This window comes from Alligator mississippiensis, chromosome 1, assembly GCF_030867095.1.
Source record: "Alligator mississippiensis isolate rAllMis1 chromosome 1, rAllMis1, whole genome shotgun sequence".
Taxonomy (NCBI): Eukaryota; Metazoa; Chordata; order Crocodylia; family Alligatoridae; genus Alligator; species Alligator mississippiensis.
The window spans coordinates 345,464,453-345,589,402 of NC_081824.1; the positions used below are offsets into that span (position 1 = coordinate 345,464,453).

The 124,950-nt window shown below is 43.2% G+C and overlaps 2 protein-coding genes across 2 annotated transcripts; both read left to right on the top strand.

The window, feature by feature from the left end:
• The first annotated feature begins 5,725 nt into the window (after positions 1-5,725).
• Positions 5,726-65,146, top strand: IL1RL1 (interleukin 1 receptor like 1). Its single transcript, XM_019485037.2, has 11 exons — positions 5,726-5,988; positions 18,664-18,737; positions 22,609-22,804; positions 23,101-23,278; positions 23,373-23,535; positions 28,934-29,002; positions 32,082-32,214; positions 32,303-32,454; positions 47,188-47,331; positions 51,486-51,644; positions 60,670-65,146. Exons 1-11 carry the CDS (start codon positions 5,921-5,923, stop codon positions 60,999-61,001), a joined length of 1,668 nt encoding a protein of 555 aa, XP_019340582.1. The 5' UTR covers positions 5,726-5,920; the 3' UTR covers positions 61,002-65,146.
• A 6,794-nt stretch (positions 65,147-71,940) lies between these two features.
• Positions 71,941-110,505, top strand: IL18R1 (interleukin 18 receptor 1). Its single transcript, XM_019485036.1, has 11 exons — positions 71,941-71,986; positions 78,372-78,453; positions 80,071-80,311; positions 87,321-87,492; positions 91,990-92,143; positions 94,260-94,325; positions 97,732-97,876; positions 100,797-100,933; positions 104,119-104,280; positions 106,369-106,527; positions 108,094-110,505. The coding sequence occupies exons 2-11, from the start codon at positions 78,396-78,398 to the stop codon at positions 108,495-108,497; spliced, it is 1,698 nt and encodes a 565-aa protein (XP_019340581.1). The 5' UTR covers positions 71,941-71,986; positions 78,372-78,395; the 3' UTR covers positions 108,498-110,505.
• The last annotated feature ends 14,445 nt before the right edge of the window (positions 110,506-124,950 follow it).

Consider the following 124,950-nt stretch of genomic DNA (forward strand, 5'->3'; position numbering starts at 1 on the left):
ACCAGTGTCCAACAGAAGGGTTACTTAGAGTCAGGATGACATCCATCACCACTTTAGCTCTTAAAGGTATCTTGACATTCCCTGGTCCAGATGAACTTCACCTTATTGGAGAGCTTATGTAGGGGCTTTGGTAGCAAAATCTGCCACAAATCTTCTAGAATAGGAGGCTAAACCCAGAAAGCTGTGCTGTTCTGTTACATTCTGAGGTACTGGCCAGGTCTTAATAGCCTCCACCTTCTCTGGATCTGTGCTATGTAGAGATCACGTGTCCCAAAAACTTCACTTCCCTGAAGAAAAACTGGCATTTGGCTGCTTTAATTTTTAAGTTGGCTTCCTTCAGTATCTTAAACACTCTTTTCAATTTCTGCAAGTGCTCCTGAAAGGTTTGGCTTATCACAATATCATCCAGGTACATCAGGCAAGATGTCCCTTGCATATCTGCTAACACTATATCATTATTACCATATTTCCAATTTCAAAAAAGAGGACACCTGTGGGGGGAGGAGAAGAGGGGTATATGATTGTGGGGGGGAGCAGTGATATGCCCCCTGCCCCCTCAACCCTACCGATGCCCCTTACTCCCGACCCAGTCTCCTTCCCCCCAGCCCTGCCAGTGCCACTCACTCCCAACCTGCAGCTCCTTTCCCACCCCCAGTTTTGCTGGTGTCCTTCACTCCCGACCTGCAGCTTCCTGCTCCCCATGGTGCTCCTTATTCCTAACTTGCAGTCCCCTGGCCCCCCAGCCCTGCTGGTGCCCCGCACTCCCAACCTGCAGTCCCCTGCTTCCTCCCAGTCCTGCCAGTGCCCCTCACTCCTGATCTCTAGCCCCTTGCACCAGGGCCCCTTGTTCCCTGGTGCCCCTCACTCCTAACCTGCAGTCCCCTCCCCCCACAACCCTGCCAGTGCCCTGCACTTCTGACCCACAGCCCCTGCTCCCCCCTCACCCCCCCAGCCCTGCTGCCCAAGCAGCTTGCTTGCACACATACACGCGCACCTTCCAGCAGTTGCCAGGGCCTGTGCACAGAGCACGTGATCTCCCGACAGCCAATCAGCTTCCCCACTGCCCTCCAGCCCCAAGCAAAAGCAGAGGCAAAGGAAAAACCTGGACATTTGCTTGCATTTTAAAAAACACACCTGGATGGAGGACAAGGGGCCAAAAAGAGGAAATGTTGGGGAAAACTCAGACTTATGGTAACCCTATCCCAGGCAAGACTTTAGTCCCTAGTGTTCAAACAGCAGTGTGGAGCTGCCCCCATTTCTGAGTCCAGCTCTTCAGTCCACTGACCAAGCCAGTGAGATCTCCAGCTCCACTGTGCACTCCTCTGTGTAGGGCTGGCCATGTATCTGGGTCCATGAAGGCAGTTTTCCTTAAGCGTGCCTGGGGATAACTGCTCTTCTGGTGTGGTTTAGTACCCATCAAGGTTTTGGGGCTTTAAGCCCATTTGATGGAAATGGGAGGCTCCTCCCTAGCTTGCTCCTGTGACCATATAGCTGAGGGCAAGCAAAACTTGGGGGCATCTGAACCCCAAGCCTCTGGGTTTGCGCCTGCATGTAGGATGCCTACCAAAGACCTAGGAAACATCTGAAATCCCAGGTGGGGATGGAGGAAGTTTGTTGGTTTCATAGTTTCATAATTGGTAGGGTCGGAAGGGACCTGAGCAGATCATCAAGTCCGACCCCCTGCCGTGGCAGGAAAGAGTACTGGGGTCAAACGACCCTGGCAAGGTGTTCATCCAGCCTCCTTTTAAAGACCCCCAGGGTAGGAGCCAACACCACTTCTCTTGGAAGTTGGTTCCAGATCCAAGCCGCCCTGACAGTAAAGTAGTGCCTCCTGATATCTAGCCTGAATCTACCCTCTGCCAGCTTGTGACTGTTATTTCTTGTCACTCCTGGTAGTGCTCAGGGGACCAGGGACTCTCCCAATGCCTGCTGGTTCCCCCTGACTAGTTTGTAAACGGCCACTAGATCCCCCCCCTCAGCCTTCTCTTGCGGTTGTAGGGCCACTTATGGTTCTGGACTGACTCATGGATTTGGACTTGATTTGGCTTGGAACACAACATATTTCCTTAAAAAACAAAAAACTCCCCAAAACCCCAAACAGTTTCCATGTACACACTGCTCCCTCTTCCCCTTTCTCCAGCCTGAAGCTTCCTTTTCCTTTTTCACTTGCCCCCTCAGTCCCTGGGGGGTTTCTGGGAGCTGTAGTCCAAATTAACAATCAACACAGCTCTGCAAACTGCCCCCTGGTTCCTCCTGCTGATACAAGCATTACTTTCATATTACAACTGCATCTAGGCTGCAGTTGCTTCCTTGCTGCCTTCCCTCCTGCAGCTAACCCCTGTTCAGTTGCTTGGGGCCCTTTCTGCTGCAGTCTCTCTCTCAAAGTAACAGGGGTCCCAGGTTCCCTGTTATACACCCTTATGCAAGCAAGAGATTGTGGAAAGAAGGGCTCTATCAAACCTTCCTGTATCTACTTGAGAATCCCTGACCTCTCCTAACAAATGATATATTTACTCTGGATTTTAGAAGTATTGTGATTCTATCAGCCTTAGAAGGTGGATCAAAAAGTTCCCCAAATAAATTGCTCAGTTGAAATCAATGCAACCAGTCCTGCAACAGGGATCACTGTGGTATATCTACATTAGAAAATCAGTAAATCAGTGCCTAGATTACTGCAGCAGTTACTGATGATGTAGAGGCTAAACCCAAGCCAAACTGCTAGCACAGTTTAAAAACATTGATGCAGTGAAAGTTTGGATGATGCAGAGGTACAAAATAAAAATCTCTTGAGCTCTGTCTATACCAGCACTTTCCCTTGCTGCTATCAAGTCAATGACCATTGCTGGCAGTTGCTGTAACATCACAGTGCATGTTATCTAAAGCCTATCAGTGCTCGGACTGCCTATTCTTTTTCAGTTAGCAGCTTACTCAAGAAAATTGCACTGTTGCAACCACAAAGAACATCCCGTTCTGAGTAGTGGTGCTTGAAAAGATGAGAACAATGACTGTTTTCAGTAGATTCGGTAGCTTATTACTTTGAGTTTTGTGTTTTGTGTTTTGCTTTTTTTGTAGTTGACCTAGTAGCTTCCTTATGGAATACAGGTATCAGATTCACTGAGACCCAGAAGAAAAATGTTCCTTTAGGTTTGCCTGCATGACCAGTAATTTTCCTAATCTTTCTTTTTGCCCTGGAAACACCTGGGGGGTGGAGGGAGGATGAGGAGGGGGGCTATGTATGTCTTTGAAAAAGGATGAAGGATAACAACAGGTTCTTGAACAGTGAGGCAGCAAAGATGGATTTAGTAGGGAGCGGGGGGTGAGGGGAAGGGGGGAATAACCTTGCTATTCATGTTATTGTCTAGCTATCCTGTTTTCTTTTCATTTTCTTGAGAGCGCTGAAGCTTCTTCAATGGCAGGGAACAGACTGTCATGACAATATCCTGTGAATATGTACATTGGTGAGGATGGAACTTGTGTGGGTTCCTGTGCTTGTGGAATAGCCGTTGACTCTTTCATTTCCCCTATGTCTTTTAGATAAAGCTTTCTAGTATTTTTTTCATGTTTCTGCACAGTCTCTGTAAAGAGTCATTTTGGCTTATTTTAGCAATTATTTTACACAGATGCTTATGGAGTTGGAGCATATGTAGTGGAGAAATTAGCTACAGGCCATTAAAAGCTGCTCTTGTGGTTATATGGAATTAATTTGGGGACAGCTGGGGAGAGTTATATCCCACCGACTACAATCTTAGAAATGCATGTGTGGGCCAAGATGGAATTGTTTCAGGAAGCTTATCAGAGATGAGTTCAGCAGAGTGCTGTCTTGGCTATTGCTGGATCCACATGCAGACAGAGACGGGTTTGACAAATAGCAGAGGCAACAGTCTGAGCTGCTAAAGCTGTCATTGAGTGGCTATGTGGGTTGTACTCTAAGGACTAATTAGTCCTGTGCAGACTTCTACCTCAACTGTCGCTGTCTGTGCCAGTAGTACAGAGTGATCGGATAGACAGCAGGGAGTTTAGCCTTGTTCAGAAGCAGTGCAATGCAGTAGCTGATAAGAAAAATGGGAACATTACTAAGGATTTGTAGTAGGGATTGCAATGTCAAACGTAAGTATCAGAGGTAGGCTGTGTGGCATTTGGTAGCATTACGTGACTGCTGTGAGTCTGAAGTGGTGTAGGTTGTTGCCGTGTTGGTCTATTCCAGGAAGAGCACACACCAACTGCAGAGACTTCTCCAGCCTGATGAAGAGTTTTTAAACCCAAAAGCTTGCTAAAATGTTTTTCCCCCAACTATTTAAGTTTGTCTAATAAAAGATCTCAGACTCACCCAAAGAACCTTGTCTTCCTGTGAGTCTGAAGACACTCTTTATAGCTTTTCCAAGCCTGGATCTTGTCCTTGGCAGGTTCCCAGGCCATCCTTGGATAAACATCTATGGATACAGAAGAATTTCTGATTAAGTCTGGCAGAAAAGTAAGCAAGCAAACACTCCTACAGAACTGTACTGGCTGTTCACAGAAAGGAAGTACAGCTTAATTCTGAAATAAGTTCTTATAGGGCAATCTAATAAGAAAGCACAGGATGTATTGTTCCTTAGCATTTTCCATATCTTATACCCCAAATGTCTCTTTGAGTTAACTTCTCCCTGAAATGATGATATTCTTGGATTCTTCATCTAATAGGCCTGGTATGGCTCTAGTTTTGGTACTTTGGGTATTCATTTACATTGTTTTGTTACACCAGGATGTACAAGCCAGCTACTCAGGTATAGCTTCTTGTAGTGGGGTGCTATTACATGGCACCTATATAAGTGATGGACATCTACTCCAATGTGAGCTAATTAGCATGCATTAGAGCAGACTCAGTTAGTCAAGTCTGCTGTGAGTCTGCTGGGGCATGCTAACTAGCGCACTCCAGCAGCCTCCACCTCGTGTATATTCAATGTCCCCATCCATATTTCAAAATGGCTGCAGGGGCACTTTAACTAAAGCTCATTGAATGATGCTGAATACATGTGATGCCGGGGGTTCTTTAATTAGAGTAGCTTTTCTTTCCTTGCAACCCTCTCCCAATCATGTGCATAGATGCCCACCGTGTCTTGCAGTTAAGTTGTAGATGGTCAGTAGCACCATGTTTGCATTGATCATAGAGCTACTCTGGGATGAAAGCAGATAGAAGTCATCTATACCAGTATAGTTTTCCCCATAATTTTCCCAGGACATTTATACACTAGATTTAAGTAAATTGCACTGTGGTAGGAGTTGATAGTATCTGTCCATTCTTGTATATACCGGTGTAAACAAGTTACACTGCTAAAAACTCCATTGCCTGTGCCTACAAAAGCATATGCATTTTTGAACCTTTTAGTCTTTGAGGTGCCACCCTGCCCTGCCTAATGCCCTCTATGGTCTAAGTTCTGCTCTGTCCTTTCTGCATCCCAGTCCTTTTTCTGTCAGGCATTTTTGGGAAAGGACATGCAATAACTGGCCAGCAGGCTAACTGCAGCATAATCCAAAGGCTTTTAAAAAGGTATTTAAGCGTTCTTGTTAATGATAAATAATGACCTTGTGTTGCTATGTAAGAGTCACATTTAGTGTGGGTTAGCAGAAGTCATATCTGATAGGTACTGATTATCAGAATACTTTGCCTATCTATAAACTGATAAACCCTATTTAGTGGGCGGGGTCTTAAAACAGGCTGTAAATCTTGTTTCTGAAGACATGAAATACAGAAGCCAGTTTAAAAAGTTTTCAATGATCTCTAGTGCATGCCAAAGTAAACTGATCACTGCAGAGGATTCAGGCAGACAGATGCAGCTGATTTCTGTCTTGAATGTTTCAGTTGATAGGTTGGTTTTCTACATTATAATTTAAATAGAGTTCAATATCTGACAAAGATTCAAAATAAAAACACCCAAAGAACATGCAGGAAACTGCAAAACAATGCAAGATCGATCCTTTTAGAGTAAGCAATTATTCCTTTAATCTCAGGTATGTAAACATTTATTTTGGATTTAATTAATTTTCAGTAAAAAGAGTGAGGGGGAGGGAATGCACATTTGTGTGGAACAGAGGTAACTGGAACTGAAAATGATGTTGCATGTTATAAGGTACATTGTGGGAGCTGCGTATCTCTCTCAATTTCCTGAATGTAATTACTTACCTTAAATTATTCTTCTTGCATGCTGCTTGTTTTACAGAGCTCTCTTTTGCACATTGATAGACTTCCTTGTTTTAAAATATTATATAGGATGTAAGTAATACTAGAACTCTTCTGAGTTAATGTTGAGCTTGCTGAGTTACATAGTTAGATTTCTGTCTAATGTAAATTGTTTTGGTACCCTGGAGTGCTTTTTCAAGCACCAAGTCCAATACTATTCTCAGTGTTTCATTATGTGATCTTATTTTCAGTTGTAATGAAAGTTTGGGGTTTGCAAAAGGTTTGAAAATAACATTCATAAGGTGAATCAGTGTTCATTATATCCTAGTGGAGTTTTCTAAGATTTATGCATGTTGTTGGCATCATATATGTTGTGCGCTAGATTTTCTTAAACACTTTGAATGTGTTTTCATGTTTTTTGCTATGATGAAATGTGTTTGTTTTTAATCATGCTTATTTTTTGTGAATGTTATTGAAAAGAATATCCATATGAATTCAAATTATATTTTTAGAAAAAGCCATAAATATGATTTGAATAATTCATATAGATAATATGAATTAATAGCTAAAACTTGGTAAGCAATTTTTCCCTCTATAGACAATTTAATATAAAAGACTGACATTCTAAGCTGTCTCTACTTCCTTTGAAATCAGTGATTTGCGGCCACTCAGCACCTTACATTATTGTATTTATTCAGCATATATTTGTATTAGTCAGCAAAATATGCCATATTATATTAGGTCCAATGTTTGAGAGTACTTGAGTTCCTTGGTAAATGTTTGGAGAATGAGCCCATAGAGATATACCTATTTCTTGAGACCTGAAACTTATTACTAGATTCAGTGGAAAAATGAGGCCAAATGGTAGAACTACAGGGAAAAATATTTTATGTGGAAAATTCTCATTTTTGGCCAAATATGAAAATAAACCTAATCACATTTTCCAGGAAATTGCAGGTAGTTTTATCATTAGGCAGGCTTTATAAATTGTAAATTTAAAATAAATTTTCAAACATTGTAGTGGGAGAGGTTCTCCAACTAGTAGCAGAACTAGAGGTGGGCAACTAGTACATCAGCCCTGGGTGCCCAATTAGTAGAGGCAGAAGAAAAGCTGTGGCTGCAGTTGCTGGCAGCCCAGCCACCACTGCTGCCCAAGGGACAGAACCTGGTTGTTAAGCCTGTGTCTCCTCCATAAATGTATGTGTTTCCATAAATCATTTAGCCTAGGCTCACTCTGTTTTAGGAGTTTTTCACAGATGTTTGACTGGCCAGAAGAAGACTGCAGCTGCTCCCAGTCAAATTGCTGGAGCTACTTGCCAGTTCCCTTAGTTTATCATTTGGCATTTACTGCAACCACCTCATGTCTTGTACATGTATTTTCATTTGTGTCAAATGGGTATAACATACTACTAGATCAAAACAATAAGTACTTAAGGCATCCTGTTTGTCTTTGCTTTGGACAATGTGAATGGTTGCATAAGCTATCAAGCCCCATACTGTCTTTGAGAGCTGGAAAGATTAATCCCTAGCCCATCTTATACTGAGGGAATTTGGAGATTTGCCATTGACTTCAATGGATAATGGGAACAGAATTATTTTTTTTAGCAACGCTATGTTCAGAAAGCATTCTTCTTTAATTCTAGCCAACATGCTGTGTACATGAATTAATGCTCTACTGAAAATTGCTGCCAAGGCACATGTGGCAAGTTTTAAAATGGTAGTACAGTGCGGATAAAAATAAGAATGCAATGGCTAGATTTTTCTGGGGAGAATTTGCACATGCCATGTTGCTATCTGTCACCCAGTCTGCTGGTCCGCATTAGACACAGAGCAAGACCCTCATGGAACAAGGGGTTTGCTGGGAAGATAGAGGCATAGCTCCTGGATCTTGTGAGGCCATGCAGAACTTAATACAGGTAGCATGCCAGTTCTAAGTTGTAGCCCATGCATAAATTAAGTCAGATAATGGTAAACCCATTCCTGTGAGTCCCTGCATGGATTAGTTTGGCCAGATGACATTATATTAGGTTATTTTTCATTTTAATAATATGGGTGTGAAGGGAGCTCTGAGGTAAAACTCACCCTGTATAGTAACCAAGGGCTGCTGAAGTGAACCCTGTTGCTGTTACAACATTGCCTGTCCAGAGGCAATATTTTTTGCAAGGCAAACTCATCGGACACATTCCCACAAGTGTGCATATGCATTTACCTGGGGACAAACAGCAGTGGCGCATAGTTGTGTCACTGTTCCTTGTCCCTAGGGAATGCCCCAGCATGCACACATGAGCACACAGCAAGTTGCTGTGGGTAGAGTAGGAGAAGCTGGGTTCAGCACCTGGGCTGGCCACAGCAGCCTTACCTGGGGTCCCAGAGGCCTTCTGGGCCTTCAAGCAGTGGTAATCTGGGCATGCAGAGTCTGGCTGGCAGCTGGAGCCTGGCTCTGGCTGGCCAGGTTGTGGTTTTGGGCTATGCATGCTATATCCATGTGTGCCACCCTGCTTTTTGGGGGGGCTTTTTTTTAGATACCAGGATTTCCCAATATCACATTTTGGCTTTGCACTACAAATACACAGCACAGAGAACCTTTTGACAGGTGCCACGTACATTTTGCAGAACCTCAACAGTCTTTGAGGTTCTGCAAAATGCATGTTCCTGCTTGTCTGGACCACCCATAGGTTTTATATAAAAATATATATTTTGAGAATATAAAGGGACAAAAGCATCCTATTTTAAAAATAAAAGCTTGGATTCTTTAGTTAATGGATAGTACTCTCGAACATGGAGAGAGCTATGATGGCTTGTGATTTTTCAATAATCTTCAAAAATTGTCTTCTAGAACAGAAATTGCTATTGGTTATACATGTACTAGCCGTCTTGCTGCTGCCATATCGCACAAAAAATTCTTGCTCCAAAATACAGCTGCCAGATGAAATGAAAGGAAAGAAAATGGAGAGAGAGGTTGAGTGCGCTCAGTCTACTACATCCCAGTTGACATATGCAGTTCTTAAATGTTGATTGCTTCTCCTACTTCTTGTCATCTTGGTTAGATATAACCATACAAAGTATCTCTAGAACAGTGGTTTTCAGCCTGTGGTCCATGGAGGGTCCACAGACTATGTCTAAGGGGGTCTGCAAAAGATCACTATGATCAGTCAAAAGTATGTGAATACCTACCCTTACAATCCAAAGGGGTCTGTGCCTCTATTTAAAATTTTTTTGGGCATCCACAAATGAAAGAAGGTTGAAAACCACTGCTCTAGAATAAGCAGTGAAACAATTTGTGTATGCATAATCATTTGCACACATGCATTGGGATCAATACATTGTGGAATCAGAATCAATAATTTCACAAAACCAATGATATCAGGTCTTTTTAACACAAATGTGCTTAGTAGCCTAGGTGAGTGGTGTTCTTTACTGATGTGGACTAGTTGTTCTCAACCTTTTTAAACTGAAGGCACTCTTCGTTAGACTTGAGGCAAGTTGACTCTCTAACTTTTGTGAATTGAGTGACACCCCATTTCAAAAACTAATTTATTGTAGTGCTTACCTCCTTGTAGAGGGGCTGGGCATTGGGTCAGCCAGGATCTCCCAACACCCTAATTAAGAATTAGTGATCTAACTTAGAGTATTTTTATGCTGCAGCTAGTGACCTGTGAGAGCTAGTTTCAAGCTAGCTCTAGTTACTTTTCCTGGCAGTGTTGCTGAGTAACATAGCACTCATGATAACTACATCCATCCCCCACCTCCCCTGAAAAGTAAGATAAACAGGTGATTAGCCCATGCTGAACTTGGACTAAAATAGGTGCACTGCCTGCAGTACCCAAACTTGCTAATTTAAAGCTAGCTCAGGCTTGTATACATGAGCTGAAGTCACAGCTTTGGGCTCCCTTTAAGGATAAGCAACTAATGACTAATGTATGGAGCCATATTTCTCTATGTAAGAAAAATCCACAAATGGTGCAAATATACCAAACTGTTTCAGTTGCTATCAAAGTGGAGTGAAATTACCTTTCACCTATTATGTGTTAGCAGTGTCCAGGTCATGCACTGCATTTCATCTTGTGGTAAACTCTACCTCCCATTATTAATCCCCTGAATTATCAAGGTGAAACAAGGTTTAAACCAAACTAAGATCTAAAACCAAAACCAACCTCAACCCTTGATGTTTATGGAATAGATCAGAGTTGTCCAACTTCAAGTCAGCCTGGGGCTGCATACGGCACTGGTCATAGATCTTAGGCTGCATGCTGTGTGGGCTGCCCAGATCCCCACTTCATGAACAGCTCAAGCTACTCCAGCCCAACTGCTCCTGTGCGAGGAGCGTGATCCTGCTTCCTGTCCCCACAGCCATATGGTCAGAAACTCAATAGGCCATCTCCCACTGTGCTGCCCTGCCCCAGAGACCCTAGCCACCGAAGCAGCAGAGGAGCAGTGGGGCAGCCTGTCAGCCTGCAGAACCTGAAAGCTGTATGTTGCAGGCCAGAAGTTGGACAGCCCTGGTTTAGATAAAGCAGACAAAGGCCACACCTCCTTCCTCTCCCCAAATTGGGCTAGATTAGGGCTGGGTCATGCCCCTTTCTCCCAGGGGGCCAGGTTGGGGCCAAGCCAAACCACCTTCCCACACATGGCTAGATTGGGGTTGGGCTGCCCTCCTCCTCTCTCTGTGTGGCCAGATGGGGCCCCACCATGCCCACCCAGACAGAAATGCTGAGCACCACTGATCTAAACTGTCTCTGAGAGGTCCGGGCAGACTTTTTTTGGGGGGGTGGGAGGGGGGAATATTGTTTTGTTTCATAGACTTCGATTAAAAAAAACAAAAATTAGAGTAGCTTAGGTTGCAATCCATTTTGGGCATCTAGATACCTACATGTAGGTATTGGTATATGTAAAATTGATTTAAGCCCTTGGTGCTAGGTTTATTTCTTTTTAATTAATAAACAGCCACCTGATGTTGACTATATAAAGGGATCCAGGAATACAGACCAGAGCTCAAGTCTTCCCCTTGCAGAGTGTCGTAGACTAGAAAGACAGGGTCCTTTTTTGGTTCTTCTCTTGGCTCCACAGCTCTTGCACTCTTGGCCACCCAGTGATCCAGATTCGACAGGGGAGGTAAAAGCTTGCTCCTTCTCAGCCTATTTTCTAGATGTTCCTATTTATAGGACTTACAGCAGAAATTGTGTCTCAGTGGGCATATCTACACATGCAATAAGTCACAATTAAAGTTACTGAATGTTAGCTTAATGCACAATAACTGAGTTTTTGGCAGGTGTCTACCCGTATAGGCAACTGGCACTAAAGTTAGTGCTATTCCCTACGGTCTTGCTGTGTCCTTCTGGGGCCAGGGGGGTGGAGCTCCAGCTTCCAGCCACATGGCTGTCAGCACTTGGTAACCATCTGGGAAACTTTGATCCCTGGCCAGCCCCTTCCCTGCCCAGGAGCCATGAATCCATGCAGCAACTCCCTCCTTGCCCACTATGCATCCCCACGCCATGGCTGCTCCAGCTCCTGCCCCTACCCCTGCCAGCAATGCCTAGCACCCCACTGTTCCAGCTGGGTCCCTGTCAGCTATAACCAGCACCCTGCACTATTGCTGGCCATGGTGCTGGCCCTGCTGGCCCCAGGAGAGCTGCACACCCACCAGCAGGGGCCAGGGTACTGGCTGTGGGAGGCCCTGAGCTCCCTGCTCTAGCCTGCCTGCCCTGCTGCCCACACATCCCCTAAACTCTGCTCACCCACAGCACCACTCTCAGGACATGCACATGGGTGAAACAAAAAAAGTAATTACCCTCACAACCCCCACCCCCATCCCTCCTCCCTCCCCCTCAACAAACAGAACCCCTGTCCTCCTCAAACAGAGCCCTTCCACCACCCTCCCCACCAACCAACAATAAAGAATCCACTTAGACATGGAAAACACTATTTACAAAAGGAAAACACAATTTACAATATTTTGGGGCCAAGTCAGGGGGTCTGGCAGGCAGGAGGCACCCAAGGAGTTCCTTTGAGGGCCAGGCAGGGGCCTGCTGTGGGACAGCAGGCAGGACATAGGTGCCCTGTGGAGCCACGGGCAGGGGCTGGGCACTGGGAGGCATGGATACGGCTCCAGACCCTGCTCCTTCCCCAACTTCCTGCAGGCCAACTGCTCTGCCATGCTGTTGCCCAGCCCATGGTGCCCAGGCTCAGGGCATGTGGGGCTCCTGGACATCTGGGGTGAGGGGCCAGCTGTGCCCCCACCTTTCCTATGTGGGCCAGCCCCTTGCCATGTTGCCACTGTGCCCTGAGCATGCCCCTGATGTATATGTTCTGGGTGGTGCATGATGAGCTGTTTGTGTAGGCTGAGGGGTACCCAAGCCACTGCGCCCTGCTGCTGCTGCTCCTCCTGGTGCCCTGGGCACACCTACACTCTTGGTTCAGGACCCTGAGCTATGACAGCATGGGGGGAAAGCCTGGGCTTCCCTGCAACCTCTGCTGCCATCTGGAGGGCTACCTGTGTCAGTACTACACATCCCTGCTCCCCACTGCTGAGGAGGATGTGGCTGCCAGCATCGACACCTTCCTCAGGGGGTGAGAGGCCCATGCCCACCCAGTTGTGGGAACACAGGCTGCTGAATAAAGTTCTGAACTGTGTCCTGCCTCCCTGCATGCTGTAGGGGAGGAACTCGGTGCCAGGGGAGTGCAGGTGGTCAGGGGCAGGGCCAGGAGCCATTACTGGGGGCAGGGCCAGGGGTGGGGACTGGGAGGGCCCTCCTTCAGTGTGGGACTTACCACATGTCCAGGGCTGGCATGGCTAGTGGCTTGCTGTGGGCCTCCCTGTTGGTGATCATGTCCAGCTGCACCCATTGTCCACATCCTGAGATGTGTGGTGGGGCAGCCAGTGCTGGATTTAGGCTTAAACTACTTAAGCTACAGCTTAGGGCCTCACAATATGAGGGGCCGCTAAATAAGAAAAAAAAGATGGACATTTTTGTTCTACTATAACAAAAATATACATATATATGGCTCTACAGTTATTATTCATATTGAGTTCATACATTTGTTCAGAAATAATAATTCATTTTAAAATGTCATGAAAATCCATTTTTGTGGCTTTTGTGTATTATTTTTTATCATATGGGGCCTCTTAAGATGGACATATCTTAGGGCCTCAGCATATCGTAATCCAGCACTGGGGCCAATTTCTGTCCAGGCCCCACCCAGGGAGCAGCTGGCACTGCTGGTGGCCTATGGTGATATAGCCAGTTGGTTTTTGTGGGGTGGGGCTGCACTGAGGGCAAGGCACCGGCTGGCCAGAGCTCCCTAAGCTCCCAGTGGATGTAGTAGCCAGGGAGGAAGATGGGGCAGGGTGCTGAGGCCTGAGGGCCCCTCGTCCAGTGACATGTCACTGGAGGGGTCAGGGCAGGGTGAGGACTCGGCCAGGCTGCCCTTGATGGTGACACTTGCAGGGGTGTGGCCTGGGTCCTGGGGTGCCAAAATATGGGTCAGCTCCTGCGTAAAGGCTGTGGTCTTATGGGCATGACCAGACTGATGACTGTGGCCAGTCATGGCAATGCACCATGCTCACAAGGCCTTGACCTTAATGTGACATCGCTGCACCAACCGGGAGTACCCTCACTCATGCATGCCACTTGACAGGGCCCCATAAATGTTGGCATTCGAATGCCCACCCCGCGCAAACTGCCTCTGCATATTGGCATGGCCCCAGAGTGCCACAAGGTGGCCAACCTCCTTGCAGTTCCAGCTGGGGGACCTGGCAGTTGGTATGGACATGCACATGTGGGCAGGGCCAGAGCTCAATGGGGAGGATGACAAAAATGACATTCTCATCTGGCGCTGGTTCTCTGGGCCCCTGTGCAGCCCCTGTGTAGCTGTCTGAGTGTCACCAACCCTAGACAGTGCTCCAGAGCACTCAGCAGAGGGGCACAGCCAGGGATTGGGAGCTACATGGCAGAGGCACTTCACAACAGCACCTGCAAAGAGACACTGCTGGGGCTGAGCAGCACCACAGAGTAGGTGATGGCTCTGCTGCCAGAGACAGCCAGCCAGCAGCCCTGGGGAGATTTCAGGGCTGGCAGGGTGTGCAGAACGTTGTAGCCCTTTGCAACACTCACCTGTGGCCAAGCAGCAGCTCTGCAGAGGGGGCAGGACAGGCAGAGGCAGCCTGTGGCCTGTCCAGGGAGACACATGATGACTGCTGGGCTCCTGGACACACAACAGGCTCCTGGTATGTGTGCCCCAAGGCATAAAATGGCTGCAGGCTTTTATACCCAGGAGCTAGAGGCTGCTAGAGAGCAGCCCAGCCTTGGAGCAGGAGTCGTGGCCAGCCAGGAGCCCTGGGGCTGGGCTCAGGCTGGCCCTCTAGTGGCTGGGCAGACCTGGCACTAAAGTTAGTGCTGGGTTGTATCTACATGTGCGTTACTGTGCATTAACTAATCACACTTAAATTTGATACCTGCATTTGCAGGTATCAACTTTAGGTGCAATTAGCCATTTTTACTGTACAGTAAAGGTGTGCACTTGTAGATGTGCGCTTGTATTATGCAGTAAATTAGCTCTTGCATAGACACATACAGTTAGGCACAAAATCTCCTGGCATATAACAGGACCATTGTATTTCTATGTACGTCAATCTCAGTTCATTCAGAGAGTACCTTGGTTTCTCTCTTTTGCTGCTGTCTATTTCATCCCTGCCTTCATGGGGTTGCTGAGTCTCATTAAAGGCATTAATCCTGTGAGAACATGAATGAAACCTTCCTTTAGGAACACAAACATTTTTTAATACAATGTGTATAGGTGGTGAGGCAAAATATGGGCCTACATTAGAATCCTCTGCATGCGTGTGTGTGTGGACTCAGTAAGACATGGTTAATTCATTCTGAGGATAAGTAGCCATTTTGCCTTATTCACCAGTCCACCTCAGTCCTGGTGGGAGTCCTGTTGGTTTCTATAGGAAACATTTTGGCTAGTTAGTCATTGGTTTAAATAATAATTATTTGGTTTATAAAATGGCATGCATAGTAAATATCTATAGAATTTGCTACTGAGAATCCATCATATTAAAAAAGTACACTAGAACTCAGATCAGTCATATCTGGGAATTTTGCAACCTGCTTAATTCACAGCAGAACAAGCAGCTCAGCTGTTTGCTGCAGCTTTTACTTCAAAGTGTGCTACTTCTCTGACCACCTGCAGCTCCTCAAAGGTCCTATACAACTGATTGGACTCTAATAACCTTTGAAAGAGAGCAGTCCTGTATTGCTATTTTCTGTGGTTTTGTATAACCACAACATACTCTGTTTTCTTGATATACTGCGTCAAGAATATTTTTGTTGGTGTGTCTTGTGATTACATAGTAAATCTAGGAAGGCAATGATTACTGATTATACATACGCCACTCATTTTCTCTTGAAAAACTGAAAATATGGCTAGCTACTGGTGATAACTAGTCACTCATGAATACTTAGTAGTCATTATCAATCCCCTTTTGTTTGATGAATTGTCCATTTTTTGCCATGTGTGTATATAATGCAAACCAAGAATGGTTTAATTGACTTTGTTCAGGCTTCTAACAAGAAAGTGCCATTTAGCTGTGAGCAATGTCATGATAATTTTTTGTGAATCTAAGGCTACCTATAATAGTAGTGACAGCATAACCTTAACTATTATCTCATTTACTTGAATATAAGACACATCTGATTATAAAATGACCACCCCAATAATTAGATTCTATATATGGAAAATGTTTTAAATTTGTTATAATTTTCCAGGTATAGACTTTAACTATTGGAGATTTGCCTTCAATTTGTCCCCTTCCCACTGCTACAGCAGGGAGAATAAATCTGTGGGTCTGGTAGCCCCCTCAACCCCTCAATTTAATTCTCTAGGAGCCCCTTCTCCCCTTCCTTACTGTCAGATTCTGCTCTGCCTGAGCACAAGAAAATGAGAAGCAAATTTGATAAAACTGACCTAGAAATAAACATACCTATAGTAACTTGCACATAGGGAAATTACTAGAGGTACCCATAGATTTATTTAGTTCAGAAGTGATGCATTTTATCTTTTTAGAAACTGCTGCAAGTTTTAGCAAAGTCTGTAAACACACTTTTAAGCAGCACTTCTGCATCTAATACAAACTAAGCATGGTATTAATCCAAAGCCAAAAGGCTCATGATTTACCATATAGTTAATTGGACTGGGCCCCAGCAGAGACAGCATTTTAAGCCATGATGACCCCACAGCTCAGCACTGCTCCATGGGTGCAACTGGCTGGGGCATGAGGGTGCTTCAGTGCAGGGGATGCCTGCTGGCTAGTCCCTCGCTGGAGCACCCTTGTGCCCCATTCAGCTCCTCTGCAGTATGTTGAGCAGGGTCAGAACAACCTTGGGCTGGCTGGCTGACCCCTCTGGACCCTCTGCCACAGTGTCCAGGAGCAATAAATGCCAGTACAATATGTGTCAAAATGTATAGCTCTGTATTAATAGCACATGTAGATAATCCCAGTATATGTGACTATTCCAGATACCTCTCACAAAGGATCCACATGCTAATTATCCCCCACTTCTGACTGGAACTGGGTGTTTCATAGTTTCATAGTTGGTAGCGCTGGAAGGGACCTGAGCAGATCATCAAGTCTGACCCCCTTCCATGGCAGGAAAGAGTACTGGGGTCAAACAACCCCAGCAAGGTGTTCATCCAGCCTCCTTTTAAAGACCCCCAGGGTAGGAGCCATTACCACTTCTCTTGTAAGTTGGTTCCAGATCCTAGCCGCCCTCACAGTGAAGTAGTGCCTCCTGATGTCTAGCCTGAATCTACCCTCTTCCAGCTTGTGACCATTATTTCTTGTCACTCCTGGTAGTGCTCGGGGGAACAGGGACTCTTCCAAAGCCTGTTGGTCCCCCCTGACTAGTTTGTAAATGGCCACCAGATCTCCTCCCAGCCTTTTCTTGTGGAGGCTGAACATATTCAGGTTCCGTAGCCTCTCCTTGTAGGGCCTGCCCTGCTAACCCCTGATCATTCGAGTGACCCTCCTCTGGACCCTCTCCATGTTGTCCACATCCCTCCTGAAGTGTGGTGCCCAGAACTGTTCATTTTGGCATCAATAATGACTCCAAGATCCTTTTCTGCCTCTGCACTGATGAGAAGGGAGTTCCCCAGCCTGTAGGTCTGCTGCTGGTTCTTCCTCCCCAGGTGCAGTACCTTGTACTTTTCAGTGTTGAAACCCATCCTGTTCTCATCCGCCCACCCCTGTAACCTGTCTAGGTCCAATTGCAGCCTATTCCACCCTTCTAGCATGCCCACTTCTCCCCATATTTTAGTGTCATCTGCGAATTTGAACAGGGTGCTTTTCACCCCCTTGTCCAAGTCGCTGATGAAGATGTTGAACAGTGCGGGCCTGAGGACGGGGCCCTGCAGAACCCCACTGCCCACTGTTCTATCATGTTCTTGTTATGAGTCCTGGTATCCTATGCAGATGAGGTGCAGGGCAACCTGGTTTGGCTCCATTTCATGGAGGGCAGGGCCACACTAATCACATGCAGGAGACTGAGAGCAACAGAGAGATTCTGGGAAAACTGTTTGGGGCTCCCTTCAGTGATGTTTGCCAGAAACTTAAGGCAGGTTAAAAACCAAGACTTATTGGAAATGGGAAGGAAAGGTGCAGCTTGGCTTTGGGAGTGAAGAGGAAGCCTATGCAGTGCCTCACAATGACTTGAAAAAGAAAACCAAAATATATTCTATGCAGTGGCTCACCATGACTTGAAAAAGAGTCATGCTGAGGGATATTGAGTGCAATGGGCACTACCATGTATCGTATTCAGATAGACTGCTCAATCCTTGTGGCTGCCATCAGCCTCTTGGACTTTTTAGCTAAGATCAAAAGTAGCATTTTTGGCACAAAGGGAAGGGTATTAAGGCTTACTCTGGCCTTTCTGGTGCAAGCCTGGTATCATAGTACCTCCTGGTCCAATGCTTATTCCTTCCTTGGGGAACAACTCCCTGTTTTTTTTAAAGGCCACACATTCACGCACCCGCATTCGCACCTGCGCGCAGGCGCTCACGCGCACACCCCCCCCCCACAAGTTCTCATCAGTATATTTGTCCCATATGGGCCATGTGTTAGTTATGTTCAGTGTTGGCTGGATTTAATTAATTTTATAGTTGGTTTCCATTACTGAGCACATGCTGCTTTTGGCAGCAGTTTAATGACAGAAATATATTTAGTGAGGTTTCCTTGTATGCAAATGTAAGATGAGAGACTATTTACTCCATATTGATGGGGGGGTGGGAGGAGAACCTTGTCTTATATTTGAGTAAAAATGGTACCTTGCTAAGATAGCAAGCCCTAAAGTCAAAAATACCCTTCTATCCAAAGATCAGCAGATGTGATTCAGCTTATCACTGTTATCTGTTAAAAGATGTATACTGTTATCTTTGCAGTAGTGATAGGGTTATATTACTGATGTAGTCAAAATGTACTTTAAGAAGACATTCTTTCTTTCTTCGTTTAGAAATATGACGTGGATTCCATGCTTGATCTTGCTATCTATTTTCTTCCTCTCTGTTTCCATCACATCAGAATCATGTAAGTCACATTTTGGTGGTATGTAATTAAGTCTGCTCTGCAAAACTGTCTTGAATTTTTAAAATAATAATGGTTTTTTCATGTTCATCTAGCCCTCTGTCTTATTTATAACATTTTTCATCCTCCTCTGTTTGTTTAGCAAACTTTCTATTTTTCAATTATTTCCTCCTTAGGCCAGACAATTCCCACACTTCCTAATACCCCTGTTGCTGCTCCTCCAACTTAAAATGGTTGGTGGGGAAGGAGCACTGCTAATCTAACAGAAACCATCATAGAGGGCTTTTCTTTGTAACTCCTTGTTTTCATCTGGCTAACTTTTCTTCTTCTTTTTCACTCCCCCCCGCCTTTTTTATTTTTTATTAATTTTTTGTTGTACTTTCTTTGTCAATTTTTCCAGCCTTCTGCCTGACAATTCTTTTTCATTTTTCAGTGTGCCCATCATTTGAAGACTTGGTTGTCTATCTTAAATTAGTCACTTCAGCATCTGGGTGCTTATCTGGCACCCAGGCAAGGTTCTTTGAGTATATGTGATATCTTTTATTAGACCAATTGAGTAGTTGGAAAAAAGTTCTTGGCAAGCTTTTTGGTGCAGTCACCCTTCTTCAGGTAGTTTCATAGTTTCATAGTTAGTAGGGTTGGAAGGGACCTGAGCAGATCATCAAGTCCAACCCCCTGCCATGGCAGGAAAGAGTACTGGGGTCAAACGACCCCGGCAAGGTGTTCATCTAGCCTCCTCTTAAAGACCCTCAGGGTAGGAGCCAACACCACTTTTCTTGGAAATTGGTTCCAGATCCTAGCCGCCCTGACGGTGAAGTAGCGCCTCCTGGTGTTTAGCCTGAATCTACCCTTTGCCAGCTTGTGACCGTTATTTCTAGTCACTCCTGGTAGTGCTCAGGGGAACAGGGACTCCCCCAATGCCTGCTGGTCCCCTCTGACTAGTTTGTAACAGGCCACTAGATCCCCCCCTCAGCCTTCTCTTGTGGAGGCTGAACAGGTTCAGGTCCCATAACCTCTCCTCGTAGGGCCTGCCCTGCTGACCCCGATCATGTGAGTGGCCATCCTCTGGACCCTCTCCATGTTGTCCACATCCTTCCTGAAGTGCAGCACCCAGAACTGGATGCAGTACTCCAACTGCAGCCTGACCAGTGTCACATAGAGGGGGAGGATCACCTCCTTGGACTTGCTTGAGATGCATCTGTGGATGCATGAAAAGGTACGGTTGGCCTTCCTGACCGCATCCCCACACTGTCGGCCCATGTTCATTTTGGCATCAATAATGATTCCAAGATCCTTTTCTTCCTCTGCACTGATGAGAAGGGAGTTCCCCAGCCTGTAGGTGTGCTGCTGGTTCTTCCCCCCCGAGGTGCAGTAACTTGCATTTGTCAGTGTTGAAACCCATCCTGTTCTCATTCACCCACCCCTGTAACCTGTCTAGGTCCAATTGCAACCTAATCCTCCCTTCTAATGTGCCCACTTCCCCGCGCATCTTAGTGTCATCTGCAAATTTGAACAGGGTGGTTTTTACCCCGTATAGGGAGGGAATCTTTTTACCCCCTATAGGTATAGGGAGTCAGGGTGCTTTTTACCCCCTATAGGTATAGGGAGTCTCTGCTGGTCTGAGACTCCAAAGAATGAGAGAAGCTAAAAGTGTGGCAGGATGTCAGTGAGGCACCCAGACATCTGATAATCCAGTTTCCATTTCTGTGACAACTTTGTCATCAACATGTGGAACTGAACATTCAAAAACCTGATTCAGTGTGGTTTTTTCCCTCTTCCAAATTTCCCCTCTCTGGTCTCATTTTTCTGTTTGTTTTCCTTAACTACCCACCATGCCCCTCTCTTAATTTCTCTTCTGTTTGCCTTCATTGCTTCTCTTTATTGACCAGTTTCTTTTTTCACCTCTCCTACCCTTCTGGCTTACTTATTCTCTTTCTTCTCAAGAACCTCAAAGAGACTTTCCTCTCTTTTGGGGATTTGTTCCGGGTGTTTTGTGTGTGCATCTACACAAGACATTTACTGAAAAGTTGACTAATTAGCTCTGCAGTAAATGTGCATCTACACATGCGGCCCTATTAGGCTGGAGTAAATTAATCAACTCCGCAGCAGGACAGTACTTGTATTTACATATTTAAATACAAACCCTATTCTGCTGTGGAGTTCTTTACTCCACAGCAGCGCATATGTAAACCCTGCCCCAGCTGGCTGGCGCACAAGGATGCTTCAGTATGGGGGCTACTTGCTGGCTTGCCCTGCCCTGAGCACCCTAATGCCCCAGCCAGCCCTTCCACAGCACACTGAGCTGGGGGAGCAGCTCTGAGCTGGCAAGCTGATCCTCAGGGCCCCTGCTAGCTAGGGCTGCTCCAACCTGGCTCAACATGCTGCAATCCCAGGTGCATGTTCAAATGGCGTGCCTGGGAGCAATAAACTTTGGAGAAACAAGCTCCAATGTTTATTGCTTCACTTTAATTTCACATGTAGATGCACTCTGTGTATACTTTTTTGTGTTTTCCTACAGAGCCTCTTGCCTATGTGGTAATTAAGGGCATCCAGCTAATAGCAATATAACAAAGTACAATCTCAAACATATTTAAAACACTTCAGCCACCATATGCATAACAAACAGCTGTGCTGAAATAATAGTCCTAGTAATATGGTAATAAACCTGATGTTCAGTTGTGCCTGTAATACAATTAAAGAAAATGTTAATATATAGCAAGAAAGACACTACAAACTGGAGTTTTAATAAGTGTAACCAGAAAACAAAAATTGTTTCACAAAAAAATTGGGGTTTTGTCTGTGGATTTTGTTCTGCACCAGGATGAACCCAAGACTTTTTAAATTTTCCATGACAAATGAGGGAGAGTAAGCTCTGACTGATTTTTCTGTGCAGTTTGGTTCAGCAAATCAGTGTGGAAAATGATTTTGTAAAAAAATTCCAGCTTTATTTTTTGTACTATAGCATTCTGAAAATACTTGTTTCCAGACTTACTTTGCACAATAATTATTAGCTCTATGAATGTGTCACTTCTAGATATGCAATATTTAGAAGGAAATAAGAACTATGTTGGTGCTGATTTCATCCCTCTATTTGTTTCTGAAAGTCTACTGGGTTACATAAATATGAGAGCTTCACTCAGTTCCCTTGTGTGTATGGTCTATTAAAACCACAGAATATTTACTTGGACTCCATTATATGCTATTATCATTTTAGTATAATACAAATCCAACGTAAACTAGTTCACAGCAAACATACTGCACTCATATAGCAAATACACTCTGAACTTGAAGTACAGAGTTTACACAATGGGTATCCTGTATATTTGTAAAGTAATAAAACTGTCTTACCATTTTGGATTTTGACTAATAATGGTTTTGACTACTAATGGTTTGTTTGCACATAAAAACTGCAACTATTGAAAAAATTAAAAGCTCATCTTGTGAAATCAAAGCAGTGTTCTGTGTGCTGATTCACTTAAAATCAAGTTGAATGTCAATTTAGTTTGAACTTGATGCAGCTAACATAGCCGAGGTTTAAAATGATGTAAAAGTAGCTGCAAATCAAGTTGCACCACTTTAACCAAATTGGGTCAAAACTTTACCGATAATTAAACCAGCATAGTTCTTGTATAAAACTGGCTTGACTTGTATAACAACACACATGTACTATCAGTGGTCAGTCTTTCTCTTCTGAAATGTTATTGCAGTTTCCTACTGAATATATAAAATGTTGAATGCTTACAGTTTGAAATTCTGGCCTCAGTCAAGTCCATGTGAAATCTCCCATTGATTTCAATGAGGTCAAGATTTCACCTCTAGACTTACTAGGTATTTTTAATTTAACTGACACTGAAAACTTTTTTTCCTTGTGCAGTTGATGCAATGGAAGGTGAGGCTTTTGTTGTAAAATGCCCTAAACGAAACAGTCTGACATTTAAATGGTATCACATGGAAGGCAACAAGACCATTCCTGCAGACGAAGGAGCACGGATACATTCCTCTGGGAGATTTCTTTGGTTTCTGCCAACAGCAAAAGAGGACTCTGGATATTATACCTGTGTCACGCAGTAGTAAGTGGAACAGTGAAAATGCAGTTTTTAAGGCTGTGTTTTAATGAGGGATTTGAACTACCTATCTCTAATGTTGGCATGCACCAAGTACCTGCAACTTTTATACTCCAGTCCCTATTTTTGTCATGATTTTTTTTTAACATTTTTATCTGTATTTTATGTCTTTCAGTATACTCTTCTATGTATACTGTGTGTGTGTGTGTGTGTGTGTGTGTAAAACAACTAGAAATGTAGGTTATTTCTGGATATGCGTAGAAATGTTCCAACATGTTCTGTCATTTCCATGGTTTTTTCAGTTCTAATAATCTTACAACACATTCCAGAGTAAGTGTGATGGTGTACCCATACGAACGAGACATTTGTTTTCCAAGTCAAATACGTTATCCAAAAGACACTGGAACTTTTATTTCTGGTAGAGTTGTTTGTCCTACAATAGACAATTATGAGAATGCAACTCTTGTCCACTGGTATAAGGTAAATATGAACACGCTAAGTGCCAATGAAAATTAGATTAGATGATTATGTCTTATTATAGATGGCTAAATAAAGAAAGTGTCTTATTTTCCAGGATTGCAAACTTCTCCAAGGAAAAAAGTATTTCTCATGGAACAAATATCTTTATATTAAGGCTCCAGTAAAAACTGATGAAGGATATTATACTTGCCAATTTACCTACACATACAGTGGAAATGAGTATAACGTGTCAGCAACAAGACTCTTTGTAGTTAAAAGTAAGGTAGCCATATTGCATCTTAAATAAAATAAGGGATTATTACTTGCCTTGCTAGATCAAAGTGAATTTTATTAATCAATTATTTAATAAAAGGTTGCCCAATATTTTGTTGCATCTTGATAATAAATCTTATAATTAGCTTCTTGAATATAAATTTTGTGCATGGAAAAAATCCACAAAAATGCATGATTGGGCTATATTTCTTAATGGTCTTCTAGGGATACCTTATTCTTGACCACATTACAGCTATCAGCAACAGCTTCTAATGATATTGGCAGCTGGATGTGGTGATAACAGGGGTCCTGGTTTTCTCTGTTTAAAAATTGCAAATTCTCTGATAAGAATATCACAAATTCTCTGATTAAGCCTTCCAAATCTGTGATTAAAATGAAAAGCCTCTCTATACATAGGTATCAGTTGAACACAACATTTTAGTGCTATATTTACAGTTTTTAAGCAATTTGAAAACTTATAAATGCCTCAATCACTATAATAAAAAACATTCTAAATACCTATGTATTTTGGCATTTGGTTTTGTTTTTTTAATCATGGAAAATCAGAGGTCCTGCTGCCCCCCTCATTCACTGGGATGTGGGTCCAGCTGTGGTTGCCCCCCCTCCCAACTGATCTGTGGTACTGAACAGCCCTGATATGATGTTGCCCCTCACGCCCAAGCCACCGCCCCCCGCTCCCCCCAGCCCTGCTGATTTGAACCTGAACTGGAACTGAATCACCACTTGCCCTGTCCTACAGAACCACAATGGGAACCAAGCCACAAAAATGACTAGGGTCACCAGTTAAACTCATGTCACAGGTTAGACCAGGGTTACTAGTTAAATGGGGGTCACCATTTACCCCAGCAGTCAGATTGAGGTGACTAGTTCAGTCTTCATTAAAACTGCCTGTAACAATTTTTTAAAGCTATAAAAATCACTGGCGCACATGAAAACATGCATAGGTAAAATGACATGCTCACTGCTGCCACAAAGACACGCCTCACTGCTCTATCACGAATCCTGGGATTTTCTCTGAATTTGCAATTTCTATCGCACTTTTTTTTCCTCTTTCGCTCCTTTAGTTTATGTGATTAACAGAGATGGAATTAAATGTAGGTAAACAGCTGTAAATAAATACTACTGCTTTCTTAGTGGACTCATATTTATTCTTACAACCATTTAAGATCAACTAGTTCCAAATGCCCATTTCCAAAGCTTTCTTAACACTTTTTGCAGTTGTAGCATGTAGGAGGTGGAGAGGCAGGGGAGCAGGTAGGCTCCTAGCATCTGAGGAGCAATGGGAGGTTTGGAGCATGCCTGTAGGAGCTGTGAAGGGGGTTAAAGGCTTGGGGCAGGCTTCCTGGCTGGGAAGGAGTAGGCTGTGAAGAAGTCCCTAGGCAGTCCCTCTGGATGGGCAAGCTGGGGCCACAGCTAAGACCACTCTGTACACCCAAAGGAATTATGCACAGAAAAAATTCAAAATTATGTGCAGGAAAACTCAAAATTATGCTAAATTAATTTTTTTTGTACAAATTAAACTAAATATAACACTATTTGAACCTTCTTTAGAAATATATGCAGGTACTTTGTATGGTTGGGGTGTGTGTGGGTTGTGTGTGTGGGGATTTGTGAAGGTGTGGGGGTGTGGGTGGTGGGAGGGGTTATGGATGGGTGTGGGGCTTGTGGAGGGTTTGTGAAAGGGTGTGAGGGGGTATGGGTGTGTGTAGGGGGGTTTGTGGGTCGGTGTGGGGTTTGTGATGCACAGCCCCCACTGCTGGCAGCTTAGAAGCAGAGAAATTATGCTGGTTATAGGCACCTGGGGCTTTTTTAGATCCAAATGGTAGGCCTAGTGTGACTGTAGCCTCTATTGGGGGAGCAAAGTTGAATTGCTTTTCCTAGGGTAGGAAAATACCTTCCTAATTCCCATTTAGGTACCTCCAAGACCATACTGGCACATGCCCTTTGAAATCTGTGGTCTTTGGAGAATGTGGCTGTCATCAGTGAGACAGGTATGGAATCGGTTGTGCAGTCTTCACTGGTAACTCATCAATAAGTTTCAGTATTATCATTGTGGTTAAGGGTAGAACTGACCAGAAGACAAATACAGTTTGCAGAAGCTTTCAAGACTTTAAAATTTTGGTTTTGCTGTGCACTGAGATGAAAACCCAAATGTCAGCATGTTTATTTGAGAAAAATAGAATTGTGATTGTTTTCAACTTGAACTCTGAGCTGTTTGGTTTGGCAAGGGCTCAGTATAGCTGGTGATCACCAGTGGTGTGGGAGATAGGTTCTAGTCCTGCCTCTGCTGAATAAAGGATAAAGTTTTTCCTACCAGATCCCTCTGAATTAGGTCAACCTGAGACCTGAACCTGGATCTTTCACATCCCAGGATTTATAGAGTATGGGAGTACTAGACCTCTTTTTGCTGGGAAACTATTTGGGGGTGAGATAATTGTTCATTAAAACTTTCAGCTTGGACAAAATGTATTTCATTGGCTGAAAATGTTCCAGCCAGGTCTAATCAAGGATAGTGAATACGTCACCCTTCCCTCTTTGCCACAGACTTCTCCACAGTCAAAGTAGTTTATGTCTCATATGAGCCAGACTGTTATATTTGACTTCTCATGAAACTGAATGCAAAGAGATGGCTGTTGCAACATAATTTGTAGAGGACAGGGTTGGGGCTCTTTTTTTGCTACCTGGGTTCAAACATTGTCAAGTGTACAGAATGCAGTCAGAGACCTATAATATTACTACCTCTCTCGTTGCTCCCATCTCCTTCATTCCAGCTGCTGAAAAAAGAAAAGTCAGGGTTAGGGGAAAGAATTGATAACCCTGATATTTGGGGAGAAAAGAATGAAAGTTGTACTGCAGAGCCATTAGACAGATGAGATTTGGGGGCTGAGGCATTTTGAGATGTTCTGGGGAATGGGAGGGCAAGGGAAAAAGTTCCGAGGGGAGACTGTGGAGAGGGGCTGGAACATGGTAGAAAGAAAGAAAAATGTTAGAATTTAAAACAAACACAAAGACTTGGGGCACTTTTACACGTGGTTTGAGGGTGGGGAGGGTGGCACTTTAGATTGGCTCTGACAGCCACTCTAATTAAAATGCTGCAGTGTCTCATGCATCAGTGTCTCCAAGCTTATGTAGCCCAGGTAACTTGGGTATATACTCCCCTTCTCCGATTGAAGGGGATTGTTAGCTGGCAGGTGTGCTGTGGGGGTGGGGACGGGAGACTGCAGACCGCTCAGTTTCCCTCCGTCCCTATAGAACCAGGCCAGGACAGTCAGGGGACTTAACTATATAAACATTTATTTACATTAATGTATCACAAGGGAAAGGAACATGGATATAAACATATGTACAATATATATATATAAGATATCTAAACCAGTAACATAAATAATACGTTCTGGGTAAATGACATAAAACCTTATACCACTGCTCCAGATACAGGTTGAGTCACAGGTAAATATCTGATCTGAAACAGATAAGCCCCAAAGATAAGTTCAATCCCGAGGGGAAACCCCAGTGCTCTTGGGCTTTTCCCAAGCCCTACAAAGAAGCTGGTAACTTTAGGGGGGCCCTCTCAGTGGGACCTCCCCTTTCAGGAGCCCTTAACTAACCGAGGGGGGACTCCCCTCCCCTGTGGGAATCCTCTTTCCCTGCAACTCATGGCTCCCAGGCCTGGAGGGTGGTCCTTGTCCTCTGTGCCAGACTGCTCTCTCACCTGCAGTGGGCTTCGGGGGGGGGGGGGGAGGGGGTCGCTGTCCCCTGGAACAGGGCTCCACTATGCAGGGCTTCTGGGACCTCTGGCTGGGCCCTGTCTGCTGGCTCAGTAGCCCCATCACCATCTGGCTCTCTGGACTCAACCTTTTGTTATGGGTTGGAGGCCTGGGCTGCCTCATGCAGCACCAGGCTCGGTCCGCTCCTGGACCCTCCATGCAGTGCCTCCCGCACCGAGCTCCCAGCCTTGTTTTGGGGGTTGAGGACCTGAGCCGCCCAAGCGCTCCAGAGGTCCTACTCCATGCACTGTCCTGTGCACTGTCTCTCTGGCCACACACCAGAGGTTGCAGACATGAACTGCCTCATGCAGCTCCCAGGGTCTGGACGCCATGTGTTATGCTGCACACTGAGAGCCTAGTTGCTGGAGCCGTCTGCTGTTCCCTGCTGATGGAAGTCTTCAGGGGTGTTTCTGGGCTACTGCTTCACCCTGCTGAGCAGCTCTTCTAAGCCCCACTCTTCTCTCTTCTCACTCCGGGATGTGTTCTCCTCATGCTGGGCACGCAGCTCCTTTTATACGCTCCAGGGCTCTGCCCCTGAAGTCTTCCAGACCTGAGTGTTGCAGTCTTCAATCAGGTCCATGGGGGGAACTCCTCTCCCCCTCCCCTCAGGAAAGGGGCGTGACTGAACTCCTCTTGCTGCCTCCTGATTGGGGGCTGAACTCCACCAATCAAAACAGCAAGATTTCATGCCTGGCACTCAACCCAAGCTCCAAAAGGCAAGCCTGCTACACTTAGAAACAGTGGTGGGGGCGCTTGAACTAAAGCTTGTTCAATGAGCTTTAGTTCAAGTGCCGCCACTGCCATTCTGAAGAGCGTGCATGCTGATACATGAGATGTGGGAGGCTGCCGGACCACAGGAATTACCATGCTCCAGCAGATTGATGAATTGAGTCTGCTCTGATGAGCTGTAATTACAGTGCATTGGAGCAGCCTCCACAATCATGTACAGGCACCCCTGGATGTCTAATTCAGGGATAAGTAGCTCTATACAGATATTATTGCACATCTGAACATTTAGGCCTATAAATCTGTAAGCATCAAATGCTGAAGGATTCCCATTCTTTTTAAAACATTAAATTAAGTTAAAGAATAACATAACTGTCTGAGAAAGCATGCTAGTGTATTAATATAATTGTTTCTTTTTACTAACTGAGTGGGAGGAGGGGGGTTGACAGAAGTGCCATAAATTAGCTGTGCGCCATCTCCAGGTGCCACTCCAATACTCTTCCCCTGCTCTGCTCTGCTCTCTGCTCCCTGCCCTATCTGCCACTGTGCTGCCTGTTTTGTGGCATGCATGCCATAGGTACGGCAACCCCTCAGCTGAAACAACATCCTTTGTGGGGGAAAAAAATCCTTTCTTTTCTCCCCCTGTTAAAAAAGTAAACAATTAAAAAAACCCAACAATGAATACTTGTCATACAAAGTCTCATATTTCCAAAATAATATTTTGTCATAGCTGGAAAATCAGTTAATTCTAATAAATGGCAAATCTACCTCAGGATAGCTTGATTGTAGGCTTCTAAAGCAGTGGTAGTAGTAGCTCGTATTGTAAATCACATTTTGACAATATACTAATCCTTGTTTTCCTTTCTCTCTCCCCCCCTTAATTTATAAGACATCTCTGAACCTAAATCTCCTCAAATTATATTGCCAAAAGATAATGATGTAATAGAAGTAGTGCTCGGTAAGTACATGCAATCTTCATAATAATTTTTAAATGATTTTCTGTACTTGGTTGGATAGCTTAAGAACTGATAACAGGATTAGTAAGTAATAGCATTTTTCACTAGGTTGTTTTCACTAGAATTTTTATTAGCTTGAGTTTGATCAAAAGGTTAGATGTCTTTTGCCTGTTTCGGCATTAATATCAGCCAGCTACCAGTTTTAGGTGTAGACGAATGATGAATTAGCACATTATGGTTTTGTACACCAGTGTAAATTACACCAGTGTTTGGACTGGGGAAAAAAACAGCTTTCCAGAGGTAGATATTACACCACTTTATCATGAAATGATACGGGACTAAGCAATAGCCTGACTGAACTGAACAAACTTTACCTGTGTCTGAAAATAGCTACAGCTGTGGATATGCAATCTCTGATTGACGGTAACATTTTACACTGGGAAATACTGCATTTTCTTGCATACAACATGCCCCAAATAAGATGGGCACCTTGTTCTTGGAAGACAGAGCACACATCTGCACATGTGCCTGGACTGTAGCACATTAAGCCAGGTCACAGCAACCATAGCTGGCAAGGGGGCCGAGGGGTCAGTCTGCATGCCTGGGGCTTCTCTGACCTGGCTCAATGTACTGCAGAGGGGCTGTCTGGGGCATGAGGGTGCTTCATCATGGGGCTAGCCAGCCTTGGCACTGAAGCAACCTTGTGCCCCATCCAGCCAGGGCAGCATCTACATGTGCGCTGTTATGGAGTAAAAAACTCCTCATCGAGATAGTACTTTTATTTACAAGTACTTGTATTTACAAGTACTACTCTGGTGTAGAGTTTATTAGTTCTGTGAGCCCTAATAGGGACGCGTGTGTATATACTGACACATTTACTGTGCAGTTATTTAGTCAACTGCACAGTAAACATCTTGGGTAGTGTGCCAAGAATGAACTAAAAATATCTTTGCTTGAAAATGCTGGCAAGTTAACTACGTAGCAGCTTCTGTAGCTCACCTGGGGAAAGACAAAGTGTCCATAGCCAGCAGCTAGTGAGCCTCACATGTAGCACTGCAGCATTACTTTCTCTTAGCCTCTTGTCCCAGAGGCATTACCTATTATTATATTTCCACCCTTATAATGCACATGCCAATATCCAGGAGCTTAATTAGGGAAAAATAAAGGTGCATAGTGCATGTGAAAAAATACAGTTGTTACTCCTGACTTCCTGAGGGGTAACCTTTACCTTGGAATAGAGTGACTTACACCTATGTGGAGATGAACATCATATATGCATTTTACATTTATAGCAGGGTAAATGTGTTGTGTGCATAACTTCAGGCAGGTGTGAGATGACCATGTAAACAAAGTTCTCTTCTCGTAGTTAAGGGTGTTCCTTCCTGATCATCATTTGGCACACTGGACACAGTGGACACATCTATACGTACATTAAAGTGCTTTTTCTAATGCCCATTAAATTTAGTACTTCCAATGTGAGGGCACTTTTACAAGCGCTCTGGGGGTGGAGTCGGGAGCAGGGCAGTGCTTTAATTAGAGCGCCTCCAAGAGCTGCTCTAATTAAAGTGCTGGTGTATCTCCTTTATCAGTGTTCCTGCACTTAAAAATGGCAATGGGGGCGCCTGAACTAAAGCTCATTTGAGCTTTAGTTCAAGTGTTTCTGCTGCCATTTTTAAGCACAGGGACACTGATACACAAGATGCAGGAGGTTGCCAGAGCACGGCAATTACCATGCTCCAACAGACTCGATTAATCGAGTCTGCTCCAACCCACTGCAATTCCAGGACAATAGAGCAGCCTCTGCACCTGTATATAGGTGCCCTGAGGTACTAAAGAAATGTGTGTTAGGCTGCCTTAATGTGTAGTAGCGAATGCACATGGTTTTTAAGTGGTACTTAATGTGCAATAGCCTATTTTACTGGACATTTGTCTAATTGTATGTTTTTTTACGTGACGTTTTAATGCACAGTAAAATAGGCTACTGTACATTAAAGCATATGTGTAGACACGCCTAGTGTGGGCACAGATTGAAATTTTCATACAGCCAGATCTGAGCAAACAGATTTTACTGTCCGGGACACTCAATTTAACACATTTAAATTGCACTGGTTGCAGTGGGCAGTGTCCAGTGTTCTCTGCTCAGTGTCCCTAGCTTGCTTATCTGTATTAAACTTGTAATTTGCATTCCTGGTTTTGGTTTTTAACTGTTCTTTATTTATTCCACAGAATTAGTTGATCTTTAATCTCCCTCAAATGAGAGAGGCAGTACTTTGTTTCTAGCTGGGTTCCACCCTGGTTTATGGGATATCAAATAGGCTAGTACCTTTTCAAAACTCTAAATTTACTTACAGAAACTTAACATCCCACATTTTTTACTCTAATAAATATATTGTTCCCTGATTGCTGAGGTGCTGGAATTCTCCTTTTTCTTATCTGCATGAGATTCGTAACCTTAATTTTGTGTATAGGCACAGATTTGCATGGCAGTAATGAAACTGGTTTTAATTTATGCCTTTATTATTTTGGTGCCAGATACAACGACTCATTTTTGAGAATAAATATTTCCTATTTCACTTTTGCTTGGGCTGATTTCTTGAGCAAAATCAAATCAGTATAGTCTTCTTCCAAAATAAGTATCTATGCACAAACTTGCCTGAAATAGCAAAGGTGCTTTGAATTAAAACTGATGTTTTAATGCAAGTTTTTGTGTAAATGAGTCTTTGTTCTTAAGTTTTCTTAAAAGTAGACTAATCTGTTTGATTCCTATATATTATCAACCTGCATTATCTTCATGCTCATGTACAGTTTTTCTATAATCTGTTTCAGATGACCACAGATAGCCACAGGAGTCTACATATGTATTTTCCTTGTAACTTGGAAATTCTTTTCACTCTTTTCTGTTTCCAATTCTGTTTCTTATATGCATACAGTTTTTAGAGTTAAGATTGTGGATTAGAGAGAAATGTTAAGGCAGGCTTGGGGGCTGATGTAGGGACATGTAGAAAAAGATTTTTTGGGTTAACAAAAGTTACTTTTACATTGTGTCTGGGAATACCTACCACCCTTTTTTCTCTTGTTCAGGTGCCCCTATGAACATTTGCTGTAAAGCTTTTCTGGGGATTGGGAACCAAAATGTAGAAGTTGTCACTTGGGATGTTGGTGACTTGCAAGCTAAATATTTAGATCCTTTGAGGTTTCAGGAAGACTATTACAGGTAAGCACGGTATTGTGTGAAATTATTTTTCTATTTTACAAGTGGTAACTTTCCATTAAGAACTGCCATGAGCAACTCTTCCTGCTAGGTTTTCAGGAACTTCTAAAGAACATTATGGAGAGGCTGTGCTAAGGGTCACAGAAGTGAAACAAGAGGATCTTCAGTCAAATTTCACATGTGTAGCACTAAATGCAAAGGAATATATAATGGCCACAGTGACATTACAAGAGTCTTGTGAGGGTAAGCTCCTCTTAATATTTTTCTTTATTGTGTATAAAATGTCAAAAACATGTTGTTATACAAATCCATCTCCCCCGCTACACACGCTTCTCATCATCAAGCTATAGAACAGAGATAATATGACTTATACTTCATAATAATGAGATTATTATTGATAGATGTATTAAAGTCTGAGTTTGAAGCTTTATGTTAGATGCTAAGCCTCAGAGAAGTCCATGGTAAAATTCACTGGGGCCATGAATTCATGACCAGATGGTACTGTCCTCAGGACAAATTCTGCCCAGTGCAGGTGTACAGTGTTGCACTGGTGTCCTTGAGAGATGGAAAGTGAAAGGCAGAATGATGTGTAACAGATCCCAGTTCTGCACTAATGACAATGATCCTGCCAAGTTACTCTAGTCTTGTGGCAAACTTAAGCCTTCTCTGAAGCACAGAAGCGTGTGCAGCTTGCTGTCCCCCAGAGAAGGATGCAAGATCTAAATGCGTCATTACAGATTACTTGTCTGGCACAGCATTGATCAATCTTTCTTATCAGCAGTGATAAAATAATGTGCAACTGGCCTGGGTTTTCTTGTTTTGGAGACGCAGATTATTGCTTCTTCTGCAGAACAAAGTCAGGAAGTAAGATGATCTTTAAAACCCCCCCTGCCAGTTACTGTGCAGTCAAAAGAGTTAGTTTATTCTCCTCTCCTAGCCTGTCCTCCACTGTCCTCTCCTCTCTCCAGCAGTCTTATACCATAATCATCACCATGCTACTTGGGTGCCTTCTAATAACTAGTCAATATGACTAACATCAGCAATGTGCGTCTCCTCCGCCCAAGTAAGAATTTTGTTTTCAGTGTTGGGCTTTATGTTTTGGTGGGAATTCCTTAGTTTTTAGTGTCCATGCTGCTACATGTTTAGGTTAGAGAAAGAAAGGCTGAAGAACTGTGCCCTGCACTTGGACCAGAAGGTGGTAAAGTTTGTGATTATTTTCAGTTCCTGTGGGAATTCATTTCACAGCATTAGCTATCCCCTGAAAAAGCTGTCTCCTGCTCACTTGACCTTGGTAGAAAGTTGCATAGCACCTAAGGAGCGGTACTGGTGAACATGGTCGTCATCTTCTCAGAGTTTCAAATATTCTTTAAAGTATACTAGGCACAGTCCATTGAACACTATGAAGAGGGGGACTCTGACCTTAATATGTCTTAATATACCTAGGACTTCTGTGCCTAAGTATATTGCTCTGCTGTAATATGGATGGGAGGTGATGAAGGAATGTATAACTGAAAACTGTTTATCAGCCATCACAGTAGGACAGTCTCCTAGCCAACTGGAAAGATGCTGCTATTTGAGAGCTTAACATTACTGAAGAAACCAGAAACATGCTTAAGCTACAAAGTAAATTGACCAATGGTGGTGCATAACTTCAATGAAAGAAAGAGTACAGAACTACAGTAAAGTTGCTAGCTGTAGTTTTGGCAATAGAGCTGCTGACAGCTGGATGAAGGAAACAATGATAGACTGTACATCTGACTTCCAGCATAGGGATCACTTTCTTGAGAATTCTGGAAAACATAATCATTACATGTGTGGTCCTTGTGGTAGCCAACTCTTATTTTGTTTTTGTCCATAGGTCTTCAGTAATGTTTCTTGAAACTCTTGACTGTGACCACTTTGTTGCTGCTTGTTCTATCTTGATGTCTGTCCTCCTCTGCCTAATGCTGCTATCACCAAGATCCTTGCTCCTGTCATTTTTGGTTGTTGCCAAGAATATACCCAGGAATACTTATTCTCTACTGCAGCTGGCTTGCCCCCTTCCCAATGTGACTCAACAATTTTTATGGTAAAATAGTAGTACCCAGCACTTAAATATAACCAATACTGTAGGGGTTTCTTGTGCTTGGTGTCAGATAATGTGTAAATTGCAATAAACATCTTAAATGTCCTCTTTTTTGGGTGTTTTTTCTGAAGAGGTGGACTTTTATCTTCCCGCTCAATATTTCTTCTGTTGTCCACAGCACTATATAGATGTCCCCTAGTTCCCTTGCTACCTTACTCATTCCTAGTCTCACTTCACATCCATTCACACAGTCCCTTCTGCCCAGATGTCTCTCCAATATTTTCTCAAGGAACTCAATGGGGCTCACATTATTATTAGTATTACAGTAATGTGGAGAGGCTGACTCCAGAATTGGAGCTCAGTTATGGTAAGTACTGTGCAAACACAGTAAGAGAAGGTTCCTGTTTTCAAAAACTCACCGTGTATTTAGATAAGATAGAAAGGAAGAAAAGACAGATAGAGAAATGAGTCACAAAGGGACTGTGACTTGCCCAAGCATGTGGCAGAGTCAAGAGGGGAACCCAAATCTCCTAAGTCCCAATCAAATACTTCACCCATATGGTCTTGGGATTCTGTGAAGTGGGTTTTCTACTCACAAGTGGTGAGTGGTAAAATCTATGCATTTTTGTCTCCATGTAAAATAAAAATGCTTTTTCCCTGATCACTGCCAAGGATGGAAGTAACCTCAGTTGACAAATTGGCTTTGATATAGTTTCCTGGAAAAGTTTATATCTTTCTTATTGCAACAAACACAAATTGTGCATATTTGAAGTGTGTATGAAGACTTTTTGCAGGAGGATCCATGGATATCTCTACTGAGGATTGTTATTTGTCTGTGCAGTTATGGATTTATGATGCAACTCAGTGCCTTCCAGAAGGAGCGACTTAGATTCCCAGAAATGTTTTACATCACTAAAGTGCTCTGCATCCTGCTAGCATTATGCAAAGAGTAGCAAAAATACAAAGTATTCAGATCCATCTGAGATGTTCTGGCAACTTTAAGTGTACGGGTGAGCCCTTTCAGAGTCAGGGAAATCACTCAAATTTTCCCCCTACTTTGGTGCCAGAATTTCATTGAGATGCCTAGGACCTTCAAGACCCTTTCTGCAAACTCTCTGCCTTCTATCTTCCCACTGTAGGTGTCTCCTCTTCCCCTCAGATGGGCTCAGAAACAGATCCAGGATTTTACAAAGGAGGGGTACACTTACAGTAACAGGCATTGCAAGGGTGGTTGCACTCCTACTCCTAGCCTCCTAAGCCCCCCATATTGCAGCAAGCAGTGAACATTGCTGGAGAAGCAGCTGGGGACTTAAATTCCCACCTTCTTCCCCTCCATGCTCAGAAGCACATTTCTTCTTCCTCCCTTCCCATTCTCCTCTCCCTTGCCTGCTGCTGACAGTGTCCATCCTGGGGGTGAGGGGAGCTCCTATCTTATTCTAGCTGGCTTGTGTAGGGGCTGTGCTCACCTGACACCATAGCAATAGCAGTAGTGGTGGGAGAGCACATTTCCCCTCCATGCACCTGCTTCTGAGCTGGTAGGGAACACCTGGGGGAGCAGGCAGGGAGGAGGAACAGGCTCACCCACTGCCATCACTTCTTCATGGTCCTGGGCTAAGCCCAGTCCCTGTGCAGCTCAGCTGGAGCTCCCCATGCCCCTGAGCCAGCAGGATCAGTGGCAGTGGTAGGCTAGGGAGTGGGGAATGGGAGGGAGGGCAAGGGAGGGGATATGTCTTTGACCATGGAGGGGAAGGGAGCAGGGAATTCTTACCTTGTTCAGGACTTAAATCCGTGGCTGCTGCTTCTACGGCATGGTCAGAAAGCGGGGGGTGGGGAAGGATAGCCACACCACTGCACCCTCTCCCCTTGGATCTGCCCCTGGATGTGCAGGAGCTTTGCCAATGTATATGGTACTCTTCCATCAGTACTGTACATACAGTGTGAGCATACAGTAACATGAGTGTCTGCTTCCTCCTCGTGCTAATCAAGCCCTTCCAAACAGTGAGGATGGATAAGCATCTGCCTGGGATGGTTTAGAAATAGCAAATCTTATACAGGTGGCTGGACTAGATGACCCTTGAGGACCCTTCTGTGCGGGCCAGGAGTGGTCCGAGGCTTTCGGGGGCGCGCAGCGGGCTGTGGCTGGGAGCCCGCAACGGTAGGGCGGGTACTTTTGCATGATGGACTAGAATTAGGCACGGACTCGTAGCGGTTAATTAAAGATTGTTTTACTTACACTGTAGGTGGTCGTGGTGCAGGCAGGAAAAACTTTCTTGAGTTGCAGTTACAGACAAACACAAGTGGAGTTTGCTAGGCTCCACCGAAGACACACGCACGGAGTTTGCTAGGCTCCGCAAAAACAAACACGACAGAGCTCTGGATACCCTTGACAAGCGTGCAAAACCGTAGATACGTCTTAAGAATTTAACGAACGAGACAGGAAGAGGTTGGTGGTTGATCAGGCCGCCAAACTCCTCTGAGACACACACAAAGTTTCTATTACTCTGCCGTGTGCTCAGAGTCCCCATGAGATGGTTGTGGAGTCCTTTACAACTTGGGCGGAAACTGCTCAAACCTCTTATACGACTAGCAAGCCAATCGCTAGCCGCCATGTGGGAATAATTTAGAAACAGCCAATAGTGGGAAACAAATTTATATACAGGTGGCGGGAACTCCTTTGCACCTGGGTTTTCTCTCTGCAGCTGAGAATTGCACTGTGCAAAGAAAGCTCCATGTGGCGGGAAATAATTCTGCAGTGCCGAAGCGCACACACAATCATTGGGTCATGACACCTTCCAACCCTATACTCCTTCCACCTCTTGTGAATATGCACTTCTTTCTCCAAACTATGCTTCCTTACCTCCTTCTCCAACTATACTCTCAGATCCATAAAATCAGAAAGCAAATGACCTGCTAAGGCTCTTCTTATGCTCCACATTCACAGGTTGTCTAAAGTGTTCCAATTTCTCCTCTAAGCCCAGTTCATAAGGACACTCTGATGTCTATTGGCTCCTTTACACAGAAAACACAGGCTGCTCTCCTTCCTCAGATATTCTCTTTCTCCTCATATTCCTAGGTATGGCAGTCACCACATCCTGCATATTATCTCCCTGTTAATAGACACAGGCTTGTTAATAGACAGGACATTTCTGATGTCCTTTAAGAGCCCTTCACAGATGGGATTTACCTAAGCTGGGTGTGTTTGCACATTACGGTATCTATACAAGTGCATTGAGGCTGCTCCAATACACTATAATTACAGCACATTGGAGCAGACTCTATTAATTATCACATTCCAGCAGACTCCAGCATCATGTGTCTCAGCGTCCCCAAGCTGAAAAATGGCAGCAGGGGCACTTTTAACTGAAGCTTATTCTACGAGCTTTAGTTAAGGCATCCGCGCCACAATTTTTCAGTGTGGGAAACTGATACACATGACACTCCAAGAGCTTTCATTAGAGCGGCTCTCAGCACCTCTCTAACTAAAGCATTCCAGACTCCCCGTGTCCTGGAGCATGTATATAAATGCCCTTTGATGCTGGGGTGTCAGTTGTAGCCGTGTTGGTCTAAGGACATAGGCATATAACATATTTAAGTTGGTCTAATAAAAGATATCAGACTCACCCAAAGAATCTTGTCTGCCTTTGATGCAGGGTTACTTGTGACCTTTTAATATCCTTTTTGTGCCTCTCTTTTGTAATCAGACTACCCTCAACCTCTTATCTTGTTCACAGCCAGGTTGCATCTGCCCTCAAACAGCCTGTCTACTCTCTTCCAGTTCCTGTCTACATTTAGTGGCATTTTTTCCATCACTGGCATTTCTGACTCTGATCTCACAGACACCCCTTCACTGTTAGATTGGATCTCCCATTTAATTACCCAAACCTCCTTCACAGACAAATCCATGATACGGGGAGGGGACGGTAACCATTCCCTCCTTGTATTCCCTGCTATGAAAAATGTGCCTTCCCCAGCTGCTCAGATGCGTTTTGAGTATGAAGGGGATGGAATACAGGACACCAGATTCCACTCTTTTCAGACAAGTTCAGGACTGAGTCTGGAGCTCAGGCCCATTTTTGGAAGATGCATAGGATAGGAATTCCAGATCTGGGTCCCATTTTGTTGCTTGGATCTATCTCAGTTTCAAGGAAAAAGAAGTTACATTTAATCTCTTCTGGCTGTATATCTGGCTTCTGTCATGCTGTACCTTGCTGCTTATTTCTATTTGTCACGTCTTATCTCTGGAATATTATTTTGCAAAAAAAGCAAAACAAAAAAACCCCCAAAAACCCAACCAAACAAAAAACTCAGCAGTAACAGATTCCCATTACTTTCATCTTTAAATGAGAAAAAAATCCTTTCACAAGCTGTTTGTAGCCAAATGAAGTAATGGAGTAAAATAATACATCCAGTAAGCCAAAGTATTTGAATGGTCTCCACAACTATCCCACTTCCAACTTACATGGAATATTGAGTCATTCTTGCTGGAAATTGAACCTGCTGTTCCAAGAAGTCCATTATAGAGATTCTTGTCACATGCTATAAACACAGGAAGTTTCAGACATTTTTAGTCTCGGTTCAGTACGAAACTAAATATAAACAACAAGTTTTAAGACTCATAGTTTTCAGAACAGTAGTACTAGGGGCCATTTGTTAAAAGAAATATCTTTTAGATCTTTAGACTTCATTTTACTATCATCAAAACTTATGAAAAATGAAAAAAGTCCATAAAACGTAAATGTAAATGTTTCATTTTGGTAATAGTGACTAGTAAAAATGTGGTCCAAAACACATTTATGTACATTTTAGGATAGTCCTATTTACATGTCCTTTTACTGGCTTGCACAATAATTTGACTCACAACTACTAGGTAACTAGTAGGTTTTTTCCCCCCAAGTTTCCCAATCTTTATCTATGGTCCTTCTCAATCAGGATGAGTTTATACACTGAAAGAGATCTCAACATCCACAGATTTTACAGCAAAAACAGAACCCAGTAACTGATACTTATCTTGGTGGTTCCATACTAGTACTGTCCAAGTAACACTTCACACAGAACAATACTTCATATCCACTGTTCCCATTCAAAAGTCTTTTGCAGTTTGTCTCTCACCCACTGGTCTCTCATTCATGTTGCTCAGTGCTGAATTTTGCTTCAGCCACCATTATTTAGTCAAGTGACATATATATTGAGAAGTCCCACATCTCAAGTTTTTGAACACCTATGGTACAGCAGAAAAATGTGTCTCAATCATTGCAAGATCCTTCTAACTGTAGAGCTATCGAAAACCATTTGTGTGATGGAGGCTGCCTTACTGGCATTGAAACTTTTCAAAATGCTGAGCCTAAAATGAGGCTTGCTTTTAGCTATGCTCCCCAACATATGAGTATGGGCTCTGGGGCAGGAAAACATCAGGCAAAATTTTGTAGAGCTTCACCTTCAGTGTCATCTTTATAAATACTTTTCTAACACTTGTAATGAGAGTTGACAGCTCAAGTCTAATTTGTTCCCATGCACCAAACAGGGGAAGTACAGTAGGTGTGGATAAGAATACTTGCAGTGTTCCTGCTGCTTTCAGGATATTGGCTGCAGCAATTGAAAATAGAAGACTGTGTTTCTCTCTATTGCTGGCAGTAGAGTTAGGAAAAAGTAAAGAGTCATTAACAATATGTGCTATCATTGCATAATTTGTCCTCTCCAACACTTTTGAAGTTAAAAGGTGAGGTTTGCCAGGTTCAACAGTGAGCGTCCGAAATATTACATTGGTTATAAAACAGTCATAGACATCTGTAGTCTCAGGAACAGAAATCCAAATGTTATTTTCCCCAATATCACTAGAAACCACAAAAAGATGGATTATTTTGTCTATTCCAAGTAGGGTTGGCAAGCTGGTCAATTGGCCTATCAAATAATATTGATTGACTGCCTATTATTTCAACACAATCACAAACTGTTAAATATTTCATGAAGCCAAGAATGCCCTTGTGTAGGTGATGGCCTACCTTTTTTATTCCATGTTTAGCAAGGGCAGGAGAACTTTATGCTTTACTGTTCAGTCCTGAAGCAGTCTGGCCACACACACTCTCCGTGCCTTGTCCCCTGACTTGCTCTTCCAGCAAGGCCAGCCTTACCAGTGGGTAATGTGGGCAACTGCCCAGGGCACAATGGTTATAGGGAGGCCCAACACACATGCACATATGCATGCACACACATGTGAGCAGCCTGCACTCAGCAGTGTTCTCCCCCTGCCCCACCTTGCCCTAGTTGATTGATCCCTGCCCTAAACAGGAGGAGCAGTGCCCAGCCCACCTCATCCCCTGCCTCCAGGTGCTGCTCAGGAGGAGCTGGGCCAGGTATGTGCAGTTGTGGTGGCACCTGCTCCAATCTGCCTGCCTTGTTCCTGCATAGTAGCAGCGGTGCTTGCCCACCTGTCTGCCTGGTATACCATGCCACTCTGCCTCCCTGTTGTACTGTGCCCTGTACCGCTGCCCACTTTACTCTTCCTGCAACAGCACTGCTGGCTTGGAGGGAGAGAGAGGTGAAAGTTGGCTGGCTGCAAGGCTCAGCAATGATGATGTGACACCACTACCTTCTGGGTAGGGTGGAGGAGGCAGCAAGCAATCAGCGTGCTTGAGCCAATTCAATGGAAGTGAATTTTGTGTCATTTCCTCTTTTGTATATAATTTTAGTAAATTATAAAACACTTTTGAGATTACAGCTTTATTTCTGTAACTTTCTCTAATACTACAGACTTAAAGTCAAAGAAAGGGGGCAGCAAAATACAAGATGGCCCAGGACCCCATTTTCTCTAAGGCAGCCCCCTTTCCCTTTTCTCCATTAAGAAATGTGGGGCTGCAGAAGCTACTCTTTGCAGAGGGAAGAACCAAAACCAGCAGCATAGGAAAACTTCTCCTACTGGCTATTTGCTGTCACTGCTGCAGGCATCTCCAAATGCACAGAGCAATTTGCTTGAATAGAGGTGTGTCTACACAAGACATTTACTGTGCAGACTAATTAGCTGTGGAGTAAACATCACATGTCTACACATGCACCCCTTTTAGGCTGGAGTAAACTAATTAAAAAACCCTCCACAGCAGTGCATGTGTAAACACTGCCCTGCCTGGCTGGGGTGTGAGGATGCTTCAGTGCAGGGGCTGCTTGCTGGCTACCCTGCACTGAAGCAACCTCATGCCCCAGTCAGTCCCTCTGCAGCATGTTGAGCTGGAGGGAGCAGCCATGGGCTAGCAAAATGACCTCTGGGTTCCCTGCCAGGCAGAGTGCTCTGACCTGGCTCATTATGCTGCGGTCCCAGGAACATGTTCAAACACGACACCCAGGAGCAATAAACTCCAGTGAGATATGTACCGGAATTTATTAATAATAATAGCACATGTAGATGTGTCCTGCTATAGTAGAACAAATACAAGTAGCAAATTTTCATAAGATTAGTAACAGCACCATAGCGCTCGTGTAGATGCCTGACCAGGAGCAAAATCTGTTCCTGGTGAGCTGTCCAGCAGGGATTGAGAGATTGCTCCCTGCCCCCAAGAGCTACCTACTGCTGGCGTGGGCTCCACCACAGAAGCCGGGGAGGGGATTATGTCTCTCTGCCCTGGCAGAAGGGAGCTCTAAGCCCCCCACTCTGAGATCATGATTGGGGACCAGGTGCTGGGAGATCCTTATCTCCCAGTCTGAGCTCCACTGTCACGGGGCTCAGGCTGGGAGATAAGTGTCTCCCAGCCCGAGCCCCATGACTGTGCAGCTTAAGCTGGGAGATAAGGATCTCCCACCCTAAGCTGAGTCTCCCAACCTGAGCCCTGTGACTGCAGAGCTCAGACTGGGAGATACGGATGTCCCAACCCAAGCCGTGACTGCGAAGCTCAGGCTGAGAGATAAGAGTCTTCCAGCATCGGCCCTGCAGTAATGGAGCCAGCACTGGGAGCTCCCTGCTAGTGGGGGCCGGGGAGCCTGTTCCCCACTCAGCAATGTGAGCATGGAGCTGGCGGGGAAACAGGTTGGAAAGCTTGTTTCCTGTTCAACTCTGCACTCACAGAGCTGGGCAGGGAATAGGCCCCACATTCTGTTCCCCCTCAGCTCCATACTCATGGTGCTAGGTGGGGAACATGCCCCACTGCCTGTTCCCTCTGCAGCTTCACCCTCATGGAGCTGTGCGGGGAACAAGCTGCCCAGCCTCTACCCAGCATGCAGGGCAGAAGCTGGGAACTGTCCTGGTTAGAGTCAGGTCCCAGCCCCATGTCCCAGTTGGACTGAGGCACAGGGCTTGGAAAGGGCTTCAGGGGTGGGTTAGGTCCCAGCCCCTTGCCATGATCTGCTTGTGGGGCAGCTAGCAGTGAGCTAGCTACTACCTGCCCCACTAGTGGCTCGGGTCAGGGGTCTGGGACCTTCCCCTCCCTTGCAGCTCTTTCCAAGTCCCCTGCCTCTGATCAGAGAGCCAGGGCCAGGAACTCCCTGCTGCCAGGGCAGGGGGACATTGTCCCTGTACTAGGAGCAGGCATCCCCCTGGGGCCAGAAGACAGTTGTCTCCTGGAGCCATGCTCCCTGCAAGCCCCTGGATTCATATCTGGGGGGTGCCTGGAGCTCTCCCCAGGGGCAGCAGGGCCCGATTTCAGGGCTGCAGGAAACTTGGTGCAAATCTGCTCCCTAACCCCCACAGGTGTAGACGCCTGCCCAAAAACGCTTACTCCAGATTAGTTTACACCAGAAAAAATCTAGGCTGGAGTAAATGCGTATGTAGACATACCCAGAATGATGCATAAAGCATAAGGTTTAAGTAGAAGCAAGAGAGCAGCAGTAGTTTTATGGTGACTTAAGCTGGATGTTTATACTGGAAAATAGTAGATCATACTTCTCATCAGAAACTATTTTAAAAAATATTTGAAGCCACATGGAAGTGATTTACCAAGTTCTCTCTCTCTTATCTTTTTTTGGAAGGAATACATCTGTGCCGGAAACTTGTAGACTACGGGCCAAAGCCCTGGTCTGAATTGAAATACATTGCTTTTCGGTACAGTGGGAATGCTGCCTGGGTGTGATCTAAAGGACTGAATTCATTACTAATACTTTCAATGTATAAGAAGCTTTTAAAGGGGATTTAGAAATGTTAATCCTGTTTTTAAAAATATCCCCCATGAAAAAAAACATTTTTCTCCAGATTCAGCAACATTCAACAAAATTACCCACAGAATTTTGAATATTATTCATAATGATAATAATTCCCTGTATGATCTTTGGGATCTTTGAACTTAAATCACATTTTAGTAATCCCAGAGGCATTTTTAATCCTTTAGCTTTCCTATGAAGGTTCATTTCATCTTTAAGTAATTCTCCCACTAGTGACTTGTACCCTCCTTCTCTAGTTTCCAGAGTTGATAATATTTTTGTGGATTTCTTTAGTGTGTTATCAGGTAATTCTCTTAAAGTCAGACACTTTTAGATTAGCTGGCTCTTGGCATGAATTGTATGACCTAATCAAAACTGAAAAAGATGAATTCTGTGGAAATATGCCCACTTATATCAAACAAGGATTTAATCCAAGAAAGCCAAATTGTTTTTTCAAAAAAAATCAAAATGAACTATTAAGCCTACCATTGCCATGGAAGTATTTTTAGAAGTGGCTTTTGAAACTGAACAGTACTATTTCTGCTATTTCAAGAAGTTCCATGTACGGATCTATAACTGGCTTAAATGATAGGAAACAAAGAGTAAGTATAAATGACCAGTTCTCACAATGGAGGGACATAAACAGTGGGATCCCACAAAGGTCTGTGCTGGGCCCTGTGCTGTTTAACATTTTTGTAAATTATTTGGCAAGGTGGGAGTGAATGGTGAGGGGGTCAAGATTGTGGATGACAAAATTATTCTGGGTGGCAAAAAAAACAATGATTGTGAAAAACCATAGCAGGATCTAACAAAATTGAATGAACAGTCAGCAAATGGTAGATGAGTTTTAATATTCATAAGTGCAAACTGATGCACGTGGAAAAGGATAAACCGTGATGCACATATACAGCGATGGTGTCTGTTAGCGATTACTGCTCAGGAAAGGGATCTTGGGATTATTGTGGATAGTTCTCTGTCAAAAAGTAAAAAGAGCAAGCAGAATGTAAGGAATTATTAAGAAAGAAATTGAAAACAAACAGAAAATGTCATTATGCCAACGCATAAATCCATGCTATGCCCACACCTTGAAAACTATATGCAGTTCTGGTCTCCCCCAGAACAGACAGGATATAATAGAGATAGAAAAGATGCAGAGAAGGGCAACAAGGGTGATCCTGCTTCTGCCTCTAGACTGAAAGCCTTGTTGCATGTTGTACTTTTAGCTGCTCAAATGCTGATCAGTGTTAGTGTTAGCTCAAGTTTGGATTAGTTACACCTTCAGGCTAAAAACCTTCTCTGACTGCCCCTCACCTGCACAGCTGTGACTTGCCAGATGAGGGCTGCTGAGCAAGGGCCTGACTAGGACATACAGCTCTGAATTGCCACTACAGGGCTAGTGAGCAAGGACAGGCTTTTATCCCTGCTCTGGGTTGGGATGGGGGAGAAATTGATTTGGGGAGAGGAAGGGATGAGGGGGGAGAGCCAGGAACATGAAGCTGGGAGGCAGAGAGTTAATGGGAGTGGGTAATGGGATAGGAGCGAGGAATGAAACGGAAGGTGTGTAAAAGAAATGGGAATGGAGGAAGAGTGGTGAAATGAAAGAAGTCAGGGCTTTTTTACATGTGCAAGCACTGCAGTGCTGGGTGCTTTGAAAAGTGCCTGGCGCTGCAATGCATACGGTTGTGTAAGTGGCAAAATGTGTGTCAGCGTGAAAAAAATGGCAGTGGTGCACTTTTGAACTAAAACACCTTGGAGGTGATTTAGTTCAAAAGCACACTACTGCCATTTTCTGCATGCTCATGTGCATTTTGCTGTTTATACAACTGCATGAGACACAGTGTAGTACGTGTCAGCTCGCATGCAGTGCAGACTCGATAATCAAGTCTGCTCCAAAGCGGTGGATCTCCAGTGTGTTACAGGACAAAAAGGTACATGTATAAATGCCCTCAGATACCAACAGATAAAAGAAAAAAGAAAAAAAAGAATTTAACAAGAAATAAGAAGGCAGTAAATTAAAGAAGGTCTCATGTTTTAATAAATTGGGATTTAGGATTGGGGTGTGGGGTTGCTGGTCATGCTTCCCGGGGTGGCTGGGAGGTGGGAGTGGTGAGGGAAGGCAATTGTTGGGGAACTACTGTCCCTGCCCCAGGAAGGAAGCCCCAGATCATGGGTATCCAATCCAGCCCCCTATCTTGTTCCTCCCCCACCCCTTCTAGACCCCATTCTAGGACTCAAATGTGTCCTGCAACCTGGGTAGCTGATGTGCTCTGCAACCTGTTTGTACGGGGTTGCACTCCTGGGGCTGGGAAGGTCACACCCCTGGAAGAGCGAGGGGAAGTTGGCTTGGTGCCAGAACTGCTCTCTGGGCAGCAGAGTTCAGCAGGTGGAAAGTTTGTCCACACAGAGCAGGAGGGTGGGGAAGGAGACATTGCATCCTGGCATGCTGAAGGACCGCAACTTGGGCAGTTCATTTATGGGGAATGGCCCCACACATTAGTGGAACATGAGCTGGGTAACACGGATCAGAGCTAAACCTTCCCTGGAGTGGAATATGTGGACAATCCAGGAGTTAAGAGTTCTAGGAGCCACCTAAAATGAATGTGTAACAAGGCCCTAAATGGGATAAGGGTTTTCAGCTTAGAAAAGAAACTGACTTAAGTGGGACATGACAGAGATCTATAAAATCATGAATGAAATGGAGAAAATGAATGGGGATTTGCTATTTATTATATTTCTCTCTGTACAAGAACTAGGGGACATACTCGGAACTCATTACGCAGCTGCTACAAAATAAAGTTTTTTTCTCACACAGTGTGTAATTAATCTTTCATTGCCATAGGATGCTGTGCAGGCTAATATTTAATCAGGTTCAAAAGCTGAGTGGACAAATTCATGGAGGATAGGTCTATCAGTGGGTATTAAATGTGATAGTTTGGAGCACAATTCCAAAATTAGGACTTTCTTGTCCTCTGAATGCCAGAAACTGTAGAAGGAATGTGCCAGGGGATCAGTCAGTTTAGGTGTGACTCACTTAAATACTTTTATCTTAGCATCCACTTTTGCATCTATGAGAGAAAGGGCCAGATGGACCCAGGGTCTGACCTAGTATATAGGATTTCTTATGTTCCCATACAGTGGGTATTAAAGGTGACTGTGAAGTGATCTTTATTTTCTGTCATGGGAGTATTTAAAAACTTCTTTTTGTTCAACTTATAATGTGGGGATATGTTAGAAATGTAAATGAAGCAGATTAAAAGGCAAAAGTAAACAATCTAATATTAGTTGTTTAATGTAGAAAAAGCTTAAATAAACCAAATTAAATACCTAAGGTAGGTAACCAATAACAGAGTCCCTCACCATATAATCCACATTCCCTTCCTCTGATGTGATTTCTGTGAATACGACAGATGGGAAGGCTCTCCCCCCATATTAGTTGATGCTACCATTGATTGGAAAGTGCCATTGGGGGAAGGCATCTTAATGTAGCAGCTGAATTGCACCTGGCAGAGGAGGGCTGTGAACCTCATCCAGTTACAATATCATCTCTGGGAAGTAGGCCAATGTGGAGAGACCTTCCAGTGCAGTGACTATAATATTCCTGTCCTACCACACAGTCCCTGACCCACCTTTTAGCACTGGAGCTAATGCTTCTGCTTGCTGGAAAAGAGGAGGCTGTTATAATTTTCCTACTTCTTCACATAATTTCTGGAATATGGGTGTGAGACTGAGGCTTGGATGCTAAAATCAGTTTATTTCATGCTAATGTATCATTTTTTGTTTCTTTTTCTTTGCAGTCAATCATCACCGTACCTACATGATCATAGGGTTTCTTATTTTGTTAGTTATGATAGTGCTGTTGATCGTATTTTACCATTTTTTCCTAATTGATATTGTCCTCCTATATCGGAAGATATTTAACCCCTACACAACCAAAGATGGTGAGTAAGAATTGTGGAAGGGCTTTTTGGGAAAAAAGATAAGTGAAGGAGATAAATTGCTGTTAAATAATTCAATTGCATAGGCGGATGATATGTACTTTGGGTCTGATTCTTCTTCACTTTCTTATAGTTTGTAGGTCATTTACACCTGACACAACACAAGGGCATAAGAGTACCATTTTCATAGATTTAATAGATTTCATAGACATTAAGACTGAAAAGGACCTCATAAGATCATCGGGTCCAGCCCCCTGCCCAAGGGGCAGAAAGTCAGCTAGGGTCAAAGGATCTCAGCAAGATAAGCATCCGAATGTTTCTTAAAAATGTCCAGGGTAGGTGCTTGCACCACCTCTGGGGGGAGTCTGTTCCAGGGCTTGGGGCTCAGACAGTAAAGAAGTTTCTTTTTACGTCCCGCCTAAAATGGTCTTGGAGGAGTTTGTGACCATTAGACCTTGTCATCCCTTGGGGTGCTCTGGTGACCAGGCGTTCCCCCAGATCTTGATGCACACCCCTTATGTACTTATAGGCTGCCACCAAGTCACCCCTGAGCCTGCGCTTCTCCAGGCTGAAGAGTCCCATGGCTCTCAGCCTCTCCTCATAAGGTCTGTTCTCTTGCCCTCTGATCATGCGTGTGGCTCTCCTTTGGACTCTCTCAAGCTTCTCCACATCCTTCCTAAATTGCGGAGCCCAGGATTGGATACAGTACTCCAGCTGAGGCCTCACCAAGGCTGAGTGCAGTGGGAGGATGACATCCTGGATCTTGGTCGAGATGCATTGGTAGATACAAGTCAGAGTTTTGTTCACTTTGCCAGCTGCGGTATCACATTGGTGGTTCATGTTAACCTTGTGGTCAGTCATGACCCCCAAGTCTCTTTTGGTCATGGTGCTAGTGAGTGTAGCATTGCTGAGACTATAAGTGTGATGTGGGTTTTTTTCCTGATGTGGAACACCTTGCATTTCTCTGTATTGAATGTCATCAGGTTTTCATTCACCTACCTTGCAAGCCTATCTAGTTTGGCTTGGATCACCAGCCTATCCTCAAGTGTGGACTCTCTTTCCCAAAGCTTGGTGTCATCAGCAAACTTAGCCAGTCTGCTTCTGACACCAGTGTCCAGATCATTTATGAAGACATTAAAGAGTATAGGTCCAAGAATGGAGCCTTGTGGGACACCACTAGTCACTGACTGCCATGTTGATTCAATTCTGTCAACTAGCACTTTCTGGGTCCGAACTTGGAGCCAGTTCCCCAGCCGCCAGACTGTGGAATAGTTGAGGCCACAGTTGCCCAATTTTTCCACGAGGATATCATGGGGCACAAAGTCAAAAGCTTTTTCAAAGTCCAAATATACGATATCAACCTCTTCCCTTTTGTCCAGGTGATACATCACCTGGTCATAGAAGGAAATGCGATTGTTTAAACAAGACCTACCTGCAACAACCCGTGCTGGCTATCCCTCAGAATGATGCCTTCTGTTAGCCTGTGAAGAATGTTTCTTTGATAATTTTTTTCCAAAATCTTCCCAGGGATTGAGGTCAAACTGATTGACCTGTAGTTTCCTGGGTCTTCTTTCCTCCCTTTCTTGAAGTTGGGTACCACATTGTCCCTCTTCCAAACTTCAGATACTTCAACAAAGTGACATGAGTTCTCAAGTATCCTTGCCAGTGGCTGTACTATGATGTCTGCCAGTTCCTTTAGCACTCTTGGGTGCAATCTATCCAGACCAGCTGATTTGTGGGGGTTCAGCCTCTCAAGATGCTCCCTCACAAGATCTATGCCAATGGTGGGCATATATTCACCCTCACCCTGGTCATCCTGCATCATGTTAGGCAGGGTGGTCCCTTTGGGCTGGTGAAAAACTGATGCAAAGTAATCATTAAGTAGCTTGTTTTTTTTCTAGGTGTTAGCAGTCAGCTGTCCCAGCTGGTTTAGCAGGGGGTCCAATGTTGCTCTTGTTTTTCTTTTGACTCCCTACGTAACTGAAGAAGGACTATTTATTGTCCTTGATTTGTGTAGCCAGTTGAAGTTCAGTTACAGCCTTGGCTTTCCTAGTTTGTTCCCTGCAGGTGCGGACCAGTGCAGAATACTCCTGCTTTGTGGTGTTTCCTGTTTTCCATCTTTTATAAGCCTCTCTTTTTAGACATACAAGGTCCATGAATTCCCTGTAGAGCCAAGGGGGTTGTTGATCCCTTTTATCACCTTTCCTACAGGTTGGGATGGACTCCCCTTGTGCTTGTTGGATTGCTTCCTTAAGGAGCAACCCCTATACTCATGTTGTTCATATAGCCACTTTGTGCAAGTATAAATATCTAAACAATGTACACAACAGCAGAGAATCAGACCCTTTACATGTAGCTGCAGGCTGTTTTCTAAATTTAGCAATTGGAGGGAAAAAAGTATTTGGATTTACAGATTCAAGGTGCATTAGCTCTAGATCACCTATCTTGCAATCCCTGTGCAAAGCTCTTGGTTTCTCGTGTGTTCTTTTCAAGTGCTGTTATTAAAGTGCTATGCAATAGAACATTTAAACCCACAGAAAATCCTCTTTGGTATGTTACATTCTGGAGGAAAATAACTAATTTTCCCATATGATAACTTTTCTTTTTTGGCAACTCTCAGAGTTGAAGATGATTGTCTTCCATGAGTGTCTTATCTGTAGGTCCAAAGATGGCTGATAAGGTTGACCTGGGATCGATAGACTCTGCTGCAACTTGGGCATGTGTTTCCACGTGGGGTGGGTGGTTCCTGATTCTTGATTTGGTTTGCCATGCTGTTTCCACTGCTCCCGCTTTTCTATCTCCTGGTGTCATCATAAGGTTTCAAGTACTGAGATCCTTGCAGATGACTCTTCCTTCATTTGAGGCAGTCCTGGGTGATAGTCTCCCATTAGTTGATGATATATAAATATATAGTTACTGATTTCAATTGTTTAACAGTTCTTGGAGCATGGAATGTCCAAATATTAATGGAATAACAACAGCTTTTATGAATCAAAGCAAAAAAGTACCCACATACATACACACAAAGCTGATAACACATTTTTAAATATGTTGTGTTTTTAAGCATGCTTAAATGTTTTGGGGAGAAAACATTTTATATTTACTGTAAGTAAAGACTTGCAGGACATAGCCCTGGCTGTTATATTGCAAATGGAGGTAAACTAATACAAAGCACTCCATTAGGATGTTATTGCTCCCTGAGTTAATTATGGAATATCTTGCCTTAACTATATACACCTTTTTTCCCTATCTAACAGACCATTATTTACTTTTCTTTTGCATGGCACCTTTGATATAAATTAGATCTTAGTACCAACATTCCTAATTATGCCTGAAGTCAAAGGAACAAAGATCAGTCAAGGAGAAGAAGGAAGAGGCGGATTGGGCTACATAGGGTTTGTGATTGGAGTAGGAAGGAAATGGAAGAGGGGAAAAGGCAAAAAAAGAGTCAATGGAGAGGACTCTGACCAGGAATGCTGTGGCATCTGCTTCATTGAAGGCTTCCAAGAAAAGACTCAGATAGATATTTTGTCTGGAATAATTTGGAAATAGCACATCCTGCCTTCATGCAGGGGATTGACCTGAATGTCTCCCGAGGTCCCTTCCAATCCTATGTTTTATGAGAATTTAAATTGGGCAACACCAGCTGTTTCCAAGTGAACTGTTTCTTTCTTCAAACATGTAAGGTGTTGTGGGAGTGAGCAGCTCATTCTACAAGCAGAAAGAATTCAAATGACATATATGGTCTTAGGACAGTAAAATATGTCAACACATACTGCCACTGAAGGAACAAATTCTGATAGATATACTGGATTCATGCTGAGGTCCATTAGCTTCTTTAATCCTTACTGTATGACCATTCTGGATCACTGGTCCTTGGGACAGAGCTTTTAGCACACAAAGGCAATGATCCTGCAAAGTTTCACACAGAATTCAGTGTTTGTAGGACTGGGGCCTAAGTCATAATGGTGGAACACCAAAACTTGCTGTGCATTCCTGTTAGAATGTAAACCTCATACTGGTTAACAATATTCTTTTTAATATGATGATCTAATGAAATACATTTCAAACAATTATTTTTTTTTCTCTTTTAACTCTTGAAATAGCTTCTAATTCATACTAAAAGCCTTGTGCTTCTCCCCTGTTTTAACTTGCAGATGGCAAGATGTATGATGCATATGTTATCTACCCCACAGATGCCACTAGCAAAGCTAATTTTGTGGATGATTTTGTTCACCAGATTCTGCCAGATGTTCTAGAAAATAAATGTGGCTATAAACTGTGTATTTATGGGAGAGAGATATTTCCAGGGGAAGGTAAGCATCAAAATGTATTTTGCAAGAAAAAAATTGTAACTTTGGAGCTGATTCTGATCTTGGCTACAGTTCCCCATACAGGAGGAGGAAGCTAGTCTATACGCCTGAGCAATCTACTCACATCCTGGGTAGCACTGACTGGCTGATAGTATCTTCTGTGCATGTGAGTTAGAAGCAAGGGCCAGGACAAGGCTGTTTTCCAGAGTCAAGAAAATACAGTTTAGTGGTGTTGATTATTTACCCTCCTAGGGCAAGTGGATATTGGAACCCTAGATTGTAACTCTTAGGCAGCTACGTACTGTTTTTTACTCCAGATCTGTGGCAAAGTTGCAACTGAGCTCCATGTGAGCAGCTTTGCAAGGAACTAGGAAGGAAAACTAAAGCACAGCTACAATTAAAGTTTAATTCCAGCTGTTATTACTCAGGGCTTGTCTATATGGAGTGGGGTTAGTTCACACTAACCCCACTGTATGTGCATTGAAATGGCCTGCATTCACACAACACAATTCTGTTACAATTACAATTTACAATACAATTTCACTGGTGTGCAAATATGTAGTCTATACTCTTATTTGAAAGCGTACCAAGTTTGTTGTTAGTAACTTAACATGTACTATCCTTGTGTGCTTACCTGTACTGTGTGCTGCTATTCCATAGTGCTTTGTATGCTACCAGGACTGACTGGTCTGTTTGCCTATGTGCCCTCCATGATGCATGGGTCAGGTTGACCAGATGATACCTCCCTTTTTAAACGTTGGTGCACAGCTAGGATCAGTTCATATGTAGTTGCATGTGCCTCAGCATACATGGAGCTAGCATTAGCATGGACTTAAGAAAAGCAGACCTTAGCAAACGCTGGGAGGAAAGTCTGAGAGGCAAAGGAGACCAGGATTGCTGGCTGTACTTTCAGGAGACCTTCTTAAGGGTGCAGAAGCAAGCTATCCCAACAGAATGAAACATGGGTAGTGCAACAGAAAACCAGCCCAGCTAGACAGCAATCTCTTCAATAAGTTTTAACTCAAAAAAAAGGAATCCTATAAAGAGTGGAAACTTGTTCATAGTATTAGGGGAAAGTATAAAAGAGTATCGCATGGGCACGCAGGGAGAAAATTTGGAAGACCAAGGCATGTGCAGCTGGCAAGGGGCATGAAAGGCAATAAAAAAAGATTCTCCAAGTATGTCCAAAGTAAGAGGAAGACCAGAGAAACCGCAGGTCCCTTACTGAACGTGGAAGGCAATTTGGTTGTGCACAATTCAGAGAAGGCTGAAGTTATTTAATGCCTTTTTACTTCAGTTTTTACAAACAGAGGCAGTAAGCAGGTGACAAGTGCAGTTAGCAGCAAAGATAGGGAAGGAGACAAACAGCTTAAAGTAATGACAGAACAGGTTAGGGATTACTTACAGAAGCTAGATGTGTGGGTGTGATCTACTTTGACTTTAGCAAAGCTTTGGACACTCTTACAACATTCTCATTCACAAGCTAGGGAAATACAGACTAGATGAAAATACTGTAAGGTGGCTACATAACTGTTTGGATCCTTGTCCTCAATGCCTAATCCTCAATGGCTCAATGTCTAGTTGGGAGGAGATACCAAGTGGGGTTCCCCACAGATCTGTCCTATGTAGTATTGTATATAATGTCTTAATTAATGATAATTTGACAATGGGATTGAGTGTAAGCTTAACAAGCTTGTGGATGGCATCAAACTGGGTGGAGCTGCAGATATTCCAGAGAGAAGGGTTAGGACCCAGAATGATCTCAATAGATTGCTCTCAGGAGGGGTACCAGTGCTCTCAGGGAGAGGCACGTGCCCTCCCCAACACCCCTCCCCCCATGCCCTCTCTGTGTGTTGCCTATGCAGAAATGGTCTGCTATCAATTAGAAGAGATTTAAGAAAGGACAATTGCAAAGTCATGCACTTGAGATGGAATAATTGCATGCACAAATACAGACTGGGAACCAACTGGCTAGTGACAGTAGACCGTAAACTGAATATGAGCAAACGGTGTGCTCTTGTTGCAAGAAATGATACTGGGTGATTTAGGTTGGAGCATTGGTTTAAGTGCTAATTAGGGTACTCCAACCTTAGACTCAGAAACTAAGGAACTCAGGAGCTTCCTGTGATAGTTCCTACTGTGCACAGAACCTGTCCTTCCTGCAGTTAGTGGCACCCAGGAAGCTGACTCCCCCCTTTTTTATGATGGAAGATAGAGCTAGGAGGATGGACTCTGTCACCTCCCAGTAGCCTATGGGAGCTGTTCTGGAAAGGTAATATAATTCTGGCTTCCAAAGAAACTTTGGTAGCAGAGAGCAGGAAGAAAGCCCTGACGAAGCATGGAGGGAGACAGTCTGCACTGATGATCCAAGCTTAAAGCAGTTTGGCAGGGTTCCTCAGAGCCTGAGGTGAAGAATTTGGAGGATGCTGTATGGGGGGGGGGAGAGGAGGGATAGGAGGAGTGTTTGCAATTTTCTTGCCCCGGAAAGGTGCTGCATTTGATCTCCTTAAGGACAGCCAGGACACTGTATTTAATGGGTCTATTTATTAATGCTTCTTGATACATTCATGTGTGTAATGGGGCGTGGGGGCCTCCAATTTACTGTTTGCCCAGGGCCCCAATAAATCTTAATCCACCACTGGCTGGGCTCATGAGATCCCATCCAGTTCTACTTTCCTATGATCCTGTGATTCTATAGCTACCACTACTGCACTGTGGCACTGGGCTATTCTTGAAGCATCCTTTTAAAGCCACCCCAAGGCCCTTGATTTTCTCATACCCTGAGGAATCATTTCAACAAGGATAGTTATGAAGCCCCTGCCAAAAGCAAGGCCAACCTAGGTCACACCTGTGGCACTCTTCAATGCTGGATCAAAACAACTTTCAAGAAAGCCGGTGACAAGAGATCATGGGTCTACAGAAGAACTTTGCCATCTGTTTGTATGAGAAGGGCCTGGGCAAGATTTCATAATGGGATACCATTACTGAGGTCAGTGCAATATAGAATGGTGAGGATTCTGGGACTTGAAGAAATGTTGTCCCAAAGCCAGGACCTCTTAATTAGGCAAGAATCTGAATGGATCCCCTGAGAGGATGCTGACAGATGACACTCCCCCACCTTCCTCTTCCTTTCCCATTCTGGCAGCCTTCTTCCCCTTCCTGTGTGCTCAAAATAATGGCCTTGCAGGTAGGGCGAAGTCTTCAAAATTCTACTATTGCCATGAGAATTTAAAGTTCTCTGATTCCTCCTAGCTTCTTGACCCCTCCTTGTGCCCGTAAATGCCCCCCATGCCATTTATCATTCCTAGTCAACCACTGTAACCACCCCTTCATTCCTTCCAAATACTGAAAGTATTCTGAAAATACTCTGAATGAAGAGTTTTAGAGTTTTGTATTCCTTCTTGTCTCAAACCAACATGGCTATAAAACAGATCCCTGAAACATGGAAGATACCAGATTTTAGCCGTTTCTTGAAATTATAAACTTCATTGCTAAACAAGAAAGCAAAATTTTTACACCTCCCAGCCTTTCTGCCATCTGACACCACCAGAGAAGAGAAACTGCACAACCAGGGAAGGGAACTGCATATCCCTTATCTGCACATCAAAGAGCAGCTCACACAAATGGACCCCTCTCACAGTTTCAGAGGAGCATACATTCAACTTCAGCCTCCTCTGTGCAAAATGAAGTTTATTTTCTACCTAAGGGGACTTTTATCATCTTTAATTTCCCCTCAGCTTGAAAAAGGTGTGTCTGCCCAAAAGCTTGAAAAAAAAAGATCCTTTTTTTTGTTGCTATTTTCTAGTTGGTCTAATAAAAAGCATCGCCTCTGAATGAAGAGTTTCAGAATTTTGTATTCCAAATATTAAAAGTGACGTTTTCATGTAGTCTGAGCTCCTCCCCACCAGCCTGTGCTCCATGCCCTGTGCCCTACACCTAGGACACTCATTTTAATTTCCACCAGACGGCCACTACCAGCCTCCGAAATCTAGGATTGTCCTAGCCAAACTGGGATGTATGGTCACCCTTCTCTTACATTACACAGCGAGCTACCTTGTTCTTTATTCCAGTGTCTGTAGTGATGCCCTTCCAGCCATGCAGAAGGTTGGGAAGGGCCATTCTGATGAAAAACACCAGTACCAATTTGACCAGGCTCTCCTTACCCTTCCTAAATAGGCATTGGTCTGCCCCTTGGTCTCATGGAGCAGTGATACATCTTTTAACATAATTGCCTACACAAGTGTGACAGCAATTACTAACTTGCCCTTGTCAAAATAATCTGTTCCTATCTCCCTCATCAGCTATGTTAATAGCCCTGAAGATCTTGCAACCAACATGTTGCTGTGATATGTCATCCAGCTGCACAGAGTCAGAGCCACCAGCCACCCACTATCCAAGCATTCTAGGAATGTAAAGAGGATTCACTGTATTGGGTCCAAGTGACGTGGGTAGAAAAACTTTATCATTGGCCATGATCTCTCAGTTCTGGTAAGAAGCTCTAAAGATGGCATCATAAGATGTCGAGTGGGTAAGGTAACTAATAGGGTGAAAGTGCTAGACTTTAGGAAAGCTGATTTCAATGAACTCAGGCGTTTAGTCAAGGACGCACTGCAGAGTAAGAGTTTTGAAGAGATGGGAGCCCAGGAAGGGTGGCTGTGCCTTAAGGAAATGATCCTTCGGGTACAGAGGGAGATGATCCTGATGCGGGGAAAAAAGGGGGAAAAGGGCCAAGAGGCTTCCTTGGCTGACCAGAGAAATCCAGAGCAGCCTACGGGCAAAAAGGGGGGCATATAAAAAGTGGAAACGGGGAGAGATTACTAAAGAGGAGTATACCTCCTCTGCTCGTGTTTGTAGGGAGGCAGTTAGACAGGCCAAAGCTACCATGGAGCTGAGGATGGCATCCCAAGTTAAGGATAGCAAAAAATTGTTTTTTAGATATATAGGGAGTAAAAGGAAGGCCCAGGGTGGAATAGGACCCCTACTAAATGGGCAGAAGGAATTGATGATGGACAGGGGGGACAAGGCTGAACTCCTCAATGAGTTCTTTGCCTCAGTGTTCCTAAGAGAGGGGCAAGACAAGTCTCTCACTGGGATTGTAGAGAGGCAGCAGCAGGGCACCAGACTACCATGCGTAGACCCTGAGATGGTGCAGAGTCACTTGGAGGAACTGGATGCATTTAAGTCGGCAGGCCCGGATGAGCTCCATCTGAGGGTACTGAAGGCACTGGCTGATGTCACTGCGCAGCCATTGGCGGGAATATTTGAACACTCATGGTGCACAGGCCAGGTCCCGGAGGACTGGAAAAGGGCCAATGTGGTCCCCATTTTCAAGAAGGGGAGGAAGGAGGACCCAGGCAACTATAGGCCAGTCAGTCTCACCTCCATCCTTGGCAAAGTCTTTGAAAAAATTATCAAGACTCACATTTGCGAGAGCCTGGCAGGAAAAATTATGCTGAGGGGAAACCAGCACGGGTTCGTAGCAGGTAGATCATGCCTGACTAATCTAGTCTCTTTTTATGACCAGGTTACAAAGCACCTGGACGCAGGAGTAGGGGTTGACGTTGTTTACTTAGACTTCAGGAAGGCCTTCGATACGGTATCCCACCCCATACTGGTGAACAAGTTAAGAGGCTGTGACTTGGATGACTACACAGTCCGGTGGGTGACGAATTGGCTAGAGGGTCGCACCCAGAGAGTTGTAGTGGATGGGTCGGTATCGACCTGGAAGGGTGTGGGCAGTGGGGTCCCACAGGGCTCGGTCCTAGGACGGATACTCTTTAATGTCTTCATCAACGACTTGGACGAGGGAGTGAAGTGTACTCTGTCCAAGTTTGTGGATGACACAAAACTGTGGGGAGAAGTAGACATGCCGGAGGACAGGGAACAGCTGCAAGCAGACCTGGACAGGTTGGGCATATGGGCAGAAAACAACAGAATGCAATTCAACAAGGAGAAATGCAAAGTGCTGCACCTAGGGAGGAAAAATGTCCACCATACCTACTGCCTAGGAAATGACCTGCTTGGTGGCACGGAAGCGGAAAGGGATCTTGGAGTCCTAGTGGACTCCAAGATGAACATGAGTCGTCAGTGTGATGAAGCCATCAGAAAAGCTAATGGCACTTTATCGTGCATCAGCAGATGCATGACGAACAAAACCAAGGAGGTGATAATTCCCCTCTATCGGGTGCTGGTCAGACCGCAGTTGGAATACTGCGTGCAATTTTGGGCGCAGCACTTCAAGAGGGATGTGAATAACCTGGAGAGGGTCCAGAGAAGTGCCACTTGTATGGTTAAGGGCTTTCAGGCCAAGCCCTATGAGGAGAGACTAGGGCACCTGGACCTCTTCAGCCTCTGCAAGAGAAGGTTGAGAGGCAACCTTGTGGCTGCCTATAAGTTCATCACAGGGGCACAGAAGGGAACTGGTGAGGTTTTACTCACCAAGGTGCCCCTGGCGGTTACAAGAAATAATGGCCATAAGCTAGCAGAGAGCAGATTTAGACTGGTCATTAGGAAGAACTTCTTCACAGTTAGAGTGGCCAAGGTCTGGAATGGGCTCCCAAGGGAGGTGGTGCTCTCCCCTACCCTGGGGGTCTTCAAGAGGAGGTTAGATGAGTATCTAGCTGGGGTCATCTAGACCCAGCACTCTTTCCTGTCTATGCAGGGGGTCAGACTCGATAATCTATTGAGGTCCCTTCTGACCCTAACATCTATGAATCTATGAATCTATGGCATGTCAACATTGGGAGGCATTTTTTTTTCAATCTTTGATTCCATAGAAACTCTTCGGGTCATAAACTGGGTCATTTTCTTCATCTGCTTCTTCCTCCCCTTCCTCATCATAGGAAAATGGCTGCTTGTTACTTTCCTGCCTTTGAAAGCATCTGCATCTGAGTAAACCAGACCCGCAACAAGCTGTAACCGTCTTCCAAAACCTGACAGGGAAGAAGACAAAAACAAAAAGACGCATATTTGGTGAGCTGCAAGAAGCATCCTAGAAGGGAGCCTGGATGGCTCAGAAGTGGAGATGGCTTCTCAGAAATGAACAAGAGGCTAGGAAGTGACACAATGGGGCCCCACCTTCCTCTGGGAGGTAGAAGAACATCCTAGTGTTGTGACAAGGGACTGGATGGAAAAGAGGCCTTAGAAAGAAGGGATACTCTTGAATGGATGAAGAGGTGCAGAGACAGCTTATCAAGAACATGATCAGCTGGATGGTTTGTTAAAAAACATACTGAATTCCAGGTCACCTGCTCCCTAATATTCTTTTGGCATAGCCTTACATCCTCAGATAACTCTAGCTCCTGTCCTACAGATCTTAGGAAACTTCTGTAAGAGTTCTGTAAGACAGCCTTCAGGCCTAGATTCTGCCCCCAACAGACTACACTTATATTAAGAATATCATCTCCTGGAGGTCATCTTTAGACCCTCCAATCCAACCCAGGTCTGTCTGCCACAGCATTAAATCCTTCAGACATCCCAGAGGGTGCCAGGAAGAAAGGTTGTGGGAACGTGCTGCAGTAGCTGGAAGGCTAGAGTGATTTGTACTTTTCATTTTTGAAAGAGTTCTAAATTAATCATTTGAAGCTGTTGTGCTGTTGTTTGAATGACCTTACATGGAAGTGCTATTTTTTTTACCTTCTTGATATTTATCATTTTGCTCAGTTTCTTATGCTGATAATTGTATCCATTTGCCCTTGCACTTTTGTGAAGGTAAAGAATGATCTTGTTCAACTGAGATGTAATTTTTATAAAAGTTTTCTGATAAAAGTTCCAGTCTTAGTAATGGAGGATAACTGGCTTTTCAAGATGGCTGCCAGCTGCTGGCAAATCTGCTCCCACATCTGTAGGAACTTGGGAGCATTTACTTGGGAGTAGTTTATTTGTAAGTGAACTGCTCTTGGATCAAGTGGCAGGTTGTTCAAACACACCCCGTTTTGAACAAAGATGATCCAAGAAAACCCCCAGAATGAGCCAGTCTGTGTCCTGTCACTGATAAAAGATGCAGGTGGGGGTAGCTATTGGTATTGGTGATGCTGCCAAAGGCACTCTCAAAAGGTGCTCGGTTAGCCTGGCAGCTAACTTGCAAAACTAGCAAGATATCAAATATAGCTCTGCAAGTCACTGTGGATTTGCAATGATCACATCACCGCATTGTTTTCCTATATATTATCTGATAACAGCTTGCAAATGGCACCAGGTGGCCATAAAGAGATAGGAGAACATGGTTCTCTTGTTATAGGAGAACTTCTCTTTAATCCATGAATTAAAGGAATTTAATATGCAGGAAATTGAGAGTTAAACCAGAGGAATTTGTGAATTTGACCCCACATTTCTGACAACTATTAGATTCCATTAGGTATTTTAGAAAGTGCTTCAGGAACAATACCACAATGCATATGGATCCCCAGTAGTGGAAAAAGAGGCATGAGATACCCACTACAGCCATTATCATGCAAAAGTAATGAGTTGTGCTGAAGTGTGTGGTTGCTGGCCATGTGGGATCATAGCTACAGCATACCATTTTATGCAACAGTTGCTGAATGGCAGCTAGTGTGAACTCGATGCTCCTTTGTGTAGACAAGCCCACCTCTTAATTCTTAAGCTAAAGTTCCCACATTGATAACTAACTTGCCTGACTGTGTATTGAAAGGTCTGGCTATAAATCACTATTTTATGTGGAACGCTTTTTGAGAGCCTCTGATACAGGAGCTGTGGATCAAAGTCAGGTCTGTCTCCACCAAAGTTGACCGTAGGTTTCCAGAACAAAGTACCATAGTTCAAAATGCTCTCTAGAGGGTTGGCACCAATATTTAAGGATGCATTCAGGTTTCAGATAAATAGAGGATTTGAAGGTAAACCTTGATTTCTGTGTGCTTTTCAGCTTTTGTTCTTGAGAGATGCTATCAGATTGATGTAAGACAGAGGTCCTTGTGAGTTTTTGTTTGTTTTTGAAGATCTGCAAGGTCTGAATGCAGAAGGGCCTGTAAAAGAAATGTTACTAACTCTTGATTTGTTTGTGCTTTATTAGATGTAGCCAATGCCATTGAAACGAGAATACAAAAAAGCAGGAGATCAATAATAATTTTAACACCCAAGCTGATTCACTGCAAGGAGTTTGCTTATGATCAACATATTGCCTTACACTGTGCCCTCATTCAGGATGACATAAAGGCCATTGTTCTTGAAATGGAGACAATTGGGGACTACAAGGAACTGCAAGAATCTCTCAGGTATATTATTAAGCAGCAAGGTACCATAAAATGGAAAAAAAAGTACACAGCTCACCCAGGGTACTTGAATTCTAAATTCTGGAAACATGTGAGGTACCATATGCCTCTGAGATACAAACCTTCACATTGAAACACGTTGTGGGCATAGCAAGTTTTATAAAATTCTGTTATTTTATCTGCCTGAATTGTTTCTTTACTGCCACTGTTCTTTTTGTAAAAGTCCGGACCTCTTAGTGCGCAGATATGGTAGAAACAGTTCAAATTTCAATCAAAATATTTTTTGAAATTTCAATTTTTAAAATTTTCAGTTTCACCCAGTAATTCAGCATCAGGCCCATACATTTCTGGCTGGGCTGGAGAATAGCTTTCAAAAAGATATCCAGTCTCATTAAACTTCCAGAGATGAGTCAATCGGATAGACTCCCTCAATCCAGTAATGTTCCCAAGGTATTTATTAACAACAACTGCCTTTTTACTGGAAATGCAAACTTTGTGGGGAGGGGAGAATTATCCCACGGACTTCAACAGGTCTACCTAGATTTCCCTTGTGTGAAAGGGGAGAAATAGACTCCTTTTCACACAATGGAAAAATGTGCAGTATTGGACATTTCAGAAATGAAATGTTACTGACAATGCATACAACAACATTGTTCATAACTAAATAAAAATTGAGACTTGCACAGGCAAGGGAAATTGACTGGCTATACAAGGTTACTAGAAAATGATTCTGCACTTAGATCTGATAAATGCACCAAAATGAACTGACCAGAGAAAAATGTTTTTTCTCTTATCTTTAAGATACAGCCATTTTAGCAGTTACTAGTTTTCTTACATGTGCAGACAGAAATATGAGTTTTTGGTCATGCTGATGGTGCCTCTTGAAGCAAATATAAAGAGTTTTGCTATTAGAAAAATATGAGAAATACACATTTTTTGTTTTCTACTTTGATGTTATGCTTTATTTCAATTTCTCCTGTAAGGAATGAGTCTGATATATGAAGTCTGAATCCAAACTTCACAGTTCAGGGCTGTATGGCCACAAGATTTTAGCTCAGGTCCGTTTTTGTGATAAGCAGGGACCCTGGTTTTCTCTGATAAAAAAAATCACAAATTCTCTGATTAAAAACAATTGCAAATTCACTGATAAAACCCCCCAAATCTGTGATTAAAATGAAAGGCCCCTCACAACCCCCCTGGCCCTGCTGGCATCCCTCACTCCCCCCTACAGTCTCCCCAGCCCTCCTGGTGCCCCTCTTCCATGTGTGCATCCATGTATGTGCATGTGTGCACCTGTGCATGTATATATGTGTATGCACATCTATGGGTGTACGTGTGTGTATGCATCTGTATGTGCATATGTGCATGCATGTGTTTGTGGACACTGGACACACTCCCATGGGGAGCTGGCTGGGGGCTGAGGGAGTGGGGAGGGGTTGGGGGAAGATGTGCAGTGGCTGCCCGGCTGGCTGCATGTGGACTGTGAGTCAGCTACTGGCCCTTAAGAGAAGCCGCATATCATGAATGATGCGCGCCCCTGGAGGCTGGGGTGGGGGGCACAGTGGTGGCAGGAGTGTGGTGGCTGGGAGCTCCTGCAGATGCTGCCAGTGCTGTCGGTGGCAGGCGGCGAGCATTGACCAGGGGTTGGCGACCATTTGCAGACGCTGCTGGCAGCATTGAAGGCAGCCAGTGGTGATCGCTGACACTGGAGGTGGCAGCGGCGGGGGTGATGAGTGGTGACCACTTGCCTTTTTCTAGGGCACGCACTGCCATGCTCAGGGGGGGCATGTGCACTCGTGTGCAACCTTATGCATCACCAATGCAACACATGGAAAAGCCCAGCCCAGTCGGGCTGATGGCACTGCTTGGGTTCCAGGTGCAGCCATCCTGGCACTCTGGCCAGGAGCAGAACTTTGCACCCCAGTGGGCACTCCGGCTGGGAGTGGGGAGGCTGCAAAACCCTTGCTCCCAACCAGCTGCAACCCCCCCAGCTCCTGCAAAGTTCCCAGCTCCCAGCAAGTGCAAACCCCCCAGCTCCCAGCCAGCTGCTGCAAAACCCTCCAGCTCCCAGCAATTCTCTCCACTCCCTTAGCCCCCAGCCAGCTTCCCCCACAGTCCTGCCTGACAAACCCCCAGGCCCCTGCAAGCCCCACTTACAACTTCACAGGCTCCAGAAGGAAAGTGAGCCTGACCCAAGACTTGGGACTGACTAAAAGCCTCAGGGCCCACCCTTCCCCCTCTCCCCCTCTCTTTCCCTCCCGGTGGGGTTGGGGCTTTCCCGTCCTTTTTGCAATCAGCTCTTGCAGGCTGGAACTCAGCCAGCCTGCCGAGCTCTTTGCAAAAGGACGAAATTTGCAGGTTTCCCTGCTAAAAGGAGAAATCTGTATTTTTTCTGATAAAACTGGGAAATCCATGGTTTTCTCCGTTTTTCTGTGGGAAACAGAAAACCCGGATCCCCAGTGATAAGCTTAAGCCATGTAGTGTGCATCCTGATCCAAACTGGAATATTCTCAAAATGTGAGAGGTTCTAGTTCAGCCCAATGTAAGATGGGCTTCAGGTGTGACATTTGTACACACGTGGGCCCAGAATGTAATGGTAACTTAATCGAATTCAAATTTCCAATTTGAACCATACTTTTACTTTTCGTTTCACCATCTGTTGTATATTTTTATTCAGTATATCTGTTCTTTCAGACATACAACTTGTTGTCCAATGCAAGAAAAAAAGTAAAAGTATATAACAATTCCACAGCTATGTATAGATCTTTTTATAATATACATAACATTCTGAAATATAAGAATAATCTAAAATCCTTTTCCTTATTTCATCACTTTGTGCAACTATCATGGTGTTTTACTGATGTTACTTACTCTTCCCACTCTAACCTTTCTGGCTGTTGTCTTTTATCATGTTTCATATTTTGTCCCAATCCTGAAGTGAATCCGTATCAATGGAGCCTACCACTGAGGTGGTTCTTCATGACCTGAGATCTGATAGTAGGATCAGTAGTTTTTCAGCTTCTCAGGTTAAACATTATGTAATCTTCTTGCCTTTTAAAGATTCATGCCACTATTAAATGCCTCAGCATTTGTTGCCATTATAAACAATAGTAGCAATAATGATGATGATTATAAAGAAATACTTTAGATGCGTCTGCTTTTTGTATTTTTGATGTGTGGTACTGAAATCAGAAATAACATTTCTTTTCATTGATATGACTTTATTAGCTCTGTAATGTTTAAAAGGTGATGACAATATCATTGCTGTGTGCTTGATTACATTCTATCCCACATTTAAAAAATATTTTAAAACTAAATCCATTGAACTGTTTTTAGGGAAAACTGTACCGTATTCAAAGTTAATGAAATGATGGATGATTTTGCTATACCAGGGTGATGCAGAAAGCTGTGTTTGATATTCTGATGTAAAATGGGATGTTTGGCATGCTTTATTGTTTTGTGTAGATTTTTTTTATTAGAACTTTCAAGAAGAACTTCAAAATCTGGATCAGCAGGTTCTTTTGCAGTTCAGATGGTAATCTATGGATCTGCTCAACAGATGTGCAAGAAATAAATTATTTCACACCTCATTTGTATTTTTGGGTGTCATCATGAAAAAAAGGAAACCATGGCAAACAACAGAGAAATTCTGACAAGAGATAGAGAAGTATACCTGGATATCTGGTTAATTTTTTTTTTCATTGATCAGATGCAGTTTTTGCTTTTTTGTACGCAGAGGATGTTGGAAATGTTGCGTGCTCTCTATCTGTAGACTGTAGTTTATTGACTTTTTTATTATGGCTCAACAATTTTCCATCAAACCTTTTGGCAGCAAATTGATTTTTCAACTAGATAAAAAGTTACGTGGCGTCTACTTTCCTAAAATATTATTTTTCTTGGAAGACTGAAAAGAAAATTGGTTTGGGGGTTTTAAGCTTGAACTACAGTTTTCATTCCATCCAGGAAGAGCACACACCAACTGCTGCAGCTTCCTTAGCCCGACAACGGGTTTTTGAACCCGAAAGCTTGCTTAATAACTATTCTCCAACCATTTGGATTGGTCTAATAAAAGATATCAAATTCACCCAAGGAACAGTTTTCTAAGGCATTTTACTCCCAAATAAGAGCATCTATATTGGGATTCAAATGCTTTTAGCTTATATGCATTAACCTCACATCTTTCACTGATTTGCCTTGAATTTTCTAAGTGTCCCAATGTAGACAAGCCCTGAGAGACAACTTCATGTTTTCATTTTTCAATAAAGAGTCAAAGCACCATCTAGTGGCTGAATGGAATTATTAAACTAAACAGAGAAGTGTTAATAGATTATTGTCAGCCAGAGATATATTGCTTTAGCAACATCAAGTAGAAGCAAATATAAAGGGCCATGTCCTCAGCTTGAGCACACAAGCATAAACTATTGATGATGTGTCAGACAAAGCTCTGAGGGATCAGGTTTACTTCTTCAATTAGGTATAAAATATGCGCAAGAAAAGGAGATCTATGTGCTTCTGTGCTATGAGATCAATATGGGATGTATTTTTACTAGTTGTGTGTACTTATCCTTTGAAATGATGCATCTTTTAATTGTATGCTCCAATTCAGACAACAAATATAAGGCCCCATGGCAGATATGCAAATTAAGGCATCATGGAATCTGATGCACGATCCACACAATTCCACTTCCTGCTATGCCACACATGTACAGCAGGAGGCATAACTGTGGGATTGGACATCACATCCCTTCATACCATATTGCCAGTGCTGGAGTAGCCTGGGATCTTGATCTTGGGCTTCCTCTGCAGTGGCAAATAGCAAGCTTCTGCAGCTGAGAGCCATCACTTGATGCAGGCTTCCAGCCATGGGGGCTCACCATGTGCTCCTGTAGCTGGGAGCCCCATCACCTGATCCAGGCTCTCAGTTGCGGTGTATCCTTGGAGCTGGGAGCCAGCATCAGCTGACAGGTTTTCCAGCTGCACCCATGCAGCTGGGAGCCCCAGCCTGGCCACTAAAATTATTACATCTTTTTGTGTAATAACCTTGTGGCTTATTTCTTGTTTTATCATGCCATTAATTGCATTAACTTGTGGCCAGATAACAATCACAACTTAAGTGTAACTTGTGCAAGGCAGAAAGAGAGAGAAATGCAGTGCGGTAAAAAACATTTAAATTGAACTAGGATTTCTCATGCTATACATGGTAACATGAATTAATAACATACACTATGATTTACAGCATTTATCCTTTCCATGCATTTAATGTAGATAAATCTTTGTATAAGCAGGCCAAACAGGTTAGGTCTGATTCACCACAAAACACCTCCGATTTTGCGCTGTTGCATTTTCACTGAGCAAGATTCATCTGTATACTCTGGAAGCACTGCATGGCTGAGCCCATAAGGCAGTCAGAACATATCACTGCACCTGGCCATTGATTTCAGGGGAATTTTCTTCATATACAATGAGTAATGCAATGGTAAATCAAGCATATTATAATGAACATTTTCATATACACCACACATTCTCATGTTTTAGAACTCTCAGACTCTGGTATCATAACCTACCTCTTTCTTTACCTTACTTCATTGTGGGATTTTGAAAAGGAGGGTGCACATGGTGGGGTGCATCACCACATATAAACACAACACACATTTTTCTCAGGTTAAAAATAAACTAGAAGCTTTACTAATATGCTAGGGGCCTAGGAATATATAATGCAGTTTACGGTTGAAGCAAAAACAAATATAATTTCATTGGAATGAGTTAAAAATAATCTGCAGGGTTTTGAAATAGGAGCTTCATTACCAGGAACAACTAACAGATGGCAGAGTTGCAGAACAAAATATAGCTTGATTGGTGGAACATTACGATCATTAAAAAGAAGAGAGGGTCTTTAACACCCATACAATGAAGAGTTTAGAAGGGATCAGGTAGATTTTAATGAGCCACGAAGTCAAGTGACTTCCTCAGCATGGCCTGACTAGAAAAGCTGCTGCCACTGCCAGGCAGTTGGTTTTAAACTTTGGGTGGAGCAGGAACCAAAGGATGAGGAGGTGCAAGTGCATCAGCAACCTCCTCCTCCCTGGATCCACCCCTGCATATATGTTAACAAATGTAAAAGTCCTTTATGTAGTAATAGTGATCCTTGCTCAGCCTTGGAAAACAAATATTAAAATATTATGAAGATACTCTATTCAGTTGATTAGAAACATCTTTATTAACAATGGTGGGCAATTTTATGTTCCTAATTTATTCAGATATTGGAAAAAGTTCAGTGGTTATGATCAGGTCGTTGGAACCTGGTGTTACCTCCCCTGATCGTTGATGCATTTCATACCCTAAACTTAATTAATTGTTCTGCTGTGTGAGATTCTCACCTTTAAAGTAGTTGGTTATTGTATTTCTTTATTTAGTTTGCTTCTAGACAACAGGGCTTTGGAAAAAGACTTAGAAACCAGAAGGCAAATAAAAAGATCTTGCCACTTGCAGTTTACCAGTAGATAAAAAAGAAACAGCCTTTAAGTGTGTGCGCTCATTTTTTAACACCTGCACCTGAGAACACTGCAACAGTCAATTAATATATGTTATTGCCTCATGAAAACCAAAATTACTGGCTGCAAAAAATAGCAAAATAGCTTAACAAAGAGTATTTCAAGCTGAAAGCAAAGAACTGTCATATTTTGTGGTTGTGGCAATATAATGTGTTGCTAGTCAAGAAGGAAGTTGCTTCACAATTTTGGTTTTTAGTAGTTGGCATTTTTGTTTAGAGCATGATTGAATAGAAAAGAAGATATGAAAGTGCATAAAAGCTCTTCTAGAACAATCTTCACAAGAAGTTTAGTCAGATGACCATGGATTCCTCATAATAATGCACATATCAATTTGTATGATTTTTTTGTTCTCGTCATGGTTGGGTGATGTTGCAGTCCTAAATGGTGATTTTTTAATTTTTATTTTTTATAGTCAGATCGCTTCTCCATTATACTGCAGATAATTGTTTTCTTCATCTGTGAACATAGGCCCTGTGGACTTGCTTCTTCTTTCACTTACACTACTGTAAACCAAAATTCATTTGAGATCAAAATCATATTGATTTACAATATGATACTGTATATAACATACAGCTTCATGATACCATCTACAGTATAGTTGAAAAGTCACAGGACTGAGAATGCAAGATACCAAAGCAAGCAACTCTTGAAAAAGTCTGTGTGAAAGAGTGAAAAAAGAAAAATTACTGTTACCAAAATGTTGCTTTTGTTTTGATAATGAACTTATTTTAGAGAGTAATGATGTTTATTTTACCATCATCTTATTTCTGTATTGAAAAAATGTTCTCATACATTCTACATACAGCTTCCAGCTGTTGGTAGTAGACTGGATGACCTTCACCCAGTAGAGCCTATTTTTTAAGTAGTGAAGTAAGGTGTTGAACAAAACATATAATTGATATGGCAGCCCAAATGCTACACTATGGTAAATTGTACATTTGTATTTGATTCAAACACTGCAGAAATTTCAGGAGTTTTCTGTACTTTTCAGCCGGAAGAATCTATATTCACTCTACAAATTATGGAATAAATCTTACAGTACCACCTCCATCAGTGTTCCCATTGATGTCTATAGTTCTCCCTGTTATCTTCCAAGCCGAGCAAATTCTCTGCCAAAAGCGTGTTCACACTTCCCCATTTTGTCACTTTTTGAGTAAACAGTACAGGAATGTCTGTACTGCATATCAAACTTAAATTTCTTATCTCTCTTTTCAAAACCTGAATCACACCATCCTTGCTTTACATAATCTCATTTTCAATCTAGTCTCTCCACCACTCTTCTAATGATGCCAGTCCCTATTCCCCTCTCATTTCCTCTGCAAAGGGCATCTCTACACACTTCATTCCATGCCATCCTTTATGTTTGAAATAACCTTACAATATCCATTTATTGTCCCTTAATGTATTCAAATAACTCACGAAAGCAAAACAAACTCACCTGCCTATAATAATGAGCATATTTATATTAATCAGGGGAACAAGTAGGGAATGCAAAAGGGACGATATCAAGACAGTTTGTTTATAAAAAAATTTGGTGAGAGAGACTTTCCAGGATAGTATTCCAAGCAATGAGGATGCCTCTGAATAGGATAAGACATTTTTTTAGAAGTGAATAGGATGAGTTTTAGGAGTGAATTGGTGTCAACAGAGTCCACCCTGAATTCTGTGCATAATTCCACCTCCCCAAAAAGAGTCCTTGTTGCAGATTGTCTTTATGCAGTATCTCCTTCCTCCCTGTTTCTGTTAAGGTCTTCATAGACTTTAAGCTTTTCAGGACAAATCATATCTTTTCTGCATAAAACATAGTTGGGGTGGGCACCGCTATGACACTGGTAAATGACGATTACTATGGATTGCAGGATTTAGCCTGGTATACATGGTTCTGCAGTGAAAGGCCTCACACTTTGGGAAAAGAAAGCAGCAGCCAAGCAAAAGCCCTCTACACAAAGGAAGAAGAGATGGAATTTTATTTAAAGGCATCCTAAACTGGGAAAAGTGTCAGAGACCTTTTAAATTAAACCAGGACAGGCTGCCTTTACTACTAAAGTGCAAGCAAATTAAGATTAGTGGTAACATGGCCAGTCATTTATAACATGCACATGGCATAAACCATTTGCCAAATCCTGGTAATTGCTGGGGGAAACTAAATTGAATAAAATGAATTAACCCTGCTTGCTATTTCATCCAGGAACACTGAGGGCTCAGTGTGTGCCTCCTTGTTAGTACCTGCTTACCTTGTAATTATTGAGTCTTGGGAGACGTGACTAATTAATGAAGTACCTGCTTGAACTTTGTCAGGTAGCTACTTAACCTGCTTAACCCCCATTTTACCAGTCAACCGGTTTTGTAGATTAAAGCAAAGTCTGCTTCAGCTAGAAAAATCATACTTAATCTGCAGCACAGTCTGCAGAAAGGAGGCTTTTGCCACCAAAGGGCAGAGGCTCTCCTACTCTCCACTTCCCTCTCAAAGCTTCAGAACCTGCCCTTCTTCCTCCTACCCCCTCCCTTCTCTTCCCCACATGCTATAATAAATTAAGCAAACTGTTGTAGTCTCCAGCACATAGGAAGGAGAGGGAATTGTCCCCACAGAGACACTTACGGATGCTGTTAGCAGAGCTTCTACCCATAGTTTACTCCACATCTGCCATGCAGAGTAGAGCTCTTGCTGCCACATACTAGTTGACAGCCTTGCAGGATTAGCTGACCTCTCAACATGTTGGCCAATTTCTTTGCTGCCAGACAACCCTGCAACAACGGTCTTTAGGTCAGGAATGAGTTCTAGGCTCATTTTGGCCTGGTCTACATACATAAAAGTTTTGCTGTAAGAACTTCATTCTGCCAGCAGAGCAACACATTCTCTATCTGAAAGAAAGCTATCACTGCCAAGCAGCCAGCTGAAGACCTTCATAGGCATGCCCATGCCTTCTGCCAGCTATAGCTGTAGGTTTTCAGGGTACACTTTACACCCTACTGGTGCAGATGAAGAAATGAAACCATGTTTGTGTAGCAGGAGCCTGGTGGCTACTCTCTGCTGCCAGAACTGTTGGTGGCAGTCATGGCAGAATATGGACAAGCCTTTGGAGCAAAGAATCATAGAGAATTAGGGTTGGCAGGGACCTCAGGAGATCATCTAGTCCAACCCCTGCTCAGAGCAGGACAAGCCCCAACTAGATCATCCCAGGGAATTATTTGTCTAGCCAGGTCTTGAAAACCTCCAAGGATGGAGATTCCATCACCTCTGGGAAATCTGTTCCAGTGTTTCACTACCTTCCTAGTGAGAATTTTTTTCCTAATATCTAACCTAAACTTTCCTTGCTTCAACTGGAGACCGTTGCTCCTTGTTCTGTCATCTGCCGCCACGGAGAACAGCCTAGCTCCATCTCCTTTCGAACCCCCCTTCAGGGAGTTGAAGGCTGCTATTAAATCACCTCTGTCTCCTCTTCTCTAGACTAAATCTGCCCAGTTCCCTCAGCTTCTCCTCAGAAGTCACGTCCCCTAGCTCCTGAACCATTTTTGTTGCCCTCCACTGAACTCTTTCCACTTTGCCTACATCCTTTGTGTAGTGAGTACTCCTGCTTTCTTCGGCCATGGGAATCGTGCCAACACTGCTGCCCAGGCAAACACCGGAAGCTGTTTTACGAGAAAAAATAATGAACTATTCATTGGGAGGGAGGGCAGCAAGAGAAAGGCAAGTAGGAGAGCCAGCTGCTGAGGGACTGTCCTAACTCCCTTTTTAGGACAGTGAGGTGAGCCTGGGAAGGGGCAGGATCAGGGTCCAGTCCCTGCTCCAGGTAATCTTTACTTATTCAAAGTGGAGCACCTCTAACAGCAGAGCTTGAAAAAGCTCCCCCACTTCTCCTGTCCCCTCCAAGCACCACTCTGCCCAGCGGGGAGTCCTGCAAGACTTCAAAATCCCCCCTGCCAGGAGGTAGGGTCACCACCTGTTTGAAGCTATTCCAGGAGGTTTCACAGTTGGTAGGGTCAGAAGGGACCTGAGCAGATCATCAAGTCCGACCCTCTGCCAGGGGGTTCATCACTCGACATAATGACATCCATGAAGTTAGGTCAGGCAGGCAGATGCAACATTGCTACTCCATGTTCAAAACCCACCGGCCAGCCGTATCCATCGGATTCAGCATTTCATATTCGCTTTAATGCATGCCCTCTCATTTGCCTCCGGCAGTCTCCCGGAGATTGAGCTCAACTCCTGGAGACTCCAGAGCAACCCTGCCCACCGGCCAGGGAAACACGGAGCAGCCTGCATCCCTGCTCTCATGCCCAGGCCGGCGGGCAAAGGGGTGCTGCATTTCGTCCCGCCAGCCACCCTGAGAGAAGCAGCCCGCACCCCTGCTCTGGTGCCCAGGGCGGTGCCGCACCCCTCTCGGTGCCGTTCGGCCGCGGGCTGGCTTGGGGCCGGCGGAGAGGAGAGGAGGCTGCGAGCCCCGCGCTGAGGCGGCGCAGGCACAGCAAGTGCGCGCCAGGGACCGAGCCGGCTGGAGGGCGGGCCCGGGGGAGGGGGAGGGGAGCGCTCTGCCTGGCACAGCTGCCGCGCGGCGCCGGGCACAAGGTAAGAGGAGGCTGCGGGACTCGCTGCCGGGCTTCAAGTGCTTTACAGGCAGGCTGCGGATGGGCACAGGGCTAGGGGCAGGGCAGGGCGTGGCGTGGCGGCTTGCAGCAGGCTGCCTCGGGCAGCGCGGGACTCTCCCTGCTTGGGAGTCTCTAGGAGCTGCGGGGCACAGGCTCGGCTGGGGTGGAGAAGCCCGGGATCATCCTCCCTTGAACAGAGGCAGGACGAGAGGACCCTGTGTGGTCCCTCGCAGCCCTGTTTGCCTAGGAGCCCCTCAAGGCGTGCTTGCTAGCAGCCCCCTCCCGTGCCAGGCTAAGCCGGGTCCCCTGAGCCAGTTTGTAGGATGCAGCAAAATGCCCCAGGGCCCCGGCCTCCCATTTGTGCGCTGAGGATGGGACCTCTGGAAAGCAGGGGAAGGCTAGTATGATGGAGCAAAGAGCTACCAGGGTAAGGGGTCCCATGGGGCGGCAGGTCAAGGGAGAAGCATTGTGCTGCTGATTTCGGGCCATAGACTACAGGCGCTCACCGATCTAAGATCTGCAAGGTGGGGTTGTACAAGGAAAAGAGCAAGGGGAATCTCCCCTCCTTCGCTCTCTCTTCTAACCACGCTTCATGTAATTTCCCAGGACTGGAGAAGTTTACTTGTTTCCATCTTGAAAAGGTCTCCTGTTCTTTCGCTCTCTTCCCATCTGCATAAGCATTTGCTAGCTGGCTATAATAAGATATAATACCCGACTCGGCTTGTGAATTTTGAGACCTGGCTGATATTCTCTTTCCTGAACTTTGGCGCTACATGCTAACAAATAGGTTCAGAAAAAAACTTACTATAAGGCTTTTCATCAGACCCACCCATGCTGTGGTACAGGAATAAAAGTCTATTGCTCCCCCCTGCCCCCCTCCCGTGGTTATGGAAACTTATCTGCTTCTTTAAAAAATCATTGGTATAGCAGAAATAGATGTTTATTAAAGAATTTGAGAGACACTTTCTAGATACACTATCTCTGTGAAAAGATAACATTCCCAACTTGATATTATAGACAGTTACATATAATCATAGTAATTCAGATAACTGCCTCATACTAGGAACTCTTCTCAGTATCAGCAGAAAAACAGATTTATAAAGACATATATTTTTTTCCAAGACCAGGAGTTTTTACACCTCTACTCTTCCCCCTGAAATCAGCAGCTAGACCAGTGCTTTTCAACAAAGGTGCTGGGGCCCTTGAAGGTGCTGTGAGATCCTTTTAAGAGTGTGAGAGAATGCCACTCAATATTAACACTTCCACATGATACACAGGATAAACCAAGGTATTTCAAAGAGGAATTCATAGCATCAAAAACATTCTGACTTCTTGTGGTCGTTCTGAGTTCCTTGCAAGAGAAGAATCGCTCTATTATTTTTCTGTAATCAAAAGCTGAGTGGAAAGAACTGGCATTTTCTGAGGGTGCCTTACATCTAAGAAGGAGTACCTTGTGTCTAAAAGGGTGGGACCCACTGGCATAGAGCAAGAAAACACTTTCTTTCCATCCTTTAGAACTGAAGAATACCTTGGTAAACGTGTCCAACCTGTGGTTTTGCTAATTTAGAAGGTTGAAACAATAAAATAGGCAGGATAACTATGGCTAGGAATCCCGATCAGTCTGCACTTTGGAGTCCTGCATCTGCAAGCAGATTATAATACTTAATGAGTGAGTAAAATACTTCTTGGTTGCTCTCTAAATGCTATCTATGGAAATAGATTTTGATTGCAGCCAGAAAATAATAACCCTTGGAAAATGTCCTTAAGTTATTAGGACTGCTGTTTGCTCGATTCTTTTAATGCAACCCTGATTCACTAGATAAAAATGACTACAAAATATCCAGATTAAAGGAGAACTACACCTCAAAAGAAAGCCCCATTGAGCTGCAAAGTCATGCCTCTGTCCTTAAGATGAAAGGGGGAAAAAAAAAGAAGTGATATCTGGAACATATCTTGTCCTTACTCAGAATGAAATAAAGTGAGACTGTTTTAAAAATAACTTGCCATTGCTTTCTGAAAGTCATTACTACTACTTCTCCTTTGAAGGAAACACTTTTTATAGAACATGTTTCAGAATCAGTTGTCTTCCAGTTTTTATTTTCCTGAGCATGAAACTGAAAAACATAGCATCTGAGATACATTTTCTGCAATAAAACGTGGTGGGAGTGGAAGTATTCCTAAGAAAAAACTTAAATGTAAAGTTTGACATGTAAGTTCTTTGTCTTACCTACAAACTCAAAACACTAATCATGAGTCTAGATATTATGAAGTACTTTGTCTTTGTTAACTGCCTTTAGCTGTTATTTTTCCCCATTTCAAAGACTTGTGTGAATTAAGAATGGAAACTTAAAATGTGACATAAAAAGGAACTTAAATAAGCACCCCTCCCCCCCGAAACTCCCCTTCAATTCCCACTTCCTAACCTTTGCTACTTAAAGAATGGAAAAGAAAATTAGTTTAAATAAAATAGATATTAAATGGCCTTCCTTTTCTCTGCTCCTGATCATACATTGGAAGTTTTCTCTAGCCATGCTCATATGATCAGCCAACAAAGAATAGTTTCAAAACCTAATGATCAAGTTTGAATGTCAAACCTTATGTCACTATGTCTATGATTTGGTTTTGCTTTTTTCTTTTTTTTTCCTCTTACCCTTTTAGGACAACTGAGATTTTGTGGGCAGGCGGGCAGGGGTGAGAAGAATGAAAATTATGGTTCAAAGTAAACTCAATGAATTAATACATACACAGACCTTCCATCAATTATTATATATAATTGTGAATCTTTAGTCAAAATACCTAATAAAGAATAGGCCATTAGCATTGTAACACCTTTTTTTAGGTGTTTTTGCAAACTAAAAAAAAAAAGTGTCATGCCAACCTGAAACACTTCTTTTGCAACTACTGAACAAACTGTTTTGTTTCATTTTTGACTTATTAACCTTTTCAACTATACATTTTGAGGGCATTTCTCCAGTTTGGAACTTCACATAAATAGCCAAATTCACCCTTAAAGTTAAGACCGCAAACAGGGGTCTTAACTTTATTAGGATAAGGGATGTTTTCCAAGAGTTATTATTTTCTGGCTGAAATCAAAATCTGTTTTCTTTACCCTTTTTTTTTCTTTTAACTTAGGTTAGTTTTTAAACAAAAAATCTTGAGACAAGGTTTTATTTAGAAAGATTCAAAATGAAACATCTTGGCATTCCTGAAATGAAACATTTTATTATGAAAATGTTGAAAAAACAAAGGTTGACATTCTCAAAATAACTGCACTTCCCATTGTTTTCAGCTGAAGCTATTTAGTAAGCCAACTTCATGAATAAATTTTGACTTTCCAGAATTCTTGTTTTTAGCTAATTTTTCTTTCATTTAAACATACAGCTGTTTCTAATTATAAATAAGCTTTGATTTTTAACGAATTGTTGGCCACTTCAAATATCTTCCATCTTCCATAGTGAACTTGACGTGAATTATTCAAGGAGGAACAAGTGTTTCCAGCACATCTGAAAAGCAGGTGTTTAAATGAGCATGCCTGGAGTTTTTTTCTTGGAAATAAAGGTGAATTTGGCTATTTATGTGAAGTTCCAAACTGGAGAAATGCCCTCAAAATGGATAGTTGACTTCAGAGCAGGAGGAGACGGAGACCCACTGGAGCAAAAGAAATTGTTTCCACTGAATTTCTGGGAGAGTAAAATAGAGGTCCCCTATGAATTGTAACTCACAAGCTTGTGAAGTCACTCTAGTCTAGATGCTGAGGAGGTGAAGCTGGCCTGTGGGTAACCTTAGCAATATAGAGTAGTAGGAAGGTGAAATATAGTGTTTCATTATTACTAGAATATTTTACATAAGAAAACATCCTTGTTCCATCCTTCTGAAGCAGAATCTAATCTAGGCTGCAGGGCTCAAAGATTCCTAAGGTAGGACCTAGGTAAAATTTATGTGCCTAACTTCAAATTTTTGATCCTTAAAACTGCTAAGTTCTTTTTACTTTATAGGCACTTAAATGTTGTGTATATCTCCCTTTAATTTAAAAAAATGTTTTCTGGGTGTCTAAAATTGTACTTGTCTGTATGCCCAGATTACTTCAGTTCAGCTGAGCAGCTTGACACTTGTTCATGCCTCAGCTGAGCTGGAATCTAGAAGTAGGCCCATCGTTTCCCCTGACTTTTCCATAGATTTTAAGCTAGTAGGCATTCTCAGGTGTTCCACACCTGTTGATTTGAGCTTTACACAAAATATGGCAGCAGATGGATCGCGGAACCAACATATAGGGGGAAAAAAAAGTTCAACTCTTTCCTCTCTGTTCCTTAAGTTCCTTCTTTCACCCCAACTTTTCCTACCTTCCAAGAAAGTGTCTTAACTACCAGCCTGTAGGCTGTGTTGGGTGAGGGGACACTCTCCACTACTCCTGTTGAAAACAATTCATGATTCGCTAAGTCAGGGAAGGAATATGAATTTGTACTCTGGTGGTTAGGACTCCTGTCCTTGGAGGAGGGAGGGTTCCGGATTCCAGTCCCTACTCTGAGACAGTGGCGACGTGTAGGGGATGCACGGGGGTGTATGTGCACCCACTGAGAGCGCTGGTGCACCTCCTGACCGTCCGTACTCCCCCCAGCTTGAGTGGAGCGGGGCTTGGCCAAGCCGGCCAGGCCAGACCAGGGTCACGCCCCCCCTCTCCGCTCAAGCGGGGAGGGGGAGGAAAAACCTCTGAAAGGTTTAGGTTTTGGGGTTTTTTTTAAGAGAAAGGGCCTAGATTTTTATCTTCTGGGCTCTAAAGTCTGAGTAGATGGACCGTTAAGTCTTGAAGAGGGTGGGATTTAATACACACCTAGTCTTCAACATTTCTCATTTGGCTAGCATACATGAGGCCCCACTCTTATGTGCTGGCTTTTGTGAGTCCCAGTCTGAACACCGAACTCTCCCCATGCATGCCATAGGGAGCCAAGATTCCTCAATGAAGGCTGTGGATTCCACTATAATGGGAACAAGACTTTCGAAGCTCAGCCCTAAGGTTTATTCATTCCTTTTTTTCGTTTCTTTTTTTCAATTTTGTAAATCTTTGTGGAGTGTTACAGTGGTAGCAAATTAAATGCTAAAATTGCAAAAAGTTGAGCTAGTAAATTGCGACAAAACCTAGTTAAAATTGACTGGAGAGCTGTGGGAAAAGCATGGACCATATTAATTGTATATGGATCACATTTATTTCATATGCAGACATATATTTGCAAGTGTTAGAGAGGGACTGTGTAAAAATGTGAAAATATGCATTAGTATTAAGACAGATCTTCATCTTAGATGATAGTACCTACTGCCATGGAAAGATTCAGTGAATATCCTTCACACTTGTTTAGTAATATATGACATGTTGTCTTTATGGTTATAATTGGCTATACAGGGTACAAAGCAGTGAACCCAGCCCTACAATAATTGTCATGGCTATCTGATTTGTGATATGAAACTTTATATGAAGAATACTGTAGACCACTAGTGTTCATTCCTTGCCAACAGATTTTTGTTTTAAAGTATAACTGCAAAGGCATCAAAAGTAAGGACAGCCTTAGTTCTTATTGCAATTGAGGTAACTCCCATTAACTTTAATGGTTAACTAATAGTTGTGTTTAGGCTATTATAGTACAGATAAGCTTCAAGTCTACATACACGCAGCATCACTAATGCTTGCATTCTACTAAGTTTGGATCCTTCTTTGGGTCATAATCTGGATCGTCTTCTTCATCTGCCTTCTCATCCTCTTCATCGTAATCCTCCTCATTTATGATGTGTAATAGCCTTAACATAACAATGATTTCCATATAGCCATATACCTTATATCTTCCTGGTAGTATTAAGTAATCAGCTTGCTAAAAAAAAAGAAATCAAATGCATAAAAATCAGATTCAGATGAAATGTATGTAACACCTAGCATTTTAGTAGGATAATTTTCATGGTTCAAGGTACAGATTTACAAACATCATGGTCCTGCAAAAAGCCCTCCTGCTCAATGTTAGGGATTTGCAAGACTAGTCCTGCAGCTATCCACTGAACCTTTTAGAAAGGAAATAGTATAGTTGTAAATTTCACATGAACTATAGAAGGAAGAAAGGGAAAACAGTTATTGTTTTCTTTATTTGAAATGAATCCTGCCAACAGAACTTCATGGTTGTGACCTCATGTATGTAATTTCTCTCTTATGATAAAAAAATGAGTAACTTTCCTTTTGGAAATCCCATCTTTAATTTCAGGCATTTGTAATATTGCTCATAGGCATTGATCAAGTTCAGTTTGTTGTGTGTGTGATGGATTGTGCATACGTGTTCTTCCCATGCTTTCAGTTACACTAAGAGTGTCTCACTTCCATTTTTTTCCAGAGACGTGACAAGTAACTCAAGAAAATGACTCTTGGAAATCTGCTGATTTTGTGCTTAATATTTCTTGATGGAGCTGCTACTGGTAAGCATAATGGGATCATTTTTACCTTATAACATGGCATAGTTTGCTATATATTTGATGTGCCAAAGTGTAAGAAGTTTCTGCTTCTGTGGACTGAAGGCCAAGAATCTATAGTATGTGTTCGGGATGAAGTAGAGCTGGGGCTGGTTATGTAGGTGATGCTTTCAGTGGGACAAAATTTAACCCTGAACCAGAAACTTCTGGGTAAAGTAACCTAATCTGAACAAGTGTGGCAATTTGGACCAATCTCTGAATCACAAATCTGTGGAAAGAAAGAAAAGAAGATGTACAGAGATTATGATGATGATATGATCTCGAAGCATAGATATATAGGTAGAGCAAGAGAAGGGAGTTAACTGTCCACCTCTGTTGCCTCTCTAGCTAATGTCATTTTGTCATTGTACCAGTTTGTACCATCAACTGTGGTGATGCTGGTAGAATATCACTGCATTGGTTTTACGTAATTCCTCTTTAAAAATATAACAGACACTGGCTGCATCTACACAAGATGCTGACTGTGAAGTAGCCCGATACTACTACACAGTAGTGTTGTGTAGTGCACTGCTATTGCACAGTAGTATTAGGCTACTGTGCAGTAGTATTACTAAAAAGGCATTCACTGGCGCTACTGTGTAGTAACTCAGGTTACTGCACATTTATTTAGTACTTATTTTTACAAGTTCTAAATAAATGCTCAGTAATTACTGTGCAGTAGTGTCTCGTGTAGATGCGACCACTTGGACTGCAAGCCTTTTTGTATAGGAACAGTACTTGGTTTCTCTGCTACATTGCATTTTCGCCACATACAATAGTATGTTTAGAGAAATCAATAATAAAAATGGGTTTTGATATTAAACTTTGCTGATATGATTTTGACCATACAGAAAATTCTGAATGTGTGAGTCTTCAAGAAATCCAGCTATTTAATTGTTTTCAGTTATATAGGAGACCAGGAAACAGGGTCTAGCAAACATGTCGATTATAGAAGCCCAGTTTTTCTGATGACTGAACTGTTATCCAACATGGCAGTGTTGAGAAGCACTTATTCTTCAAGCAGTCACTTGTGGCCAGGGGAGTTTCCTCTATCAAAGATCAAGGCCAGATTCTGCTACCCTTACTTGCTTGGAGTAGTACCTTTGGGCCTGATCCAAAGCAATTACAGTCAATTTCCATCGACTTCAGTGGGCTTTGAATTTTATCCTTATTCTGTAAGTGACTTCATTAAAACCAAATAAGGCTAAAAAAAAGCACACCAAAGATCTATCCTACCTGAGTAATACAGAATTGAGCCCTTACAGGAAATTTCTTAGGAAAATTCCCATTTCCATTAGCCAGTAAGAGTTTGAACAACATGAAGTCAAGAGTAAGGAGAAAATAAGGACTGGACATCTGGAATTGATTCCAGACAGGGCCATGCTGTCCCCTGTTAGACAAGCTATTGGGTTTGCTAAAAGAAAGTTAATTTAAAAAAAAATACCAGTGAGCAGAGTGCAGCACATCAGACATGTAAAAGACTGTATTATAAGAAACAGGCTCTCTAGTATCATTATCTGAAATAAGTTTTGGCTTCCTATCTGTTTTACTTTCTTTTCTTTCTACCTTCTTTTTTTGGTGAAGGAGACCTGTGTCCCTTTCGTCGCTCCATTGATGTAATCGAGGGGGAATATTTTTTCCTTTGCTCCCCCGGATCAGAACAAGATACTTTTCAAAATGAAAGCTACATGGGAAACTGGTACAAAAAAAATGAAGAAAATGTCACTCTGATACAGGAAACATCCAGAATTGTATCAAATGGGAGTATTCTGGAGTTTTGGCCAGCTGAGCTCAGTGACTCTGGGATTTACTCATACAAACTTAGGTGGGTACCTAGACCAGGGGATGATGTTAGGTCTTTGCTATTGCATAAAAATCAGACCCAATTCATTATCTTGTATCTTGTGTAGTTACTTTCCTCTGTACTGAATGCAGAAAAAAAATCTACACTTGTGGAATCATTTTGCACTCATTTTATATAAATGTAAATGATTACATAGGGTGCTAGGTTGGGCCGTAATGAATTTCAGGGAGAAATAGTCACTCAAAATTTAAGCAAAATTTTTGATAAAGGAGACTAATACTCTTTTTGATAAAGGAGAAAAATGTCATCATTCAGCTTTGTTTTTTTATGCAAAGCTTTCCATAACTGGAGCTTTTAAAAACAAAAATGAAATGATTAGATTTGATTTCTTGCTACATATACTCTTTTACCTCCAAATAACTTTTAGAAAGTTATGACTAAAATGGAAAAGTAGAATTGGAGCACTCTTAATTGTGGTATTGTTCATTAGGGCAGGAGGAAGGAATGGTTTAATAAGAATTATATAACACTCTAAAAAGATGGAGATATTTGTCTTATAACTAATTGTTGCTGAAAGTACATTGTACTGCAAATCAAAAGCAAAACTAATCATCATGCATCTTAATTGGATATTGTACATGCAATGGTTTGTGCTTTTATTACTGGAAAATTTAGCAAGCAGGTAAGGGTCTTTACAAGTAATAGTACAGGTTAGGTGTGTGACTACAGCTAGTTAGCAATGAAGAATACAATGCCCATTTTTCCAGGAACAGGGTGTATCTGCATGTGCAATTAATGTGAAACAATAAACTCTGGAGTTTATTGTTCCCTGTCAGTGGGTGTGATGTGTCTTGTTCCTGTTTCCAGAAGCCACTGCCCGCTTGCTTATACTTGCCTGCCACCCCTTGATGGAAATAAATGAAGGGAAGCTGTATGATGAAACAAAAGGGAATGGCATCTAGGCAAAAGGATTACATCCTATTCACAGGGCTTTGCTTCCCCTACACCTTGCCCTTACCAGACCTGCCGGGTGGACCTCCGACCTTTCAACAATATCCAAGTCACTTGAATGGTGTCTTAGCCAGTCACTCAAATATGCCTTGGGCTTTCCCCTGCCCTGAGGTCTTCAGGGCACATTCATTCTGGCTACTCTCTGTTGTTGTTGATGTAGGCCCTCAATCAAATCCAGAACAGGGCCCTCTTTATTTAGGGCTGCTTATCACAAGGGGCCTCATCAATTACTTCACCCCTAGATCCCCTCAACCTAGAGATACTTTCTCAATCCATTCAGTTTCCTTCGTGAGACCTATCAATTTGTCCATCTCGCCCTTGGCCATAGCATGCTTGTGACTTCCCAGGTGGTATCTTTCTGACTGGCAACTCCTATCACCAGCCCATCGGTTCAATACTTAGGTCTCTCAAAGCAACCCTAGCAGACACTGCCTGCTTGCAGAGGCTTACCCCATGTCTCAAGCTGGACACCATTGGGTTGCTTGGTTGGCCTTCTTCTGCTGGCTATTCAGTGTATTCAAATCCTGAGATTTGTCCTGGGCTCAGACCAGGTCTGTATGGCTCCCAGTCTCCTCTGTGCCTCACCACAAACAGGTACTGATCACTTCCTTGGAGCCAGTGCTTTCCCCTCTCTGGGTGTATGGGCTGGAGCACTCCCACATTTGAGTCCATTGGACCTCTAGGGGGCCAGTCGCATCCATCTCCCTGGCCATGTGGGGAAACTGTAGCTGTGGATCCTCAGAAGCTGGGACTTGCCATCACTTACGGGTTTACTCCCAGTCATGCTGACTGATGGCAGTGGAGACTCAGTATGACCCTAGGCTGAGTTGGGTGGGGATCTGTCTGTACCCAGGAGCCTGCTTGTCCCTGGTGGTGGGGATGTCCGCCACCCCCAGGTTTGCAGGGATGAGTTCACCGGTGATGGTGGCATTCCAGCGTGACTCCCGAGTAACTGAAGCAGTGGCTCTGGTTGCACCCAGGCTCCTGCTTGTAGCAGGGGCTGAGGTGTGGCTTCTGGGCATGCCATTTGAACATGCATCCAGAAGCACAGCACATTGAGATGGGTCAGAGCAGCTCCAGCTGGCAAGGGGCCTGGGGAGTCATCCTGTCAGGCCAGAGCTGCTCCCCCTGGCTCAGCATCTTGTGGAGGGGTGGCTGGAGCATGAGGGTGCTTCAGTGCAGGGCTAGCTAGCAGGCAGCCCCTGCACTGAAGCACTCTCGTGCCCCAGCCAGCCAGGGCAGCATCTACATGTGCACTGCGTTGGAGTTTTTCATTTTGCAGCAGGATAGCACTTGTATTTACAAGTACTATCCTGCTGCAGAGTAAATTAGTTTACTGCAGCCTAATAGGGGCACACTTGTAGATGCTGAGATGTTTATGGTGCAGCTAATTAGTGTAGATGCACTCGCACAGTGGACTACATTTTCATGCACTACAGTTTTACATATGAATTTATTTGAAAGTGGGAAACTTCAGGTGTATTTTGTATCATTATCGTCATCATACATGAAATTTATTTCTGTATATATTATTTATACAAAGATCCCAAAATTGCAGAAAAATGATCTATAGTATGTCTCCATCTGTCTTTAAGTGAATTTAATCCTTGTGATAGGCTTCTGTTTATATGCAGAACAGATATAAAAAGCAAAGCATCAGTGAAAAAATTGCTAACATTACTCCAGCAATGCATATCAAACCTGATCTCGAGGGACTACCTCAGTAGGATATTACGGGCAATGCTGAATCCCAAACTTGTCCAAGTGCTCAAAAGTGGATTTAGGAAACTACTTACCTGCCAGTTAGTCACATGAAAGTTACATGGGATCTGGCACTTTGTGATAATTCTTGGTGAATATTCTGGCAAATGAGTTTACTGGAGGAAATCTTCCAAAATCAATTAATTTAAAGCAAACATTGCAGAATATTTGCAAGAAGCATTTTTCTAGACAAATAGTAACGATGGATAGATATAATAATTTAATCCATTTTGTTTTAAGATGAGGTGTTCAGGATAGCTCCATGTTTCCTTTTCTCAAATATCCACATTTTAAAATCTAATCTTTCATTTTTAGTTTATATTTAAATGTATTTCACATATGCACTTAAAATATTATAGACATGGTTTTCAAAAATGTAGTTAATGATTTTAATACAGTATTGATTACAGGTATTGAGATTCTTTTTTAAAAACATTGATATTGACAATGTTTGAAATAAATTTAGAGAAAAGTTCTTTTTATTCTTTGCTTGAAAAATTTTCATCAGCTGCACTGGACAATAAGAAAAAAGTAGTAAATGAGAAATGTCAGATCATTTATTCGTGTTGCATTAGTTAGTTCATGTGACCCTAAAGAAGAATCAGATTTCCCTGATCTACTATACTTTAACAGTAAATCATAGAGTTCAATGAGGAAAAATAATTAAGGATTATAATTCAATTTAATTACTGAAATAACCAGATATAATTTGGATTTTTATTTTAGTACAAGATTGTGTGTATTTTCTTGAAAAGAAGAGATTTTTTTGGAGATTTGAAGGGTGGTTTGACAAGTAGAATATGTTTATCATGTCTTCGCCAGGTTTTGGCGGTGTTAATGTGGTTTTGCAGAGGGTATATAGCATTTTCTGTGGTTTTCAGAGAAAATCAGGTCAACTGATCTCTCCAACAATAGTGCCCTTGAAATGAAAGTAGTGGTCAGTGGATTTTAAGTTATTAGGACAAGTGGAAGATATAGAGGGACATTAAACTGCATTAAACATTAAAGGGATACTATTAAGGTTTTCATTTGCTAAGACCTATGCCTGTATTTAGCTTTTTGAATGTGTGTAACCTTACTAAGGTTAATGGGACTACAGAAACATTTAGAGGTTAAGCACATACCTAGGTGCTTCAAGGGTAGAACACTCAGGCATTTTGTAGCATCTGCTGTAAGATAGAAATACAGAGCTAAGATCTGACTTTTATACTAAAACACGTGGCAGATGATTTATAATTTTTTATATATTAAATAATTGTAGTAAATCTCAATGATTGTTTAAATCATTTTTCACTCGACAATATGCTGTGTTGAGTCAAGGCTGAGGGGGAGTTAGTCAGTTAGTAGTTTTGTAGATTCATGTTCCCTACAATGTACAGCTAAAGAACCTCACGAAGTGAAACTCAAGAAAGATAAAACCTTACAGATTAAAAGAGAAAATGATGTAATTTTAATGCACGTGTGTTGAAAATCTTTTCTGTTGTAGGCTTATCTATAAGTGATATCAGTCAAATCCAGATCTAGTGTAAATATGACTGATTCTGTCATCTTTAGTAGAGCTGAACCTGCTTTTAAACCAGACCTAAATTTGGCCAGGGTTTCAGTATTTTGTACAGTTTTCAGTGAAGTTTCTTCATAACCTGTGTCATCATAAATAGTGATTCCCCTTGTAATGCTGAGGAATGCATGCTTGAGGAGAAGAAGGAAGTATGACCGTGTGATTAAGGAACTTGGCAAGGACTCAAGGAATGGGAATCCCATACCTTGCTGCAGGTTACCTGTGTGATTTTGGACAAATCAGTCAATCTTTCGATCTCCTAAAATGTAGATAATACTTTCCTACTTTACTATACTTTCAGGTTTAATTTGGAGGGGCTCAGATGTAAAGGTGGATGGCTTCCATACACATATATACTGTATTTTCTTGCATATAAGATGAGCTTGAACATAAGATGGCTTCCTAATATTTAAATTCTATATATGGAAAATTTAGAAATTTTTATAATTTTCCAGGTATAGAATCAGGATTCTGATTTTGCCTTGAATTTGCATTGAATGTGTCCCCCTCCCACTGCTACAGCAGGAAAAATAAATCTGGAGGGGGGGGGTCAAGTAGCCTTTTTGCTTTCTGCTCCCCCCATTTCAACTTGTTCTCCCCTGCAGCCTCCTCCCTTCCCCCTTCCTGCTTTCCCTGAGCACATGGAAGCGAGGGGCAAATTTGAAAACACTGGCCTTGAAATTAGCATATACATAGACTTTATTCATCCAGAATTGATGCATTTTACCTTTTTCAGAAACTGCTGCAAGTTTTAGCACAGGTACTACTTAAACACACTTTTAAGCAGCACCTCTGTACATATTTAAGCAGCACTTCTGTATCTACTTGTATATAGTACAAACTTTATTTTTGTTTGTTTTTTAAGGGATTTTTGTCATGTCCCAGGTCAAATTAGCCAGATCAGGTCCAAATCCATTTGAATTATTCAAGAACCATATGTTCATATTATAAACTGTGCATGATATTAGTCCAAAGCCAAAAGGATGGTGATTTACCATATAGTTCATTGGTCTGGGCCCCATTAGACACAATGGCATCTCAGGCCATAGTGACCCCACAGCTCAGCACTGCTCAGGATGTGTGTATATTCCAGATAACCTCCAAAAGGATCCATGTGCTAACTAGCCTCTCACTTGTGACTGAAACTGGGTGTTCTTGTCATGAGTCCTGGGATCCTCCAAAAATGTATATGCAGATGAGGTGCAGGGCAACTTGGTCTGGCTCCATCTCATGGAGGGGGAGGCCACACTAATTGTATGTAACAGACTGAGGGAGGGAGTGACAGAGGGATTCTGGGTGAATTATTTGGGGCCCTATTTGGTGATGTTTACCAGACATTTAAGGCTGATGAAGAAACAGGAATAATTGGAAATGGGAAAGAAAGGCACAGCACAGCTGTGGGAGTGAAGAGGAAGTTTACATCTATTCAGTGTAGTGGCTCCCAATGATTTTAAACATTACAGTTGGCACTGAGGGGTACTGTGCCCAGTGGGCACTACCATGTATCTTATTCAGAGAGGCTGCCCTAACCTTTGTGGTAGGTTTCCATCAGTATGTTTGCCCAGTATGGGACAGGTGTTTTATAGTCATGCTCAGTATTGGCTGCATTTAATCAACTGCATAGTTGATTTCCATAATGGAGCACACTCTGCTTTTGGCAGTATTTTAATGGTAGACAGTGTATTCAATGAATGTATTTCCTTGTATGCAAAGGGCTTTTCCCATCAGGCTGATTGGGGGGAAAACTTTGTTTTATATGAAAGTAAATATGGTATATTCATTTCATCCAGTGCTGCTTGGTAAGTGGAATGGCACCTTAAAACAGAGATGTCAGCTGTTGTTCTGTTTTTTTACCTCTTTGCCCTTTCAGCATCTTCCAGGCAGTGATTCCATGATTTGTTTTAGGTGGGGATTTCCTATTCAAACAATTCCTTTTCATTCTATGAGCAACAGGAAGGACAAACGTTATTTGACAAAGACATCTGTGGTCACTGGGAGTGGCTGAATACTCAGCACTTTGAGAAAAATAGGCCACTTGTTTAGGTGTCTAAAGAGAACTTTATTTTAGACCATGGTTTTCTGAAAACATGCTCTGTGGCTTTCAGTGAAATGCCTTTTCTCTAATGCTTTGGCTGATACTCCCTTTGCCTGATACTGTACCAACTTATTATCTGTGTCTCTGAGGAAACAAGGTGACTTTCTTTACAGAAGTGTGTGACTGAATAATGACTGAATTATCTGCATAATAGCAAAGAATGAGTGATATGAGACTGTACCTGCAAAGCTAATTCATGGAAATAACGTAAAAATTGTTTTGTGATGTATTCAGTCAGCTTTGGTGTCATTATATTAAACCTCAACAAATTAGATGGACAAATCAATACAGTCACTCGCTGGTCTGATTTTAAATCTCTTGAACAGTATTATACTAATTGGTAGGTACATGTGTCACCACAAACTGTTAAGCTGTTATCAATAATTATGTAACTGAATGATTTAGATAGGGTGAACTGTCACTTAGCCTGGAGACTTAAAGAAAATAATTCCTATTTTGTATAGGGAAGTAATGAAAGGGGAATTGAATAGGGAGAAATATACATTTTTTCCTAAGGGTTATTTGACCAAACTTTAAAAACAAATAATTGTATAATTACTACCATACACATCTTAAATGTCTAAATCATATTTTTTACTCCATAGTAATGGAAACCACAGTGTCACAGAGTGGACCTTGAATGTGCTCAAAAGGAACAAAAACAGTTGTTTTAACCAAAATCATTTACACATGGAGACTCGAAGTGCTGGAAGTGGTTACTCATTGAAATGCAATACAGTGACCCGTAATACAGGTGGCAATGTAACGTGGTACAAGGTAATTATTGTTGAAAAAAATGTTGCTTATATTAGTAGTAACAGAATTGAGACTTTAGGTGTTCAACAGAAGCCAAACGTTTAGTAGATTAGGTCAATTAAATACTTTGTAGCAAAGAAGGGGTTTATATTTTGTTGAGTGGTGCCAAGGTGTAAATGAAAACAACCCTTTTCCCACCCCAGCTCCTAATGGGTATCTGCTACATGATAAAAAATCTACATGTTGCTGCTTCTCCCATGAGTATCTGTAAAATTGAAAGCGTTGCTGTGTGTGTCCTGGGCATGCACTAAAAAGTGGTTTCATGCAGAGGTCTATGTGGAGCAGGACTGCCTTTAATCAACTGCAGAGAGTGTGTTTTCACAGTGGTCACTTAGTGCTGTCTGACACTGTAAATGTGCCCTCAGACACGCAAGAAAATCCACCCATCTGCCTACACAGATTTGGTAGATGAGATGAGCCAGCAACTGGAGTTGCTTGTGATGGTGTGGGAATAGGAAAGAGTTTGAGGTGATTGCCTAGCTGTGGACATTTGTTTCCCCAGGGACAAATAGCAGCAGTACACCTTGTGCCTCTGCTACTTGTCCCCAGGGAATGCCCGTGCCATGTGCTCCCTGGTGCAGCAAGTTACCCTGCGTGGGGTAGGGGAGGCTGTGGCTAGCAACTGTGCTGTCCCCAGCAGCCTCACCTGGGGTTCTGGGGTCTTTGGGGAGCTGCAGCCATGGCAGGAGGGCTGGCAGATGGAATGTGACTCCAGCTCGCCAGTCTCTGGTTTTGGGTGGCACGTGCTGTTGCCATGTGCACTGTGGCACTTTTTTTGGCATAGATTTTTTTCGCCCCTCTATTTCCCAGGGTCAAAATAACACCCCTGTGCTGCAAGGTAGCAACGTGGGGAATGCCTGCATGTGCACGGTGTGGCACCACAGATGGGTCTGCAGCACCACATATTGCATATCAGTGCTCTTCTGGACATGGCCAAGAGATCTTGACACTAAAATGGGTGCAAAAGGACTCGTCTGATGGTGGTAATATGCTTATTCAGTAACTGGCAACTGGAAGTTTTGGTCTTTCAGAACATTTATCATATTAGAGGTATAAAATGAGTACTCATAAGTGAACCACAGGTCTCCTCTATACTATAAATTCCACCAAAACACTTATAGTACAGTTGTAATTAGTTTATTGTATTGTGTGATTGGACTTGGACAGACTTTGGACATGGTTCCTTTCATTTTCTCTTCCTATTGGGTTAACCCAACTTTCCCCATTTCCCATCTATTTGGGTCAGGAATGTCCCACGCTCATTTAGGAGCACGTGAATTTCCATACCAGGTAGGATGCTAGAACACTTGGGCCACTCATCCAGTCTTTAACCAGGGCTAATACCAAAGGAAGGTGGAAGAAACCCTGGAGTAGTTATCAGTTAATGTGTTCCAATTTCCTTCTAACCAGAACTGGTTGGAGGTTGCTATGTGCTCTGAAGCATGAGGATTTATCTCCTCCTAAATTTGGTGTGTGCATTTTTATTACAGAAATATTCTTATTATTTATCTAAGTAACCCATTGTTTCGTTTTATTTCATTTGCAGCTGAATTCAAACATATGTCCTGGCATTGATTTCTGCAAGTAGAGTGTTCACTGTATGGGAACAGTATTTCCTTTCAGCAGTTTTATATGTGCTACCTTCAACTTTAATGGAAATACCTCTTTGTGCTTGTGTCACAGGGCACTAAAATGCTTGCTCCTTTAAGAGCAGAAACTGCCTAGGGAAAGGGCCCTAGGAGCCAGGCAGAAAACCTACACCTAGGTTACTATGGCAGCAGGCTAACAAGGGAATTAGCCTGCACCTGCACCCAATCAGCTGACTGGAAGAAGGCAGGGCCCTGGGCAAATATAAACCCCAGAGCTGAGGCCAGCAGCAGTTAGTTCTCTGGCAGCAGCCAGGAGTAGGAGCCTGCAGAGAAGAATTTCCCAGAGATGCTGTGGCTGCCTATAGGGCTAATGGGGCTCCAGGAGCTCACTAGGTAGCCTGGCCTACAAGGCACTTAGTGCTGGGAGGAAGTTTGACTCTTTTAAAGGTACAGAGCGCACCCTGAACTGCTTGTATTATGTTATAGCCCAGGGGCTCATATTTTGTTTGCTGTTTATAAACTGGTGGACCGGACTGAGGCTTTTGGGGAGGAGGAGGCCTCATTGGGGCCACACTATGGTGTGGAGATTCCAGCGCCAGTGGGTGCAGCGCCAGGGGGTGCCGAGTCAAAAGGGCGACAGGGAGCCCAGCGCCAATGTGGGCTCTGGGACAGGGCTGCGGGGAGACCAGCCACGCATTTAGCCGATAAGGCTGAGGGTGTCCCGTGAGGCATCCATTATGAGCAGGACCCAAAAGGGGTCTAAGAACCCACAGGGTTCAGTGGGGTCCATCCGGATCGTGTCCAAACACAAACACGAAGGCAGCCTCCCTATTTATTATAAATTACCAGCAAAATGTGGCAGGCGAAAAAAAGGTTGTCGGTTGGGCAGGATTGGCATGGTCATGGAGCCCTAGGGGCATCATGGCCATCCCTGGGGACCCCACACTGTGACAGTTTGTAAATTGAAAGAAGTTATTGCTCTTTGCCTTATCTATCTTCTATATAGCATTCATTTGTAATATACTAGTCTAATATGGCAAGTGTTCTACCATGTAGATATATTTTTTACAGCATTAAAACCATTTTAATAATGGCTTCAACTATTACGAAAAAAAAGTAAAGGGCATGTTTTCTACTGTAAAAGCTGAAAGTGGCTTTGAAATTTTGAAAATATTCACCGTCTCTGGCCCTGGTCTTTTACTTTTTTTTTAACTTGCTGTACTTCCAAGAGTACCCAAATCATGTACCTTTGCACAAATTCAAGCAGAGGAGAAGATGAAATACACAAGTGGACACCATGGGGGAAAAAAAACACCCTTAGTTATGGATTGGCTAAACCTGTAGTTAGGGCTTTGGAGAATCAAGTCACCTATTTTGCTGCCTGACTTTAGGCAGTTGTTTTTCTTTTCTTTGCTTTTATTTTTCCTAAACTGGTCACATTTTTCTAATGTGTGATCCCAAATCTGGTGCCTGACTCCTACAACCCAGTGCTCAATTGGGCACTTAATCTATGCAGCTAAAGTAGGTCTAGCTATTAAGTAGAACAGTCAAAGATGTATCTGGTATCTGTAAATCAATGATGGTGGATGTCAGGGAGAGTAATGAACAGAGTATAGATATAAAGTAGGGTATATATATATAGATATTTACTCTTCCTCTAAAGCAATGGAGACTGGTGTTTTTAGTAGGTGTGCCACTAATTAGCCTCACATCCTCCTTGATAGCCACTCTGATCCACTTTCACTGTCCAGTCTCTTGCTCTGCTTTCTGCTCCCTATCCTGTCTGCTGCTTTGCTGCCTATCCCATCCTGATCTACCATGTGCCCTACTCAAAATCATTCACTCTTGCCACTGCTGGGGACCAGATACTGGGCTAGATGGATCATTGATCTGACCCACTAGGACACTTTTTATGTTCTTTGGTCCCCTGCTATTCTCAGTTCTTGCATAGTGTGCACTATTTAAATGTCCAGATGTACTCTATAGACGCCCATGTTTGAAAATTGGATTTTTGCTTAGAGGTGCACTGATACATTGGTCCGATATTGGATTGGCACTTATGTAAAGAAAATTGACTATATCGGTAATTGGCCTGAAGTGGCTGATAATTTAGCCTATGAATGCTCATGTGGGCCGGGGGAGGGGCAGATCGACGCCCCCCGCAGTGAGGGAGGGAGCAGGGCTTGGACTAGGGTAGGAGCTGCCCAGGTGGGGTGGGGCAGAATAAGCTACGGGGCATGGAGGGGTGAGGCTCTCATCGCTGTGTGCTGCTCATCCGGTGGCCTGTCCCCCTGCTGCTCCCACTGCTTCTCCCCAGCCCACAGCTGCAGCCTGCCCTGCCCCACCCCATGCAGATCTGGGGGGCGTATGCCCCACCCCCCATGCCTTCCCAGACAACTGGTGGGAGCAGCGGCAGGAGCCACTGGATGAGCCATGCACAGCAGTGGGAGCCGCCCTCCCTGTGCCCCCTAGACAAGCTGCGGCTCCATCTCATGCCTGCCCCACCCTGGCTGGGCAGTGCCTACCCCAGCCCCACTCCCCCACCCTCACTGTGGGGGGCATTGATTTGCGCCCCCCCCTCCACGTTCCTTCCCTCCCCCTCCCCTTTCACCACAACTGAACTGAACTCAGCTATATCGGAAATCCAATATTGGTATTGGCCAGTATGCCTCCTTAAAAATTGGTTATCAGTATCGGCCCCCAAAATGTCTATCGGTGCACCCCTACTTTTGTTTTTGTCAGCCACCTAGGAGCTTCCTCCTCCTCCTCCTCCCCAAAACTTTTGTTTTTAAGATAACGTTGATCTTTCTTGAAGATTTTAGTGTGTGCTTGGCATGAAAAAATATTATAATGTTCTTTATTGATGCAGAACTGTAGCTTCCATACACTTACAACAGAGGGAGAATTGAATTTTAATACCTTAAGACTTAGTGACTCTGGAATTTACACCTGTAGAATTTTGATTACTCATGAGGGAAAGGTATTCTACACAACAAGTACAACAAATCTGAAAGTAAAAAAAGGTAAGACTATTTTTGAAAATTCCGGTGCCCATAAAATTAAATTTGTTATCCCTCCTCCCCATCCCTGATTAAAGGGGATGCTTCTGTTTCACGTTCATTTACTGACGGTTACTAAAAAGGAGAGGATTTGGGTCTGTATCCCTTATCTATAGATAACTTTAGCTTGTGCATGTAATGTGACCAATTCAGATTAGGATTATTCCATGATCGTACCACAAGATGTGCAAAACAGTTTAGGGATCCTGGCTCTGACTATGGGCAGATACTATATTTGTAGCACTATATACACCTTTGTAGTGCTACAAAAAGGGGTATAAAGATATACATCCTACCTGTAGCACTACAAAAAAGGTGGAAGCACTACAAAAATGGGAAGAATACTATGGAAATATTCCCGGATGAAACAGGAAGATAGCTCTTCTGCTACATTTTATAGCACTACCATAGAACATGTCTACATGTGCCCCTATTGCGCTGTTGTTACTGCACCATCATTTAGTACTTCCTTTAGGACATGTAGTGCTAAAGGAGTGGGGAGGGAGGAAGAGTGGCTGGTTCAGCGATTGCCTACTGGGGACAGAGCTGCAGCCATGTGGGGACCAGGAACTGCATTCCTGTTTGCTGCCGCAGCACTGATATCCACCAAGCACTGTTAGCGATTAGCTGTATGCTAATCACTGACATCCTGCCTGGTGGTCCCTTTCCATGGTGGAGAAGAGGTTAGGTTGTCAGTGCTTGAGCTCACTGACAGGCTGCCCTCCAAAGGGCTGCAGGGAGTGGGAGGAGAGAGAAGCAACTCCCTTTTGCCCGTGCCTGGAGAGCACCACTTTGTAGTGATTTAGTATGAAAGTATGTATAGAATTGTAGTGTTTTTGTATTTGTAACACTGCAATGTGTTACAAATGCACATCTGTCTGTGGCGTCAGTCATCTAGTGTTTAAAGCACTTAGCTAGGGGTGAGAGTGGGTGCATGGCCCTCCTCCTTGGATCTCTTTACTTCCCAAACTGTTGATGCCTTCTGCAGTACATTGGACATTGAATAAAAAGACCAAATGGCACTGGGAAGAGGAACTAAAATCCTAGGCTCCCTCCAGGGGCACAGTGCCTATCTTATTGAGCCATAAAGTCATGCCCTTATGCTTGCTGTACTTCTAACCCAGTGAATAATTTACACAGGGCTGCTCAGTGGTCCACTTCAATGGGGAGAGAGTTGGGAAGGGAACATCATGATTTTAGCCTATGACCCAGCGGGCATATCTATATAAGCTGTTTACCGGAGAGCTAACTAATTAGGTCCACAGTAAACATCTCAGCGTGTACACGTGTAGCCCTATTAGGCTGCAGTAAACTAATAAACTCCGCCGTAGGATGGTACTTGTAAAAACAATTTTTTTACTCTGCAGCACCGCACATACAGATGCTGACCCAACTGGTTGGAGCACCAGGGTGCCTTAGTTTTGGGCCTGCCTGCCAGCTAGTCCTGCACTGGACCACCCTTGTGCCCATGCCTCTGTTGCATGCTGAGCAGGGTTGGAGTAGCCCTGGGCAGGCAGGCTGACCCCCTCAGGGCCCCTGCTAGCCGGGGCTGCTCTGACCCGGCTCAACGTGCTGTGGTCCCAGGAGCACATTCAAATGCAGCACCTGGGACCAATAAACTCCAGTACAGTATGCACCAGAGTTAATTGCTGTGTGTTAATCACATGTCTAGATGTGCCCAGTGTTTAGGCATTTCTTGTCCTGAATGGTAGATATGGATTCAAACCTGCTTAAGGTGGTGTGGACCTAGAGCTCAGGTCTTCCACTTTGTGGACAAGTGCCTTAACCACTAGGCTCCTGGGCAAAAAGTAGATTCTTCTTTTGATTAAATTGAATCAGACTTAATGGAAATATAGTAAATTGCTCATTGAGAGCGTGGGAGACCCAGGTGACTCTGAGGTGGAATTGAGTCAGTGTCCTGAGGGAAATGCTGAAATTGGAGGCAAGGGGTATATAATTCATAGTCACCTGAGGCACTAAATGGGGTTTGGGACTATAAGTTTTAGAAATGTTGCAATGTTTCATCTTCTAGTACTGAAATATTAGCTAGTGTTTAAAATATTGCACTTATTTATTTTAGATACCCCTGAATTTGTAATTCCGAAGATAACTGAACCTACTGAAGCTTATATAGAAACGAAAACAGGTATCTAACTATTTCAGGAATCTTTACAATAGCCAAGGAGTTAATACAAGTTTATTCTTATTTCTTTATGGGAGACAGCTTGAATTGAGTCACACTCAGAATTATTTAAATGATGTTCTCCTTGCTCTGATTAGGGCTTTTGGCCAGACTATGTATTTAATAGGGCTGTGTGAAATTTCACTGGGTGTTTTGTTTCAAAGCTGTTTTGACGTGTTTCGAGTTTGAAACAGTGAAATTGAAATGAAACAAAAGGCTTCAAAACAGCTTTGAAACAAAACAAGGTCACTCAAAACATTTCAAAAGTTTTGAAATGTTTTGAGTTTTGAAGCCGAGCTTACTTGGCTTTAGCACCGGTCCTAGATAGCAGCGGCAGCCTCCTGTCATCCAGCATGCAGATTCGGAGACTTGCATCCCCAGGAGGGCTGGGGGGCTGTATTGGACTCCTCCTGGGGGTGCGAGCCCCTGAATCTGCATGCTGAATGACAGGAGGCTGCCACTACCACCTGGGACCGGCGGCAGCAGCAATTTTCCCCGGCACTGGGCATGGGCTGCGCCCAGCGACGGTTGCAGGCAGCAGCCTGAGACTCCTGTCATCCGACACAGCTCCGGGGGCTCGCACCCCTGGGAAGAGTCTGGCACAGCCCAGCAGCCCTCGCAGGAGTGCAAGCCCCTGGATCTGTGCCTCAGTGTGAGGAAGCTCAGGCTGCTTGTTCCACCTGGGACCAATGCCCCCCTGCACACTCCCTGCCCGGCTCCAGCCCCCCCTGCATAACCCCCGCTCAGCTCCAGCCACCTCACAGCTTACCAGCATTAGCAGCCATGCCCTTGGCCCCCTGCATGGCAGGAGGCAGCGTGGCTTGGCCCCAGCCCCCAATTATCTGCTGCCTCTGCCACAGTGCGCTGATGCCGGCCGGCTCAATGTGGCACAGGGCTGTGTGCTTTTGGGTAGCTCCAGGCTGTCACCTGCGGCTGCATGCCACTCGCGGAGACTGCCAGCCACACTGGCCTGGGTCTTGCGTGCATGAGCTCTGCGCGCTGCTTCTGTGTACGCAGGACCCAGGCTGGTGTGGCCGGTGACCCCACGAGCGTTGCATAGCCCTGGGTGCCGGGTTGTCACCTGGGGCTGTGCATCACTTGCAGGAACCTCTAGCTACACTGGCTTGGGTCCTGCGTGTATGAGTCCTGCATGCCACTTCTGTGCATGCAGGACCTGGGCCAGTGTAGCCAGTGGTCCCCGCGAGTGGCGTGCAGCCTTGGGTGACAGCCCGGATCTGCCCGAAAGTACATGGCCCTGTGACAAGCCTTGCTGGGCCACAGCAGCTTGCTGTGGCAGAGGCAGCGGATACCTGGTGGCTGGGGCCGAGCCGTGCTGCCCTCCACCGTGAAGGGGGCCAAGAGCGCAGCAGCTGATGCTAGTAAGCTGCAGGGGGGCTGCAGCCGGGTGGGGGCTGCATGGGGGGGCTGCAGCCGGGAAGGGAGTGTGTTGGGGGGATGCAGCTGGGCAGGGGGCACGTGGGCGGGGGGGTGGAGCCAGCTGCGGGCCAAGCGGGGGGCTGTAGCCAAGCAGGGAGGTGAGTGGGAGGTGCCAGTCCCAGGTGGTACAAGCAGGCTGAGCTTCCTCTCACCGGGGTGCAGATCCAGGGGCCCTCACTCCCGGGAGATCTGCCAGGCTGTGCTGGACTCCTTCCAGGGGGTGCGAGCCCCCGGATCTATGCCGGATGAGAGGAGGCTGAGGCTGTGGCAGGAGCAATCTTCTCCGGTGCCCGGCGCAGCCGGTGCCCAGTGCCAGTCCCAGGTGGAACAAGCAGCCTGAGCCTGTTCTCGTCAGGGTGCAGATCTGGGGGCTTGCACTTGTGGTAGGGCTGCTGAGCTGTGTCAGACTCCTCCTGGGGGTGCGAGCCCCCAGATCTGTGCTGGATGACAGAAGGCTTTTCCTGCCACCTGGGATCAGTGCTGGGTGCAGCCTGCCCAGTGCTGGGGAAAATTGCTGCTGCCGCCAGTCCCAGGGAGCAGCGGCAGCCTCCTGTGATCCAGTACACAGATCCAGGGGCTCGCACCCCTAGGAGGAGTCTGGCACAATCCCACAGCCCTCCTGGGGGTGTGAGCCCCCGGATCTGCGTGCCGGATGACAGGAGTCTGCTGCTGCCGGCATGTGTGAGGACTTTTGGTTTGATCACTTTGAGGTGCAGTTTTCTGGAAACCTCAGCACCTACCTCCTTGACTCTTGGTAGGCCTTGTAGCTTGTTGAACGGCTAGTGAAAAAGGGATAGATTGTCAAGTGAGTAATAATAGAGAGCAGCTTCCCTCTTAACAAATGGTGGGTTGTCTAGACTTATACATTTTGATACAGAGCCTTTTTATGAGAATTGTTAAAACAATTCCAGTTGAATCTCGTGATGAGATGATGATGCTCCACTTAAATCAACTTTCTGTAGTTGTTTACTTAAACTGTGAAAGTGCAAACCTTACTGACTAAACATCCATCTTATGAAGCAGGTGTTCATAAATGTATTTACTTAAGCTATTGTTCAGCTTTTGTGGCATATGAAGGACAGAGTACCTTGAATTTGTGGACTGGTATTGACACTGGTATGGTCTTGAAATAACATCTTAAAATAGCATATAACCTCAGACCAGATTTCTTGTCGCAAATTACTTGGTAAAATCGTTCAAATAATCAAACCTCCTGCTTATGGGTTTCAGTCTACTGTGTATAGGGATCAGGAAGAATGTTTTTTTTCCCTTATGCAGCTGAAGCTAAGATAGTGAATGGGTGAAGTCAGGTGTCTGCACTCTGAGGTGAGACACAAAATCATCTTAGATATTTGGCTTGTGCATCTTGCTCACATGGTCAGGATCATACTAATTGCCAGATCTGACATCAGAAAGGAATTTTGCCTCAGTCAGGTTGACAGAGATACTGGGAGTTTTAGCTTTGCATTGCATCCTGGGAACTAATTTACTTGCTGGGATCACCCAGGCATGTGCCACCTAATTTTTCTTTGGCATTGCAGGGCTTAGGGCATTGATGGCACCTGAGTGTCTCCACCTCTTTGTCTGTGGTGCACAGTTTAATTTCCTGTGGATTGAAATGCTTTGATTTAACTAAAGTCTTTGGGCTTGAAACAGAGGTTTATGGGTAAAACAGGTCAGGTGATTGTAACAGACTTTTCTGGCCTTAAACTCTGTGAAATATCTAGGAAACATCTGCTTATGGAAAGAAGTCAGCTGGGTCAATACATGTGTTCACATTGCAATTTGCTGAAAACTTGGCTGTATCTTTGGACATGCCAGGAATTTCATTCAAAGTTACCTTGTGACTTCCAAGGAAATTAGTCTCCCTATTGCATTCTGAAAATTCATACTTATTCTGTATTGATGTTCATTTTTGTTATGTTTTGCTTAGGTAAAGATGAGGTACTCAACTGCACAGTTTTTAGGGGGTACTCTGTAGCCCTCAACGTTATATTCTATTGGCTTATCAACGATAAGCGTGCAGAGCAATGTTCTGACAGCTCTAACTGCGCATGTCAAGGGAACTATGAATACTTGTAAGTATGTTTACCGCAAATATTGCACTACTTTCTTTATGGTATGTAGCATTAATTAAAACACCTGAGTTGTTTTCGGTACCTGTCTCTCAAAATCTACCTACTAGCTGGCTGTAGGTTTTTGCATTAAATATCTGTAATCATTGCTTTTAAATTAGCTTATCTTTTTTTTTAAGAATATCTGCTAAGTCTGCTGTACATATACATACACAAACTATGTTTCAGACTTAACTACAAATATCTCTCATTGTGCTGTTTCTAGCCTTAGCGGATGCTAGGGGTGTGTAAAGTGGGCAGTATTCGATTCGGATTCCACCCAATTCGGGGGACAATGATTCAGTTTGCTGATTCGGATCACTATGTCGATTTGATTCAGCCAAATCTGAAGATTTGATTCTGATTTGGAGAATCAATGATTCGAGCATAGACACAGCTTTATATGTTTTTTCCACATACCTCGAGGTACCAGGTGCGGCTCATGAACACTGAGATGGTGGAGCAGATGGAGCATCCCATGGGAACACAGGGGAGTCCCCTGTGTGCTCTGCGCTGGACCCAGAAGTGGACCAGAAGTACTTCCAGTCCAATTCTGGGTCCGCCTGGAGTGCAAAGGGGAACCCCCCCTGCACCACCCCAGCTTGGTGATCGGCCATGGGAGGACCCCAGGTACCCTCCCAGACTCAGGAGACACTAGTCACCAAGCCGGGGGACGGGGTCCCCCATGTACTCTGAGACAGACCCAGAAGTACTTCTGGTCCACCTCCAGGTCCTGTGCGCTCCTGTGGGATGCTCCATCCGCCCCACCATCTCAGCATCCACGAGTCGCACCTGGTACCTCGAGAAAAACCTGGTACCTGTAGAAAAAACATATAAAGCTGTGTCTATGCCCAAATCGCCAAATCTCTCAGAATGTCTCCGAATCGATTTGGAGAGATTAATGGGTCTCCTGATTTGTTTCAGATTCAGAGATTTGGTACGCCAAATTGGGCCAGATCTCCTCCGAATTGAATCAGTGACTGAAGCTTTGCACAGCCCTGATAGATGCTCCTGTGCAATATTTCTGCATCCATTGTTGCTGTAGGTAAATTGTGGTCATGAGAGGAAGAGTAATATGTTACAGGAGTAGATAGAGCTGTAATGGCAACTAGAATTTCCATTCTGCAAAAACCTTTGAGATTTTGAAATTCAGTTTTGTTCCAAATTGAAAGCAAGACAAATACATTTCACATTTTCTGTGAAATGAATTTCTTGAAAAAATATGTTTCAGATCAAGCTAACTGTTTCTTTGTGATAAAACTGAGACATTTTGTTCTACATTTTAAAAAAGAGTATAAAAATTTGAGGAAAAATGTTTTATTACATTCCAAATTTGGGGGTGGGGTAGGAAATGTCTTGATTTAGCATTTTCCATCAGAAAACATAGTTTCTTCTTTTCTGGAAAGCTTTAGAAAGCACTAATAAGGAGCTATTTCATGAATTAGTTGCATTTTACCTGGGGATGAGAGAGTTTGCATAGCTTATATCAAAATAAACATTCAGAACACACCAAGAGAGCTAGCTGTTACATTAAGACAGGAAAGGGTTTGTTCACTCATCATACTGTGGTGACTTGTACAGATTATCATTTATGTGTTTGAAAAAGTCATGAAGGATTGCCACCTGGCTTTCCCATGTATATCAGAGGTGGGAGCGAGCAGGTTCATTTGAACATGAGATGCCTTGCAATAGCTAGGACACTGCAAAGACCTCTATTATCTTAAATGTTAGCTAATCTCATGCTCCTATTAGAGGAGTGAAATGCCAGTTATTTTCCAACTCTGCTATAGATCTAATGAAGCCCTATGTCAGATTAAGCTGTTTACTTTTAGGAATCGGTGATACTTACTTATCTGTTTTACTGGACTTCAGATGTAAATGTTTGATGTCACTCACAGCTTCACAATGAATGCTAAGCATATGGTACACTTATCAGGCTGGTCTGGACATTCCTTCCGTAATCATCTATGAAGAGTAAAACCTGTATCCCACATGACCAGAGGTTGGGATGGGTTTTTGTTGCTAGGTGCAAAGGGCATTTATACATGTGCTCTGGGAGTATGTTTGTGGGGGAAGAAGGTGGGGAGACACCATAATGAAAGCACATGAAGCGTCATGGGTATTAGTTTCCCCACACTGAAAAATGGTAGCAGGGGTGCTTTAACTAAAGCTCATTGAATGCTATTTTTCAGCACGGAGATGCTGATACACATGGCGCTGGAGTCTGCTGGACCATGGTAATTACCACACTCCAGCAGACTTGATTAAGTTAGTCTGCTCCAACTCACTGTAATTATAGCTCCAACTCACTATAATTATAGCGAACCAGAGCAGCCTCACTATGCATATATAGGCGCCCAAAAAGTCAGGCTTTGGAGAACTAAACTATGCTTATTCTCTTCCATACCTTATTAATAAAGAATATATTGCCCTCAGTGTATAAGCTTACAGTGAAAAAATTAAGGTAAGTATCTAGAAGGAGAACAAAAATCACATAGTTATGTTACTAATATAATCACTGGTTCTTTCATTTAATATTTCTGTAGTACAAAACACCTAATTTGTTTTAATATGAAGAAACAAATGATCCTATAGACCTTGCTTGGTTTCTGATTCTAGTGATTTATTAAATATTTGGTTTTATTTCTTAACTGCAAGGATAAGGAACATATCAAAAGACTTACCTGAAAGCTTTCTTAGCTGATTCTTGACCTTTTTGCAAAACTCATGGTAGGTGTATACTATGCCGATTATTGGAAACAGCCTCTTCTTTAAGAGTCCCACAGTGATGTTGGCGTTCAGTATTAGTGCTTTTAAAACTATTGTAACCTTTTTATATAGTAATGAAGAAAAACAGATCATAAACTCTGTATCTCTGTTGTAGTAATTTAGGAAACGAATTGTATGCGTCAAAACGACTATGGATTAAAAAGGTGACAGACGAGGACATGAATCATAACTACACCTGCATTCTGATTGTTCCTGGTAAAATGCAAAAACAAACTGTTAGACTGAAAAAAGGTACAGCATAATCTGATAATCTTTTTTTTCCTGGTATTTAATGACCTACAGGGCACGTCTACATGAGATGTGTACTGCAGAGTTGACTAATTATCTTCTCAGTAAATGTCTTGGCATCTACACATGCAGGGCAATTCAGCTGGAGTAAACCAATTAACTTTGCTGCAGTACTACAAGTAAATACAAGTACTGTCCTACTACAGAGTTTATTACTGTACAGTGGCACGTGTAGACACAAGGGTGCTTCAGTACCAGGGTTGCTTGCCAACTAGCTCAGCGCTCTTGTGCCCCAGCCAGCCCCTCTGTAATATGTTGAGCCGGGGGGAGAGGAGCCTTGGACTGTCAGGCTGACCCCCTGGAGCCCTCTGTCAGTCAGGGCTGCTCCGACTCAACTCAACGTACTGCAGGCTTGGGCGCACATTCAAATGGTGTCCCTGAGAGCAATAAGCTCCAGGACAATAAACTCTGGAATTTATTACTTTGCATTAATTGCATGTGTAGATGTGTCCAGAGACTATTACACACTGTATTAATTAGCATTTTTTTTAACAATAGGCTCTGTTTTACCAGGGGGGGACGTCATTCCTCTGAATTCTGCTAGTGTCCAAAATTCCCTCTCCACCATGTTCCCCTACATCCTCTCTGCTGCCTTCTGTTTGAAGACAACCGGATTCTAGCCCAAAGGCCCATACTGATATGTCCCATTTAATAGTCAATATGGTTTACAGTTGTTCAAGATAATTTCTTGTCTTCTAGTCCTACCCTATCTTGAAGCAAGAAAAAAATAGAGGACAAAGTTCAGAAAGAATAAGGCTAGGGACAGACATTACACATAAACCTGTTTAAGTGATCAGAAACTGCTTTAAATCTGTAACAGAACATAAGTTCAGTGCACATAAACCAGTTTCAAAATGGCTGAAACTGGTCTAAGATAAACCTGGTTGAATGTAGCATCAAACTTAACTGATTTGGGTCAAATCAGTTTATGGGACTCCTGTCCCAGACCCGTTCCTGGTTTAAGTTCAATCACAGTCCTCCCAGCATGCTTTGCAGCAATGGGGTGTGTTTTCTGCCGCAGTGGAGCAGGGCTGGCCCCACCCGCAGCTGCCAGCAGGAACTTTTCTGTTCCCAGCAGCAGGGTGGATTTCCCCATCTCATCCCCTTCTTGGCTGGGGAATTGACCCAGCTCCCAGCTGGGGCACAGGAGTAAAGCCCCAACTGCCAGCTTTCCCACTCCACTGGTCATGGGGTAGGCATTTTTCTCCTCTGCTCCCACTTCAGCTGGTGGGGGTGGTGGGGACCTGGGTCCCAGATGGGGACGAGGCCCTGGGCTGCAGCTCTGGCCAGGAGGTGCTGGGCAGCCAATGCTCTGACCCTCTGAGCTGGCTCCAGTGAAGCTGTGGCACCAGGGGCTGTGCTCATTCAGCGGCTCCTGGGATGGCAGCAGGGGTTTGGAATGGGGGTGGGGGAGTGAGGGGGAGGAGGCTGATATTTTTCCTTCCCACTCCTTTGTCAGCCAGCCTGCTGGCCAGGGAGCAAATGTCACTGGGTGATTGGCCTGGTTCCTGGCTGCAGGGAAGCCCACAGTCCCACGTGAGCTGGGAGCCAGGGCAATCTCCTGGCCACACGTCCTCCCCGGTCAGTGGGCCAGCTGAGGAGGGAGTGGGGGGAAAATGGCCCCCATTATAGGCTTCCCATCCCCTGTGCTGGACACAGCCTGGCTGAGGGTCAAGAATCAGGGTGGAGAGAGGGCTGTTTCCCTCCCACTCCCTCCTCAGTCAGTCTGCCAACCATGCAGGGGTCATGGCTCCCCCTTTCCCCAACACTGGGGAGACCCCAGCTGGGGGTCCAGTGCCAGGAGGAGGGGTGGGTTTCCCCCCACACTCCTCCTCAGCCAGCCCAGACTGAGGAAAAGGCGAGGCTAGGGGTATCAGCTCTAGGCATGGGGAGATGGGGGAAGAGATGGGGGGTCCTGTGACGGCCAATCACTGTGGCCGATTGCTGTGCTTGCTGCAGCTGCTTCCAGAAGTGGCTGTGGCTTCTGGGACCAAGTTCCGGCTGTTCGCTGCAGCCGCTCCCAGAAGCGGCCGCAGCCACTCCCAAAAGCGGCTGCAGTGAGCGCAGTGATCGGCCGGCACTTGCAGGGGGGGCACTGGTGTTCCCACCTGCCCCCCCTACCCATTGCCTGAGTGGTGAGCATGGCTGGTCAGTGGGTGCACAGGCGTTCTCAGGGGATGCACGTACACCCCCATGCACACCCTACACATTGCCACTGTGGTGGGTGCTGAGTGCCAAAGTGTCTTACCAGAGTGCTTTCTGCCACCTGGATACTGCTGCTACTACTTCTGTGGAATGGGCTCCCCAGGGACTGTCATTCTGGTGCCTTCTATAAACTGCTACCTGGGATGGGTGCCTTACTTGCCCACTCCTAGTTATGCTACAGATACTGTACTAGCTATGCTAAAATAGAGCATGTAAGGCACCTGAAACATCTAGTATCTTTGTGAAGGATTCCTGAAAGATAGATATAAGGGTTAAATATCTTTACTGGGAATGGAAAATGGAGGAGGAAGTCAAACAAGCTATAAGATCAAGTAAGTATTATCAGGCAAATGCAATGACGACAACAAAATCAGTATAAAAATGTTGGATAATCATGGTGGATAAAGGGAGGAGGAAAGGTAGAATATAGCCTGTTACCAATTCAGAAATGGGCAGTTTACAGAATGACTAATTTAAGATCTTCCCTTAGCACATGAATACATGAGAACACAAGAGGGATGTGTGCAACAAGCCTGTATAAAGATCTTTTGATAAAAGTGGATGAGGGAATATTTAGAAATGTACACAGATCAACAGTTCTGGATGATTACATCCTCAAGTGCTAAGAGTAAAAGTTCCTATGCCCATTTAAGGCTCAGGTATTTTGGGTTTTGTGTATCAAGTACAACTGATAAGTATGAAATACACTCCCTTTTCTGGGAGCAGGGTGCAAAGCTGCTGCTAAAGACTCTGAAATGAGCCTTGAAAGCTTTGTCTTGCACATCACCCATTTCTGTATAAACTGATGCATATTTGCTTGAGGCATCACCACAAAAGGATTCAGATTGACAAAAAGACTTGTAATTAAGACTGTAATTAAGAATAATCTTGTTTTGAGCAGTCTTGGGCTTTTGTTTTTGCAGGCAACATTTCTGACCTCCCCCCACATTTATTTACTACTGGAGTGATTGTGGCTATATTATCTTCATGTGTTGCTGTGCTCCTGGTGGTTCTAGGTGGGATATTCCGAGTTGACCTAGTTTTACTTTACAGGGATATAACTGGAAAAGATGAAACTGTTGGAGGTAAGAATTGGCCAGTGCTGCCATTGAACAAAGTGATATAAAAACTATTAAAAAAGGTATATTCTCAAGTTTGGTAGGTCATATAAAATGACAACTTTTCATATGAAAATGAAGGGGAAAGTCAGGAGTAAGACAGTCCATAGTGATGGTTGGGAATGGATAAATAATGCAGGACTTGATTCAGGAGAGGTAAATTAAATAAATATGTTTTTAAAAAGTTGCAAAAACAGGACAGAAAATACCATGAAGTACCTGACTCTAGGAGGAAATAGAAAAGATCAGAGTGTACTGTTTTAGCGCACACAGTCCTATAACGTACTTTCATTTTTTTCCCCGTAATGAAAGTGAGGGCACGACTGGTGAAAGGAAGAAAGAAGAGGTGATTCTGAGAAGAGGAAGCAGTCAAATTCCTTCTGTCCTTGCCCTCCTGGCTCCTTTGCACTCTAAACCCAATGTGTTTTCTTGGATAACAGAGGTCACAGGGAAGGTGACAGGCCATTGTTATGGAGTTTATCAGTTGCCACATTAAGCTGCCAGAATCTTACCAAGAAGCATTTAGTGTAGCCCATACTCAAGACACCATCGCTTGAGGTCAATAATTGGCCAACTACTTCTGGGTCCAGTCTTTTCTTTGTGGTTGAGTTTTTGATGGGGCAACTTGCACAATAATAGTTAGATGCCTTTCCCTTTGTTAGATTGCATATAGACTGGAGCACAGTGTATAGATAGCTCTAGTTACATTGGTTAGGGATCTCTTACTAATGGATGAAGATCAACTGTACTTGCCAGTACTATTTGATCTGTCTATTGCCTTTAATATTTTTGGTCATAAGATGTGGATTCATCCGTAGATCTCCAGTAGTATAGATGGGGCTAACCTTGAATAATTTCATTAGCATCCAGGTAAGACATCCCACAGTCTCTATACCCATAGGGCTTTCTCATGTGGAGTTTCTCACCTTGTGATCCCTTCTTATAGATGTAGAGGAGGCTATTATGAGGTTAAATGAAAAAAAAGTATGGACTGATGTTTCAATTTAAATAAAAGAAGAAATGTTGGTAAGGTAGGGAGGAAGAAGAAAAAGTACTGAGAGTTACGTCTGCTTCTCCGGTGAAAGATATTTTATCTGCTTTTGTTACTTAAGTTTGCAACTTCAGATTTTGGTTAGATTCACAGTTAAACCTCAGTGATCAGATTTCATTATGAGCCAGGATGGGTCTAGAAGGTAGCAGATTTTAACCCTAGACAGATTGCTTGGACCTTAGGGATAGGCCACAAAGCTCTCCTTTTTACAGTGGTTTGTGAGTTTCAGTTAGCTATTGCTATATGCTGCTTTATATTTCAGTATGTGTTTATGAGTAATTACCATTGACAGCTTCAGCCTTGAAACTTATTTTTTTGTTATGCTCTCCTTTATTTCTTCTGTAAATATTCATGATGCAACTACACACAGTAGTATAGGCCATGAAATGAAATAAACCTGGAATCTATATGATATCTTTTATGAAGCCATTATTTTCAAATGAGTAATACAATCTAAGGGTATAAATTAACATCTATCAGTTCTGTTTAATTCCTATCCTAGGAATAGGTTGTAACAAATAGGTTTGAATAGATCAAAAACGTATAAGTTTCAAAACAGCTCAACAGGTCAGGGATATTTCTGCAAACTTTTGAGAAAACAAATGGAATAGGATGGACTGTGTCAGATTGATACTGGTCCATGATATTTTATCTGAAAAATGACTGGAGAGGTGTTTGAGAAAAAGCTGCCGTCTCAGAAGCTTATTGGGGGGGGTGCAGTAATTACAGAAGTCAGGAAGAAGGGTCAGTTATCATAGTTGTTAAGCTGCAGATAAGTTTAGTCTAACACAGTGGCGCTCAATCTTTTGAGCCCATGGGTCAGATGAGGGTAGTGGGGCTTATCCACAAGCCAGCTTGGACCTTGTGCCCCAGGATCAGGCCCATGTGCCTGGATTGGGCTCTGTGCAGCTTTAGCTAGCACTCACACTCTGAGATGATATGGCACTGGGAGCCAGGTTTGGGCCCTGGCCTAACAAGACAAAAATTGGTAACTCTTTTTCCAGATGGAAAAGAATATGATGCTTTTGTGTCTTACCTGAAAGACTGCATAACAACTAATGATGGAGAGGGAAAATTTGCTTTGGAAATATTACCCAAGACACTGGAAGAACATTTTGGGTACAAACTGTGTATATTTGAGCGGGATATAACTCCTGGAGGAGGTAAGCAAATGAAATGACTTTACTATTAAATGGGTATCAGATTCTCACAAAAAGGCAGGGGTCTGCAGTTACAAAGAATTTAATGATGAGTCATGTTTGTCTGTGGAACATATTTTAATTGATTCCATGCTGCTTTTGTGCAGAAATGGTAGGATGTGCGCATTAAACACTGTATTTTCAAAACTAGAGGCTGTCTGAAAAGTTTCAACTTAATCTGTTCCTCTTTTCAGTGAGTAGAGGGAACAAAAAGAGGGTTTTGAGCCAAAAACCAATGAGAGGTCTTTATTGTTAAGCTTGGGTTTGCAATGGAACTGCTTTTGTTGTACTTTGAAACCAGAGCCATGTTTTTTTTTTCCTTGTGGCACTCTATAAATTAAGCTTCTGTAATCTTTACAATATGGAAGACAATTAAGCTTTTATGAAAACTGACTCTCAAAAAATCTAGATTTTTCCATGATTTAAATGAAACCACTAATATATGTGTGTGTCTGTGTGTGTATTAGTGGTGTTTCATTCAGATCACGGAAAAAATGGATTTGGGCTTACTTTTCTTTTAACCAAAAGTTGGTATTTCTTTTAAATCAGAGAGAACCAGGATCCCTGCTCATAAACATGATGGGTGCTGTAGAAATGCTTAAAAACTGTAAATGTGCTATAAATAGGTGACACTTTAAAGAACATTTGAAACAAAACACAGTAGGATATCATGCAGCTGAGCTCTAGAGGAAAATAAATTCTTCAAGTAGAAGATTTTTGCCAGTGCTTGTGCATGAGCATATCATGTGTGTAAGTTTTTGTGGGACTTAGGGTTTCACTTTTTAGTTGAATTATTAATTATTCTTTGTAACTAAAGAGTGATGAGATCCTTGCTTGTACCGTACAGAGTTGTTTATCTAGAGTAGGGGTTGAATCCAGTCCATGGAACCATTTGATCCGGCCCAGGGACAAAGAGCTTCAGAGGCATTTGGTGGTGGAGGACTTCGGCAGCAGTTGTTTTCCCATGCTCCTGCAGGGAAAAATGGTGGCAGAAGTTGGATCTTAAGTGCCTGTCCCCCTCCACCCACCCTTGCCCTGAACTGAGTCAGTCCAGCTCACAGCCTTAAAAGGTTGTTGGTTACTGATATATGGTACAGAGGGTACTGATAAGTAGGGTGGATAGTGATAAAAATAGGAAAGTGAATTGAGGGTTAGTGAATATTGCAACTGCATGGCTGAAATGACACTAGTTGAAGTTATTCTGCTGCTCTTCGTGGAATAGCTCTTATGGAATGAATTAGTTTGTAATTTGATTTCTAGCATGAAAGTAATGTACACTGACTAAGGTCAAATTAGATTTCCGTTGTGTTTCTTAAATTCTCAGAATTGTTTAATTTTCTACCATTATTTTCATATTACTTATCACTATTATAGTTTGAGTGAGCAAAGCATAAAGTAATTTAGTCATTTTACATTTGAAACATGTTATCCCCACTACAGAAAGATGTGTTAATTCGGTACCTGTGCTTTTAATTTATTTTAAGAAGTATAAATATAAATAATATTTTTTAATGTATCTTTAATTTGCAGCTGTTGTTGATGATGTCCTTTCATTCATTGACAAGAGCAGAAGATTAATTGTTATACTAAGCAAGAACTATGTTTCTGACAAAGTCATGTATGAGCTTGAGAGTGGACTACATAAGGCATTAGTAGAAAGGAAGATTAAAATAATATTAATTGAATACATGCCCATAAGTGATTATAATTTCTTGCCAAAATCACTTGCCCTTTTGCCATCTTGGAGAGTTGTACAGTGGAAAAAGGATCAGTCTCTTCCATTGAATTCAAGATTTTGGAAGAATCTTCGGTACCTGATGCCAGCAAAAACTTTCAAGTCAAACTCTGGAAGTCCCAATAATTTTCTGGAGCTAGTCTCAGAGCAAGAGACCCAGTCATTGACTGCATATTGGAAGACTAAAACATTCATATAACAACACAATGGAAAGCAAACTTGTTGCAGAATGAGCACATTGGATTATTTTAAAGGAGGACATAAATTGCACTTGCTTTAGGGAGGCAATGCGTTCCTAGTGGATAGAGCACAGGATTGGGACTTGAAAGATAAGGGGGTGATGTTCAGCTAGTGTAGGTAGTCAAAGAGACCATAGTAACCCTAACTCTGACCTGTACCCCCAAAGTATTGTATCCAATTCTGATTCTGCCTGAGATTCTGAATCACAGTTCTTCTATTTGTAAAATGTTCTTAATTATACATACTGACCATTGTAAAGTAGTCTGTATTTAGAAATGTGTTTACAGTTACGATTTCTGCCATAAAAACACCTGAGCCACAAGGTAACGATATATCCTGGCAAAAGACGAGTCCTTTAATAAGTATTATGTAACTGAATACCTGTTGAGGGGCATTTGAGAGGGAAAGGGGAGGAAAGATGACACTTTTTTCTGGAGACATCACTGGACATATCTTACTTTTAATTTGCTTTTAGGTAAGAGGCCTGACGAGTTGGAATTTTGAGGGTCAATGTTAACTGATAAATGGAGGTAAACAACCTACATTTACAGTGGTAAACTTTTTGCTGGAAAATTTCAATTACCCATTGGAAAAACAGAAACAATGCTTTCTCAAATGCCTGTGTGGAATGTGTTGCACTTGGAGAAAGTTCTTCCTTCCTCTCTGTGCCCAGCTGGCTTGGCTAGCTTTATCCTCTCCTATTTCCCTCATCAGCCCTTTTGGTGGAAACCAGTGTTAGTAGAAACCATGAAAAGCCTATAGCCCTTTAGGGTCCTGGTATTCCCTAGCATGGAAGTTAGAGGAATTACTGTTGTCTGATCTATCTCCTGCCATTTTATGCAGGATTTGGAAGGTTTGGGACAAGAAGACAGGAATATTTTGATACTATAATAGAAATAGGATTTGCCACCCTGGTCTGTAGATGCCCAAGTTTCCAGAAAGTATTTTTTTGGCAAAAATCTTGTTGGTCTAATAAAAGATACCATCTCTACTACGAGTCCTAATTGAAGTTTCCATAAGGTATTCATCATTATAACTATTTTTACAAGTTCTTACTATACTTTCATCTATACTATACTTTTTACTATACTTTTAACATGTTGAAACCATCTCTCTCTCTAAGGTAGATTTCTAAAAGGAATTCAGTAACTCAACCATAGTGGACCCATATTAAAGTTACTGACTATCTAGATGGTTCCAGGATAGCTCTAGATATGTCTCGGTGCTCCTGAAGAGTCAGTGAAATGGGACAGGAGACTTTTCTGCCAATTTTGCAAAATTAGTCCTAAATAAAGTGATTCTTTCTACCCTGCCCCAAAAGTTCCCGCATTCCAGGGTAGTGTTTATGCTGTGTCTGCTGAGAAGGAGAGCTATTTAGCTACTTGGTACTACGTTAAAGTGTCTCTGTTAACTAGGGGTAATGTAGACTATTTCCAATTTCAGAAGTCTGGTAACATCTGGGACTGTTTCTAGGACCTTCTATCTTTCTTGATTACTTTCTCTCTGGTACCTTTCTGGTACACTGTAGCACCCCCCCCCCAATACCTCTGTCATGTAGAACAGACTAAAGCCGATGGATAATCGAAGTGGACGTGGCTGCATTTTGAATTCACATTTACACACTTTCAATGTAATGGATTTTTCTGTTTCTCTTTTGTCAAAATTATGTGAAAATTTGGTCTTTACTGTATATATCTTCAAAATAAAGACTGTTGTAACCCTTTGGGACTTTTATATTTCATATTGTTTTTAAAACATTGAATAGGGTTATATTTTAATATACTTCATGATTGCTCCTAATACCTCCTTGTTAGCTGTGTCGCAGGAGGATATGGTATATGTGTCTATATTGTTTGAATGCTTTTCCTCCCTCCCTCCTTCCCTCCTTCCCTCCCTTCCTTCTTCTGTTGTATCAAACCTAATAAGTATATGCCTGTTTCTTGCTGTGAAATAAATACAGTATTTGAATCAAAGTTGTCTCTTTGCAGTGATCAGAAATATTTAATTTTTCCATATCCCTGCTGCTGATTTATTCCATGTTGTTGTATTTATTTGTCACTATAGTAATACTAACATGGGTTCAAAATTCCAATAGGCTTCAGTAGAAGCCAGTATTAGGGCTGTAGGGTAAAACCATTTCCTGCTCCCAAGGGGTTACAAGGAAAGATGGGAAAAGAAAGAAAGTTTAATGAAGAAATGTGTTAATTAGAACATTGGGTTGGTGCCCATGGAGAGAGATTCTCTGAGAAGAGGATGGTATGATCAGCTCAGAGAAAGCTGAATTTATAAGCATCATTTGGAACAAACACAGAGAGATGGATGGAGCATGGAGAAAAGACAGAGAGTGTAAAAGTTCCAAGTAAATATTAGACTGGTATAAGACAGGGATTTCATTAACAGTTAATGTAGTGATTGGTGGATATAGGGTAAATAAAGAGCCTAGAAAACTGGTGTGGGGGAAGAAAAGGAGACAAGAATCAGATATTGCTGTGGTTGCAAGTCTGGATGGAGGGAAAGATAGAGAAGCTGACATGGGGGGGGTGTAGCGTAGTGAGATTAAGAAGAAAAATACTTTTGATTTAAAAAAATGAAATTTTGGCAGCAGTGAAGTATATAGGAGACGATGTCTAAAGGTTTGCCTACTAGGTATTCTGTTCACACGTACACTGTGCCTTGGATGAGCTTGCATCACATGATCTGCCCTTCCCCCAATTCACTCTGTTTTTTTGTAACTTAAGAAATCTCTTCATGTTGTTCTGTTTGGAATTTGTACATGGTGTTAGGATGCATATCCAGACTGCTGCAAGTCTATAGCTAAATGGTTTGGCGTTGGCATTTCATGTGTTTGGGCCGTTGGTAATAAGGTTCATAGTCCCATTATGAAGGTAGTATTTTTCATGGATTATCAGCTCTAGAGATGTCTGAAATTTTCACTGGGTTACAGAGAATAGAACTTCCAAATTGCACTGGGATGCTGATGGTACATGAGACCAGAGTCTGCACTCTTGCAGGAGTCAGCAAGGACATTATTTCTCCTGTTTTGATGTCCTTGATGGATCACACAGGAAGATTCTTGTCAACCACACTGGCAATATGCATAGCATCCAAGAATCTGAGGAGATCCAATGTTTTTGTTGCTTGGATAAGATAGGACCAATGGCTTTGGCAGGGTGTGGGTCTCCACCTCTATTTTGGGAAAGCCCACCCTTCCCAAACACTGTGTATATTACAGTAGCCCACTAATACCTGCACATGATCTGTGAAGTTAATATTTTCAAATACAGTGCAACCTGGACACTGGACTCTTGTGGCCAGTTGCCACCACTGGAAAGCACATCAGTATACAGTACAAACCCTGGGTCATAAGAAGTTAGGGAAAGTAGGGAGTATGTCTCATATTAATGTTGCAAGTGGTGGTACTAATAAGTAAGTGCTTGCTAACTCATTATTCTGCAGGCTATTGCCTTGGAACTGCCCTTGGAATTACCTGTTACAATAATTCACTAAACTTCTTGCTTGAAGGGGCTGGTTAAGCACAATGGGGTATTTTGTCTTAGATGAATTGTAATTGGTAAACATTTGATTTGTCTGACAATCATGAATCTAACTAAATATCACTTTGGGTAACAAGGTGCCATTTCAGTGGATTGGGTCAATTGTTCTTGTTTTTATATTGCAATAACATGTTTTGCAAGGTCACAGCTTCCCCTTCCCCTACATCTGGGTAGGCAGCAGTAACAGTTTTTACAGAGAACTTCAGAGAAAATGGAAAAACATGAACAATGAATAACTTAACAGTGTGGTTAGATTCGCTGACCACAAGCAATAAAGATATTTAATTTGTAAACTGAAATATAGTGTGCAAAGCAAACTAGTGCTGGATAAACTAGATATGAAATAATGAAAGTGCAAGAGGAGAATGGATAGTGTCAGCAAGAGCAGTTGCTGCTTACGTTTTCCCTTTCCTTTTTCTATTTCTCTTCCCCACTCTTCATGCATATGTGGTACTGGACAGTAAGGGCAGATACTGAGAGGGGATAGGTTGGCCTTCATCATGTTTCCTAGACTTTTCAAGCCCCAGGGGATGACCATCAATTCTAACTCCTGCAGTTTCTTGTAGGGTGCAGGAGAAGTTGGAACCAGGAACTTGACAAGGTTCTGTATCCTTATCAAGAACTTTGAGTGCCAAATGTGTGCATGTGCATTTGGATCTGTCCAGAGTTTTGTGAAAGGTTTTAAGCCTGTACAAGTGCTATAATTGGCCCTGGTACCCTGTGACCACTGCTAGCATTTGTATCAAGGTCTACAGCAGTTCTTCAGCTCCTGGGAACACATACCTGATCAGCTCCACCAGGAATAGGCACTGCCAAAATTCATGGGTCTTCTTCAGGACAGTTTCTTTCCCACTTCCTCTCCCCCCTCCTCCTAACACCTCTTGGGCCAACGACTCTCTGTTCCTGTACTTATTCCTTCTGTTCCTGCAGTAGCTTGTAGAATTCATTGCCTTTCAATTGCATTTAGAGCATAATATCATCCTTGGCATGTTTCCTTTTGGCTAGCTCCTGTATCATCTTCAGGCTGAGGTTGGACTGTGGACTGATTGAATCCTCAGAATTCTTAAGTGAATGCCAGAGGAAATATACAGACACAGACCACTTTTTTGGAAAATGTTTTGAAGTAGACACTCCTCTCTCCTCCACAACATAATGTTACAATGCCACAGTTGGCAGGTTTCATTTTTGGTATGTCATCCTTGCATGTTTTTTAGACTTGCAGGCTAGAGGCAGCCAGTGAATATTTACCAAAGCAACAGAAGATCACATCAAGGTAAGTTATTTTTTAAATTATTATCGTTATTATGTAAATGTGTTCTAACTTCTAGTGATCCTCAATTTGCCTGCCAGAGGCTGAGCCAAGGAAAGATAGAGATATTTTTTACCAATGGAAACCCCATGTTTGTCTTTGAGGTGGGACACCTATTGAGAGCATAAAGAGTTTGGAGGGCCCTGCCTGAAAGAGAGTTGGAATAGTATTCTCTGTCACCAAGGTTTATCTTGCTTGCTAACCTGTAACTGACCTGCTAGAATTCCTGCTGAATCAAAAAAATTTGAAACATTGGCTCCTACTTGGAAGAAAAGAACAGGAAAAACACTAATAAGCTGCTAGGTAATTTAATCAGGCTAGGGAAGTTGCCGTCCTGCCTCTACGTCATTAACACACCCAATACTGACTGCTTACAGTGGTAGAACTCTTTGGTCCCTGCCATTCACCGGTATATCCCTAAAGAAAATATAACGAATAGGAGACATTTGCATCTCCTTCCCATCATGGGGCATTGCCTGTAGAAAAAGAACAAGAACAGGCAGTACAGGCATTTAGGGGAGAACACAGGGCATGCACTGGTGTGGCTGCATCTCCCTTCTGCCACTGCTGCTACTCTCCTCAGCTGCTCCTTCCCTAGGATGAGGCTATAAATGGTGCCAGGCTCCTCAGGGGATATTGGCAGGTGCGTACAGGTTTTTCCTTCCGGTGCCTGCTCCCTGCCTCTTGCCTGCAGGTGTCCCCCACTGGCTGGGGCCAGACTGTGGAAGGAGGAACATGTGTACCCCTGCTACTGTCCCTGGCTGACACAGGCATGAGGAGAGCCCCAGAGCCATTCCTGTCCCATTCTTGCTCAAATGCAGAGAATGGCTATGCAGGGAGATGGACTTAAGCAGAGACAGTGGGGGTGGCCTATAAGTTCCTCCTTCCAGTGGCCACTGCCAACCATTGAGCTCACCAGAGAGGAAGGTAGCAGGAGCTGGAAGGAGGACACTGTGTGCCACTGCCCCCAGTTAAGCCCTGTTTCCCATGCAACCACTCTTCACAGCCCCTGGCTGGAGCAAGGGAGGAGTGGCTCTGGCTAGGTCAGCCAGGGTCAGCAGCTGCAATGTTGACAGGGAAAAGCAGGAGGGTATACCCCTCTTTGTGCCCTTGTTTCCTGCCTATTTCCCTAGTGTCCGCTGACAATCCAGGGTCTATAGTCCTGGCCCACTCCCAACTCTGCATGATCAGAGGCTGGAAATTTGACTGCTCAAATGTTTATAGTGAAAACTCTGACACAGACTTCTAGTTGTTTCCCTCTCCCTCTCCATCTCCCTCACTTGTCCCATCTAAATGGGGTCACTGTTGTGGATTTTGGCTCGCCACTGTCTTTGGTCATACATATCTTCTTCTTCCAATTCTTTCTCTCTTATGTCCCTCTCCACTATATGTCTCCATCTCATCTTTGGTCTTCCTTTTCCCCTTCTCCCTGGTTGAGCCATTCTGGTAACTTTGTTTCCCACCTATTCTTCTGGACTCCTTTGAACATGCCTGTACCATGCCAGTCCTCTCTTGTTCCTTCTCAGATGCCTACACTAGTTTCACCTCTCCTCTGATGTAAGTATAACTCACTTTATCCATCTTCGTCACTCCACACATCCATTAGAGCATTCTCATCTCTGTCACGTTCAGGCTTTCTTCTTGAGTTTTCTTCAGGGGCCATATATCTGCTCCATGCAATCGTGCTGGATGCACATGTCTTGTAGACTTTCCCTTTCAGCTTCGCTGATGCTCTTCTGTTGCATAATAACCCTGTCCCCAGTTTCCAGTTCATCCACCCTGCTGTTATTTGATGGTTCAACTCTTTGTCTAGCTCAGCATTCTGCTGAACAGTTGACCCCAGATACTTGAACTTGTCAACTTTTTTATCATGTTTCTCAACTACCACACTTCCAACATCAGGTACCTTAGAGAAACACAGTGCATATATTCCATTTTGGATTGACTATTTTTCATTCCTCTTCCCTCTAGCACTTGTCTCCATTGGTCTAATCCAGCTTGCACTTCCTCTAGACTCTCAGTGCGAATGACCATGCTATCCAAAAACATCATATTCCAGTGTGGTCTCCTTATTTGCTAAGTAAACACATCCATCATGCCCGCAAACAGGAATGGGCTCAAAGCTGACCCTTTATGTATGCCCACCATCACCCCAAAGCTCTTTGTCTTTCCTGAACTGCTACTCACTTTTGTTGTATGTTTCTAATTCATGTCCTTGATGGTTCTGACATATTTCTCTGGCACCTCCTTAACTCTCAGGCACTCCCATATTTCCTCCCTGGGTACATTATCATAGGCTTTCTCCAAGTCAATAAAAACTAACTAAATACTTTTATCATCTTCCATGTATTTCTCTATCATCTGTTTTATTACAAAAGCTGTATCCATGGTACTTTTCCTTGGCATGAATCTATACTGGCTTTTTCCAGTGACCACCTCAGTCCTTAACTGATTCTCCACCACTGTTTCCCATGCTTTAAAAGTCTGAGACCTCAATTTCACTTCCTGATAGTTGCCACAATCCTGGACATAACCTTTCTGCTTGAATATTGGCACCAACAAACTCCTACTCCATTCATTTGGCATCTTCTCCATGGCAAATATTGCTTTAAACAGCTTTCATAGTATATCGATTCCTTCTTCCCCCAAGACTTTCCAAACTTCCACTGGTATATCAACAGGTCCTGTTACTTTCCCTGTCTTCCTTTTGTTCAGTGCTCTTTCACCTCTATTTTGCTGATGTCAGTCACCATGACTTGGGTTTCTGTGGCACTTGCTCACAAACTTCTTGGATTCTCTTTGTTCAACTTTCAAAACTTTGTCCTTCAGTTCTTTGCACAGGAGGACCTCATCTCCATTTCTTTTGTCTTCACCACTATAGAAAAGTTTTAATCCTTTTCCAGTCTCTCATTTTGTTTCCTTTCCACTTTGTTTCCTGAACACATGCAAGATGCACTTTCTTCCTTTCCAACACATCTGCCACTTCACTTCTCATCATACTTCCCACATTGAGTGTCACAACTCTCAAGTCCTTTCTTTTGACTAGCTTCTTTGGCTGCACTTGTCCTTGGTATGGTAGTCCTTGCCCATTTCCCATAGAATCCAGGCGTCGATCCTGCACATCACCTACAGGGTATTCTTTAGCAAGGTTTGTTCCTTGGAGCCTCATCATGATGATTTGGCAAAGGTTTTTACAGCTGGATGCCCTTCCTGACACTAGCCCTCCTCCTTTTTCTGGGCTTGGGACTGGCATTGGATGGATTGAATTGCTCATCCATGATGGAGTGTGGCACAGACTTCTAGTCAGACAGCAAAAAGTCTAACAACTTCTAAGATGGAGTGTGAGAAGTTTATAAAGGGAACTGCATGTTGTGGTACCTACCAAACTAGAGGACCAGTCTTAATGATCCAAGAGGTCCTTTTTGGCCATTTTTTCCTTTACCTGGGGTAAAAAGACCCAATTCTATCAAAGCCAAAATGGGGTTGGTATTGACTTTGAGGAGTTGCCACGTCTTCTACATGGAGTTTTGAAATATTTTCTGCCTAATTAATAAAGAAAAGAAAATGCTAAAAAAAATCCTGATTTCTGCCAAAGTGCCAAAGTTTTAAGTCAAAATGTAACAGGGAGGCTAACACTCCTGTTACTTTAAAGGAAAACTTGCAGCAGATAAATAGAGGATAGATGCAAGGGACTAAACAGGGAGGAAGCCCTTTTACCTAGGCAGGAATCAGCCCATTAAGGAAAGGGGAACACCTATAGCTGGTTAAGGAAATAAGGCCCGGGTGAGCAAGCTGCTCAGGTAGACAGTAGAGCCTTACCTTGCTGGGAACAAGGAAGCAGCAGTAACTAATTGCAAACCCCCACAGTGACTGGATGGCATGCCCTGATGAGTCAGCCCTGCAGGTGGTAAGGAGAGTCATCAGATTTGCAAGGTCAAGGCTTAGGAAGTATAAGAGCCCAGAGCTGCAGAGAGGTTGGCAGTCCTGCCCTGCAGGCGGCCAGGGAAGGAGCTCAGCCCTAAAAGGACTCTACCAGGTGGCTGGATGGGACTTGCTTATCCCAAGGACTGTGAGCTACCAGGAAGAAACTTCTCACCCAAAAGACCCTAGTTGAGAGACTTACAGAGAGCAGCCTGCAATGAAGGTCACAAGTAAAGGCCTAAAGTTGTGCTGGGGTCAGCTAGTTACATAGCTGGTATGCTTACAGCTTGGGTGTAGCCAGTGCACTGATGTTTTAGTTACAGTTATGACTGGTAGATCGAGTTTGGGACTACAAGGGTCATTTGGAAGTCCTGTTAGTGCCCCAGGGGCATGTGACTGCATTGAGCCCTGCCAGGGGGCAGGCTTAGGGCACTAACCAGGGTCAGGTGCCCAAAGTCCATGAGGGGTATAACCATTGCCCAGAGAAAGGTGGAGACACAGGGCCAGGATCTCGTTGCTCAGAGAAGGGTCGTTGACAGTGGGCCTGGGCTAGGGGACCGGCTAGAGCAGAGCGGCGGAAGCTGGGAAGGCTGAAGCCCCAACAAGGGAGTAAAGGCCTGAGGTGGCCTGGTGGCTTTGGGGACAGGTGCCCCACTCAAATGATGATTCATTATACTTGTGAGGCATGGGCACAGCTGTAGGGGAAGATTGGAGACTGAGAATAGCCTCTAAGCAACAGGTGCCTCGAGGTACATACAGGCTGGGGGGCCCCAACTACTGACAGACTGGTTTCAGGTTACTGGGGTCTGGGAGGGGATCTGCTAGTGAAGGAAGGATGAGGATGGGTTCTAGGATCCTTAGGCAGCTTCCCTTTTATAATTTAATGATTACATCAAGGTATGGTAGGAAAGAGCAGAAGGAAGGGTACCTAGAATCAGAGCGCAGCAGTAATCATTTGGCCACCAGGGGGCAGCACGGTCACCCCTGGGACCTGGCCTTACTACACACAAATATTAGATTTACTCTATTGCCTACCCACAGATGAACTATTTATAGATTGATATATCTAGGTATGTAGTTGGGACAGTTTGCTTTATATCTCAGAGCCTAAGATATATACTAGAAAGATGATTTTGAATGTTTCCCTGATTCTGGGGTAGGCTGAGTTTACTGCAGTTATTCAGAACAATCTGTACCAAATAACTTACTTTCTCTTATCGTGCAAAGGAGCAGCAGGGATGTATAGTTCACTGGGCTATCTTCCACTCTTGGTTATACACTCATTGACTTCTCACTCTTCTTGACGTGACCTTTCCTATCAGCCTCCTCAAGTTCTTCTGGTGACATGTGTTAAAGCAGTATCAGAAACACTGACTCAAACTAGCAAACGGCATTAGGGGCTAGGGTTTTTTTTACTCATTCTATGTTAGATCATTTGAGTAACACAGCAGAGCATGCACTGGTGATGTGCAGCTTTATCCATCCCAAGTTGTATCACAAAGTTAGGAGATACAGTCCTTCTTGGAGCAAAAATGCTGTGAGTACTTGGTTTCTTCTGTCCTACTTACCTGCTTCAGGGATGAAGAAAATCTGAAGATAAGATGAAGCAGTTGCTTTCACATGCAGATTGTTTTTACCATGAGCAGTAACTTAACTGGTGATGGGCAAATGGGGCATGAGGCCCAGGCACTGATTTAGAAGGGATGCCAGAAGGAGCCCCAAGGAACCTGTCACAGCAGCAGCACCTCACCCTGAGGCAGCAAACACTATGGAGCTTGTTAGCTAAATGCCCTGTTCTGTAGCAAGTTGCGGAAGACCAGAAGCTCTGACTATCCCTAATCTTTACTAAGATCCAGTTGAGACCACGTAGCCTTTCTCAAGAAATTCCATGTACCTTGCATGACTGATCTGTAATGTTAGCCAAGGGCCATGAGGGTATGTATGTGTGTAAATCTAGGGCAACCATCAACTGACCTGATAACCATGAAACCACGTTGGAGAGAAAATCCCATATCTTACTACTTGTGATAGCAACTTCTTGAGAAAAAATATGCATCCAAGAATTAGTGAAACAATCAGCAGAAAGAATAAATTGCATGTATAAAAGGAAGGACCAAATCGTTATGTTTTTAATATATGTGCTATTCTATATGGCTGGACCACACTGAAAATGGAGAGTTTCTAAGATCCACCAGACCGTGGTGTTCAGTGCCAGCATCTAAATGAAATGACACACCTAAAGGTGCCAATATAATTTATTATAAGGAGAAAATGGAATGGACACTCATAAGGTGTTGTGTCTTCCATATACCACTAAATAGAAGATGTGAGATTTGGTTGTTTTGAAGAGAATAAGGATAAAAAACACTTATCTATTTTACTTAATACCATTCTTTATTGCAGAATGGCTTGATCTTATGTATATTTAAGATATGATATTTAATCCTTTTTAACTGAACAAAGTAAAAATCACCACAAATATCTGGGCAAAAATTCTTCATTTTTCATTTATTTTTCCTGTTTTTCAACACAAAGTCCAGTGGTATTTTGTTTAGCAAAAATGCAATCTTTTGTTGAGGGTTTATATTTTTTGGGCTAATGTTTTTACAAGAAAAGTAACCGGAAATATAGGAGGAACATATTGCTGCTGAGCTGAGATAGGAAGGGATGATGACAGTGAGGTAGAGGAAATTTCTGTAAAGGAAACAGACTCACTCATTGCAAACTGCAAGAACTAACCACAATTCTTATCATGTATGTGAGGAGGATGTGAAGGTAAGATTTTTAGATATTTCTTCTTTCAAGTGAAACTTTATAAGCAGTTTTTATTATCTGCCCCTCCCCACTCCATCTCTATGTTTTATCCATGTTATAGGTTGATTAGTTATTTTTATTTAATATGTTATTTTTAAAATATTGCTTTTAGTTCTTCTTCATGCAGTGCATACATTTTAGTAAATAGTGTTACTAGGTTTTCTAAATTTCACTTTTCTTTACATAGTAGCTAATCATCCTCTAGTAGTTCTTAGACTATGTTCTTGTTCTCCTTTACACTGATATAAATCAACTGAATTCAAGAAATCACAATGTTAACTGATATGAAACTAGTGTAAGGAAAAGAGACCGAGATTTAAGATGATAAACTAAGCTTGTGGCATGCCAGTCTTTACTGGACTATAGCAGAACTAAATTTAATGCTCACAAAATAAATTTTCATTACTTTGGATCCAAGGCATAATATAAATAAATAAAATCACCTCTTAAATAAAGTCATCTTGTAAGAAAAGGGAACTACAATATAATTCATGTACTTTTCCCCTGCATTGCTTTATCACAGGAAATAAAGAAAAGACCACTGCCTTTTTTTTCTGTGTGAAGTAGCTTCCATAGATCTCATTTGTATTTGAAATGACAGTAAATACAGGGATGATACTAGGTATTTCTTTGAACTTTTGGGAAACCTGACTGACAGGCTTTCTTGCCAGTAAAGTATTCTAGAGAAATATGTCCCTCTCCAGGAGATGTGTGTTAAAGAAGGATATGCTGATCTTAAAAGGAAGGGTTGATGAAAAAAAATGGAAAGTTTATTTTGTCTTCTGAATATCTTGTCTCCATAGGCATACTTTCATATGTATGTGTCCTGCCATGCAGCGGCAGACCCCACATCAAAACAGGTAGCTCTTAAGGCTGTGTTTCCTACTGTTTCAAAAACATAGAGCCAACATTAGAAATATTCTAACCCCTTAACTGCCTGTTAGTCTTTCTGGCTACAGTTTTCTGGATTCTGCTTTTATTGAGGCTAGCAGTATGGGAGTGAGACTTGTACACTGTAGGTGAAAGAACCTGGGGAGAGCAGGTAGCATGCACAATACCCCACTAGCTATTGATTTCCAATGGCATCTGACCTCATTTGGCAAAGCTCACAGTTTCACAGAGGGGCTATACATTTAGACTTGATTTAAAAATGGGGATACATTCCCAAGAAACGTGTTCCTTTTCTTGCTAAAGAATTTTCAAAATCTATATTTTTTCAGTCAACCCTAAATACGATCCATCAAGCTGTCTCCTGTACTACACGAATGACAGAACTGTTTTGTTTTGGTTCATTCTCCTCTCCAAATTCTAATTCAAGAGATGGTGTTATGGGATTATTTTCAGAAGAGTTTTCCCCTGGAAGCATCTTATATTTTCAGGGCTATTTTAAGTTGTATTTATCACTCTTGCCATGCCCCGCTTTGTTTATTTAGATATTTACTTGCTTGGTCTACTTATGTAGTCCATGATCCTTGGAAAGTAGCATCTAACCAGCTGAGACTGAAGCAGATTTTTTGTAATTATAATATTTATTAATTTTTATAGTGTAACAATAAAATAAAACCAACCAAAACAATGAGTCATCAGATTCTGAGCTTCAAAAAATCTTTAGTTCTTGGTTCCAGCAATCTGTACAGGAGGGTAGTGTGTAAAAGCTCAACTTTTATTTAAAAATAGTCTATTCTCCTTTTCCTTGTGCAGAAAGCCTTGAAATATACTGGACTTACCAAATTCTAAGATGACTTTAAATGTAAGCTGATCCTTCAATAATTAGAGTCCATGCATGGAAAATTTGTTTTAAAATTTCCATGTCTAGAATCTAATTATTGGAGTGTCATCTTAAGTTTGTTCCCTAATACTGCAGCAGACAAGCAGTGATATAGGATCAGGTAGCAGGGGAGTCGAGTGGCATGCCCCCTGCCCTTCCCTCTATTGCCTGTCCCCCAACTCCAGTACTTGCCACCTGCACTGCCTGTGCATCCTGCCCTTTTACCCTCTCTTCTCTCCACAACTTCTGCTCCCCTGCTACTGCCGTTATCCCCCTGCTACCACCTCTGCCTTTGCACCCTCCACACCACTGCCTGTCCACCCTGCTGCTTACCTCCCTGGCCCAGGGCACAGAGCAAATGCTAGCTCCGGTCCTCACCTGGCCACACAGCAGCAGTTGTGGTGGCAGCAGCTCCAGCTCTGGCCCCAGCTTTGGATTGGAGCCAGAGCTAGAGCTGGCCACTGCAGCATGGCCAGGTAGAAGCTGGAGCTAGCATGTGCTCCATGCCTTGGGCCATAATGGGGCCAGGGCCAGAACTGGAGAGTAGGCAGCAGCAGGGAACGAAGGTGGAGGGGGGCAGTTCCTGCAGGAGGCAGTGTGTGGGAGGGCAGTGGCTGAGGCTCCAGTTCTGTCCCCATGCTGAGGTTGGGGCTGAAGTCAGAGTTGCAGCAGCCTCCTGACCCCTGCTTGTACTCAAGTCCAAGATGAGGCTCTTTCTCCCACCCCCAATATTAAATGGGAGAAAACCTTGTCTTGGATTTGAATAAATATGGTAAATAACTAAAACTAATAAGTAGAAAAGGAACAAACAGCTGGGTGCTATATTTGCATGAGGGAGACTGAAATCCTTTCTCAACATGCACACTTTTCAAGCAATATTAATTTATTAAATTTGAGATGTAGCTTCTGCTTCCCAACACTGAATCAGGTCTATGGTATGATCTTGATGAAAATTATGTGTTGTGATTTTTGGTGGTATGGAGGCTTTGCAAAATATTTCCCAGTCTCATCCCAACAATGCTAACGCTGGCTTTGGGCAAACGTTCTATAGCATTTTTACTTCTTCCCTCACTGCTCTCTTTGAACATCAGAAAGGAACATCATCCTCTCTAGAATAATGTCAGAGAAAATCCCTTCTTAAACACGAGCTGGACTTTTGTGGAGAACAGGAGGGTTTTGTAATGTAGCTGGTGAAGCCTGGTAGGAGTGTATCTCATTGAGTTACTAGATATTTGGTAGGAGTGTGTGTTGGTGTTTGGGAATGCATGTGGGTATGTGACATTAGAAAGAGAAATAAAAAAGGCTGCCCTCAACAAAAAATACAGAAAAGTACTATTGACTTAGCAATGACAAATACATAATGAAGTGCCTTTTAAATTAAGTTCTGACATAAGTACTATCAAACTTCTGTTTCACTGCACCTTCTGCCATGGTTGTCTTGCCTCCTGGAGGTCTTTTCTCAATTGGTGATAGGTAGTCCTGTCTTGTTATTCAGTATAGTACATGGTCTCTGTACTGGCAGCTTCATGATAACTCCTGAAATCCATATGAAATGAAGCAGGTGAACTAGAGCCAAGTTAGTATCAAAGTTAATGAGGAAAAAGAGAAGGGAAAAAATTACTTTTAACACTAAGAATAGATGATTCAAGGATATATTGGTCTATATTCAGTTTGTGGTTTTTGACTCAAATGCTCCATTGAATGTTAAATAGTTGCCTGAAAGTGCAAAGTGCGTGTAAAGTTCATACTGGTGTAAAATAACCAGGTGCTGTACTTCTGCCTTTTTGTGTGAGTGGTTTGCATAATGAACCCTCAGATCAAAGGTTCACCTATTAGACTTCTTTTTCCAGGCTCAGTCAGTGTCTGTTATGCAGTTTTGCAAGTGTAATGACACTTAGTGGTCAGTTGATTGGGTTAAGAAGAGTTAAGGTAGCAAAAATGTCATGGAAGCTTAACTGAGTGAAGGGTCACGGTATCGGACCTGTCTTTACTGAGATCATGAATGGTGCATTTCCAGCTTGCCCAGCCAACACCCAGATAGCTAGGGACCTACTTAATTCACGGTTTCACAGATTTCATAGAAACCACAAAATCCAGGATAGTCTGCAAAATCAACAACAACAACAACAAAAAAACAATAAAAATAAAATGCTGGTTTTCTAGTGGGAGCCAGTGGTCCTTGCTGCCAGAGGGGAAGGTGGCAGCTGGCAGGGCAGCATGAAGGGCAGCAGACAAGCAGACAGCGGCCCCAGTCTCCAGCTCCCCCTGGCTGTCCCCTCCTCCATCCTCCCCCCTGCTGGGGCCTCTCTGCCAATCGGTGCCAAAAGGTGGGATGGCACACAGGACAGTCAGCAATCAAGATTGTGGCTGCCCCGTGAGGGGCAGGGCCTTATGAAGGGCAGCCAGCAATCAAGATGGATGCTCCCTTGTTCACCCTCTCCACCCCCCCAGGCCTCTGCCAGTTGGTGCTGAGTGGTGGGCCTGCTGCAAAATGCCTGTGAAATGAGCTCTGTGCACCACAAGTGGGCCATGAAAAACCCTGTGTTTTGCTACAATTTAGGTAGGTCCCTACAGGTAGCCACCATGGCCACTGACAGATGTGGAAAGCAAAACAAAACAGCACTTTACTGGAAGAGGAAGCGTGTTAGCTCAACCCAGTTCTTCAGCATCTGTATAGATCTCACGGTTCAGTGGCGGTTTTTGGCACTTTTATCTAAAGCTAAGTCAATCAGCTATTAGATAAAATCGCCCAAAGCCCCTCCTGACCTATACAGATGTTGAGTGAGCTGGGTCAAATGCCTCTTCTGGGCATGTGCTGCACTCGGTGCAGGGGTGTGCTAAGCTGAAGTAAAGCATCGTATTTCTTTTTTTCACTTCTGTAAGCAACCTATATAAATAAATGCTAATGAAAAAAGTAAATAAGAATTATGCTGAATGACATGTTGGACATCTGGTGAGACTAACAGAATGATAGCAGCAAGGATTGGGGGACTCTTTGGCATACTGCCAACTTGCTTTGCTTTAATATGCTTTTTACTGTGTTGCT

Coding starts and splice junctions, on each gene's coding strand:
- IL1RL1 (XM_019485037.2), top strand. CDS start 5,921: ATGCAGGAAACTGCAAAACAATGCAAGATCGATCCTTTTAGAGTAAGC. Junction 18,738..22,608: donor TTCCATCACATCAGAATCAT/GTAAGTCACATT, acceptor TTCCTTGTGCAG/TTGATGCAATGGAAGGTGAG. Junction 32,215..32,302: donor TTTCAGGAAGACTATTACAG/GTAAGCACGGTA, acceptor TCTTCCTGCTAG/GTTTTCAGGAACTTCTAAAG.
- IL18R1 (XM_019485036.1), top strand. CDS start 78,396: ATGACTCTTGGAAATCTGCTGATTTTGTGCTTAATATTTCTTGATGGA. Junction 97,877..100,796: donor CAAGGGAACTATGAATACTT/GTAAGTATGTTT, acceptor TCTCTGTTGTAG/TAATTTAGGAAACGAATTGT. Junction 100,934..104,118: donor AACTGTTAGACTGAAAAAAG/GTACAGCATAAT, acceptor TTGTTTTTGCAG/GCAACATTTCTGACCTCCCC.